General features: G+C 41.4%; 1 protein-coding gene across 1 annotated transcript; it reads right to left on the reverse strand.

Annotated features, from left to right (window-relative positions):
* Nucleotides 1-12,551: 12,551 nt before the first annotated feature.
* On the reverse strand, nt 12,552-118,603 carry IPCEF1 (interaction protein for cytohesin exchange factors 1). Its single transcript, XM_042846410.2, has 13 exons — nt 118,524-118,603; nt 116,630-116,708; nt 111,332-111,441; nt 66,785-66,836; nt 61,622-61,658; nt 60,808-60,977; nt 49,736-49,809; nt 46,205-46,276; nt 43,712-43,773; nt 39,862-39,953; nt 32,200-32,572; nt 17,036-17,226; nt 12,552-13,478 (listed from the first exon to the last, which is right to left on the reverse strand). The coding sequence occupies exons 1-13, from the start codon at nt 118,601-118,603 to the stop codon at nt 13,314-13,316; spliced, it is 1,557 nt and encodes a 518-aa protein (XP_042702344.2). The 3' UTR covers nt 12,552-13,313.
* Between the last annotated feature and the right edge of the window lie 4,485 nt (nt 118,604-123,088).

Here is a 123,088-nt window from a genome sequence, read left to right on the forward strand (position 1 = left end):
TTGCATAAGGCGGGAATCCTTTGTCTCTCTCTGGGTTCCCACCCCCGTCCTTCTAAATGGAAAGACACCAGGTTAAAGATGGATTCCAGTTCAGGTGACATGATCACATGTCACTGTAAGAGTTCAAGCCTTCATTCTTCCCAGCCTGACTCACAGGAAGGCCTGCCTTCAAACAGAGCCATCCACTGTCAATTGTCCTGGTTGATGGGAGCCATCAAGATTCCAAACCACCATTAATGGCCCACACTTTGCATAATTACAATAGGCCCTCCGAGTTATATTTCATATTTCTAGTTTCAGATACAAGAGTGATACATTTATACAAATAGGATGACCACACTCAGTAGATTTATAAGCTTTGTAATGATACCTTACAAGAGACCTTTTACATGAAGCATATTCCAGTAACATTATATTCACTAATTAGCATATATTTATAAAATCCTATAGACTGCACAACGTCACACCGTGCACAAGACTCCTACATCCCAGGCGAACTTTAAAAATTAGAGGTTTTGCATGAAATCCTGGCCCCACTGAAATCAATGGCAAAACTCCTATTGACTTCAGTGGGGGTGGGGGCACTCAGGATTTAACCCCTTATCTCTATATTCTGATCACTGTTAACCTTCCCGGCCAGCTTGTTACCAGATTTGCCCCTTACTTTGGGGTACACTCATTTATTAGTGTTACTCTTCTGGGGGGGGGGTCTGTAATTCTATCAATGTACTGCTTGTGTCACTTATGTTCTCATATGGTCTTTCGTGAGTCAGACAAGCTGGGTACTGCACCCGGGTTCCCTAAGAACACAGAGCTGATAGGTAACAAGTCCCCTCATTGATGGGGTGCTTGCGCTGAGCGAATATCCCCATCACATCCTTACTGTGTGGTACTGGGTCTGATCTTCAATCCACTGCAGTCGCCGCATCAGTCATTGGATCCAGCAAACCAGTAGAACCAGACAAATTGCTAGTATAATTTGGAAACCAATGACCATCACAATGGGGTGAAGCATGATAGTCGAAAGACCTGTTTCACTTGGGCTCCACCCAAGCAAAGAATGATTAAAGGTCTTGAGAACATGACCTATGAAGGAAGGCTGAAAGAATTGGGTTTGTTTAGTTTGGAAAAGAGAAGACTGAGAGGGGACATGATAGCAGTTTTCAGGTATCAAAAAGGGTGTCATAAGGAGGAGGGAGAAAACTTGTTCACCTTAGCCTCTAAGCAATGGGCTTAAACTGCAGCAAGGGAGGTCTAGGTTGGACATTAGGAAAAAGTTCCTAACTGTCAGGGTGGTTAAACACTGGAATAAATTGCCTAGGGAGGTTGTGGAATCTCCATCTCTGGAGATATTTAAGAGTAGGTTAGATAAATGTCTATCAGGGATGGCCTAGACAGTATTTGGTCCTGCCATGAGGGCAGGGGACTGGACTCGATGACCTCTTGAGGTCCCTTCCAGTCCTAGAATCTATGAAAGTCTCCCACCAGAAGTGATGCCCCATGTTTTTAACTGTAGCAGCTAGCCTAGAGATCTGATGGTTGTGATGTTGAATCTCGAGTTTGCCATTCTCCCCCAAAGTTCAGAGCTTCTGCAGCTCAGCTTGTAAGGAGGGATGAGTTAATAGTCCCTTAATGGCAGTGAGACCAATTCCTAGTGAAATGGGGGAAACCTCCTTGTAGAGGTCAGGATAGGCTTTCAAATGTTGTAGAGTCCATATGGGCACAGTAAACTTAATATCACAACTAACAATAGTGGTTACATTACAGAAACAGCGATTAAGGTAAGGCCCCATGGATTGAATCCAATGTCCATTAATCAATACAATATTACATTTTGTTCTTATACACACACATGCTTTATCAACATAGACAATAACAGACCCCTCTTCCTGGATAACATCGAAGGAACAGTGAGACTTATTCCCAGGTTGTGGGAAGAAGCATTCATCATGTTTCTCCAATGCTTGGTTTTCACAGATATAGCCCAAACCTTCTTTTCTCCTACACCCTTTTACATTTCCACACATTACCTTTCTGCCAGGCCCAAGTGTTAGGATCTCTGGAGTACATTACTGAGTTAGCATTAATCTGTAATCCCAGTGGGACTACTGGGTGGATTACTCTAATTTCTTTTCCTGCCACAGTTATCAGGAATAACTGCAAGCTTTGCTGGTGTTGACTGTATGAAGCGTTAACTAGTCTCCACCAGGGCTGGAGGACTAATTCTTCCTCTGTTACGTTTGGCCAAATCAAATTGATTGCCTCCATGGGAATTTATCCTGCTATGGCTTACCAAATCATTCCCATGATTACGTTCTGGGTGAGAGCCTGAGCTTGCTCACACACTGAGGTCAATGAAACATTATTCTGGAGGGACTGTACACTAGACATCATTAACTCTTCATCGTTTTATGAGTCTTTCCCACCCCGGAAATACCTTACTTATTAACTGCTGTTCCTCACTTAACTGTTCCAAAGATGCTGTTAATGGGGTCCCCATCTTTCCTATATTTTTGGTGGCATATGATAGTTTATTAGCCAGAACTTTTATGTTTGTGGCATCAACTAAAGAGATTCCTGATTCCTGCTCCAATCACTTAATTCCCTTTTTACTCTATTTACATAGTTGGCCCCTTGCCATATTCTTACAGATTCATCCCAACCCTTATGGCTAGTTCCAATCAAGGGAGCACATACAAGTGCAATGTGAGAGATATTCATGCCTTCTAAGTGGATTTAAACCTCCTTCAGAGAAGTCTTAGGTTGAAGAACCAAATGTTCTTGTTGATCCAATTTTAATACACGGGGTCCTGAAAGTGGGGCTCTTAAACGTCGGAGAGGAGCGAGGTTTGTGATCAGAGGGTCAAAATTTAAAACTGTTTTTTGTTGTTGGCCCAATTCCATTGTATACAATCCAGACTCATGGAATCCCTCCAAAATGGCAATGTGCCCATAGAATTTAAACCAAATTGTTGGCATGAGCTTGTCACAATGTGTGCCCTTTAATGGAACTACCCAGTCTGGGGGACCTTGCTGAATCAGGTCATGTCCAGTTAATGTCCAGTTCAGCGGTTCCCAGTTTATGAGGATCCATGTGATATTCTTGCCTGCTGGCATGATCAGAGACAGCTGCAGTTCATCTCCAGGTAACAGAGGTGTCTGGGTTCCGACGACAATGATGACACGTAGGGGCATGGTTGCTCCCCAAATAGTGGAGGAAACCAGGACTATCCTGCACCTTCCGCCACCCAGGAGGCTGTCACTGGTTGCATTTGATGGTGTATGTCCCTTTCGAGACCACAATAGCTTACAGAAAAATGGGACGGAGTCTGGTGTGGTCTTAGTTTCATAACAAATTTGAGTGATTCCCCGGTGGCATTCTGCATGCAATTGGCAACACTTTCCCAGGGGCAACCCAAGGAGTTGCTGACAGTGTAGAATTGGTAGCAACGCTGCAGGGCCAGGGAGTTGTGCCCTTTCCCATAGAATCCATGCATGTGGCACAGCAATTTTTCTTCCTGGCCTCCAACTGGCAAGCACCTCCAGAAGTTCAGAGGGATCACAGGTTCAGCGTAGAGCAAAATAGGTAAGGGAGAGAAAATAATTATGTATAAGAATGTAAGTGAGGGACCATATATTTCCATACCAGTTAATATCCTAACTAGACTTGAAGTCTGTTAGACAATACAATGGTGTGTTCTGTGGAGCTTCTGATGTCATTTCTACAGTTAGCTAGGGTTGCGTAATATTTAAAAATAGTATTTTTTTTCTAGTCATTTAAAAATTATTAGTAGATTCTAAAAGACAGAATTGCTTAGATATTTATTAGTGTCCTTTCATTTAAATTTGCTTGTACCAACTTAATATATAAGGAAGCAACAACAACAGCAAAACCACAGGAGAGTCAAATAACCTTCATAGGGCATCTAACAAAATCAGGCTTCTGTCATGGAGATAGAAACTGTTATACCATTTAATTATTAGGCACCAACTTCTTGTTTCAGCCACTGCAGGTAATGGATGTGCCTAAATCAGGATTGTAGAATGACAAGGGCCTGATCCCGAAAAGAGCTCCACCTAGAGTGCTCCAATACAGACGTCTTCGGGGGTTCCATATGGGCAAAGAATCTGCCTGCCTGGACTCCTCGCAGGATCAGGGCCTAACTTAGCCGTTTATGTGGCACGTAGCAGAAGCATAACTGACATACAGCCTGCATAACATGTTTTTGGGTTTTTTGCCAGGGAAAGTGAGTTGGCCAACTGATGTACACGGTTACTATAATTAGGTGTCAGTGCTCAAGTTCAAGTACCTATAGATGTGACAGTGGTTTTTGTGTATAATGCCAAGACTTTGAGTGATGCAATAAAAATACAGATGGGAAAATATGAAGATATAAAAAGGAAAAAAAATCATTAAGTCCTATGAATGAGCTCATTGGATTATTAGGTTTCAGAGTAGCAGCTGCGTTAGTCTGTATCCGCAAAACGAACAGGAGTACTTGTGGCACCTTAGAGACTAACACATTTATTTGAGCATAAGCATTATTAGTTCACTTGCAATATCACTAAAAGCCAGCAGGCTGTGCATGTGTACTAGTTTTCTTAATTAAAACCCCCACTATTTGATAAAGCTATCATAAAGCTGCCTTTTCCCAAAGGCAATAAAAAGGTAGTTTTACCCCAAAACACGGTCACCTGCTTTTCCTGTTTTATTCAGATGTAAGAAAGGAACATCATCTGAGGATCTTGCCCAATAACCATAAATTATTGTGATATATACAGAATGATACACACGTTTTATGTATAGGCGACACACAGTTTTCCACATATTTAAATCTTTTACTTACAGATAAGGTACATGCACAGATCAAAGAGTTCCCTTCATTTACAATCTTACAAAAATAAGCTGATGAGCAGTTACACTTTATGCCACCAAAGGACAGTGTAACCTAAAAAATTGTCGAGAAAGGAGGAAATGGAAAAGACTTAAGTTTGCTTCATAACAGTGTATGATAACAGGGATCTGGAGGAAGCATATTTCCTATGCTGCTGCATGTGTTGCCTTTCTAAAATGAAGTGAAATTTCCCTTATGCAACTCCCATCCCCTTTATTATTTAATTCTAGTAAAAAGAGCTGCCTGGCTGTGCTACATATATGAACATTTAAACACATCACATTTCTTTCAAGGCGTTCATTTGGCATGAGATGTCCTTCTTTGGGAACAGGTTTAGCAGCCAGTTAAAGGGGCTGTTTCAGCCAGGCCATCCAAAAGATATGTTCTCTACCAGAGTGCAAGGCATTTTTCAAAATAGCCATTCACAGAAGCTTCCTGATGCTAAAAAAACAGGCTTTGACATAATAATCCCCAAGTAAATTTGCCTGTCTTAAGAACAGGCTGTTTTTTATGTTACTACAAAGCAGCCAAGTTAAGTTTGTTTGTTTGTTTTTTCAAAACCAATTTGGAAAAAAAAAAAGTCAGAGTTAAGAATTCTGTCTTGCGTGTTTAACGCAGAAGTGTCAATGTAGGAGGCTAGTTACCCTGGGCTACATGTATGTCATGTCCCCTAAAGTTAGGAGTTACATGCATGCATGCACCAAGATGCAAAAAAATTAGTTCCGAGCACACTTATAGCACTTTAAATTTTAAAATATTGAACAAATATTAACCTAACTAGCTAGTAAGCACTGGACTGGGGCTCAGAAGATCTGGGCTCTGTTCCTGATTCTGCCACTGGTCTATTGGGCAAGTCACTTCATTACTCTGTGCCTTAGTTTCCCTATCTGTAAAAAGAGGATAATGATATTGCCCTTCTTGGTAAAGTGCTTTCAGATCTATTATTATTATGCATGTGTGTAACTTTATTCATCTGAGTCATTCCATTGACTTCTCATGGGTAAAGTTACTCACCTGTGTAAGTGTCTGCAAGACTGGGTATTAATCAATCTTCATATCACCATATGAGGTAGATAAATGTTTATATCTTCATTTTACAGAAGGGAGAAAGTGAGCCAGGAAGGATAACTTGTGAGAGCAGCTACAGTAACCTGTTCAAGGCCGCACAATATCTGGGACAGAGTGAGCATTAGTACTCAGATGGTTTCTAAGTTCTTGACCAATCTACTAATGCAAAACTCCTGTCTTGGAGAAAATTTACCCCTGTGCAGATGGTCCACAAAAAGGCTCATGTTCACTTAACTCCTCAAAATAGGTTCTAAGTGGGATATTAGTGGCACGTCAACTTGGTAGTGTCCCTCTGCAGAGGGAGAATGTCACTCTAATAGTAGATCCTTCTGTTTAAAGGCTGGGCCAATGTAAAAAAGAAAGCAAGAAGAGTAAACTGTGGAACTTGCTGAAAGTTCAAGGAAATCACGACTGACATTTTAAAGTGTATGTTCTTTCTACATGTCCCACATAAAACAGGAAATACCACTTTGGCCCTACCACTAGAAGAAAACCACTCCATTTCCTGTTATTAGAGTTTAGCTTTTCTCATAAATGATACATACTGCCATTGCAATCGATCACAGTTGAGCCACACAAAAAATCTTCCCATACAATGCAAGGAGGAGTCTCCCTTGGAAGTGTCTTACATTTAGAGACGGATTTTATCAAAAAAATAAGTTGGTATACCAAATATACCGTATTATATACACACCCATCCCCATATATGTAGACATGATAGCCATGCGATAAACTGCATTTATCTTCCACATTGATTTACCTGCACTCTGCCCATTAACTTCTCCAATCAGCATTAATTCCAAAACTCTGAGTAGATTTAAATTAGCTCCATTACCACACACACACACTTCAACATACTGCCACATGTTTCCTTTCTCCCCTTCCCCCCCCCAAATGGTAGGATTTTCCCCCCACCCCCAAAAAATGACATTTGTCTGAGGCACATGGCTGTCACCATTCAGTCCTGGACAAATGACAGCTCTTCAGTCCACTCTCTGATGAAATCATTACAGCTAGAAATGGAGCTCTGGGATTCTTTCCCATCTCAGGTGATTACAGCATTCACGTCTAGTCCTAATAGCTCATGAGCTCTGGAACACTGAAATAGAGACACATCCTTGATTTACAGAAAAGCTATTAAAAATGGATTTTAGAACTGACTAAAATGGTTAAGTTCTACTTTTCCAATCACTCCAAGGTCTGGACAGCTGGACTTCCTGTACTAATGTAGAGATCGGCCTTACAGACAAAGGAATAATAATGAAGCTTTTTATTTTCTCTTTCTCTCTCGCACACACACTTAATTCTAAAACATTTCTAACTAAGTTCTCCTGAATAATATGTGAAACAACACACCTGGGTGCGATAATATAATGGCACCCATTTAGGACCTGAGGCATAATTCCCTGTATACTTTGCATTTTAGAGTAATGCTGCCATTCCAAATTCATGCCCCAAACCTCTTATACAAACACAATTGACTGCAAACACCACTGAGCAGAGAACATGGTGTTCAGTGCTCTCTTGTATTGATGTGCTTAACAGTTACATACACCACTCGTGTACGTCTGTTTACATAGGATTCATCACCTGCTGAATCTCCTCTCATTCTGACTGAGAGATTTGAGATTTTTGAGCTGTTTTTGCTGCAATTATTTCAGCATCAGACAATAGAGTTATTTATCAGCTAAGAAGATTGGAATGTTTTCCCTTAATGAAAAATATGTCCTTTTATTCTGATTCTGTCTCCACTTCACATTCTCCATGCTGTCCATTTCCTTCATGTCTGGGAGGCCTCAAAACCATCTGAAGAGGCAGGAGATGAGTTCTGATTGCTGCACTTATAGGTACAGTAAATTTACTTTCTCAGACACAGGAGTTTTTTGCCTGTGATATTAGCTACATTAAAGTTACCCTGTGCTGAGAATTCTCTGTTCTATTTTAAATAAGAGTGATGTGACCCACCCTCTGCTAGTTTCGGAAAAGTCAATAGTTCAAAAATCTATTAGCCAGTTAACAGGGCAGTATTCCAAAACTATTTCAGGCTGCGTGACCCTGTTACAACCAATTGTACTGCATTTGTCAATCCAAGGGCATTGTTGCATTGCTATATATTATACAGACATACACACGTGAGTATGCACGCATTCACTCAGAGTAAGAGAATATGAATCACTGGGCCAAACTGAGCTTTCATTTGCACAGTGTAAATCTATTTCAACCAATGGAGTTACTCCAGATTTGCAAGGGTCTGAGGGCTCATCACTGCTGCTGCTGATCACTCTGGCCCTGATTCAGAAAAGCACTTGAGCATGTGGGCAATGGAGGTGTTTAAAGTTAAGCACATGGAAAATCAGCAGTTTGCAAGACCAAGCCCTAAATGACTGAAATTTGGCCTTCATTTATTGATTGATTGTTTAGCACCAACAATAGGTTTAAATTTGAGATGGACCCCGGAGATTAATCCCCAAGTTGGTACCTCTGAACATGAGGATACCACACATGGGATAAGTAATTATTTGATCTAATGCCAAATACATGGGCAGAGATCCCTCTTCATTTTCACATCTTTTCATTTTCACATCTAATCATGTAGTTCTCATTTGGGGAATTACATCCAGGCATCAGACAACTGGATTTTCCCACCTTCTAGAGGTTTTGCTGGAAATGATGCAAGATAACAAAAACCACTCCATTTGCTGTTATTAGAGTTTAGTTTTTCTCATAAATGACAATCAGTTGTCATTGCAATCGGTCACTCTTGAGCCACACAAAGAATCTTCCCATACAGTGCAGGGAGACTCCTCCTGTGGTGATGCCTTACATTTCAAGAGATGGATTTTATCAAAAAATAAGTTGGTATATCAAATATACAGTATTATATACACACCCATGCCCATATATGTAGACATGATACCCATGCAATAAACTATATTTATCTTCCACATTTGAATGATTTACCTGCACTCTGCCCATTAACTTCTCCAATCAGGATTAATTCCAAAACTCTGAGTAGATTTAAATCACCTCCATTACCACACACACACACACATTTTCCTTTTCCCCCAAATGGTCGGATTCCCTCCCCCCACAAAATGACATTTGTCTGCAGCAAAAGGCTGTCGTCATTCAGTCCTGGAGCAATGACAACTTTTCAGTCCACTCTCTGGTGAAATCATTACAGCTAGTTTTAAAAAAAAAACATGTTACCGGTGAAAAAATATATACATAGATAAGTCAGCCATGAGATGCTAATTAGTAGATAAATGTCTCTTTCTTCATTGGAGTCTATACTGCTATAAAGTCAACAATTTAATTCTCACTCTCAGATGTATGCTAATCATTTACATTTACATTGTTTGTTTTACTCATGAAAACACGTACACATGGGTTCTCTATAGGTAAAATCCACTCCTATGCAGAGGGCCAATACAAGGCCTAGCCACAACTTATTAGAGGGCTTGCATGGGACTGATGTGGTGGATGAGCCTTGTATCTAACCCTATGTTGGTATTATCCAGCTGATTTAATTTCAAGTTCATCTCATGCACTTTGGGAGGTAATTTTGGCTGTCAAGCTAAACAAAATGTACTGACAATAAAATGTTATGCCATCAGTAGAGTTTAAGGCTAGGAGGGATCAGTATGAATAACTAATTATATGACCAAAGCGTGTATCAGAGGGTTGGGGTGGAATGAATTTATTCCACTACTGAGCGAACACTGTGACAAAACAGAATTGAAAAAGTTAGGCAAATACTCTCTCTCTCTCTCTCTCTCTCTCTCTCTCTCTATATATATATATATATATATATATATATAGAAAATGTGCAACAAATTTCTGTATTGTCTTTATATTTTTCCAAGGCTTTGGCCAAGTTCCTAGAGTGAGGTCCAGCAGTTTGGTGTCACTTTCCCAGTGGAAAGCAGCCGTAAACTCAGCAGATCAAGCCCCTAAAGAGACTCTCCTGGATAGATATATCCTTGAGTAGTGCAGAGATCCTGTATGGCTCCCACACCACTTACTGTCACTGTCAGCATAGAGGGTGTGGCTAGGGGCAAGGTGTATTATTTGGAGCTTCCATAAACCTGGCTGCCGTATGGACCCTTGGGGCCACTGGCAGCTGATGAAGGTGAAAGGATCTTGAGACTGTGGCCTGGTACAGAGCAGCCCCAGAACCAGGAAGTCCAAAGGGCACTGCACCAAGCACTCTATGCCTACAGGTGAAGATCTGTCCCTTCAAACTTTAGTGATATGGTTTATTTTAAGGCTTTTTTTAAAAAATGTACTTAGTGTCTAAAATCTTGACAATTGATTTTTTTTAAGAAACAAGAGGAGATATTCCAAGTGTGAGTGAAAATATTGGTTTAGCCTAATTTTTTGTTTACAAAATAACATATGATTAGCTTTAAGGAAAGAAGTTTTACCAGGATAATAAATATCACTTAAAAAATCTGAATTTTGTTGTTCACTAGGAACAACTGAAAAAAATATGCTTGAAGTCTAAAAACATAATGAGGAATTCCTTCATTTCATAAATCAATATTTTATTGATTTATCCTAAACAGAATTTTCTTTAAGTTCCTGAAGTATTTTACAGCTTTGGCTGCATAATGTCAGTGTGCAACTGGCAAAAATAAAATAAAATAAAATAAACCTTCAGTATTGTTGCTTAAAACAAGAGAATCTATACACACACACTCAGACATAAAACAAACCTTCATCATGTTACAGTTAAGGTTGCTAATGCAATTCAAGAGAATGGTCTGAATGGGAAAGGCTGGTGTCAGATCTATTTATGTCACTTAGCTTGTGGTTTCCATAGTTTAGGAGGTTTAGTCAAAAGATTTTGTGGTTTTGTTTTTAACAGATGTGCCCAGTGATTGTTTCAGTTTCTTTCTCTGATTCCTATACTAGTTCTTACCACCCAGTTCCAGTCCCCAGCCAGTCCTTGTTCTCTAGCTACAGCTCTCCATAGTCCAATACTAACACTGATTCAACAACCAGTCCCACTCCCTAGTTCCAGTCCAGAGGCAGTGCTGGTATCCCAAATCCAACCCTGCATCTGAGCCACAGCACCCAAGCACCTCCTGCTTTTGCCTCCTGTGTCTCCCCATCCCTCAGTCCACTCTTCTCCTCCCGCTAATATCTGCAAAAGGGAAAACCTGCTTCACGGGAACCTATACAGTCCACCTAGGCAGGGCTCCCTTCAATCAAATTTTAGTAGACTTACCAGCTGCCAAAAGTGCCCGTACATCAAAGCTCAGAGCCTCATTTCTTCCTGCAGTCAATTCCCACATCCAACCCATCTCTAATGATCCAACATCTCCGGGATGTTCTGGGATATAGCTAAGTGTTTAGATTTTAAAACATTAATTGCTTAGTAATGAAATAATTCCAAGCAATTAAAACTAATTGCTAAGCAAGTGGAGGAGAGCCAATCTGTTCCAGTGAAGATGGTTAATATTCGCTTTCATAATCAACATTCTAGTAACCCACACTATGCATACAGGTAGGTCAATATCTGCATATCTCTGATTTTTGGTATTTATAGTGTATTCTGTTTAAAGCTAGATGAGTCCAAAAACTCTTAAGAACATTTTTACACACTGGCTAACTGGATTGCATCTCCTTCACACCAGAGTATTTGGGTGTATATCTTTAAATGCTAGTTCCTGTGATGGGGATCCATTTAATAAGGAGGATTATTTCTTAAAACTCAGTGACTTTACAAAGTCATATATGCTGAAATGTGCAAATCAAACTATACTGCACATGTCCCAATTGGGAGTTCAAACACATATCCTGTGCTGAGAAACCTAAGGCTGAAAATTATGCCACTTTGCAGCAAAACAATGTAAGTGTTAATTTTTGATTAACTAGTATGTTAATCAAAACTATGCCACCTGTGATTATGAAATTTTATAATAAAATATTTTCCTATCCTAGACTATACAGTGAAATTTTTAAACAAATCTCACCCCGAGATCAAAAAGTAGAAGCAAGGTAGTTAAAATAAAGCTTACAAATGCAACTCCCAATGCGTCCGTAACTTTGGAATCATATGAATATATAAATTTATATTAATTATATTTGGGTATGAAGACTGAGCAGGCATTTCTCTTGAAATCAACAGATAAACAATCTCATCTATAACATGTGGTCTTTTTTACAGTAGGAAATGTACAGTACATAAATATATAAATAAAAATATATACAGTACATGGTCACACATTCACGTAAGCCATAAAGTGACACATATTAAAAAAATATATAAGCAACTATGTTTTATATGTTTGGATCTGCCTCTGATCTCCATCATTGCCTGCTGAGTGTCAACGGGCAAATCACTGCCGTCCTGTGCCTAGTTTCCCCATCTGTAAAATGGGGATAATATACTGACCTCCTTTGTAAAGCATTTTGTGTTCTACTGATTAAAAGCGCTATATAAGGTCTATTATTATGAATATGAATTCAAGATAAACTTGTACTTTACGTATTCACTACTGTCAAAAATATGTAAGCAGAAAATTGTCCTTTACTGAGTCCTATATTCCATAAGAAAAGTTGAAACTTGATGAGACAGAGTTTCCGCATTGCAGAACAAATTTATTTGTCACCAACACACATTAAGGGACCCTCTCCAGATGATGTAGGAAAACAGCATCTTGATCTTGTCCGTACACAATTAGGAAATGTTTATGGTATCCACTGACTGGGTGCCTTGAAAATTATTTAAAATTCAGATGTATGCATAATAATTATCCTAGTTGCCACTGTTTAAATGTTAATGCAGTCAAAACAAGTGTAAGTAGAGATAGAAGTTCTTATTTGTAGTTATCTTGAAGAGACAAGTGGTAGGAGAGAGGATTGTATCCTGTTAGCATTATCATAGTTTTAAAAAAGTTCCTTCCATCAATAGGTTACATGAATAAAATGACCCCGAAGGTCTAGTATCTACAATATGTACATTCCTCTGTGACTTTCAGGTCTTTGTGTGCTTGGTTTACCTCTGACGAAAGATCAGCCATTCTTGAATGTCAATCCATTTCCTCTCTGCTTCAGATAATGTTTGCCTCAGACATGTGCCCAAAGGGGGCATATTTTTTTAATTTTGGGGTTCCATTTTATTGGCATGAAATGAGTTTGGAGAGAGGAAATAATGCTTTGGCGAATGGGTTGTTTTCCTTTTAAAAGGGAAGAGATAAGCCCTTGGAAAAAACAAAACCTGAAACTGTAGTAGCTTAAAGCATCCATAGGTAAAGAGGGACAGGGAGGAATCCTGTCATGTACTGCAGGTTCCACTGTCCTCAGATAGCGTTTTCAATTAAAGAAAGGTGGTGGATTCATCTATGGCTCCTTGCTATTCCCTCCCGGCACAGCCAGGGCATCCTGCTGCTGATAGATCTCTTGGATCAACATTGTGTTTGTATTCTTCCATTCTCTATACTTCCTTGCTGTCAGCTCAGGATCCTCCAGCAATTGGTTAATCATGGCCAGGTCATGCTCTTTACACTAGTAGGAAATCAAGAGGGTTAATAAATATATATATATTTTCATACAAACTGTACACTGTATTTCCCTTAATAAAAACTGTATGAACATAAAGCTGGCAAATTGCTCATTTTGGCCATGTGATTCCCTTTTTGAGTATGGGAATTTTAAAACACAGCCCATGGCAAAAGTTTTTTCCAATTGAAGTTACGGTTCTGTTTATACCTGGGTATTTAAAATATACCAGATTTTTCACACAAGCTCAAGAGAAGAGTTACGTGAAGAACTGATCACTTTTCACATCATTTTACAAAAATGCTAAATTTAAAAAAAACTGGTAACAGCAGCAGCAATTACTGCAATTCAGACATAGTTTTTGACTTTCCTGAAAAACACTCCCTTCCCACATTGTAAATACTCTACTTTAAGTCCTAGACAGATTCAATTTAGATGTAATCCATACTCACATAGGGTAGTTATCTGTCCCACTCTAGTGGCTAGACCACATAGAGAGGTTTACAAGGCTGCTACTACTTTTAAGTTAATGCACCCAGTTCCTTTAGCTCAGTATGAAGAGGCTCACATTTTTAGGCCCAGAGATCTCAGCTTCAGCCCTCACAGAGGATGTGAGCAGAGACATCAGTACATGGAGAATAAACACCTCAAGGTGGACAGGGATGGTGTCCCTAGCCTCTGTTTGCCAGAAGCTGGGAATGAGCGACAGGGGATGGATCACTTGATGATTACTTGCTCTGTTCATTCCCTCTGGGGCACCTGCATTGGCCACTGTCAGAAGACAGGATACTGGGCTAGATGGACCTTTGGTCTGACCCACTATGGACGCTCTTATGTTCTTATGTTTTCTATTGCGGAGCTCCATTTTCCTTTTCCAGGTCTACAGTATCTTACTATCCTTTTAGTGTGTCCCAGGCATACAGGGCTCCTCCAAGTGCTGATACTGGATTTCAACTATGGACACGTAGACGTCAACAAAATGTTCTTAGTAATTGTAGGGTGAGGACAAAGGGATCTGAACTGAAATGGTTCTCCACCAATCATCATTTAACTATGCCAGCTCCGGGCAGAAGCCTCTGTTGAGACAAATTAACTGCAAAAGTGGTCAATTCCCTCTGGCATATGCTCGGAGCAGGCCTCTGCTGTTAAACAGCCCCATGAGATGAAATTCTAGTGTTATAATAAGAAGGGATAAGCAAATACCCATTCTGGGTAGAAAAAAATAATAAAAACTATGTATGTGAGGCAGCAGACCCCTCCACTGGCCTCTGTCAAGCACCTCTAGTCAGCCTCAGGCAAGGATCATTACAGAAGAAAGGCAAAAGTAAGACAGAGAAGGTTTCCAGGTCAGAGCTAGGAGGATGAGACAGAGAGTAAGTGGGGAAGTAAAGGCAGGTAAGTGGGCCTAGAGCTTTCTTGACCCCAAGAATTATGCACAAAAGTGGTCCTGACCCATAGCCTCAACAACTTTCCCGGAAGGCCTGACCTCTGTGATCTGTGCTTCTTGAACCAACTGGAACTGGACAGCTTATTAAAAAGGCAGATTACTCAGGTTCAACCCTATGTCTAGCTGGCAACCTTTATAAGAGGACAGCACAAGGCACAGGACAGAGAAACAAAGACGTGCTGGTAACATAGAAGAGGGGATTTTTTTTTCCCAATAGGGAAATTTTCTTATTTTGTGGATCTTTCTTCCATATCTCTGGAGAAAAGACTAATTTCCCCCATTCATTTAACATGTGAAACACTCTGCACACAGCTTCCCTCTCTTCCTAATCATCTGAAGTATGTTTTGCTAATGATATACTGTGGCAGCAGCAATGATTCATTGCTAGAGATGTGGAGTAGCAAGTCCAAACTAAGAATCCCAGTCAGCTTCGGTATGTTCATAAATCACTCCGCTTTAAGCTCATAAAGGTTTAGTCAAAGCACAGCAAATATGGATCAGATGTAAGACTTTCCTGAGTTCTGCATTTCCAATAGATCATGCAGGGTTAATTATGTTCTGCTTCATATAATATTAAAAAGAAATTACTTTAAAAGCATACTTTTCTACTGATGCACAGTTTGGCATTTTCCTTACTATGAGAATGTGCCTTTCACACTAGCTAATGTAAACACCATTGCTTAAAGAATTCTATTTGTGTCCGTGTGAAATTCTCTAATGCCATATTTATTTTGTTAACACTCCAATCTCCTGGTTTGAATATAGCAGAACCCATATTTTCTGCATTAAGAAACGTATCCAAGAAAATTATCTTTCCATACTCAACTAGTGTTAGATCAAAACAAAAAAGTCTGAAGTTATAAAGAGTGCTATCCACTGTCAGGTCCATGATTTACTCATTTATTTTCCCAGAGGGATGTGAATCCCCTTAGGAAATAAACAAAAACTCTAATAGCACTAAAGCGTTTATCCCCAACTCACCATTATCCCAGTCTGAAGATTTAACACTAACATGTGAACTACCAATCCACTTGGCATTAAGTGGTTCTGTTCTTTCCTTTACTGGTGATACACATTACACTGGAAAAAACAGGTAACGTTTTTCTGTCTCCCAGTTTCCTCACCTGTAAAATGTGGATACTATTTATCTATCTTACAAATGTGTGGTGGGGCTTACTTCATTAATGATGAGATCCTCAGACAGCAGATGCTATAGAAGAATAGATTATTATGAGTCTCAGAACAGCTGATTTGGCATTAATACCAGTGAGAAATCTTTTTATAAATTTCTCCAGAGTAGACATGACTTAAAGCTAAGTAAAAACATTTGAGGTAAGATACTCGGTTCTTACTTCTAGTAACAAAAAAGCAAGAGGATGGGGAAGGCAATTTTTTTTAATGTTCATTCAAATCTCTCTATTTACAATTTAATTTTATATTAATATGTTTTCTCTCTCTCTCTCTCTCTTCCAGTAGCACCCAGAAACAGGACTAGAAATTCCATGAGACACAAATGAGGCTCCAAGTGATTCCTATCCATCAGAGCATCACAAAGTCTATCTATCTCTCAGACCCCCCAGGGAATGTTCTGAGAAACCCTCTCATCCTCTGACCATGGTAAGATTCCAACATGAAAGCAGGATGCCTGTGTTATTAAAACTATTTTAGTTCCAGGAGGCCCTTAAAATAGCTTTAGCACATCCTGTGCATTCTGCAGTAATCCCTTAAGGAAAACGTTCTTGGCTAAGGATCATTTGTTTGTCCATTACCACCAGTGTACTTTTTCTGCTCTCCCTCCTTTGAGGCTGCCCCATTCAGTGCACTCACCAAACACCCACTGAAAGTGTGAATTTTACAACTGACTACAATATGATCTCTTATAAATTCCTGACACCTTCTCCAATCAGGCTGGAACTACAGCAAGACCTGAACTATTGCTTCCACTTTCAAATATAGCCACAAAACACAGAGGCAGGAGAAAGTGAAACATTATTTCAAAGACTTAACTGAACAACATTCACTTTGAGATCTGGGTGAAGTTTAGGATTGTTTCTTTTTCAATTCAAACTGTTTCCCCTCTTTTTAGGCTGGAACTTTACCCCTCGTAACACCTCACCTTTAATGTGCTATTCAGCATTCGGATTTGGTGGAGTTTCTCATTCATGGAGGGGTTTTTGCTCCGTTTGGCGAAGGACTTTCTGAGCTCTTTTTTGGTTGAAGGTCGACGGTCCCCGATGGGAGACAAACTTGCTTGTTCTAATGACTTGTAAAGTCGCTCCATTTCATCTTCAGAGCATTTTGCCTGTTCTATAAAGAAAAGAATAATAATAAATAAGAATGTGACTATGATAGCAAGTTACAGTGATGCTGGATTCAATTAACAGGATTTTAACAAAGTTAAAGTGACTATATTTTCAAAATAAAAACAGATGGCAATTTTTCAGTAACATACATATGACAAAAAAAAAAGTAAGTGCTGGTATTGATACTTCCAGCTTCTGTCTCAACAGTGACAAGTCTATTTCTTGAAGTGAAAGGCTATTTTGTGGTCTGAATGTCTTTATTATGTAACTCTGAACAAGTGTTAACAACATTCACTTTGAGCAAAAAGAAGCTTTGATAGAATCTACTCTCATTCAGCTTTTCCCTTCACTCCAAACACTGTTCATCACCTTGAACACTTGTTCCACTGGTCTCTCTCCGTTCCTAGAAAACACAGAGCAAATTCTGTTTGATACAGCAGCATATCTTGAACTAACATTTTGTAGTTTTTAAACACACAACCAAAAATATTTGATTGAGGGAATAAAAAAACAGGGCATTTCAGGAGTCACGAAAGAAGTTTCCGAGATGCTGGGACTATGTATGAACAACTAGGACATATGGTCACATTACATATAGTTGCCAAATTTCATACACTGACTGTGGCACAGAATTCCTCATGGAACTTTCACAATGAATCCTTGTTTAAGAGTGTTTCAATTATTCCTTTCAGTATGACAGCTTTCTAGGTGCAGCACCATCTCGTCTAGATGGGGACATTTGGGAGAAGGAGAGAACAGCTGGGAATTAAGCAGAAAGATAGGACAAAAGCAGCCCTGGATAAAAGGTAATTTTTTAAAGACACTATTTAATATGAAGGTGCAATAATTAATATGTGCCAGGTTTAGATGACTGAAGGTTAGTAAAAAGTAGTGCTGTCACTTAATCACAGTTAACTCACGCGATTAACTCAAAAAATTAATCGCAGTTAAAAAAATTAATCACGATTAATCCACGTTTTAATCACACTGTTAAACAATAGAATACCAATTGAAATTTATTAAATATTTTGGATGTTTTTCTACATTTTCAAATGTATTCATTTCAGCTGCAACACAGAATACAAAGTGTACAGTGTTCACTTCATTATTTTTATTACAAATATTTGCACTGTAAAAATGATAAACAGTATTTTTCAATTCACCTCATACAAGTATTGTAATGCAATCTCTATCGTGAAAGCGCAATTTACAAATTTTGTTACATATCTGCACTCAAAAACAAAGCAATGTAAAACTTTAACGCCTACAAGTCCACTCAGTCCTACTGCTTGTGCAGCCAATCGCTAAGAGAAACAAGTTTGTTTACATTTACAGGAGATAATGCTGCCTGATTCTTATTTACAATGTCACCTGAAAGTGAGAACATAGCTGGCATTGCAAGGTATTTACGTGCCAGATATGCTAAACATTCGTATGCCCCTTCATGCTTTGGCTACCATTCCAGAGGACATGCTTCCATACTGATGATGTTCATTAAAAAAATAATACATTAATTAAATCTGTGACTGAACTCCTTGGGGGAGAATTGTATGTCCCCTGCTCTGTGTTTTATCCGCATTCTGCAATATATTTCATGTTATAGCAGTCTTGGATGATGACCCAGCATGTTGTTCATTTTAAGAACATTTTCACTGCAGCTTTGATAAAACGCAAAGAAGGTACCAATGTAAGATTTCTAAAGATAGCTACAGCACTTGACCCAAGATTTAAGAATCTGAAGTGCCTTCCAAAATCTGAGAGGGACGGAGCGTGGAGCATGTTTTCAGAAGTCTTAAATGAGCAACACTCCAATGCAGAAACTACAGATGATGAAACCCGAACCTGACTCAGATGATGAAAATGAACATATGTTGATCTGCACTGCTTTGGATAGTTATAGAGAAGAACCCATCATCAACATGGACTGATGTCCTCTGGAATGATGGTTGAAGCATGAAGGGACGTATGAATCTTTAGTGCATTTGGCACGTAAATATCTTGCAACGCCGGCTACATCAGTGCCATGCAAATGCCTGTTCTCACTTTCAGGTGCCATTGTAAACAAGACGCAGGCAGCATTATCTCCTGCAAATATAAACAAACTTGTTTGTCTGAGCGATTGGCTGAACGAGAACTAGGACTAAATGGACTTGTAGGCTCTAAAGTTTTACATTGTTTTATTTTTGAATCCAGTTATTTTTTTGTACATAACTCTACATTTGTAAGTTCAACTTTCATTATAAAGAGATTACACTACAGTACTTGTATTAAGTGAATTGGAATATACTATTTATTTTATTTTTACAGTGCAAATATTTATAATAAAAATAAATATAAAGTGAGTACTGTATACTTTGTATTCTGTGTTATAATTTAAATCAATACATTTGAAATGTGGAAAACATCCAAAAATATTTATATAAATGGTATTCTATTATTATTTAACAGTGTGATTAATCTGAAATAATTTTTTTAATCATGCGATTAATCGTGATTAATTTTTTTAATCGCGGGATTAATCACGATTAATTTTTTTAAGCACTTGACAGCCCTTGTAAAAAGGCATTTTCAATATGGGAATCTTGACTGTAGGACTCATTTTGCTGCTGGTTTGACAAGGCCACAGATTTTTGGTCATCAGCTCATACTACAAGCTACACAGTTTAGGCTCATCTAGCCCACATAATCTCTCAGGAAAAAGGCCTGGGTTTATTGTTTCTTTCAGTGATATTGGGTCCTTTAGCTGGCAATGGTATAACATTCAATTTTATTTCACTGCTTTTTTTTTTTTTTAAATGGCCACCTATGTGCCAACTGAATTTTGTTGATCAGAATATTTTATAAACTGAAGTAAATTAAAAAGTGAAATTAATCCTTTCCTTTCATCCTACCAAACTGTCTTTTCTTGTCTGAAGGAACAGGTCCCACGCATCTTCCCCCCACACGCCACCCAACACACACACTCTCTCTCCTTTATATAAAAGAGCCTTCACATTATGACTGCCCTAACCTCTCCAAGGAAAGGATTAATTAATACTGCCCATAGTGATCCATCTTCTTGGATCTCCCCAGTAAATATTTTAAGGAAAAGGTAAATGAAAGCGACCACTGTGTCACATGCTTCTTTTATAAGCCTATGTCGTACAGGTTCTTAAGTGACACTTGCCATTAGAGAGCAGCACTAAGGGAGATCAAAGAATCATAGAGTATGCTAAGAGCCAAGATTTGATCCTAAGAATATCTTTGTAAGGTTTTCCTATAGCACCCATGACCATAATGTCTAAAGGCCTCATCCTGTATCCACTGAAGTGAATGGGAATCTTTCCATTGACTTCAATGGACAGTGGCTCAGGCACAAAATGTTGAAGTAGTATAAAAGATGTTTCCCACGTTCTAGAAAATGTTGCTTTCTTTCCCCCTCCCCACAATGCTTTTTAAAACCCTTTGGCTATAGTGAGAAAACTTTAGCTTTATGATACTTTACATATATTTGTGTTTCCAGTGCTTAAGGCATGTGTGGGTTATCAGGCATTTTTACATTACTTTGCAAATATAAACAGATTGACTGTACCTTGACTGGAACTAATTATAGCTTATGGCTTTGATACAATATTTGAGGGGAGGGGGAAGCAACTGCTGTATATTTAACAAGCTACAGGAAACAGAAAAAAAATGCACGTGCTAGGCATAATACACGGCAGTAATATTTCCTGAAAATTGCTGGCTCACACTGTTTACTTTGGAAGAAGCAGCTGCATTTGGTTCAAAAGTGGATTTCTGCTCATGGCAGGGTTGGCTTTGCTGGTAACATGACATATTGGGATCGTAAATGTGACATTCAATTTCAGAGTGAAGGTAACAATTATCAGGTGTATAAGAAACTCAAGAGACAAAAAATAAATGGAATTTTATTTTATTAGCTTCATGCCACAGCCCAAAACACACTAATTAGGGAGTAGGGTTCAAAAAAGAACTAGATAAGTTCATGGAGGATAGGTCCATCAATGGCTATTAGCCAGGATTGGCTGGGATGCAACACCATGCTCTGAGTGTCCCTAAACCTCTGACTGGGAATGGGCAACAAGGGATGGATCACTTGATGATTACTTGTTCTGTTCGTTCCCTCTGAAGCATCTGGCACTGGCCACTGTCAGAAGACAGGATACTGGGCTAGATGGACCATTGGTCTGACCCAGTATGGCCACTCTTATGTTCTTACACAAGGCTTTCTTTTGGAGCTACTCAATGATGACCACCAATGCACTACAGGGACCACTGAGGAGCATGAGACATGCCATCCATGAACACACCTCTTCTGATTTCTGCATGCTGACATCTCATAGAGCAAAATTACTATTCTTAATAATAATAATAATAAATAATTAATAATCATCAGGGTATTTTATGTGGCAACACAGAGCACTAATTCCTAGGCCAACCAGACAATTTTCAAACTCTTTTTGATCAATTCCCCTTTCCATTGCCTCCACAAAACAATCCAATTGGAAAGATTCTCAACTTGCTACTAAAACACTCACATGGTCGAAGGCCAAAACCAGCTATTTATCTCAGAGCCTATATGACAATGAGTTGATGAAAATTCACATTTAATTAAATCACTTCATCAATTCGGAGCGGTTAAGGCCAGAAAGGACCATTAGATCATCTAGTCTAACCTCTTAAATCTCACAGGCTATTAAATGTCACTCATTTACCATTCCACTGAGCCCAGTAACTTGTGTTCTCATCCTACCTGCCTATTTTCTCAATTTAAACCTTATGATACAAGAAGGGAGGATTTCCTTATGGCCAAAAACTCAACACAGCAGCTCCCAAGTAACTCCATACAGTAGCTCCCAAGTGACTAGCACTTCAAAGGAGAGACAGAATAGGGTGACCAGATGTCTTGATCTTATAGGGACAGTCCTGATATTCAGGGCTTTGTCTTATATAGGTGTCTATTACCCCCCCTCCTCCCCATCTCAATTTTTCATACTTGCTATCTGGTCACCCTAGACCAGAATTTTGAATTCCACTTCCAAAGCCTTTCAAAACTGCAGAATTAAAGATTTTTTTCCCCAAAAAGGTGGGTCAGAGTCAGTAGATTTTACATAAAATGTTAAAATATGAAGCTGTTTCGCTCAGGTGAATAAAAGTAGTAACAGTGTAGAATCTAAATGGAATTTTAGAAAATGGTTTAAAACAGGATTCTGTTGACCATGGTATGTGGAGCACTGGTGGACTGGTCACATGATGTTCTTTGTTTCCAGTTGCTCATCAACCAGGAGCTATAACTAAGGAGAAGAGTTGCCACCGGAACAGTTAAAAATAACTAAGTAAATACTTGCCTAATATTTCTCTTTTGTAAACAAATCCTGTAGTTATCAATAGATAACATGCCTGTCTATAGATCAGAAGATTTCAGATTTGACTCCTGCCTGGCTTGTAGTTCTGATCTCAGCAGCCTGCCTTTTGAGCTCCCCTTCCCCAGAAGCAAAGCCCAATGCTTTGTGGTCTTGAAGGTTTTACTCAATGCTTCATATTCAATGCTATGCGATTGCAAATGTGAGAAGTGATCCAGATGACTATAAATGGCAAAGGAGTTGTCCACAAGACACTCACTTTTCAGATGTGGTCCATGCTTTTGAAATACCTCATTTTAATATGTCAATTAGGTGTTTCAACAAGTCCAATAAACAATTTGTGATAATAAAAAATACTTAGCACTTGGACAGTGCTTATCAACTTTGAAGTGTTTCACAAGCGGTTTGTCATGTCAGTAAACAAGACGACACGAATTGTAGTTTTGTTTCCATAAAAATATTAGGGAAAAAATTAAGGTTGGATGGTTGTGATAAAGTAAGCACTGACCCAAACCTTGACCTGCAACTGAACTTTTTCTGTTCAAATCATAGGCACTGACTCCATGGGTGCTCCGGGGCTGGAGTACTCACAGAAAAAAAATAGTAGGTGCTCAGCACCTACAAGCGGGCCCTGCTGATCAGCTATTCAGCAGCGGGCAGGAGGTGCTGGGGCGGGAGGTGGAGGAGCAGGGGCAGGAAGAGGCGGAGTGAGGGTGGGGCATTGGGGGAAGGGGTGGAGTGAGAGTCGAGCATCTCTGGAGAAATCTGAAAGTTGGTGACTCTGGTTCAAATAATGTAATGTAGTCACAAGTTATTTTCTATCTTTCAGCTTAGTGCTTCTGGTTCCATCCATGACTGGAAACAGAGTATTGATACAGTCTATCACAAGAGCAACTCAGTATTTTATTCCAAACAGAAGCAGGAAGCATAAGAAATCTCACAAGGAAGCCAATTCTCATGAGCTTTGTGAACAGATGTTTTAGGGCTCAGTGAATTCAATAGTTCATATAAAACTTGAGCAATCTTGGGTGTATTATTGTATCATTGCAATATGTTTACTATGGATCAGATAGTGAAAGGATATGCAGAGAGTACACATCACTCAGTCTCCCATGTTGAGTCATCTATATTGTGACACCCAAATGGGGTTTGTTCTGATGATGTACAGTAGAACCTCAGAATTATGAACACCTCGGGAATGGAGGTTGTTTGTAACGCTGAAATATTCATAGCTCTGAACAAATTGTTATGGTTGTTCTTTCAAAAGTTTACAACTGAACATTGACTTAGTACAGCTTTGAAACTTTACTATACAGGAGAAAAATGCTGCTTTTAACCATCTTAATTTAAAAGAAACAAGCACAGAAACAGTTTCCTTACCTTGGCTTGCCTTATCTTGGCAAATTTTTTTTTTAAACTTTCCCTTTATTTTTTAAGTAGTTTACATTTAACATTGACTTTTTTTTTCTTTGTCTTTGCTTCTGCCTGATTGTGTACTTCCGGTTCCAAATGAGTTGTGTGGTTGACCCGTCAGTTTGTAACTCTGGTGTTCATAACCCTGAGGTTCTACTGTAGCAGCAAAGTGCTGAAGAGTTTGAGTAGGTGAGCTTTCTCTAGAACCTCTCTGATCTTCATCCTTCCAACTGGCTCATCTAGCCAAATTCAGGTCAAGTTGTTATTCATCTCTAGCAACTTATTTCATAACTCATCACCAATTAGTATTTTCTCTACCCCTGCCCTTCAGAATATGTGGATTCTCTCTAAACCATGCAAGTTAAGCCATATAAATGCAACTGCAGCACTTCTTTATCTCATCCAAATTTTTCAGTTCAGAAGTGGATGATACAAACATGCTCATTTTTCTCCCAGCAGCGGCAGAGGGACTGGGAATAAAGTGAAATAGTGAAGATTAATAGAGAAGAAATACAGCTGTTATGTACTTTTCCATTTGTCTGGCATCATTAGCTACAGGCTTCTAAATTGTAGGATGTTACTGATGAACATACCACACTGATCAGTTTTACAGCATCTTTCAAGCAAGGATCCCCCAGCAGTTTACAAACATTGGTATGTTAAGCCTCACAACACTTCTGAAGGCATTATGTCTGCTATATAAGGGGGGGAGGGATAGCTCAGTGGTTTGAGCATTGGCCTGCTAAACCCAGGGTTGTGAGATCAATCCTTGAGGGGGCCCCTTAGGGATCTGGGGCAAAATCAGTACTTGTTCCTGCTAATGAAGGCAGGGGGCTGGACTCAATGACCTTTCAAGGTCCCTTCCAGTTCTAGGAGATGGGATATCTCCATTAATTAATTTATTTTATTTTATTTACATATGTTAGTAAATTGAGGCTGAAAGAGATTGCGACTTGCCCATTGCTACAGAGGGAGGAAGTGGCAGAAAAGGGAACAGAATTGAGACACTCAACTACTTGTTCTCCATTCCCCTAAATACCAGATCACACATCTTGCCAATAATGTCAGATAGACAAACCAAGTAACTTATCTGCTGCATCCTCATTCTCCTCTGCTGCACACAGTTATTGCTTGTGGCCAGGGCCGGATTAATGCAAGGGCTTTAGGGGCTGCAGCCCAGGGCCTCAGGCTAAGGCAACAGGCACGCCGACAGGGGAGGGGGACAATTGCCCGGAGGCCCGGGTGATTTAAAAGAGCCCGGGGGCCCCAGCCACCACCAGTGGTGCAGCGGGGCTAAGGCAGGTTTCCTGCCTGCCCTCGCTCCACGCCGCTCCTGGAAGTGGCCAGCACATTCCTGCGGCCCTGGGAGGGAGGGGGAGGGTGTCTCTGCACGCTGTCCCTGCCCCAAGCACCAACTCCGCAGCTCCCATTGCCCGGGAACTGCGGCCAATGGGAGCTGTGGGGGCGGTGCCTGAGGGCAACGACATGCCGCAGAGATCCCCTGTGCACCCCCTCCTAGGAGCCGCTGCCAGAGGGATGTGCCGGTCGCTTTCGGGAGCCACCTAAAGTAAGGGGTGACCCCTGAACCCCCACCCCCTACCCCAGCCTAGAGCCCACATCCCCTCTCTCACCTAAACTCCCTCCCAGAGCCCACACCCCCTCCCGCACCCAAACTCCCTCCCAGAGCCTGCATCCCCTTGGACAGGGCCCCACAAAATCTAATAGCCTCAGGCCCACAGGAGAGTTAATCCAGCCCTGCTTGTGGCTATCACAATGTCCCGACTGTACCAAATATTTTGGTGTCAAGGTTCACAGAAGAGAAAAGAGATCGGAGGGAGAAATGAAAAAAAAAAAAAAAGAAAGAAAAGAGAACTCTGCATCTCCATCTTGTGGCTCTCTTTCTCTCTCTCTCATCTCGTCTCCTTTCCCAGTTATGTCTGTGGGATTCCACTGTCTGCTTTTATGGTAATAGAAGACATGGAACCTGTGGTTAAGAGGAAACCAGGGAGACTCAAAATCTTATTTTTCATTTTTTTTAAAAAGTCCTGTTTCAAGATTTTGATGATGTTCCTGGGAAGTTAATTACAGCTCCCTCAAAGCCACAGACAAAAGAAACTGGGAAATAATTTACTTAAGAGCATAGATTAAACATACTAGTCCCAGTGAATGCAGAGCTGCAAAACTCAACTCTGTAAAAGGGAGAGACAGAAGAAACAGGAAAGACATGTCATTACAAACATTAAATACCAGGCCATTTACCCACTTGTACTTTGGGTTCAGAACTGAATCAATTTTTAAAGAACTGAGACCTGACAAGGAGTTGCACAGTTAAAAGCTCATTTGCAAGGTTCTGAAAAATGTATAGGTAAATTTTCACTTTAAAACATTGATCCTTTTCTACATCTATCAGAATTATCATCAAAATAAAGCTAAGGTTAGCCACGTCCACCTACAGGGCTACCTTCCACATGCAGCACCAGATTCTCTCCTGAAGCAGAACTCCACCAAGAGAACTCTGTTGGTTAGCTACAGCCAGAATCTTACCCCTTTATACATTCAGAGCAGGAAAAGGGTGTCAAGGCATAGTAGAGAATCTGGCCCATGGCATTATTAGCAGAGATGGGTTAAACCAAGAGAAGAGAATGTCAACTCTGAAAACCAGGAACTGTTCAGATCCAGATCTCATTAACAAATTCCTTCCCACAGAGCCACCCCTGCCAAAGTTCAAGGAGTTTGAAGAACAGGCGCCAGTTTTGCACCATCTCTAATTATGAGCATGTGACAGATCATCAAATGTTACTGGCTAAAATGAAACAACAGAAGAACCAGCATGAGAATCATTTGCCGGAAGAATTTCTTTCCTTAAGCTTTAGGCCATTAACCTCAGCTGGCCATAAATCCTCAGGAAGAAGGATGTTATTGCTATTGTAGAAGAAACCTATATAAATATAAATATATTTCTCTTGTAGCAATGTTTAGAATAAACCCATTCTCTTGTAGCAATGTTTCAATATCTTCTGCTTCCTTTCTTTTTTTTGTTGTTGTTATTATTTGTGGTGATGGTCATAATCAGGCAATTTGTTCCAACAGTTGCCAAAAGAAATAAAAATTACAGGGATTGGTTATTGAGTGTATCTTGCTGCCAGGGAGAAGGTAAGAGAAACCCCTGGATACAGAGCACGTAGTCAGATACTTGTTTGTATTCTTAACTGACTGGTGTTTACTTCTCTGTTTCTTTATGCCAGGTGGAGTTTTGATTCCTTTGTCTTATGTGCAGCAGGCAACAATCCTGAAATATTAATTTCTATAAAAAGCAGATGATGGAATCAACTTCCTATTTCAGAGTGAGAAACCTGTTACATCTCTCTACAGAAAATAGTCCCCTCCGTCTTCTCTCTTATCTAGGGTTTTGTACCACACTCATCTCTACAATATCTGAACCTTCCTCAAAATACAGAGCAGTGGATTTAATACTACTACTACTACTATTTAAAAGTGCTGTGCAAGTCTCAAAACGTTCCTCATTTCAGTTTGAATAATAACTCGAGTCTGAACATTTAACTGAATCCTTTGCTTCTCTTAAGGACATAGCCATTTTAAAAAGTGAGAATGGGTTTGTTTCATTTCCGTTTTCCTGTGTCCATGTAACGTTACTTCTTAATCATAATATTTACTATGACCCAGTGTATGTTTTGGAGTCTACTGAATTCTATCTCCAAAGGTGTATCACATAGTAGGTGTAGCTGGGATTGTATTTCATAAATTTACTGTTGCTTGTTCCTATTCTTATTGGCTCATTATTATACAGTTGGTTTTCTTTGCAGCAAAACATTTTTTAAACTGGTGTTGCTGTGTTTCTTTTTCTCTTGCCAGGATATCAGTAAAGCAAAATTCCTTGTTTAGTTTTGAACATTCTCCTAGGTGTCAAATAACTATTTAAATCTGTTTTTATCCCAGTTTTTTTTGTTCACATATATAGTCATCCATGGCGCACACAAGCCTAATAACAAATGGCAAAACATCAGGCTAAACTCAGCTGAAGACAAACAAGCAATATATATGCACAACTAACCTGATGTTGGGATTTGCAATTGGAAGGTCTCATTTTGGGTTATGGAACCCTTTACCCACCAGGCTCCCTTCTCTCCTGCATAGCCCTTCCTACAAAGTCAGAGATACTCCTCCCTCCCCGTAGGTCAGGATTTTCCCCATGTAGATCCTTTTTCCTGGCTGTTGATAACCAAAGAATTCATCAGTTCTGGCAACCTTTCACCTAGGTCCTACATGCCACCATGTTAGAAATTCCATTCTGGTCCTTCCCTTTGCCAAAGGGCCTCAAAGTAGATTGTGTGACAGGTTATTTCTCTCCCCTCAAGAGTGAAGAGGGAGGTGTGTGCATGGAGCTGAATGTTTCAAAGCCAGAATATTCATCAACTCTATAATTGTTCTGGTTACAATGGTTCAGGCCATTAGGCAATAGGAGTATTGGGCCTTCAAGGAGCAGCAATATAAGCTGGGACCTTGCCCCTTACATCCTATCTCAGAGGCAAAGGGGTATGTAAGAGCAGGCGTGCAGTACATGTACAGGGAAGAACCCATACTTGTTGCATTAACAAATCTTCAAGCCATGGTATATTTGTTTCATTGATTAAAACAATCCTTTCATTCTGTTGTTGCTTGCTCTGAATGGAGTATTTTTACATCTGGCTTGCCTGTGCTTTGCTAATGTACTCACAGGGTTCATACACATCCCTATTAGCTATCTGGAGTGAGAAGGTCCTGCTTGATGAGCCTTAGAACCAGCATTATATTCTTTCCAATATGCTCATCTCAAGCTGAATCCCTGATTTTCTCAAATCTCGTAGCTGAAATACCATGAAATTTATCTGCCACTGAGACTTCATACCCCTCCCCCAAATCTGCTACAATAAAAAGCTTTTACTCTCCACCCCCACCCTCCCCTCCACTGCACCCCACCCCCACTCCCAACCAAATGAAGGAAAGAAAGACGTGTACAGTATGTAATTGGATTACTTGGTAGTGGGTTATGATGCGCACAAGCAAACACGGAGGTTATTCAGTTTCCATAGTGACTACTCTGTTGAAGTTATCTATTTCTGGAGTTCCATCACAGAACATCAATAGCTAGGGATCAGTTTACAAGCACTCTGCCTTTTTTGACAGCTGCCAGCTAGACAATGCGGGAGAAGGAAACGTTACTTTTCTCCAAAATATGTTCAGCCATTTTAAACAGTGTACCAATGGGACCTTCACAAGACAATTATACCAAAAGGTTCACAGATTTTCTTCATTGTTTTTAGTGGTTGGTATTGTGTTATCTTAGTAAGATTTACTTCTGAAAAATTGTATTCCTAGTTTATTATTGTGCCTATTCATTATCATGCTAAATTTTAGAGACAAGGTGGGTGACGTAATTTCTTTTATTGGACCAACTTCTGAAACAAGAGACAAGCTGGTCCAATAAAAGATATTACCTCACCCACTTTGTCTCTCTAATATCCTGAGACCAACATGGCTACAACTATATTGTACAGGGCTTTGGAGCGGAGCCCGGAGCTGTAGCGCGGAGCAGCTCCGGAGCAGTGGAGCTGCAGGTTTTTGCCTGGAGCTGGAGCGGAGCCGGAGCACAGCTCCAAAGCCCTGATACTGTATACACTAAATCTTAGTAATACAAGTAATTGTCAAAACAACTGATTATATCACAGTAGTGTATACTTAGCAAAAAAGGTACAGCTACAAAAATTTGAATAGCAACCTCTGAGCAATTGGGACAGTCCTCTCCCAGAGGCATGGAACCAAGCAATTACTGCACCCCATCACCTACTATTTAAGGAAGCTTACTCTGCCTAAACGAAACTGTGAGATCTTGGACAAAGAGCTCTTGGCAATTAACACTGCCTTTGAACAGTGGTGTCACTACTTGGAAGGGGTCATCCAGTCCATGTATTTACTGAGCTCGAGAACCTTGAGTACAGTGCAGGGCCAAGCCCATAAACCAACGACAACTCTAGTGGGCCCTATTCTTCTCCCAGTTCAGCTTTACCTTGACCTACCTCCCTGGAACTAGAAACAGCAAGGCTGACACTTTGTCCCAAAAGGTATGGCTCTAACCCACAAGGCCCTAGTCTAGAACCAGCCCACATTCTCAAGTCTGATAATTTCCTTCATGTGACCCACTGCCAGGACCTGTTGATGCTCATCTGCTCCGCCTCTGTCTCTGGAGTTCTACCAGACGAGATGGCCATTACTGATCAAGAAACACATGACACCCAGAAGGGGATCATGTTAGTCAGGGACCACATCTATGTTCCCCCTCGACCTGCAAGAGTGGTTGTTCTTCAACTGTGCCAAGACTCCATCCAGGAAGGACACTTGGGGTGACATAAAATACAACAATTAACATCCGGTCCTTCTGGTGGCCCCATATGCACTCTGCAATAGGGATCTTTGTTGCTTACTGCCAGGCATGTGCCTGCACCATGATCCCATGCCAGAAAGCCTATGGTCTCCTCCGACCTCTGGACACCCCATCTCTGCCCTGGGAGGCCATTTCCTTGGACTTTGTGGTAAAACTATCAGAATTCTGACAATGGTGGATTGCTTTTCCAAAATGGCCCACTTTATTTCTTGCTTTGGTTTACCCTTTGCAGGGGAAACCACCCCCTCTGGCTAAACAATGCAGTCTATCTTAATGGACTCCCAGATCATGTCACCTCTGACCAGGGGCTTCAGTTCACTGCCTGCTTCTGGCACTAGGCCCTACATCTATTAGGGGTCAATGTGCACCTGTCCTCTGTCTACCATCCTCAGTCAAATGGCCAAATGGAAAGAATCAATCAGATCCCAGAACAATACCTATGATGCTACACCAACCATCACCAGGATGACTGGTCTACACTATCACCATATGCTGAGTTCTTGTATAATAATGCAGACCATGCAACCATAGGCCACAACCCCTTCTTTGTCAACTATGGATACCACCCCTGAGTTCACCCACAACTATCAACATCCTCACCCCCCTTCATTAGCGTTGGACCTAGTACAACACATCCATCACATCCAAGAAAAGATGAAGGAGGACTACAAAAGCCACATGGACCAGCATAAGCAATAAGCCTCTACCTACTCCGTAGGACAAAAGCTATGAATTTCTATAGACAGATAAAAAGACTGTATCGGAAACTAGACCACTGGTTCCTTGGCCCATACCAGATTTGGTGACAAATCAATCTGGTCATCTTTGAGCTCCAACTCCCTCAATCCCATGAGTCTACCTTGTATTCCATGTCTCACTCATAAAACCTTACACTGAGAACACATTTCCCCATAGACTCCAATCACCACTCCTACCAGTACAAGTACAAGATTAGGAGGAATATATTGTCCACAAAGTCCTCGATTCCAAAGTCAAGCAGTGTAAGTTGTGGTACGTGATTGACTAGGAAGGTTATGGCCCAGAGGAATGCACTTGAGAGCGAGCTGAGAACATTCATGCTCCTGCCCTGGTTCAGGTCTTCCATAGGAGCCACCCTGAGAAACCTAGACCCATGTCTCCCAGAGGGCACCCCTAGGAGAGGGGATGATATCATAACCCACAGACCTTGAACCTTGGCCCACAGGGTTCACAGGAGCAACCATGCTCCAGCCCTCCCCTTGGCAGCCTGCTGACAACTGCTTACCCAGGACTCATGAAGCCCAGCCCGTTTGAGGCTCCACCCCTGAGGTCCTATTGACAGAGTCCCACTGGCCTGACCTAAGCCAGCAGCAGGAACAGGAAGGTGTCTGAACAACTGAGATCCACCCTGCTCTGGGCTGTGTGCTTCCCATTCCCACTCCCCCAGCTTGACTTCCTGGCATCCCAACTCAGCTTGACTCCTGGCATCTGACTTGTGGTTCTGATCTCAGGTCTGTCTCCTGCATCTGATCTCCCGGTATCCTGACCTGGCCTGACTCTTGACTCCTGTCTCGTGACTGTGGACGCTAGCTCTGACCATTAGATCTGGCTGCCCACAACCCAGCCATGACAGCAGTTTATGTACTCAATGCACTGTACAGACATTCTCTTATCAATCACACTCCACTGGCAAGTTATTCAGAGAAAAATTAAAAAGAAGAGAGGAAAATGCAGATTTCATGTTCTATAGTCCTGCAGAGAGGTGCCTCTCCGATATGCTCACCTTTGGATAGTGTCTTCGTTCCTATCAAATCTTCTGGCACAGTCAGGCGATCCCTGCTGCTGTCTGATGAAGTTGTGTCTTCACTTATTAAAGAGTTCTGAGATCCATTATTAGATTTAAGAAGCCGGCTTTCTGCCATTTCACTACTGTCCGCCATTGGATGATCATCAGCATGAATCTGGACACAGAAGGATAAAGGCTGATCAACCTCTTCCGTGTTAACTATGTGAAGCCAAGACTGTCTCTCTGAATGAGCCATTTTGGCTAGCAAGGAAGATGAGGAATCTTGTGACTTCATGGTGCTTTCCAGGGAGGAGAGAGAACAGGATGCTTCACTTGATAGCGGCGAGATCAATAAGGACTGCTGCTGAGCCTGTTTTCCAGAACAAATTGAGAGAGAAAAATAATTATCCAACCGCTCCTTCTTTTCTTATTATAATGACCCATGAAACAGTTTCATACATTTTCAAAGTATGCAAAGAAGTGCATGGTCACAAATCAACAACTGCTCCCCATACACACTTTCACACACCCCAGAGTGCACATACTCTTTTGAAAATGGGCATTTGGCTTTCAAATATCAGCTAAGGCCTTGTCTATACCAGAGACCTGTTCTGCTTAAGGCCATTGGTTGCCAGTCATTAGGAGTGCAGCAATGGTGCAAACTCCAGAATAGACATGCACATCCACTATTTGCACTAGTGAGACTTACCCCAGTTTCAAACTGGGGAAAACTCCACCAGTGGAATGCTTATGTTTTGGATTTGGTCTTCTTGGTACCTCAAACTTCAATAGATTTTAGTTCTCCCAGCTTTAATGATCTGTGTTCTGGTGACTACAGGTGTCTGTCCTACATGTGTCTCAGGCCTTGTCTACACTAGGCAGTTTCACTAGTGCAACTATACTCATAGCTGGCCACCAATGGCAAAAATCAGGTCAAAACCCCATTGTATACTAGGTCTGAGGTACAACAGGCAAGGTCCTTCACAAGAAGCTATTTAAGAAAGTAAGAAGTCATGGGTGAAAGGCAAAATATTGTTATGACTCAAAAACTGCCTAAGACTGAAAACAAAGAGTAAGAATAAATGGTTAATTTCCATCATGGCAAAAGGTCAACAGTGGGGTGCCTTCAGGTTCTGTATTAGGTATGGTGGTGTTTAATATATTTATTAACCAAGTAAAAAAGGCAAGGGGGGGGAACAGCGAGGTAGCAAATGCAAAGTAAATTAATGGAAGCATATTATCCCACATCTGCCAACTGTGGGGTTCTTACACCTTTCTCTGAAGCATTTGGTACTGACCACTGTCAGAGACTCAATGGGACACAGCACTGAGTCAGTATGGCAATTCCTATGTGGGATGGGGTGTTCACCCCACACCAGAAAGGATGGGGTTAAAAGCAGCCTAGGGAGGCTGCACACGGAGCAGCCAATCAGGGCCCAGTGGGCTTACATAAAGAGAGATGCAGGGCATGAGACATTCAGTTGCCGCAGGGAGCCCAAGGAGAGAGGACTGTATTCTTAGTGGGCTGCAGGAAGGTAGCACTTTGAGCAGAACAGTTGCTGTCAGGGACCGGGGGAGCAAGTGGGAGCTCCTGGCTGGCTGCCGGGACATGCTAGCTGTAGGCCCTGAGAAGAGGGTGAAGAAGGTGCCGGGACTGTGGGGAAGTGGCTCAGGGAATTGAAGCAGTATTGCCGGAGCAGTTAAGCAGGAGGCTTCTATCTATAGGGTCCCTGGGCCAGGACCCAGAATAGTGGGTGGGCCTGGATCCTCCCCACTCACCACGGGGGAAGTGACTGAACTATAGAACTGGGAGTTGCTTCCCCTCCCGGAAGAGGAAAAACAAGGCTAAGTCATAAAAAGGATGCTGCAGTTCCTGGACTGGGGTGGGTCTACAAGTGGAGACCAGGAGAGGGTGCGCCAGATGAGGGAGCTAATGTATGTGATGGCGAGCAGGAGGGGCCACTCTGGGGAGCAAACTATGTCACACTGTGTTCCTAAAATAGGAGAGATATCTGTAATGATCAGAAGAGAGAACATCTAAACTGAGAGCACTGAAAAATGTTGAAGCTGGGTTGCTAGGGAAACCTCCTGGCTAGGTATGACAAACATAACACACAATCATATCCTTAGGGCCAGTCTAATAAACCTATTAACAATACACTAATGATCCATAGATTAACAGCATATCTAAAAACCAAATACAACATTTTATATTAGGCTGTGCAAGCTTTTGCAATTCAATGCTGCTGTAACATGCACTATTTCCTTTTAAAGTTGGGGTGGGGAGGGGAATGAAGCACAGTTTCTTCCAGGAGTGTAATTATTAATCTTTTGCAGAAGACAAAGAGTGTTGATAAAAAAAAATCCTGAGTAGAGCTATGATTTTTCAGTCACTGGCTGGTCTGAAAAAATTGGAAAAAAAATATCAGTTTGGGTTGAACAGAAACTGAAATTTTTCAGAATTCTCAGTGAATCAAAAAAGGTGAAAAAATGTATTTCATGTCAAACAAAATGTTTTGTTTGGGTATTTTTAATAAAAGGAAATGAAGGGCTAGATTCACAAAACTGGAGGTGGGGGGGCAGAGGCAATGCATCGGGGGTTACATGCCCCCTCACTTGCGCCTTGGCTTGTACTGAGCATGCTCAGTAACACTGCTGAAACTGGCTGCCCTTCCTCTGTCCCCCCACTATTGGCAGGCACAGGTCGTCTCTGGGGGTGCTCTTATACCCAGAAGCCTGGTAGCTAGGGCACTTCCCAGGCCTGGGAGAGATCCAGGTTGAAATCCCCTCTCTGGAGCAGATGTTTGAAACTCAGACCTTCCCTTTCCCAGGTGAGTGACTTAACCACTAGGCTATTCTGGAGTGGGTCTCTCTCCATCTCTACTGTTCCACTTTGTATAAAATATTCATTGGGCCAGAGAAAGAGAATAGGAATGACTCTATAACCCAGTGGTTCAGGTGCTCACATGGGAAGACTGATGTCTAGGCTCCAGTGCCGGCTGTAGAGTAGGGGTTTGAACCTCGTTCTCCCATATCTCACATGAGGGCATAACTACAGGGCATGAAGAGGGTACTGACACCACCACTAGCTCCAATTTTGTGAATGGTGAATAAATCCCTTTCTGAATCTAGCCCCAACACTGAAATGTTCCATTCTGATAATGACAAAAGGGTTTATTTTGACATTTCCAAAATATTTGCTTTTTTTGTTTTGACTGAAACAATTCACTGACTTTAACAAGAATTTGTGAAATGTTTTGGCCAACCCACATCTGCATATTTTAATAAAAAAAGGTCAATCCAAAAAAATTTCATCCAGCTCTAATCCTGAGACCCTGTTTATAGCACTGACTGGCTGCATTCTGGTAACTATATTAAAAACGTTTTTTCAGAGCTCTTGAGCCTAACCCAGCTGCTTACAGAATTTAAATTATTTACACTGTCATAAATTTCATCTGCTAGAGTCAGAAGTTCCTCATGGTATCCCAAGAAATAAAGCTGACAATAAGCACATCAGGAGGGTTACTCTTCCCTATAATTTAAGTCAAGGAGAGACACTGGCCAAGTATCTATTCCCCAAAGCAGTACAACTAAAACATAAAAATGAATGCCAATGTGATGTTAATGTTTTGATTTTAAATGCTCAAAAATCAGGACAGGAAAATGTTGGAATTTACATATGTAAAAGAAAGCCTTAACGATACGTGAACTTTGCATCTTTGTGAAGGACTCTTCTTCTTTTCATTTTGTATTAAAGAGAAAAAGGATGACGGGGGTGGTAGAGGAAAAAACTCTTCTAGTTCTCTCTTTTTAATTAATTTATTTTTTTAAGCTATCCAGTATTTACCTAAGTTACCATAGTGGTTGCTTTGGAGCTATTGCAATCTTCCATATACTAGTAAATCTCCATTTTAGGGACATTTTTAAAAGCAGATGTTTGACCAAGGCAATCCTAAGGATCCCACTGGAGATAAATGAGTCTTTAGGGCCTCTTTTAGAGAGAAATTACTGACATGAAACACCTTAACTGTCCTCTTGGGACCTCTGCAGTCTATTATCTCAAGATAGCTGCTGTTTGGGAGCAATAAATCCACTCACATGTGGACCTGCCTGCCTGAGAAGCCATGGTTTTCAGGAGAGCCTAAGTGACTCTAAAGCTTGAAGTATATAGTCCAGCTTGAGGAGATATACCTGCACTAGCTCTGACCAAGTATGTACCTATGGTCTTGGATGGGCTCATACTCAGGGTGGCTAGCTCCTCCTGCTGTTAGCACCGCCAGGGCTACACTAATTCCTAGCATGCTGGGTCAATCAACATTACACCTTCCAGTTCTTGTGTAGACATACCCTCAGAAGCATAATTCCCATTTTCAAAAGTGACATAGACACTTAGGGGCCTAAATGTCATTGAAAGTCAGAAAGATTAAGGCCTGGTCTACACTGGGGGAGGGGGTGATCTAAGTTACTCAACTTCAGCTACGTGAATAACGTAGCTGAAGTCGACATACTTAGACCTACTTACCTTCACTGCAGTAAGTTGGTGGCTGACGCTGTCCCGTCGACTCTGCCTGCGTATCTCGCCCTGGTGGAGTACCGGAGTCAACGGGAGAGCGCTCGGTGGTTGATTTATCGCGTCTAGACTAGACACGATAAATCAACCCCCGCTGGACCAATCACTGCCCGTCAATCCAGTGGGTAATGTAGACAAGCCATTAGGCTCACAAGTGTATCACTTTTGACATGGGTTTGTGTTCCTAAGATAAATGTTACTTCTAATAAAAATTAGAAAGTATGTAACTAGAGTATGGATTCCAACCTTGGGTGTGTCCCAAAGAGCAGATTTTCATACAATAGCATCCAAAGTCTGGCAAACTTTGGGGATTTATAGCACAAAAATCCTATATTGAAGGCACACGTCAAAAGCATTACTTCACATCCTTCTCAAAACCAGCTGCTCCATTCCAAGCATTACCCCAGTATGAGGCATGCTGTTCATTTGTCCAGTGGCTCTGCTGCTCCAACAGCTGCCTCTGGCAATTTATGAAATTTTGGCCAAAGAGGACTTTGATATGACATTAAATCAGGTCTGCTGGTGTCTGAGTGTGCTCTGCTAGCCGTGACTAGTAGTAGCCAGAAAGCTGTTGGTAGGACCAACCAGTTAGGGTGACCAGACAGCAAGTGTGAAAAATTGGGATGGGGGCGGAGGGTAATAGGAGCCTATAGAAGAAAAAGACCCAAAAATCAGGACTGTCCCTATAAAATCAGGACATCTGGTCACCCTACGACCAATGCCAATCAGTGCACTGCCTATTGACTAACTAAAAAAAGACTGGGTTGCTTAGTGGATAATAGGCTTGTTTCTATCAGGAAGGTGATGTGGGGGTAGGGAGATGAAAGCTAAAGGGGGAAGAGGGTGGAAGAAAGAAAAGAGGAGCTTGATGAGGGGAGAGATCAAGGAAATGTGAGTCCCCACAACATCCATCTTGCTTGCACCCCTCCCACTCCCCCACCCTGCTAAAATCCTAAAGCCAGGCTGACTCTTGAGGCAGTGGATTTCACATACAACATACAACAGAAGAACATATGGGAAGGAGACACCCAGTGATGGCCTTTGCAGAAAGAGAATATTTAAAATAGTATGATTAAACCCACCTATGGAGAAATGCAGAGATATTCAATTAAAATCTCAAGATCAACATGAGGGAAGGGCAGCTACAAAGTATTGTAACAACCCATTTGCTTTTATGCTGGCACTATTAAGTCAATGATTCACTGCAGTATAAAATTCCAGATACTTTATTCATTACTAGCCTTTGACCCAGAATAAATCTTTGAGCAGAGTCTATAAGGTTCTCATTCTCTGCTCTATTTATAGCCACTAGACCACATTTAACTTTCAGTTAGTGCAGTGAATAAAGAATCTTGAATTTTACATGCCAGTGAACAATACATGTTCCAGGAGTGCCAGGTGGGTTGTTTTACAGTGTTTAACATTTGACAACTGTTTTAGGAGAGGAAGTGCAGATTCATTTATCTGACTGAAACAAAAGGGGAAATAAGTGAGCAGGTGACACATAATCCTAACTTTATAAAAGCAAATTTAGCTCTGGTGCAGGGTGCCAAACAGACATCCCTGCAGGCAGATTCTCTTTTTATCCACAGAACAGTACTCACAACTACAGTGTAAGCTTCACTGACTAACCTATGTGCCTCAATATATTCAGGAAGAACCACCTCTATAGGTGAGGAGGTATTTAGGGTTTGACTTTTTGCTTAGGGGAAGGGAACATAAAAACAAAAATCAGTCAAATCAACACCTGCCATTAGCTGCAGTGTCAACATTTGGGCTCATGCTCCAGACTGAGCCCAAACGTTGACACTGCAATTAAACAGCTCCTTAGCCTGAGCCTTGCAAGCCCAAGTCAGCTGGCCTGGGCCAGATGCAAGTTTTTAATTGCAGTGTAGAGAACCCTTAAAGAGTCTAAAAAGATAAATTTCAGAGTAGCAGCCGTGTTAGTCTGTATCCGCAAAAAGAAGAACAGGAGGACTTGTGGCACCTTAGAGACTAACAAATTTATTAGAGCATAAGCTTTCGTGGACTACAGCCCACTTCTTCGGATGCATATAGCTATAGGTGCCACAAGTCCTCCTGTTCTTCTTTTTAAAAAGATAAAGAGAAATGAGGGAGTGGGGCAATGTGCTGCAACATGCAAGGAAGGTGATAAGTAACTAATGGCGGGTGTTGATTTGACTGATTTTTGTTTTTATGTTCCCTTCCCCTCACCCAGGAGCTGTTTACTTTAATCTATAACAGAAGCCAGGCAGGAGGGAACTGGGGAATATTCTAAACAGAAGCTCTACGGGAAACAGAAAGAAAGAGACAGCCAGCCTACTGAGCCTAGCTTTAGTAATAGTACTTTTTTCCTTTTTCTAATCGTTTGCCTGTTCAATGTTAGAAGAAAGTGATTTTTTATCATTGTCACATAACATCATCCTCCCTCCATTCAGCTCTCTCTCTCTCACACACACACACACACACACACACACACACACACACACACACACACACACTTACTTCAGTTCCAACAGTTTTAGGACCTTCTCTCAACACCATACCCCCTCCTTCCATGCTAATGAGAAGCTTACTCATGAGATAAGTAGATAAAAATTGATATGTTGGGTGACTATCAGTTAGATTCTTTTCAGTATCACAGAAGAAGAGACTCTTTGGGAGGGATTTAAATGAAGGCAGGGTAGTGTCTTTATGGACCAGCCCTGGAAGGATGTTTGATACACGGTGTGAAATCCACCACTTCCCTCAAAGATACATTCCGCCCTCCAACTTTCGTTCTAAAATGATCACTTTTGGTTTAGCTCGTCACGCAGATTAATCATTTCATCCATGTGCTCAATTCTCAGTGCACTGTCATGGAGAAGGCTGACATACTAGTGTGCTCTGTCACTGGGAAGGGGGGAAGGAAAGGAGGGAGGGGAAGGGTGCAGCAAAATAAGTGCATTCATATTTCGCAGGCAGATTAAATAAATGCTTACAGATTTATTGTAAATTATTAGTCAGACATGCACCTACTGAAGAGGGTGTGATGACATTTGTGCCAGCGGTTTAGCAACTGGAAACAAGCTAATTACTGTAATACATACCAAATGAGGAGGAGGTGGCTGTTCTGTGTACGGAGGGGGTGGAATCTCTCCTGCTATTTCTGGATCTTCATGTTCACTCTCACTATAGCATTCTAGGAAAAAAGAGTAATATGAAAAAAAAATAAACACCCATTTATTCCTTCTAGCTGCTCAGCAGTTGAAGATCATTATATGATTATATTCAATTATATGATGGAGTTGCCTCCGATTGAAGGGAACTGCACTCAATGACCCAGGAGGTCCTTTCCAGTCCTATGTATTTTGATCTGAAGGCCAAAACCCATTGTCTTAATGTCTCCTACAGCAGTGTCTCCTCATTGCTATTTTATGGCAACTTGTTCTGAAATGTATTTTTATTCCAATTTTATCGTTATGGCAGGAGTCATCAGATGGCGCTGCCATAGACAGTTTTACCAGTTCCTTTTCTTTGCATGTGAGCAGTTTTCAGTCTGAAGAAATGCTGTGTTGTTAGTTTTGCAAGTTTGGGGAAGTTGTGGCAAGCAGTAGGGAAGTTTGTTCCCTTCTTTAGTCTCTCTATCTAGTGTCAATTCCTGGGGCAAAGTTGCTCCCAGGGAAGGAGGCACTGGTGTTTTGACCAAGATTCCTGGAAGAGGGTAATTGCCTAAATACTGTTTGTAACCATCTTCATTCTAGGATTGATGTACATAGGGTCAAATAAACAAGTTGCACTAAGAATACACTCAGATTCCACCTCACTGTTTTTAACTCCAGCAAGAAAGACCTGAAAGGCCCCAACATCTGCTACTGCTCAGCAGAGGGACAACAATATGAATCAAAAGGAAAATAGCAGGGGAGTTAGTGGAAGTATTCACTGCTGCCACTTGGGAGGGGTTTTTTTTTTCAACTAGATTAAACAAACAAAGCATTCACAAACATGGTATAGGTTCTAATCCAGTTATACTCCGTTACAGACCGAGAAATTGAGACACAGAGCTTAAAATGACAAAGAAGGTGACAAAGGAAATCAGCATGCTGTTGGTCCTAACTCCCAGGGCCCTGCTGTAGCCACTGGAAAACACTGCTTCCACTGGATTAAATCCCTCAGCAGCAGCCACCAGCACTGCAGATTCAAACTCAGAGCAAGTGTTTATATGAGAGACTTCATTCTGTTTAAATGCTTTCCTGTACCACATACCATGTGCGACAGAGTACGCACATACCCTGTACCTGTACATCTGATCTGAACTGAGCCATCGTGTGGTTAGCAAGAATCAGTTAAGCAAAGTGTAATGACGACAGCATCAGTGGGTGTTGGGAGACTGAGGTACTCACTGCCCCTGTGGTTTCAATTGGAACCAGTATTCTTCACTTCCTCTTATAAGCTGTTGCACAATATTACTATGTGCTGTAAACAGCAGTAGCAATATCACCTTACTATCTTTGACATAACTTACAGGGAGTTTGTGAGGTTTATGTTTTTATGTTCATGAAGCATTTTGTGGTTCTTGGATTTCATGGCACCATACAAGTGTGAAATATTATTTATTAGCATCACCATTTGGTAACAATCAATTATCATATCTTTCAGATAAATTGGTTGTACTTTTTTGTCTCCCTTCTTTTATATATGGAAAACTGTGTGTGTCACTTTTTTGGTTCTAATAATTTACCTGTCTGCAAAAAAAAGCATTGACGTGAAGATTTTAAGCAAAAGAAAGATGTCACAAAGATGTCGACGAAATGACATTCAGGGGATTTGCCAGGTTTTGTGTAGTTTTGCACATGTTCTCATTTTATTATTGGCAGAACTAGAGGATTATTTTAGTTATTTTTTAACATAGCTACGGTTTTGTTTATTGCAAACTTTGCCCAGCTACATATTTTAAAATCATGTTTAGAATAACAGATTGAAATTTTATGCAAGTAGAAACATTTAAGAAATCAAAGGAACTACTGATTAATAAATGAAATATTCTTTCTGTGACTTTTCTTTTATTCACACATATGACACCGGAAAAGTAAAATCTATATCTGATATTGGAAACGGATTGAAGGAGGGACTAAATGCACAGAAACCATTCCCCTCACTCTCCCCTCAAAAAAGCAAGAATCCAAGAGTGGGAATCTAAGAGCTCCTTGAATAGTTATGACGTGTGACACTCAGGAAAGAGTTACGGTGCTGGAAACTGTAGCATGTCCTTAGGCTATGTCAGCATTTTCCCAAAATGGGAGGAAGATGGATAGGCCTTTAACAACACACACATCAGGAGTACAGGGCAGGAGATGGGGACGGGTACATTTTCCTGAAAATAGCAGTGCGGGGTGTCAGCTTTAAAAAGTTTGGACAATACTTGACAATGTTATGTTTGTTCTGATGATGAAGTGCTGGTAACTTGGTCACCTGCTGCAGAGGTTAGCTGGGTAGAGTTTCTCAGGAAAGGAGCTCTCTCATCTGCTTACATAGTTCCCATGAAACTCAGTAGACTTTCCTAATTTTAATTGCTTCTTATTTTTCTAACTCTTCTCTTGCTTCAGCTGTTTCTCCAAACACAACCAGCATACTGTACTTCCTGGAACTTTCATTTTTAAGTTCCTATTTGTATCCATAATATTGATAGGTTGCCAGTTAAATTATTGTCATCATCTTTCAATCAGCCATTCTGCTGCTTGTCTAAACAGCTCAAGAAAAGCTGGACCCCTTCCCTCCTCTGGTAAAATTATCAGACTGGGTTCCCTGCTACGAGACCTAAGATTCAGTGTAGCAATGTGCCCTCCACCTGCCCCAAACACCTGGGTGAGGGGATGAAGAGGCACTAGGGAACGTATCCACAAATGGCAAGTTTCTGGAGAAAGTTAGTGGACCAGTGAATAGAGGTTTCTGTTAAAGAGAAGGAAGGGGAAATACACTGTATCCCAGTCAAAACAAAGGAGACAGTGAAGTATCCTCATTCTCCAGGCACCTCAAGTTATCATCACCAGTGATTTCTATCAGCACAAACAGCTTGTAATACCACTCCATATGGCACTGAGCAAGCTCAGCAAAGTTAACACTAGCACTGTATGAACGAGTCCTATGCATGAGCTACGTCCCCATTCACAGAGGTAGCAGAGGGCCTACAGCAGGGGTGGTTAACCTTTTTTCTATCATGGGCCCATAGGCGCCAACTCTGTGGGTGCTCCGGGCCTGGAGTACCCACGAGAAAAAAATGGTGGGTGCAGAGAATCCACCGGCAGCCTCCCTATCAGAACCTCCCCCTCCCCCAGCGCCTCCTGCCTGCTGATGGGCCCGGCCGATCAGCACCACAGGGAGGCGTGGAGCCTCAGGGCTTCCTGCCCGCAGTGGGGCAAGCCAGCGCTCACAGCTCCAGCCCCACGGGGGGGCGCCGACGTTCAGGGCTTCAGGCCTGCAGCACCGAGACTTGGCGTGACCCGGATGAAATTAAGCAACAGGCCAGATCCAGCCCACAGGCCGTAGGTTCCCCACCCCTGGCCTAAAGAGATGATTGTTTCAGAGTTCTTTGATGCTCATAAACACAAATAGAGTGAACCATTTAGGCTGTAAACTTCTTGGGTGCAGGGACCTGCCATTTTATGTCTCTAAAGCACCATCTACACATATAGTACTGTATTAATGAATAAATAATGGAAACTCTTTTAAATCATAAATTCCACAGTTGTCAGACAGTTAATTGTTGTGCCTTGGTTGATATAGAAATCAGATATTTCAGGGCACAACTGGGTTTTTGGTGCTAGTGAAACATGCAACAGCTGATGAGCCACAAACTGAAAGTTTAAAAAGAACAGCGTTGATATGAAATTCATTGTAGCAAAAATCTCACTGTGTAAAAAAATGAAATCTTTCCATGCAAAAACTGTGATGTGAACATACCTTCTTCATTCTTTCCATTGGATGCCTGAGGAATTACAGCTAGCCCCAGTTTATTTAGCCACCTATGTTATAAACAGAAAGCAAGCACATGTTTAGGGATATGTGTATTCTACTCTGCAACACCTCTGACAGTCTTCAGATACAGTGATCTTCCCATCTTTTATTATCACCACCAGTTCTTTTCTTTCATCCTCAGTTTAAACTTCCTGTGGGAATCAGAGCAGGTCTACACTACCAAGTTAGGTTGGCTAATCTACATGACTCAGGGCTGTGAAAAATTGTATGCCCTCTACAATGTAGTTAAGATGACATAAGATCCAGTATAGACACCACTATGTTGATGGAAGAATTCTATCATCCTACCCACTGCCTTTTGGAGAGGTGGATTTACTACAGCAATGAAATAACCCCTTCAGTCGCTGTAGCAAGTGTCTATACACCACAGCGCTACAGCAGCGCAGCTCAAGGTGAGCCCCCCTGTAGTGCAGACTCTCCTTAAAAGGTGCTGAATACCCCTACTCCCATTGATTACAAAGGGAGTTGAGGAGCATTCAAGCACCCCCCAAGGAGATATGTACTCCTCACCTCACAGGCTAAGGAACAGTTTATAAGGCTATTTAGAAATCCCTCTATTTTTAAACTGCTTCCATACATGGGTATCTGAACCAGTGACTTAATTATTTAAGATACTGTAACAAATTATTTATTCCTCACAGTTACACAATCTTGCGCTCTGATCAGATCATGGCATACTTTGTAAGAGTAGGTCTTTTAACTCAGGCTTCCTGACCAAATTTAGAATTGTGTAAGTTATGTTCTGCCTTCCTAAATGTACCCTTCAGTTTTATATAGCATTCTTCACTTCCTGTTCTAAACTGTTAGGTAGCGTTGCTGCATGCTATTAACAGCCGCTCCGTTTCCCTCCTTCCCTAGAGGGCTGTGTTTTCTTAGTGCATGAAGTGACAGCTGGTTATAGTTTGTGTACCTTTTCAATTGATAAATCGTTTGGATCCTTTGAGCTGTAAGGTGCTATAGTGTGCAAGATACTATGTGCTCATTCACCCCCTCTTCAGTCTAATCTGTAGGTCTAGTCGACCTCTTATTCAGCAATTAGATGACATAGTGTCTCATCTTGTTCACCATTGAGGCCACTGGGAAATTTGCCAATAACTTCAGTAGGAGTAGGATTGGGTCCTTAGTCCCACCTCCTCCTGATCACTGTATGAAGTATAGATGTGCATAACAACTAAAGCTTACGGGTTGTCATTCCTGTAAAAGTGAAGAATGAATTTTGGCTCCAGTTTATTAAGGACCTTGACCTTACTCAATGAAGATTAATAGAAATGAAAGTAAAAAAGAAATCTTAGTATTTCAAACAGAACGGATAGATTCAAAAAAATCCAGATTTAAAGGTTGCCATCATGTAGGAGTGTACGGTGCACATTGGTAAATGCAGGCAGCTATCTGCTATCCAACATTCGTTTGCTTTTTATGTTTGCATGACTGCTGTAAAGAGTTCATCTTCTAGCACATGTACTAAATAAATGACGCAAACTACTCCCTGAATAAACCCATTAGTGGTTTAATGGATGGATGCCTATAAGAGTTAAAAAGAGAGGTCCTACTCCTATAAACATTTATGTACATGAGTAACTTTACACACATGAATAGTCCCAACGAGTTCAGTGGGACAAGTGTAAACAGTTTCAGGACTAGGACCAAGAAGGCAGATACCGCTCACTCTAGTTTTATGCATGTGTGACTTTTGTTTATAATACATTTCCATGAAAAACATTAGTATTAATACAATACTGAGAAATTAAGTTCTCATAAATCAGCAAATCCACAAAGATTAACTCTGACCCTATGCAGGGGTATCTCACGCAATCCTCAAGAAAGATTTTCTGCAAACTGCAGTTAAGTAAATTTCATAATGGCTTAAAAAATCAAGGCCAATATTAAATTACTGTATGCCCTATCGTACCGTACCTTACTCTGTAAGGTTGGATAAGAAATTTCAGTTTGTATTATATAATGTACATTAAAATTTGTCAGACAATTCACAATACATGCCATATTTTAAAGGCCTAAATTCAAGGGTCAGAGTTAATCTTTGTGGATTTGCTGATTTATGAGAACTTTAGGAATATTGATTTATTTTTATGAAACATTGGCGGACTTATTGAAAATTGGCCTTATAATAGGATCCTAACTTAACCTTAACTATGGAGCAAATATTTCCACTCCATAATATCTTAATTAAATTGGCATGTTTTAAAACAGCCACCACTAGAGCAGGGTGTTTTATCTTACATTTACCTGGAAGATAACCACTGCATCAGCAAGAAAAACAAAAACAGCACTCTTGAATCACAACAATCACATACTCTTGAATCACAACTACTACTTGATAAGTAAAGAACCAACATGCAAACAAAGCAATGGTTCTAAGATGGTGGGCAAGGATAGAGATATTCAGTTGCTGTTACTTACCTATTCATTTCCTCCACATTCTCTGCTGCAAAATAAAATGTCTTGATCTGTGGGTGGCTGACCTTAATAGCACTTCAAGAAAAAAACAACAACAATGCACACACACACACACATACACACATAGAGGAAAAGTTAATTTAGGTAGGAAAAAACAATGAAATTGTGTGAGCAAATTATCCAAAGCATAACACCTTTGTACACCCCATTCTATTAATGCAGACCAAGTTATCCATCAAGAAATGTATTTCTTTCCTCCAAATTCTGTGCCATTTTTGGAATTTTATAGGTCTGTCATTTTAGCAAAGATACAAAGAACATTGGTTTGAGATAGATAAGAGGAGTTCCAGGACTGAAAGGACATTTTCAGAAGAAAAAAACTACTAACATATTTCTAGTCTATTAGCGTCATTTTATGGCCTCCTGATTTGTACACCCTTTTGGTGAAGAGAAGGGAGTAAAAAAGATACACCTCTACCTCGTTATAACGCTGTCCTCGGGAGCCAAAAAATCTTACCGTGTTATAGGTGAAACCACGTTATATTGAACTTGCTTTGATCCACCGAAGTGCGCAGCCCCGCCCACCCGGAGCACTGCTTTACCGCGTTATATCCAAATTCGTGTTATATCGGGTCGCGTTATATCGAGGTAGAGGTGTACTTGTGAAAATAAATGTTATAATGATATTAGCTGCCCTCTAACAAACCAACAATGGTACATGCTTGGAATAAGCACTAAAGTATCACAAGAAAGATGTGCCGGCTAAAGAAAAAAGTTTCCAATTCTGGATGCTCACATACCAAGAATTCATCTCAATTCACCTCTGTTCTGTTGCCCCCAAAAAAGAAAATCAGCCTGTTTCAGAAAAGCAATAAAGTTGCCTTCTAGTGAAGGACTGGAGGGCCAACGGGACTGGAATCTGCCCACAGGACTGCATTGAAAGCTGATTCCATTCGATGGTTGTTTGGTGGCTTATATAAAATGAATTGAACTCAGTCCAAATACTGCAGGCAAGTATCCACATAAACACCCATCATCAACTGTGTCAATAAGTGGCAGCTACAATGAAGAACTATACAGCAATGGAGACTGAACTAGCTAGTTGAAACACACTGGTAAGTTAAAACAGAAGAAATGTACATTTCTACAGCCAATTTTATCTCTGTTCTGTGGAGAACTAGAGGATTTCAGGAAGCCTAAGCAGATCATGGGGCACCTTTTCTCAAAATACCTATGATTTTTTCATTTAAGACATCTCACCATTTTTAAAAGGGCACAACTTTATATGCCCTTCTTCCTACATGTTATTAGGTAGCTTTCTAATTATATGCACCAAACTCTAGAAAGGAGTTCTATTGTTCTCACATAATTTAAATAATAAAGCAAATTATGCTAATTTCTGCATTTTGAAAATAAGATCATAGCAGGTCCCCCATATGTGATAATTAGAACTGGGAGAATACTTCAAAAGTTTCTGGTAACATTCATTCCAATTTTTAGATGAATTCATTGACTGTTTGCAGCCTTTTTGTGTTTTATTGCAAATATTCTACCAAACCAATTTCTGTCCGAAATGATCACTGAAACAACCCATTGGAAATTAATTGGAGAATATCCACAGAAAGCAAACATTGAATTTGCAAATAAGAGTATTCGCAGAGGAATCCTCATTCTAAGAGTTTCACTCAGCCAGTCAGGGAATGTAACCACACCCTGTGACTTACGATTGAACATTTCATACTTGAGCCCCTAACCTTAGGCACCTAGAGCCCCTCATTTGCAAACACTATCTATCATGCTTACCATTGCAAATGGTCCATTGAAGCCAAAGGCAACAGTCAACACTTGCTGTGTGTTATGTAGCTCAGCAAACAAGGGCTCTGAGAAACCAACAGGGAACTCTGGAGCCATAGACTCTCGTACTCATTTTACCTCTGTTCCTCAAGAATTCAAGTAACAGGCCTGCCAGCAAGCGTGCCTCAAGAAAAATGTGGGGATAGAGCATAGGGAGGAAGGCATTCTCTTAAAAGCCAGGATAAAACCATGTAATGTTTTATAGATTAAAAACCAAATCCTTGAACTGCATTTAGAAGCATCTGGAAGCCAGTGCAGCGTATGGAGCACGGTGGTCAGGGCCGGCTCTAGATAAAATGGTGCCCCAGGCAAGGAGCATCTTCGGCACCCCTACCCCCCTCCATTTGTTAAAATTTTGAATACCTTATTTTTTATTGCATTTGTAGCCCTTTTCAAGACTTTGCATGCATGACTTGTCCCTGTCATATAAGATGATAAATTTGCACGCTAGAATCTGTAAATCTGTATTTATTCATGCCATATGTAAGCAAATAAGAAAAAAATTGTTTCCTTGAATCTTATAGAAACCTTTTAATTTTAAGAATAACTGAAATGTACTAATATCAAGAAACTGAACTGTGCACTGGGTGGACCAGTATTAAATAGTGTTACAGTAGGTGACAGTCTTAGAATATTAACCCTAGTTCTGGGCTTTCATTTCACTTCACTTTGTTCTTATATCTCACTGACTGACTGTTGATGCCCCTCCCCTTATATAGTATGGCTGACAACATTCTAGAAGGTTCAAAGAAAATGTAGTTCTCAGAAAGTCTGGAAGGTTCCATGAGATTCTGCAAAGAACATTCCAGCAGGTTAGTTTAAAGTGAATCTATATACGGAATACCTGAAACATTTTACTTCTATTTTCCCTTTTGTCACTAACAACAAAAACAGCATCTTGAGCCTGGTACCCCCCAAGCCTAGCATTCCAGGCATTCACCTGGGTCACCTGCCCCTAACTCCAGCCCTGACTGTAGTAATATATCAGTCAGTTTATGCTGCTAAGTAAGTAAGCTGTCATGTCCTGAACAAGCAGAGATGTCTATGTGATCCTCAAGCATATCCCAAAGAATTCATTGCAGTAATCTAATCTAAAGAATAATCCCTGTTAATACACAGCAATATTATTTATATCATTATTAACCCTCCCAGTTAAGAAAAGGTAGTTAATCAAGAGTGTTCTCATTTGGATACCAGTAGAAAGAAAGCCCTTGGCATAAAGACATATTTGTTGTTTAATAGAGTATTATGACTCTGCATACCATAGATTTTATCTTTACAAGGGTGCACCAAATTCACTTTCCACAACTCCTAAAAATGCATAAATCCCATGCCAGGGTTCTCCGGGGAAGGCTAGCTGCTCAGTCCAGATAGGGCGGCAATACACAGGAGGCGTAGTGAGCAAAAGGCATATCAGGAAAATAAAACAAAACAAAATAAAGTAAAAATAATAATAAGAATAATTTTCCAGGCAATGTCAAACACACAAAACTAGCTATTCTTTGCGCAAAAGTTAAGCCCAGTCATGGTGAAAGTAAGAAACTCAGAAGTTCTTCAGATAGTCTATTCATGACATTTCTGATCTCCATCCCTTTTCATTGACCTCCACCAAATTCAAATGTAGCTTTTGGCGTGTAAAAGCTTTATTCAGCCAAGCATGGGGCTGAGTGACAAACTTACTACTTTTTCTTGCATTCACTCGCTCGGTCCACAGTGAAGTCTGGCAGGTTGATGAATCCTTCAGCTTTCTCAGCCTGCAACAAAATACGTCACTGGCATTAACCCAGGCTCCAGTGGGGGACACTGCTGACCAAGGTTACATTAATTCCCAACAAACTTTTATTCCATGCATATACATTTCTACTGCAAGGAGCCAGATAGGACTGACTTTTATGTGACTGCATGTCGGGGAATCAGAAACCCTGCATGGGATTCCTATCTCATTGTGATGGCGGTGACACTACTCTGCCTCCTGTGCACATGAGCAGGGTGTGGGCATAGCTTTTGCTCCACACCCCCAAGAACCAAGCAGCACAGGTGAACTGGCACAGCAGGGGATGGAATCTGCACTTAGTATAGGGTTAGGGAAGATTACTCCCCCCTCTGGAGCAACCATGCATTGACTCATATTCAGGATTTGTCACACAAAGTCACACCCTGGTCCGTAGGGTCAGCTATGGATACAAGCTCCAAAAGCAAAATTTAGCCTCAGGTCTGAACAGGACTAAACTAGAGGAGGCACTAGGGGAATGCAGCTCCCTTTGTAATGATCAGTGATCACACGCAGACACTGTTGTACATGAACAAAGTCATCAGCCAAACCTCATATATACAGCATGGGAAACTGAACTCTTAACCTTCAGCTCCAAAAAACAGAAGCCTCTTCTCATTTGAGGTGAAGATTAATGTCAATATAGGTCAGTAGGAGTGAGGACCATATCCTCTTTTCAGATATGGCCATTAGAGACTCAGAGGCGGTAAGCACTTGAGCTGGTTTGACATTCAGTGCAACACTGCTTAGTACACCTTGCTAAAATAAAGAGCCAGCTTTCCCAGGCTTCCTTTATTCACCCACAACATTGCCAGTGCAATTTAGACATCTAAATATCTGATTTGCAGGTATAATTAATTAATTAATTAATTAAGCAAGCATTTACAGGTGGAATTTTTAGAAGTGCTCATCCTGGACCCGGTTAAATGCCTGGTATGTGAAACACAGGGGTGCTGAGGAAGGACGGACAAAGCGCCCCTCCCCAGATTTGAGTTAATAAAGTTGCAGCCTGCTGCTGAAATCCATCCCCACGTCTGTCTTCATTCACCTGTGCATCCTGCTCAATCACTATAGACCTGAACCCTTCCCCTCCTATGCATGGCAGTGATGCAGACAAATAAGAACCTGCATCTGTATGCGTGGGGGAAATATGGATGTGTTCTTTCACAAAAGATTAGAAATATTAATTCCTGAACTACTCATTTTTTGTCTCTCCCCCTCAACCCTACCACATTATAATTCTGAAAACGTACACTGTGAAAAGCAGCTGAGCGATCTAAAGATATTTCAAAGAGCAGGGATAATTCAGACGGAGCAGAGATGCAGAAGACTGACAGCATCTCAAACGACATTGTTTGTGTGTGAATTTGAAGAAACTATAAAAAGGAGGAGATTAGCCAAGAATAGTCTCACATTTTTATACGTCAAAGATTTAAACTAGAGCGACTGAAGACATTGATTGAGAAATTAAGTGCAGAGGAAGCAATGAGGTTAATCATAGGAGGTGAGGAAATTGCAGTTTTGTGGACTGGCTTCTTCTGCAGTGAGAAATGTTGTTGGTTTGCTACTGTTGTTTTTTGTCTTCTCTGGATTATAATTTTAATTATCTGTCAAGGGTGCCGAGAGACTGGGTTAGGCTTTCTTTTACGTTTCACATGTTGAAATGTAATTAAGTTAAATTAATAGCAAGCTGGAGATCAGAAGTTTTTAAAAAAAGGAAAAATAAAGCGTAGGAGAGAATTTTACTAAAATTGCATCATATTTAAAATAGGATAAACAACACCCTGAACTAATGCTTTCAATCTAGCAGCAGCTACAGTAAATGAATGGAAAAGGAAAGGAAAGCCAATAAGAGAAAGAGGAATTCCAGGAAAGTGCCTTCCACGGTTTGGCTACTGATGGTACTAAGGGAAGAGAACAAGTTATGCAGGGTTAGAGTACTGAAAGCTTGGTTACCTCCTGAGCTAAGTACAGTAAACAGACTACATCTACATTTCTCTTCCCAGTAAAAGCTTACAAAAACAAATGCCAACACAGACAAGTGCTCCACGTGGTGCCTAGCATATCATTGAAACAGCTGTTATTAAATGCACCATTGGACTGGAAAGGTACACCCACAATGCTGGTTTCTCCACTCCATCCACCCCCAATCTAGCTATACAATTTTAGAAATTGAGATTAAGATGATCTTTTTAAAAAGGAACATCCCTTATACCCCCCACTGCCAGTCCTACCCACACACCAACGAACTGAAATTTAAAGAACCAATGAACTTTACAACACCAGGTGGCTCTTTGGCAGCACATAATATATATCTCCATTTATAGAAGAAGAAGAAGAAGAAGAAGAAGAAGAAGAAAAATGCACGTTACCATAGTATATGTTTTTATATCTTCCTTGAGGGATCAACAAGATACTACTTGGTGGTAAAGTTTGCCATTACTGAAAATGAATGCAAATCCAAGGCATTCAGAGTCATCCTAATACACGTTTTACCATTTTTAAAGGATGTTGAAAAATTGGAGAGGGTTCAGAGAAGAGCCAAAAATGAATGGAGGGCTGGACAAAATGCCTGACAGCGAGAGATTTAAAGCTCAATCTGTTTATTTTATCAAAAAGAAGATTTAGAGATTATTTGATTACAGTGTATAAGTACCTTCACAGGCATGATATACCAGGTATTAGACTCTTTAATCTAGCAGAGAAAGGTATAACAAAAACCAGTGACTGGAAGTTGAAGCCAGCTAAATACAAATTAGAAATAAGGCACTGTTGTTTTTTTTAATGGTGAGGATGATTAGCCATTGTAATCAGCTACCAAGGGAAGTGGCACATTCTCTATCGCTTGATATCTTCAAATCCAGATGGATAGCCAAACACTATGCTTCAGTCAAACAAGTTACTGGGCTCAACATGGGGAGAACTGGGTGAAATTCTATGGCCTGTAGTATACAGAAGCTCAGACAAGATGATCTAATGGAAACACCCTCCCCCCCCACCACCTTAAAAATGTATGAATTTATGAATCCAGGTCCTAGCCCTTTTCATTCATCTACAGAGGGCGCATCTCTATAAACAAGTGTAGTATATAGCTGTAAGTCTAATTTTGGGATTTTTCAGGTTACACTTTTCATTCCACTGTGGGCCACTCAGTTTTAAAGGGAATCTTTCCCCTCAGTCATTTAGGAAGATGGATACTTACAGCCTCAATACAACAGTGCACTTAAACACAGGTGCTTCAACTAAGCATGTGATTCAGTCCAACTGAAGACACATGACTATTCATGTTCTTAACGTTAAGTAGGTGCTTAAATGCTTTGCTGGAGTGGAACAACAGTGCTCAGCACTTTTCAGGATCAAAGTGTAAGTGCATGTTAGGGTTCCATGTTCATTGTGATTTCATAATTTCCACATCATATTTGATTCATTTGCAAGTTGGACATGCTATTGTTGGGTTGGCGGGAGGGGAGGGATTGTTTGTTTGTTTTGTATTTTTTGTTTCTGTTTTTGCTTTGTTTTGTTTTGTTTCTGTCTTAAATTGACAGCTATAGAAACTAGACCTGGTATCTTCACTGCAATCTCAAGACATGCAGCAGGTATAACTGAGAACAGAGTTGTGATCGCTGTGTTGGCTCCACAATATTAGCATGCGTAAAAACCAGTAAAATCTTACTGTTGTCACAGAAATCAACAAATAGGATTCTAAATAAGCACAGGGAGCAGATATGTGAAGTAAAGGTGCCATTTTTATAGTAATTTTTTGGAATGGAATGGCATTTTAAAAGCTGAAAATTCTGTGAAAGTCATAAGCCCTTATCATTTGTCTCAAGAATTATTTTCTAACATGATTTTAAATGTACCATTATTAATTTCATAAGGATAGGGTCAAGCTTCTCTATGATCTTGTAATATCTCAAGATGGCCATGAAGGATTCAAATTAAAAGAACTCTGATCTACCTTTACAGCAGGATTTTCAAAAAGTGAGAACTGTTACATTGTGGTTTTAAGATGGGTTGCCCTAGGTAGAAAGGAAAACTGCCCAATAGTTTGAAAGTTCACAAATCAAGATGTGTCATCATGAATAAACTGGGACGTGCATTTTTTTTTTTAATTATCATTGGTGTGTTACCCTAGTATTGGAAGCAGCCATCTTGCTGAAAAATCAGTGACTATAGTTGGTTTGTGAAAAATTTCAAAAATTTTAAGCTATCAAATGATTTAAAAAAATAATTGCAATTAATTGCGAGATTACAAAAATGATTGCAATTAATTGCACTGTTAAACAGTAATATAATACTCATTTAAATGTATAATATTCATTTCAATGGGTTTGAAATAAACCCATTTGTTTTTTAGCTTTAATGTTTTGTGATTTTAAAGCAATTTATTATTAATCATTTCAGTTTTAGGCAAACAAAAAATATCTATAAAAATCTTGAAAAGTATTTTGATTAAAAATGTCTCTAGATTTATCGCAAAACACAAAAACTGGCTCACTGATGCCAACTTTTTTGAAAACTTTTTTAAAAAACGGACCAATTTTAACCAAAAAACCCCCTTTTCATTCAAAAGATTTCAACCAACTATATTTGTGATAGACACAAAACACAGGATCCCAGTGAAAGATACTAAGCCACTTTACCATTTACTTTAATAGGTTGTATACCCTCATCTACAGTTTTGGATTCTTATCTTTATTTTTTACATGTTATTTATGTGATACTGTATGGAATCTGGGGGATACTTGAGGATATTATGAATATCAATATTGTAAAATTGCAATGAGTTGTGCCAGATATGCCCTGTAAGATATCTGAAAAAAAATGTTATAATTTGCCAAATATGATAATCTTGTTTATGTTTGTATCATCTTTGTATTATGGGTTACAGATATGTATGTATGTCTGTATTTCAAAACTTGTGCTATGCTTCTGGGTGACACCCCCAGACAGTTTCAGCAGTGCCTAGCCTGCTTGATGGCCCATTAAGGACCATCAGACAGCTGACCCATTAAGAGACGGCAGATACACCTTGTGATCAGCAAGGCATGCAGGGACAAGCCTATGGACAGAACTGTAAAGTTTCCAAGCCATGTGCTGGGCAGCTTGTGTTTGGGACAAAGGAAGCACAGGCCTCATGGCAAAAGACTATAAAAAGCAGCTGCATCTTCTCCATTTTGTCTTCAGTCCTGCTTCTTGTCTTCAATCTTGCTTCTTACCTCTGGGGGACTTTGCTACAAACTGAAGCTCTGAACAAAGGACTGAATGACCCATCCAAGCTCTGGATGTGTTCCAGAGGGACTTTCAAGCCAGCAAACACACCAATCAGTATTGGAACTTGATATATGGACTTTGAAGTCTTTCTACGTATGTGACTGTTTTACCATTTAACATCTCTCTTCTTGTTTTTTCTTTATAATAAACCTTTAGTTTTAGACACTAAAGGATTGGCTGGCAGCGTGGTATTTTGGGTAAGATCCAAACCTATATTGACCTGGTAATGTGACTGACCCTTAGGAGTCAGAAGAACATTTTTTAAAATAACTTCTCACTGTACTGGACCTAGGTGCTGGCTGGGAGCCAGAGAACTGGAATGCAATAAAGAAGGTTGTGTGATTTCTTTTTTGCTTCTTGATAACCAGTGTGAGGAATCAGAAACACAGTTTGTGACTGGTTGGGGAGTTTAACTTCAGTGTTATCGACCAGTCTTGGGAATATCTGCTCTCTCTTTTGTAGCCTGCCCTGACCTTGGCATTTCCAGTGAGATCTACCCCAGGTCACAATTTAGTTTTAACTTTTAAGAGAACATAAGGAATCGGGGGAAAGGTGTGAAATTGATAGCACTGGAGATTGAAGTTGTCACTTCATCCACAGAACAGCAGAACACTGACAGCACAAACTGGTTTCTGTGGCCTCATCAGCGTGCTTCAGTTGTGGCTGGGGGGGGACCATTTGTAGGCATGAGTGAGAAGTTCAACCTCCATGTCTACTCAATGCTCTGCTTCTTTGATAAATCCTAAGATTGCCAGTTGTGGATAATTTTTGTAATGTTTATCCAGGCCTGCAAGGAACCTCATAGTTCAACAGTCAGCAGAATTCAATGACTTTTTGACAGTGCCAAGGGGTCTGATGAGCACAGTTTAAACACAATTAGTTAGAGCAAGACTTAAGGATAAATATTGAGTCCATCATCCCCTGAACCCCCTTTTATTGTATTCATCAGAAGATTTTTCTAAGCTGATTCCTCATGAAGCAGTGTTAGAGATCAAGACTTTGAACAATGTGCATTGCTATAGAAGGGAACTTGCAATTTTTGTCCATCCACTGGAAATCACACAAGTAATCCTAGAGATACACAACAAACAGTTGATTGGTCTCCCACTTTCCAATGAATCACAAGTGCACATGTGAGACAGACATGAGATGAAACAGGAGTTTAGCACCAGAATTATTTGTGTTCATTTTTTTCCTTCCATGCAGAAGTAACGCCCCACTCACAAGGTTTCAGTATGAATGCTCCAGACTAGAACTAAAACTGCTTGGGGAAGGCAGAAACTGATGATGTACTTTCTAAATGTTCAGTTTAGAAGCATCCATCTGTACAGAATAGCAACAAAAAGAGGGAACTAGAGACTAGCAAACAGTGACTCTCAAAGATGTCTGGAGTTCAGTCTGGATACGCATTCAGACATTTTGGAGCTTATCAGACTAACTTATTAAGATTGCCCCACTTACTCCCAAATCAATTCTCATTCACACCTTTCAACCCCATCAGATCCTTCTCAGTTTCCTTCTCCCAAGGTGCTTCCTTTTTTATTAAGGTCACAACTCTGAAACTGTTCCTGTTGAGATTGCCCAGCTGCTGTCTTCTGGTACACTGTTGGTGAGACGTGAATGCATTCGTTCCCCATTCCCTCTTCTATGGAAGACTCAAGGTTTGAGCACAATAGCCAGACCTAAAAAGTTCCAGAGCTTCTGAGGCCCTAGGATAGATTTAATCAAGAGCATGCAATCCACTGGGGATGGTGGAGAATACCCACCCTAAAACTTGAGAAAATATAAACGTGGATTCTGATATTTCTCCAGCCTTACTAGAAAAAGGCCATCAACACCATACTGCTGTTGCTGTGCTACCGTTGTCAGTATCTGGTTGACTGTAGCATCTACAGAAAGCTAAAAAAACCCTTGCTTCTTAAAATAAAGAAAGTGGTCATACAGAACCACAGATAGCCAAGGTCACGGACTTAATTCTTTCATCTGACCTCAGCTTGATTCCGCCCCCACCACTCTTCACTAGTGTGTCCCCAATCTTCACTAGTGTCTCAATGTCTAAGAGGATCTATGTTTATAGGCCCTTTTTTATAGTAATCTGAGTTGAGTGTTTAGATGCTAAAGTGGAAAGTGACTTCCACTTCTGCTGCATCCTCCCAGCCTGACATACAGCAGCTGATCTCCCCACATTGTTGAAACTACAGAATATTCTAATGATCTTTAAAACATACAGGGCCCAATTCTTATGTCAGTTGCACTGAGGTAAATCAGGATTAACTCCATTGACGGTAATATAATTGCATCAGTATAAAAATTGGTGTCATGCAGGTGAATTGGGTCCATAATATCTTTCAGCAAGTCAATAAGAAACCAGCAGAATCTTATTATATGCTGGTCCACAACACTGCATCTTTATTCTGCTTCAGGCACTAGCATTTAGAAGCAGGAGTGATTAAGTGACCAAGGCATTAACAAGCATTTCTAAACATCAATGAAGAGGTGGAAATATTCACTAAGCTATAAAATACGATGGGCCAAATACAGCCCTAGGGTAACTGCGCTGAAATTAATCAAACTGCACCTGGGATGGCTTTGACCTAATAAAGGTAAGCAATAAAGCCTTCCTCTTCCTTTGACACCTTTTCGTTGGTGTGATGCTGCTGAGCACTGTCTAGAACTACGTTGGGCAGAGGCCTGTACTTTAAGTAGGCCACGGTAACAATAGTCCAACTCAGCCTGTTACTTAAAATTGTTTATAAAATCAAGAAAAGGTGGAGACAGATGGGCCAGTACAAACTGGATTGCTTACATTAAAACAACGGTGATGAGGGGTCTTCCAGGCTCCTGGCTCCTGCAGATTGTTATGACAATGAGCTGAAAGAGTCTCAAAATGGGAGGAAATGTTTATAGTTGAAATCACTGAATTGTGTTTTGAATGGTTAACTAAATAAGGTAGCCACCCCTTTTCGGACATGGTCTATCTGGGGGGGTCACTCAGTGACAATCAGGGGTGTGGGGCATGGACTGGAAGGAGACAACTTTATCACCATGGCTTCCATCTGCATCATCTCCTCGGACCCCAGAATCTACCATTATACCATTGGGCCTTCATCGTCCTGATCCTAAGAGAGAGACCTGAACAGAGCAAGCCAGGGAAAGGAAACTGATGATATCGCCACCTCCACCTGCTATGGGAGATTTGCATTTCGCTCCTTCATGTCAATTTCCTTCCCAGTCTTATTTTTCCTCTTTCCTATCTCTCTTAGGGTGACCAGAGAGCAAGTGTGAAAAATCAGGACAGGGGGTGGGGGGTGACAGGCACCCATAGAAGACAAAGCCTCAAATATCGGGACTGTCCCTATAAAATCGGGACATCTGGTCACCCTAATCTCTCTCTTTCCTTTTACTTTCTGTCCAAAAAGATTCTGTTTAGCAGGCCAAGTCTGACATGTCTCAGAGTGGCTGATAAAGCTCTGCTATGCCCATGTCTCTCCAGTAACAAGGCTGAAAGTATCAGAGGGGTAGCCGTGTTAGTCTGAATCTGTAAAAAGCAACAGAGGGTCCTGTGGCACCTTTGAGACTAACAGAAGTATTGGGAGCATAAGCTTTCGTGGGTAAGAACCTCACTTCTTCAGATGCAAGTGCACCTTTAAGACTTCTGTTAGTCTTAAAGGTGCCACAGGACCCTCTGTTGCTCAAGGCTGAAAGTCAGATTCAACAGCAGAGTCAGGAGCTGCATTTTCTATCTTTGTTATTCTTCTCTCCTGGTGTGTCCGCAGGGCTGGCTCCAGGCACCAGCTTAACAAGCAGGTGCTTGGGGCGGCCAAGGGAGAGGGGCGGCATGTGCGGCAGTTCGGGGGCGGCAGGCCCCTCACTCCCTCTAGGATCTAAGGACCTGCCGCCAAATTGCCGCCACCGATCGTGGCTTTTTTTTTTTTCCCCAATTGCCGCCGCCGGTCGCGATTGCGATCGTGGCTTTTTTTTTTTTTTCCTTCTTTTTTTTTGCTTGGGGCGGCAGAAATGCTGGAGCCGGCCCTGTGTGCCCGTCTTCTTTTTATCTTAAAGAAAGAAGGTTTGGACTTCTACGACAACTGCAGCAACAAGAACTGCTGCAAACCACCTCAATGGTCTTCTCTTTTCCTCTAAAAGAACAGTTAATAGCATCTAAAAAGAGCCCCGGAAAGGAGTTTCTCTCTATAAAAGAACTCTCTACAGCTAAAGGGATGTTAAAATGAAAACCTTTCTTAATACTTTACATTTTAAATGTTTTAGCAGCTTTCTTTGATAAAAGGTTTTTAAAAATTTTAACGGTAATTGTTACAATGTAACTAAGCCAGTGATTACTTGACAAGAAATCCCAGACCACATTTAACTGTTTACTGTTGTAATTGTAAACAAAGGTTTCAGTAACATCTTACCCCTTGTTGGGCCCTTTTTCAGTAGAACAGCTATTTGCATTTAGAAAAGTTAATCATTCACTATTCAGCAATTAAACTTCATGGTTCCAATTCACTGTGCTGTCCTAGTCACCTAATCCCTTGACCCCTCCAAATTCTGGGCTCCCTCAGTGCACGTGTCCATAAAAAAATACAGTAAGAGCTTTTGTGCCAGATCCATGGGACACATGAGTGAAAAAGGTGTAAGTGGGAGGGGGAAACGCTCCAACTTGCATCCTTCAGGTCAGCAAATGCAAGATGCTAGCCCTGCCTAATCAAGTAGGGTCACAACAAAGGCTAAAACAGGTGTATTCATTCTTCAGTACACACAGTGCCTTTGCACGCAAGCCATAATCTTTCATTAAACATCCAGGTAAAGCATCTTAGCTAAACAGGACTGGCTCTGGGCGATTGGTTGCAGTATAGATCGCCTGACCATGCCAATAGAAAGGCAATTATGCAGTATTTAATCTCTGCTACCGTGACACATTTTTTTATTTCTAATTATTTTTTATTTCACTTGATCACCAAAATCCAGGGACTGCTCATTGTCTCCATCATAGGCTGCTTCCCATTCACATTGTAATAGAAGAGGGAACGTCTGGGGAAAGCAGAGTATTGTCATAAATAGAAAGGCTCTTTTAGGGAAAGTTCATCCTCTGAACTGAAAGCTGACTCTTGAGTTGAAGTGCCGTGTACAGAGCAGCAGGTTACAAATTAACAAAACACACGACAGTTTAGTTACAGACACTGGATGTGACAACAGAAAGACAAGAGATAACACCATAATGAGCTGGCCAAGCTGTAATTCTGACACCAGCTTTCCTATCAGACAACAATATCAAAAGGAGAGTAAAAGACAGGTCAAGCAAGGTTCAAACTGGAGGTGGGGGAAATAAGCAAGTCCCCTTATTAAAATTAAGCAATTAGTTCAGTTGAGAACATGAGAAGTGTGCTGCCCCTTGTGTGCCTGTCAGCTTCTTAAATTGGCATATTCCTTCCAGCATTTAAATGACAGTGACGCCTGTAAAGAACACACAGGTTTAAAGGGACAGACTGTGTTTCACAAGTGCTTGCAGAACCAAAAAATGTGGCAGCAAGTTTCTAGCATTTGCTCATTTTGCAAGAAATCTTAAGGCTGAACAAAAACTAAATTAGCCTGATCATTTATACATCTCCAGATTACACTTCAGATCTGCCCCAACCCTTTCCTTCCCAGTGCCAGTAGTCCCTGCTTAGTCACTCACACATAGTTAGGAGTTTATTGTACTCACCAATTGGCTGCTGTACCAGTATAATGATGACCCCTTCAGCACGAACCAGAACTTTTTCCATTTGTTGCCAATGAAAGGTCCTTTTTCCTTTTTCTTGTAGAGCCATGCCTGGTAATCAACTAGTCCCAGATCCTTGCACGATATCCTCCGTCGACTCATAATAAAAATCCCTGTGCCATTAAAATAAATGGTTCTGCTTGTTTAAACGTACAGTAATAAATAAAGTAAATATATCAGTCCATCTACATTTGCTATATTAACAGTCATCCAAGTGTCTCTTAAAATGCACATAGAAGTCAGATGGTCAGTCAGTTTTATGATGTCTGTTAGACACATTCATTTAAAAGGCATTCTAAATGTACAAAGATAAAATGAGAAGATGTTCTCAGAAAATAAATTACCCATTACTCTAAAGATAATTGCACACAAATAAGACATGAATTATTGTAAAATAAAACATACTAGATAAAAATGTGTCTCGTCCTTCTTACAACTGCATTAGAAAAGAATAGATCTATTTCAGTCACAGCTAGAGAGGACTAGCTTTCAACTAAATGAAAAGCTGCATGTCTCTCTCTCTCTCTCCTTCTCTCACTCTAGAATCTCCAGCTCTGTGTCTATTGACATACCACAAGGGCTTAGTCCAAATGAACAGCACGCTGTCATTTTTTCAGAATCGATGCAAAAATAAGCAGAGTTTAAACAACAGTCCTTCACCAGCTAACCAGCGGTATGAAAACCTCGACCTTTCCCGAACAAGACACATTTAAAAAAAAAAAAAGAGGAACAAAAGAGGAGGGAAAAGATCTGTTACCTTGACTTTTCTGTTTGGTCTTCTGACGCAAGGGAACCTGCGAGAAATGCAGGAAGGAAAGAAAGGAAATTTCAGATTGTATTACAACATTTGTAAAGAAAGACTGGGGGCAACGGGAGGAGGTGGTGTTTATACGGAGGATGGAATCTAAAAACCCACTTGCAGCTAAAGGGAAGCTACTAGCTGAAGCATAAAATGTGTTAATTAAAACTGATGTATGTGCAGTTAAACAAGAACAAATGTAGCACTATTATATATATGAATCTATCCACTAGTGCTTCCTGTTTCACACCCACAGGCAGCCTCTCTCTGACTGCTTTTTAGCTGAATCGTATAATGTTCTCTGAAGTAGAAAAAGAAAAGTTAAGCCTGCAACATTTTAAGCCTCATTACCTTTATTAGGGATAATTACTGACATGTAAGGGTGAAAAATACGTCAGGTATTTTGTTGTTATCACTGAGCTCTTAGCACATTGTGGGCATTATTGTAAACAAATAATAAAATCAAAAATATCACTGCTTTTTTCCCCTTTTTTTCTTTCTAGTACACATATCTTCCCCTCCGTGAGTAAGATGTTGACAGAATACGTGACAGATAGGAGGATAGTGTCTCAATATTAAAAAAATATTGTCCACATTTGGCTGATTTTCCTAATTATAATGTATAAATATGCTTAGTTGATTATGTTATCCCATATATATTTATGTATTTTAATTATATGCATTCATTTGCATATTTACATATAGTATATTTTATCCAACATTATTATATGGAAAATACATTTGCCTTACTGAACAATAGAGAAATGAAACTAAGGGTTATCAGCTTGAGTTAAAACTTATAGGGGGGCCTGAGGTTGACCTTGAGCTGCCAACTCAAATTAAAAGCTGAGTTGTGTGTTTTCACTGCTATTTTAGCCTGAGTTAGTTCACATGAGTTAGCTAACCCAAGTTAAGAACATGCCATTTTGTGCAGTGTAGACATCACTTCATATAGTTTAAGTTGAGTCCAGAGAATAGGGAATTAGGAATCAGAAGTCCTGGGTTCTGTTCTTAGCTCTCCCCTGACCTGTTGTGTTACCTCAGACAAGGCAACTCACTGCTCTTTGTCTCAGTTTTCCCATCTATAAAATGGGGACAATAATAGTTATTCTTTTTAAAACATTCAGACCTCTCAGTGAAAAATGATGCCTATAAGCTTAGTATTTTGATATTTATTTATGCACACAACCCAGCTATGCAGAGGTGATATTCATCTGATGAATTGCAGAACTATGTAACAAAGGACTATACTGTATCTTTGACCACTTAACTTGCCAAGATATTCATCTTTTAAGTTATATTATCTTTAGGGACAGAAAAGCTATTTTATGCCCTTTGGGGAGGTTTTCATGGCTCCATGTACAGTTGAACTCATGGTAACTAAGACACTTGGCTTTAGAGTGGCAGGGGCACACAAAAAATATAAAAATCATGTTTTTTAAAACCTTAAACATTTTCTCAATATTTTTCTCTGTAACATAGTTAACACATACATAACTGTGTACCAGAAAGTTTTTATTGGTGCTTATTTGGGATGACCTACCTAACTCACTTGAGGATGGCTTTGCCAAGAGTGAATGAAACCAGACTCATGTTAATCATCACATATTCCATATTATTTTTTATTTATACTGTGGTCCATTGGGTGTTTTTCTCAGGACAATGCTCCATGGCAATAGATCAAGGAAAACAATGAGCAAATAGACCAGTTACATGGAAGCCACTAATGTTCCCCCACTCCCATATGGGCTGACCCTGAAGTCTTCTTTTCAAAGGAAGTTGTACCTGACTCAGGCAGGAGCCCATAGGAAGATAGTAAGAGCTGCCAGGACTACCTCCTTGGACCCAATACCTCCTACCTAGCAATTACGATGGGATGAAGAAAGAGAAAGACGAAATAACACCTCTTACGCAGAAGCCAGGTAGTAGGAATGATGCTATGATGCTGTAAAGATGACGCATCGTCTAAATCCAGATTAATGAAATGTCATGATGGTAAGATTGCAACACAGTGACAGGATGTGGCTCTCTGTAACTATTTAATGAAGAAGTAGCTCTCCAGCTAATGCACGACCTTTATCACTGAGCTAAAGCAAAATAGCTTAGACCATAGACAGGTCTGAAGGGAAGAGACAGAATCCCCATTGCATGAATCATTTATAATTGAACGGAACAAATCACTAGTATATATAATGGTGGCATCCCTGGATCTGGGCATGGATTGCAGTCGCCATGAATTAATATACACTTCTGGTACCAGTTTCCATGGTTCTAGTAGCAGAAAGCCATGAACTTTTCTGTTAGATGAAAAACATAAAACCTGTGATTAGTGTGCTCTGTTTTCACAAGCCCAACAGCCTTTATTACTTGTTAATAAAATCATATAAAATAAAATCATATAAAAATAAGAACAGGAGCACTTTCTCCTGTAAGAACTATTCCATTTATTCCTAACAGGTCATGGGCACAGTCAAGGGTCCAGGACTCTGCAGCAGTGGAACTTGTCATGGAATCTCCCCACTCTCACAGAATTGTGCTCCAGAATTTCAGCTCCGATACCCATCCTGGTCCCAAAGCTAATCAATTTAATATGGGGAAAAAACATCTGTACTCACTAAACTCATGTTCCTATTTAATATTATTGAAACCTCCATTTTCTACCACTAAACTTGCAGTCTGCGGTGTGACAAAGAATCTAGAGACTTGCAATATTTAGGTCCGGCTTGTCACACAACACACAGGATGCTGAGTTGTACTAGCAAATGGTTCTCCAAAAATCAGATTGAAGTTTCCCATCTTCAAGATATCCAGATATGGCCATTATGTGTAGGGAATCTTTCAATTCAGGATACTCAGGTGGGTAGCATAAGGAATCATCAATAAAGAGCCATTTGGGATTTTCTGGTTTGCAAGTTTAACTTCAGACCAAGAGACAAATCCCTTTAACAAGGAGGAGTTTTTCAAGACAATGAGAAGCAGCTAAAAATCAGTATAAAAACGGACCCAACCATAATCAATCAAACTAATGGTCCAAACCAGTGGTATAGCAGCCATGTCAAAAAAGACTATATGGATTACAAAAAGTGCACTCACTGGAACAATACAAGACTACAGTGTGCCAGATTGTTGTGTTTTCATCATGAGTGTCATGATAATTGGTATGCTTCTTAAAGCCCCAGCTCCTGGAGTCACCCAATTTATGTGAGAATCTCAGTTTTCATTATCCTTCAAAGAGGAAAGATGAAAACATGAATCCCCTAATGGCCCCAAAATAGAAAAGCAAATAAACTGAATCTAATTTTTTAAAATCTCCTTATTTTTAAGCCACTCATGATTTTGTTCAGCCTGACTTCTGATTTTTGCTTGCAGTTGACAACAGTGGATTTTTTTTCATTGTAGTTTTACACATCAGGAATGTGGTGGACAGTAATGGGACTAAAAGAACAGGAGTACTTGTGGCACCTTAGAGACTAACAAATTTATTTGAGCATAAGCTTTCATGGGCTACAACCTACTTCTTCGGATGCATAGAATGGAACATATATTGAGGCGATATATATACACATACAGAGAGCATGAAAAGGTGGGACTGTGGCCTACTGGAACCTCTGCACCTAAATGTAGACTGCAAACCTACCGATTACTATCCAGAGCTCCTCCCGCAGAGTGCAAATACATGTATGCACTAGATGTAGCTTGATGAAACTGCAATGCTCAAACTAGGTCACATTCACTTTTCTCACTGGCTGACCCAATCAATAGGCAGGAACTTATAGAAATGTGACGTTTTGGGAGATATGTCTGTGTCAACTGACAAATTCCATTTTGGTTTTGTGAACATCGCGTTGTATTTTCAAACTCCGTCTAGAAGGTAGCCTTTGGTGTGGCTTCAAGCATTCATTTGGTAGCATTAACTTGACATCTGGTGGACAGATTATGAGTATGCTCCATAGTGTAGCATAGCTCCATAGTGTAGATTCAGCCTAGCACCAATGGAAGGGGTTTTTCTGTTGCTGTAGGAACACCACTTCCCTGAACAACGTTAGCTACGTCAACAGAAGCACTCTTCCATCAATATAGATGAGTCTACACTGGGGGTTCTCTTGGAATAGCTGCAACACTAACAGATGTGGATTTTTCATACCCCTGAGAACTGACCTAAATTTTAAGTATAGACCAGGCCTTAAGGCATCCTATAAATCTCTTGTGTTTTAATGATAGAGTGTTAGAGATTAAGGCCAGAAGGCACCACCAGATCATCTAGTCTGACCTCCTGTATAGCACAGGCCATCAACACCACGCAGCAACTGCACACTAGCCCAACAACTGAAATGAGGCCAAAATATTACAGCCCACAGGAGACTAGACTATTGCACTGCAAGTAGAGAATAGGAGAGCCCAAGGTGCACCAGTGCCTGAGGGACCCACAATGGTAGAGAAATGATTAAGTGAGAAATACCCAGATCATCCTGGCAAGTGACCCACATGCAGATGCTGCAGAGGAAAGCAAATAATCCCCAAGATCACTGCCTATCTGATCTGGGGAAAATTCCTTCCCAAGCCCACATATAGCAATGAGTGAGAGTATGAGAGTGAATATATAACATATTCCTTTGCTAAGCCTGTGTTCCGTGCTTTACTGCCATGTTATACCTGAAAGGTGTAAGTAGAAAACCAGAGCTCCCACACCAGGTGATCTCTGGAGAGAATGTGTCTAAACAACTGGAGGTTTGGGAGGGCTGATGCACTGGTTCTGGGGTCTAGACTACCAGATGGTGGGATACCACTGCCCAAGAAGGGTCAGACATGGGATCTGCACCTGAGAGAGTGCTAGAGAGACCCAGAATCAGGAACAGTGACCAGAGTCACTACCAAGACCCAATGGGCTTAAAAGCACATGGGACTCAGCTGTTGGAGCCAATCAAAACAGACTGGAGCTCCTCCAGAAAGCAGGACTGGACCAGGTTGTAACAATCTCATTGGCTGGCCCAATCAAGAACTTATTTAAAGAGTGAGCGTGACCTCAGCCTTTTGGAGAGCAAAAGTACACACACAAGTAGGGCACTTCCCTCAACCCATCCTGCAACTAATGGCTCTAGCCAAAATTGGAGATATACTTACAAGAGCATTCCCATCAGCAGCCATGTAGGATTCCAAAACCCAAGGGGAAAAGCTGCAACAAAGAAAAAAGATGTTTATTTAAAATCTAAGCCACACTTTTACAGCATAAATCTCAGTAAAAGAGGGAAATAGTTTTCAAAAATGTTCTAAATTGCCTAAGTTTACAAAAGTTATGTTCTTCAAACATAAGGGTGTTGTATATGATGTAACTTTACTAGCAGAGAAGTAAAATAATGATCTGGACCTGAGGTCTAGCTTCATCAAGTCTCTTTTCAAGATGTGCAATATAAAAGCTCAAGGTTAAAATTTGTTTTAGGCAATGGATAGAGCTGGTCTAAAACTAATTTTTCCTGTAGAAAATTTTGATTAAAATGAAGAACTGATAAAAAAAACTCTAAACTTTTCATCAGAAATGTAGAGTTTTCAGACTAAAGGCTTTGGCCAAAAATGGGGTAGTGTGTCAAAGGAATTTAGTTTGTTCTTCATGTACCCATTCTCCTCTATGGGCTAGGAGCCCCAGCTGGACTACATCTCCTATAAGCCATCCTGGTGTCCACTTTTGGTGGGGAGAAGCAGTGCAATATTACGTCCTTGGCCAGGGTGTGTTATAGGAGATGTAGTCCAGCAGGGAATCTCTTCCAAAGAGAGAATCTCTCTCCAGGTTTTAGGCCACCAGGCTAGATAATACCAACTGCAGATTCAGTATGATTTTGGAGAGCAATATTTTTTTGGATCCTGAAATATGTATTTGTGTCAGGGAAAATATCAAAGCACCTTACCGGACAGAAGAAAACCACAATAACTTTACTAGGACCAGCTAGCTAACTAGAAAACCAATCCCTCAAAAATAATGGACATCAAAGAGTCTTTCAGTAAACTGGAGAGTTTAGAGCATATAGTATTTTGTTTAAATGAGCAGCAGCCGGAATGTAAGGAAATATAGTCACTCTTCAGGGAACTCTATAATTAGTACTTTTTTTCTGTGCTGTCTAAAACTGTGAATTTAAGAGATATGCCATTCTTAATATGTAAAATTTGTTTTATTTTGAAAATAAAAACAGTAAACAGAAAAATACATATATACAGAGTCTGGCCCCCAACAGTTTCAAACCAAAAATGAAAAGATGAAAGTAGCTAAATCTGAAGAAATATATTAATAAGGAGAGATGCTATAGAAAAGAATGTCAAGGTTTAGAAGTCATATCCAAGTATAAACAGGAAGAGAGGAAACATCTTAGTTATACAAGCAAATTAAAGCAGAAGCATCAAACGCTGAACCAGAAAACGAGGGAATAACTTAACAACAATTGACAATGGTAATTACTGTGATGTGACAGGTCTTCCCATAATTTTTCATTATTTTTTTTTGTAATTATGAGAATTTACACAGATTTAGATCACTCTCAGCCTGTGAGTGAAAGATAAGAGATTTAGGTAACTGTCAAGGAAAAAGTTTCTGTATGGCTAATAGGGGCCATTTATGCTAAGGTGGCTGAATTGGTTTCAGAAAAATCTTTGTTATGACTTTGACTGAAGGTAAAAATTTTAAAAGCATTGAAGTAACTTGAGAGCCAAAATCTCATTTCCAAAAATGACTTTGACATATAGGCATCTAAGTCCCATAGACTTTTTCCTCATGTTAGTTAACTTGAGTCAAGTCCTGCAATTGAATAATCTACTGTTACAGCCTCACATTCAGCAGGTCAATGGTCTTATGATAGAGGCCCAGGACAGGCAAATGATCAGTTTCTAAGGTAAAATGTCTTCCCATTAAGTAGACTTTGAATCATACAATAGCAAAAAAGATTGCCAAGAACTCTCTGTCAGTCAGAGAATACTTTGCTTCCAGTGGGGTGAGAGTACGAGATGCAAATATAACCAGATGTTCCTCCTGGAGCAGAACTGCACCCGACTCCTGATTGCATTCATCAGTTTGAATCACTACAGGCTTCCTTGAATCAAAAAAAGCACAGGATTGGATCTGACAGAGGACTTGATGCAAGGTTTCAGAAAGCCTGATTTGCCTCTTTAGTCCAGACCAACTGGCCCTGGCCCTGAGTTAAATCTCACAGCAGCTTTGCAAGGATACTAAAATGGGGCGAAGCACGGCCAATACATTTCTATGTATTGAGTTAGGCCAAGAAACAAATGTAAACCCTTATGATCAGTGGGTACCACTAGTAAAGCAACAGCTTGTACCCATTCACCTGTCAGTTTCAAACCATTGGCTAAAACAGAATGCCCTAGAAAGTCTACAGCATCTTTTGCAAAACTTAACTTAGCTGCATTCAACTTTATGACAGCTTGTCGGAATTGGGTTAGCACCTGGTCCAGAATACCATTATGCTCAGGAAGGGTCTTAGCAATGACAAGAATGTCATTGAAATAGCAACCCTGGATAGTATCAAGGAGCTAAGAGACCACTCTCCAAAATACCTCAGGAGCAGAGACTAAACCCAAAAAGCAGACGTTGATAGCAATACCTCCCAAATGACATGTTGAAAGTCAATAACAGCTGTGAACTTCCAGCCATAGGTATTTGCCAATAATCTATCAGTAATCCAACACAGAGAAAACCCAGGATCCACTTATCCGACATGTCACCTCTTTGAAGTTTGGCCGTTAAAGCTGCTCATGCTCCACCTATTTATTAAGTGCACTAAAATCTGTGCACAGTCAAATGTCACCATTCTTCTTGTATACAATCACTGTGGGTGAGCTCCTTTCCACATTCCGAATAATACCATTATCTTTCATGCACTGCAGTTCTGCTTGTATTTTGTGCACAAGTGCAGGGGGTACAAGACATGCAGTCGGTGCAAAGGGCTTGGCATTCCAATCCAACTGCAGAGAATACACACATCCCATGGACAGAACACCATCACTGTTAAATAAATCATGGTGAGGTATCTGAACAATACATTGGGTATGCCCTTCTAATCTAGCCGACATAAATACACCTGAGGTGTCCTGTGCAAGTTCACAGATCATATGACAATAATGGGACTATCTGCACAACAGTGCCTTTAACAACGTAAAACTTTGAAGTCAAAGCTATGCGTTTGCAGAGCACAGAGCGTACAGCTTCACCCAGTGTCTGCAAAGCATACCAATTCCAAGCTTTTATATCCACTGTAGTCAGAGAAATGTCCAGATTATGGACTAACCCAGAGGGGAGTATGTTAAACTTCAGTACGGTATGCACCATGCACTTCATCGGTGTACCATTAATTTCTACAATACAGGATACCGACTGCCGTGCCTTGCCACATGAGAAGATCAGATTAAAAGGTGACATCAGGGTCCCTGGTAAAGGTAGTCTCATGCAGCTTCATATTCACAGTATGCACTTCAGGCCTACCCTTGTTATAGTGTACCACGGCACACTAACTTAAAGTGTACTTCCTTCCCACAAGCCCAACCCTTAGCAGTTCTAGCTGAGCTCACAGTGAAATTGGCTACGTGACCGTACTGCCACAACAGTAACAGTGAGGAGCGGGCCCCTTTTGCTGATGTGATCGTGTTGCTGGTTTAGGTGGCATTGTATGACTCCAGGCAACTGAAGTAGAAGGAGGAGCTGATGGTTTAAGAGTAGACACAAAGGTAGTAGCAGCCTGACACACAGAACCTCTTTTAGCCTGGACCATGTCAACTGCCTCATTCTTAGCAACTACAGCATCAAGAGTCAGCATTCTAGAATCTTCCACCAGTAACCATTCGCCCAGGCAGTCATTAGCTACACCGGTCACAAAAATGTCCCTAACCACAACTATCATAACATCCCTAAATTCACAGTCCTGGGCCAACCACTGCAAACAATATGCAAACTTATGTATGGTTTTATTGGACTGCTGACAAGCTTCAAAATATTTCTTCCTCAAACAGAACAGACTCTCCAGTGCAAAAATGCTCATTGAGGCACTACCCAACCACACTAAAGGAGGACTTGGGCTCTGGAAGTCCATCCTAAATATCAATGTTATCATGGCCTAAGCAGTCCTGCAGCAAGGGTAACCTAGCAGCAAAAGAGAGTTGCATGATCTGCACATATATCCCGCCATCAACACTCTACTGATCTTTCCCAGTACTAATCTCTCAGCCTCCAATCTTCAAATAAAGTAGCACCAGTCAACACCAGAAATGATGTTCAGGCAGCATGGGTTGCACAATAGGAGTGCTTGTTACCATGTCATCACACTCAAATGTACCCCAGAACACCCAGAAAAAAAGAAGCAGCAGCAAACACGCTGGTAAGTTGTCAATCAAAACATGTAATAACCATGAACCAGTCAAGTCAGCAACAGTCTGAACAAAACAGGACAGTCTAAAATAGGATTGCCAACCCTCCAGGATTGTGCTGGAGTCTCCAGGAATTAAAGATTAATCTTAATTAAAAGTAATGTCGTGATGAAACCTCCAGGAATTCATCCAGCCAAAGTTGGCAACCCTAGTCTAAAATGCCGATATGCAGGAGCAGACCAAGAGTAGCTGCACAGAACCAATTGGTCACAGTGGGATTTCTTCAGAGATGAATGTTTTCATTTTCAGAAATCATTGATATTGAAAAACTATTGAAATTTCTGCACATTGGGGAGTCAGGGGGAAGCAAGCAGAGTTTAGACCAGCACAAATTATTAGTACTCTTTACTCCTGTTCTTACAAGATCTACATTAACCAAGTGGCATGTGAATAACAGATTATGCAATTAGCATGGGAACACAGCAAGTGACTTGTAAGAAATATTTTGCAATCATTTCCACCTGGCTACTGCCTCCATTCTGAAAAATAGAGATATCTCTGTCGAAGATCAAAAAACTACAGAGAGGAAATAAACAGGTACCCACAATCCTCATGTCAAATGGGAGCCCTAATCTGCTAATCACATTTTTCTTGCAGAATTTAAAAGGTACAGTGTCTGAGTTTGTAACTCCCAGGTTGTAAAATACAGTGCATGTGCTGATTTCTAGAGCTTTTTCTACAATCTCACTTGTACCTCAAGGAGATGGAGGATCATCTGTAGATTTTCTCTGACGTACCTGTATCCAGGAAGGTCAGAAACTAGACTCATCAGTTGTTCCACCATGCCATCTTCAGACCCAAATGATGAACACTTTTTGAATTCCCCATGTACTGTACCCCATGCTGCATTCTGGCCTATGTTGGCTGCAATTAAATAACATTTCAAAATGTAAATGCACTAAAGCAGCTGCAAAACTACAGATTCCCCATTTGTTTTTTAAAGGACAAGAACTCTACACTAAAGCATCATCAACAATTAATGTTTTTCCAAAAAGTACCTGCACCCTGGACTAGAATTATATATTTAGGGGTTGATGTCACCGCCTCTGGATAAATGGCCCTTTGAAAGGTTATGATAGGTATAAAATCAAGGCCAGTCCTGGAAGCAAGAAATGCATTTAACAGATTTATACACAGCTCGGTTAGAGGATTTCATACCTCCAGCATCCTTGTTTTCAAATAGGTTGAAGGGGATTCAATCCCCTCACATGGATCTCCCCCAAAAAGAAGATTTCTGACTCCTCTTAAGAAAGGCCCAAGAAAAACTGGGGCAAGGTTCACTGATATAGATATCAGGTTCCGTAGATATAATCCTGACTGGATTGCAGCCAGTTACTGAGCTGTCAATCCAGCAGGGAGATGTGCAGACAGGCTGCATGTGCATGCACTTCTGAGGAAGTCCGAAGGAAGCAGTTCCAAGAGTAGCTGGCTCCCAGAAGAGAAGGGGAGGAGGAAAAAGTAGATTCAAGGGAATAAGGATGCTGGTGCTAAGGCCACTCCTGAAGCACTCAGGACAAAAACAAATTGTTAGGGTGGCTGACTGTACTGGGGGTATATTTCTACCCTTTATCTACACTTGCCAGTGTAACCAACTGGTGAGTGTGTGGTGTAGGATCCCTTTTGTACTGATCCATAGAAGGTATGAGCTGTTACGGCCCCTAACTATAGCACTTTGGCTCCAGCTCTAGCAGCTCATGCTATTAGGTCTGGAGATCTCTGGTTCAATCCCCAGCATATCAGCCATGTGAGCAACCCTCACACTTGCAGGCTCATAAGATGCTGCAAGTCCAGGTGGGTGAGCTGATTGGCAGCCTGGCTCTGAAATTTACTCTGCTGCTATCGTCAAGGGAATCCCAAATGGGTTGCCAGAAAAGCAGAGGCCTGCTGGGAGTTAGGACTGTGATCTTTATGGTGCTAAAGCCCTCTTACTGAACCTCTTGTAGTGTCCTCAAACAGTCATACAGCAAAGCTAAGCTACTGGTTGCTAAAATGGGTGAGAACAGCTGCTGAACACGCATTGCTGGTGGGTGTAGGTGCTGGGGGAAGTGTTAGTGCTAAGGGAATCCTTCCCAAAAGCTGCTCTCCATTCCAAAATGCAAAATTCCCTTGGTAGTCCAGAAGATGAAAGAAAGGATGAGGCAGCAAAAAGGCCTTGCCTGGAATTCTTCCTGAGATGCTGAGGCCCAGGGAAGACTGACAACAAAGGCAATGTAGGGGTCCTATGATGTAGTGTTTTTCCTTCCCTCTGTGGAAAAGTAAAAGTAAACTTTTCCCCCCAGAAACAAATCCCCTGCAAACAACATGCACACGGAACAGACAAGAAACATCTACTGCAGAGAGCCCTGTCCATTCAGCAAGCATGTCAGCAGGGGAGATTTCAAGTATCACCTTCCAAAAAGAGAAAAAGAGGACCTGTGCCTCCATTCACCAGAAATGGACAAGCATACCCAGAGCAGTCGCTCCAATACAAGGTAAACAAACATCTCTCGTACTCAAACTGATAATCACTGAGTTCTTGGGACACGGAGTGGAAAGGGGTCTCGTAGGGAATCCGACCAATATAGAGCTCCAAATTTATTCTGAGTAGGCATATTCATCTGTCTAAATATAGCGAGTGCGCTTAAAAAATTTCTCCCAGTTGTAGAAATAGAAGGTATAGTTCTGGAACATTGACAACAGGAAGTGCAGCTAGAACTAGTACACGTTTTTAAGGGCACCCACTAAAATAAAATATTTGTTGCCAAAACATTTCCTGAGGTTTTAGCTGCACAACTCACATTAGTCAAGTGAAGGAATCCTGGGAATAAACCACTGACAAACATTTAGAAAATGTACGGGGTACGGTTCATTGTAGAGCTGGTTAGAAAAATTCAGACAAAACATTTTTTCAGTCAGAATTTGGTTAGAATTTGTCAAAAATCAAAATCTTTTGTAAAGACCGGTTGGTTTTGATATAGTTCAAATGTAACCCTGCCTTTCAGGTGGGTTTCCAGAACAAACCTGGGTTGGTTGTCAGCTCGCCTGCCCAGCTCCTCAGTAGCCCGCCTGAAGAGGAGCCAAAACCTGGAAATCCCAGCTCCCAGACTCACAGCACCCTGGTGTCCCTTGCTGTGGGGCAGCGCACCTACCAGGCTGAAAAGGAGCTGAGAGCCTGGAAGCCCTGGTTCCCAAGCTCCCAGGCTCCCAGCTCAGCTAGAGTTCCAGGCTCCCGGCTCCTCGTCAACCTACCAGGCAGAATTTCATTTTGAAATTATCAACGTGTTATGATTTTTCTAATGTAAACATATTTTTTTTTATTTCCGTTTTATGTAGAATTTCAATTGGGTTTTTTTGTTCCAAAATGGAAGGGAAAATGCATTTTAAAATCCTCTGAAATGGAATGTACAGATTCTCCTCCCAGCTCTAGTTCATTGCTCTGTTATCCCCATCAAGGTCTTAATAAGGAATTTACCCTGTAACTGTCTATATGCACAGAGCCATCTAGTGGCCAGAAATAATTTAATTTAAGACAGCGAACTCATTAATACTTCAGAAACTAACTAACCCACCCACCCGTGCCTAGAATGCCCTCTAATTTCATTAGAACACTTCATGTTCCAAACTGAGCATAGAACAATCTAATATCTGAATCTAATATAACTGACTGGCAGGCAATTGTGGCAAGAGCAATCAGTCCTTTTCAGAAGTGATACTAAACATGTCACGACTGTCAGTGTAACAAGGTAATAGTAAAGCTGCTGTAGGATTGTTCAGTCGCTAATACTCAGCCTTTCCCTTTGGCGCACACATTTAAAAGTAAAAGAAACAGAATGTCACTACAATTTGTGCTCTCTCTGGTTTGTGAGTGGATCTTCTCCCTGATCTGGGCCCCTTGTAAATCCACTGTATATGTATAAAGATCTGGCACTGGGAATCAAAGAGAAATGTCAGAGAAAGAGCACAGATTATAAAACAAAGCAAAACAAAATCCATGATGCTGGTCAGAAGAGGGAAAGCTGTGGAGAAATAGCTTGGGCATTACTGTCCTCTTCCATTAAAAGCCTCCATCCTATATTAATGAAAGTGAATTTCTTAGAGGGCTAAAAGGATGCGAGGCTGTCATGACAGGATGTAGTGGTGATGGACAATGCCACCATTCTAGAATGAAATCCATTCAACTAAGGACCATTTTGTGCACGTCCTGTGTATAGAATGGTAAAAGGCACTTCCACAGCAACAGGGTCTAGGGGAACCAGAGTGCCAGCATCGGAGTTTTTGTTGTAACAGTTTAATTGGCAATGACTCCAGAACTTAATATCCAATCCTAAACACCAATACGGTGCAGAGCCAGATTCACCAAATCATGCTGCTTCTGATATTTATGAATCAGAGCAGGATGTGCTCCACTGAAGGGAAAAATTATATTTTAAGATAATAAACTCAAAGAGCAACTGTACTGTACACACAGTTTGCACTGAAAAATATTTTTGCTACTTATTGGACAATCTCCCCACTTACTGTATTATTGATTTTAGCAACACATTTCATTTCCTTTTAATCCCCTATTTGATTGACCTTCACTTTTTTTACCATCATTTTAGAAATGAAAGTTTGACTAGAAAGGAAGAGGTTTGTAATTGTACTTAGCACTTATGTAGCACTCTATAGCTCCAGACTGCTACATGAACATTAAGGGTGCAAAGTTGCACCTGTAGGAGGAGGGTTCAGAGAGAGAGGGCGGTAAGCAGAGGAGTATGAACATACAAGAACAATCAGTATTAATTTCATTCAGTCCCCACAGAATGGGAAACTTTCTCCTTCCTCTGTCTTTTGGGGCTTCCTTTTCTCACTGACTCCTGCCCAAGGAAAACCGGCAATATGATTAGCCTCTAGCACCATGTGATGGGCGAGGATATTAGACTGAACTGGTCTGGGTAAAAGGACTCTGGGAATGAGACATGATAATTGTTAAGAAGAGAGAAGAAAAAACTGACCCTGAGCACCCTTACAGTGTCATCTAGGGAGGGGTGCAATGGAAGTTTTCCCACAAGTGTGAGTTCTGCACTTTTAGTATTTATATAGTATTTTGAGTCAAGCTGGTACTTTACAGATTCTGGCACAGATTTTCAGAAGCGACTAGTGGTTGAGACATTTTCAGGAAAAGATGAGCACCTACCCAATGAAAATAAGGCATTTTCAAGGTGTCTCAAATGGCGCGCCCACAACCACTAGTCGCTTTTGAAGAAAATTTAACCATAACTTTATTACTGCCGAAGCTAATAGGATGTAGAAGAAAGGGGATTTTCCCCGCTACATTCAGTGTTGCCAACTCACAATTTTATCATGAGTGTTGCAATGGGTGTGGATTTTTTGAAAGCCTCGGCTCTTGGGGTCACATAAGTATGTAAGAATCTCAGCTTCCATTTAGAAAAGTCTTCACAGTGGGAGAGAAAAGCTTTAAAAATGTGAACCCCAAGGTTCTGGAAGCCAATTAAAAAACCATCCAAAGTTGATTACTTTTTACAATCATGATTTTATTGGGGCCTGACTAATTTTAAAAGCTGGAGGTTGGCAATAGAATCCACAAACAGTGACACAGGGACAGGCAAAAGATGGAAGTTGTAATACGCTGCATGGCGTAGTTCAAGCATTTCCTTTATACACACCCATAAAATGTAGCAATCAGTCATAGTCTGACACCGTTTGTGCAGAAGGAAAGAGAGAAAATGGTGTTCAATGAAAGGCTAATTGGTACTAGTGTATTTATATTGTTAAATCGTTGAGAATTCAGACCCCCAAGTAAAGGAGGCAGGAAGGAGAGAAACATGATGTGTGAGAAGTGACGCTCCAAGCATTGGGAGCTGCATGTAGAGCAGAGTAGGCAACCTATGGCACGTGTGCCAAAGGCGGCAACGCGAGCTGAGTTTCAGTGGCTCTCACACTGCCTGGGTCCTGGCCACCAGTCCAGGGGGCTCTGCATTTTAATTTAATTTTAAATGAAGCTTCTTAAACATTTTAAAAACCTTATTTACTTTACATACAACAATAGTTTAGTTATTTATTATAGACTTATAGAAAGAGACCTTCTAAAAACGTTAAAATGTATTACTGGCACGCGAAACCTTGAATCAGAGTGAATAAATGAAGACTCGGCACACCACTTCTGAAAGGTTGCCGACCCCTGATGTAGAGAATGTCTCCTGTAACTGAACCACAGATAGTATTCTAGTTAAGCAGCTGTTTCTCAATACAAATCTGTTATCTTCACCTAGCACTCAAATACTATACACCACCAACCAGGGAGAAGTGGCAGAGGTTAACTGTTCTCTTTACCACCTTCAAAGCTTCTAGAAAAGTGTGACAATTTCAGTTTGGAAGTAGGAATTGTCTGCATGGAAACTGCCTCCTTTGGGTCATTAAAGAGACAAGCAGTGAGATAATATCTTCTATTGGATCAACTTCTGTTGATGAAACGACAAGCTTTTGAGCTACACAGAGCTCTTCCTCAGGTTCTGGGAAAGGTAACAAGAGTGTCTCAGCTAAATACAAGGTGGAAGAGATTGTTAAGCACAAGAAGTCAACCCACACGTTGCAAGAGACCATTCAAGTTGAAGTGGGCAGTTAGCACCTCTGCAGTCATAGGACAGAGTTCGTGAGTTATGGATTGTTGTAATGAGCCATAAATCCAGTGTCTTTACCAAGTCCATGATTTTTATTGTCTAGCAAAATTATGAATTTAAGCTCCCAGGGTCATCTTTTCAAGGTATAGTGCAGGTTTCCATTGAGAACAAGGACTGAGAGGTCAGTTGTGGAGTGATTATTCTGTGAAAAGTATTCACCCCACAGGTGATATGGTATATTTATCTTATTTTTCTGTTAGAGTTCATTCGGGAGTGTAGGGATTGTCTCATTTCACCTACATGGTTGTTACTGGAGTGCTTAGTACACTGGATGAGGTATACAATATGATGTGATGGGCATGGGTAGGACCCATGGATCTTGAAAGAGATGTTGGCGGGGAGGGGTTATTGATCATCGTAGCAGTGAAGATATGTATGCAGGTTTTGCATCTGTTGTTCTGACGGGGCTGATACCGCTTTGAGTTGGTGTGTCTTGATCTGTGGGGAGGTTGCCTCTGATGATGAGTTTGGTGAGGTTTAGGGGTTGTTTGAAGGCCAGAAGAGTGGGGTTTGGGAAAGACTTCTTTCAGGATGTGGTCTGCATCAAGTATGGGTTGTAATTGGTTAAATGATGTTCTAAAAGGGGTCCAGTGTGGGGTGGTAGGTGAAAACTAGGGGTGTGCAGTCAGCGGTTTTGTCCCCCCTCCCCCGCACCTCCGGATTGAAGTAGGTTCTCTTGGGATATTTGGGTGGCCCATTCCATAAAATAATCTATTTCTCTGGTGGAGTGTCCTTGTTTGGTGAAAGCAGTTTTAAGTGTGTCAAGGTGTCATGATGACCACAAAGAAACTCAGAAGCAAGACAGTCACTCGGAAGAGGCACCTCTTTGTAGGGATGGAAATATCTCCAAAGGAATCTTACTGCTGCTCTGCTAAACTTGAGCTAACCAAGCCGTTCTTCTGTCTCTGAGTTAAAGTCCAAGAATTTATGAAAGACAGCAAATAGCCAGATTCAGATTTTAAATATACAAGAGTAAATCCAGAATAAATTATTTTAAATTCAGGGCTTTATTTGAGTTATATCAGTGGGTATAAGGCAGCAGATTCAGGCCCAAAATTACCAGATGTTTGTGCACTTGTAGCCTTCACAGATCTCAGACATGCCCCGGGCCGTTTTTGATTAGGATAGTGATGATGGAGAGGAGACAGAAGAGAGGAAAACCTGCTGTGTCTATAGATCACACAAAGAGCCTATGTAGAAATATTTGGAAAAATTCCTATACCTATTGACAGGCTGGAAAAGGGATCACATATGTACCAGATGTTTAAAAAAACACCACCACCAGAGAGGCCTAGGAGCAAGCATAAAACATTAGCTAAGCTCGCTGCTAATGGCAAGGGTAGTTGGAGATATTTTACTGTTGTAATCAGCCAGACTGAACATACTGGATCTATTGTAGCTATAGTTTCATGTTTAAGCCTAAAATGCACAGAAATGGATCCCCAATGGAAGATTGTTAATTACCACTCATAACGGGGTAGCCCTGTCTCAGACAATTGCTTTTGGAACTTTGTACTGTTGAATAGCTGATGAACACACTCAACACATAGATTAAGAATTGCCACCATTGCACCTGAAATTAGGTGATTGCAGCCAAGTTGGTCCAAAATAGCGATCAAAACTCATCTCTTACCAAAAATGGCCCTTTTTGTAAATTAATTTTTTTTTTTTACAAAATGAAAATAGTAGTGGAAAAATTTTCATCATTTCCCCCCATTAAAAAATAGAAAATTTCTGTGAAAAGCCTGGAAATTTTTCTTTTTTTTTAATTAAAAATACTTACTATTTTGTGACCAGGTCTGTATTATATTTTTTGCTCTCATGGGTTTTAGAGTGTGGAACTCATTCCCCTCTAAAATCTATCCTATTACAGCTCTGTCCACATGAAACACAAGTTGAGGGCTCCTTTTTTAAAAGAGGGGAAAATGTATTTTTGAATGACTAAAGGTGACCCTCTATCACCTTCCCTCTCTCCCATGCCCCTTCTTTCTCTAAATTGGACCCAATTTGTTTGTATGTATTTGTATTTTAAGGAGATATTTTATTTGAATTTACACTGTTGTACAGCACCTCAAATACTTTAAAAATAATAATTTCTTCAAAATTATTGGTGCAGTTCTGGTGGGAAAAGAAAGCACACTTTCAAAATTTTAGAGTGATAAATGCATGGACTACTTTGTTGAGTAAAAAAGTACAAAATAAAAACATTGTAACAAACTGTTTAGGGGTTTTGTGTAGTTTAAGTCTAACTCTATAGCTTGCATATGCTGTATTTCAATGACACATGGGGGGATATGGATCAGCGATCACGTCGCACTCCCTGTCAGTACCCAGTCCAAGCTGGGGAAGCTTATGATCCAACCAACGGACCAAATTCGTTGATCAATCCTAGTCACGTGCCACCCGAGGCGTGCTGTGCATATGCTAAGAAGAATGACACCTGGTGAATAGAATTAGGAATGAAGACTGAAGAGCAGGGCCGGTTCTAGCGTTTTTGCAGCCCCAAGCAGGAAAAAAAAAAAAAAAAGCCGTGATCGCAAGCGGCGGCAGCTCTAACGCTGCTTCATTCTACGGCGGCAATTCGGCGGCAGGTCCTTCACTCCGAGAGGGAGTGACGGCCCCGCCGCCGAATGTGCCGCTTCCTCTTCATTGGCCGCCCCAGTCACCTGCTTGCTAGGCTGGTGCCGGAGCCGGCCCTGCTGAAGAGATTCATTTGGACACATCACTTCTTGAACATGGCATATCTATGTTATCAAAAAGCAGTAAGTGCCTGGAGGATAGCTAACCCACATTCAATACATCCAACAGTCATGTACATTGATTTCAACTGCAGTAATTTAAATCAGCTAGGGATTTTTTAAAAAGCTTAATATCAGTACTTTAAATACCAGTGATTTAAGTTGACTTGACTTAAACCAATCCACCTGGCAGGATAGTGCTTTTGGACTGAACTCTTGCCTAACGTATGGAATGGCACCTTTGTCCCTCCCATCTAATATTAATGGCCTGTCCAAGTACATGCTGCTGTACATCCTGTTTTTGTTGGCTGCTACGTGACTTTTCTCACCTTCTGACCAGATATTCTAATCTAGTGCATATGTTTCAAAAGTGTTGTCATGCATCAGATAATAGCTCAGCGGTTTGAGCATTAGCCTGCTAAACCCAGGGTTGTGAGATCAATCCTTGAGGGGGCCATTTAGGGAACTGCAGTAAAAATTTGTTTGGGGATTGGTCCTGCTTTGAGCAGAGAGTTGGACTAGATGACCTCCTGAGGTCTCTTCCAACCCTGATATTCTAATGTCTTACAGAAGTACTGTAATGGTAAGTTACTTGGGCAAGGCACACAGGCTATGTCTACACTGCAATGAAAAAAACTACGGCTGGCTCGTGCCAGCACACTTGGCCTGTGGGGCTGTTTCATTGCAATGTAAATTTCCAGGCTCAGGCTGGAGCCCGGGCTCTAGGACCGTGCGAGCTGGGAGGGTACCAGCCTGAGCCCAGAAGTCTACACTGCAGTGAAACAACCCTGCAGCCCGAGCCCGAGTCAGCTGGCCCATACCAGCCACGGGTGTCTAGTTGCTATGTAGACTTAGGGGACTGCAGCACAGAGAAACTATCTGCAAAATGGGCTTAACAGCACTTTCCTACCTCACAGAAATGTTGTGAAGATAAATACATTACAAGTTGTGCAGTGCTTTGCGACCTACTAGGTATTATTATTACTATTATTTAATGTTTTGGATGTAGCTCATCTAAGACCAGTCTTTGGTTGGCACTAGTACCCTACCATAACTGAATCAGTGCCTTGTGACCAGTGATGATGCCTGGGTCTGACTGAAGACAGTTAAAAGATCACAGAAAGCTGTAAGTGCACTTGCAGAAAACCAGGTTCCTATTCAATAAGGGCAAAAAGCCAGACTTCCTGAGGTAGGGCTGCTATAACGCATGGCCTCAAACCTGCTTTTAAATAGTGAAGACATATTTAGGAAAATTAAAAGGCACATGACAAACACCACAACTGAGGGACAAATTTTGTCCTTACGTATGCACATCTCACAAATCTAAATCATATCTGTTGAAGCAAGAGCTGGCCAAACCAAAAAAATCAATTATTCACGCAGCTCTAGTTAGAGCAGAATGTGTGTAGAGGAATGTACTACATAAGGTCTTGTTTACACAGGGAAAAGTCCCAGAATAGCTCATGCAGAATTGTTCTTGCCAAATAGCTATCCACATTAGCTCACTGGCTCCCTATGTGGATACTCTTATTCTACACTAAGGGCTTACCTACACAGGGACAGGCAGGGAAGTTAAGGTGACTCAGCTGAAGGTGTGATGTGAATGTGCCTGAGGGTATGTCTACACTACAAAATTAGGTTGAATTTATAGAAGCCGGTTTTATAGATATCGGTTTTATACAGCCGATTGTGTGTGTCCCCACATAAAATGCTCTACGTGCATGAAGCCGGCGGACCGCGTCCACAGTACCGAGGCTAGCGTCAACTTCCGGAGCATTGCACTGTGGGTAGCTATCCCACAGTTCCCACAGTCTCTGCCGCCCATTGGAATTCTGGGTTGAGATCCCAATGCCTGAATGATGCAAAACAGTGTCGCGAGGGGTTCTGGGTACATGTCGTCAGGCGCCTCCCCCTCCGTCAGAGCAACGGCAGACAATCGATTCGCGCCTTTTTACCTGGGTTACCTGTGCAGACAACATACCATGGCAAGCATGGAGCCCGCTCAGCTCAGCGTCACCATATGTCATCTGGGTGCTGGCAGACGTGGTACTGCATTGCTACACAGCAGCAGCTAATTGCCATTTGGCAGTAGACGGTGCAGTATGACTGGTAGCCTTCATCGGCGATCTGGGTGCTGGCAGACGTGGTGCTGGCAGACATGGGGCTGCATTGCTACACAACAGCAGCCCCTTGCCTTTTGGCAGTAGATGGTGTACTAAGATTGATATCTGTCATCGTCGTATTCCAGTTCAATCAGAGGCACCTGGGCAGACATGCTTTGTCTCCTGGACACTCAGTCCTGCTGGCAGTCCTATTGAATCGTCTTGATGATGATGGCTAGCAGTCGTAGTACAGTATCTTCTCCCAAGCACCCAGAAGATGCCGAGGGCTATCAGTGATGCTGCACCGTCTGCTGCCAGCTTAAGATGTAAAAAATAGATTTGTTCTGTATTCATGTGACTTGCTTTCCCCTGCCCTGAAGCGCCAGAATACAGAATGAGAGCAGCCCTCACAGTTGAGAAGCGAGTGGCGATAGCCCTGTGGAAGCTTGCAACGCCAGACAGCTGTCGGTCAGTCGGGAATCAATTTGGAGTGAGCAAATCTACTGTGAGGGCTGCTGTCATCCAAGCTGACAGGGCAATGAAAGACCTGGTGATATCAAGGGTAGTGACTCTGGGAAACGTGCAGGCCATAGTGGATGGCTTTGCTGCAATGGGATTCCCAAACTGTGGGGGGCGATAGACAGAACCCATATCCCTATCTTGTCACCGGAGCACCAAGCTCTGCAGCTGGAGCGCTCCTGGTAATCCACCTCTACGAGAAGCATAATGCTTGCTGCGCCTCGGCTGAGCCCCAGCGTCAGTGTGAACAAGGTGTTGCATTACTGAGCTTTGATCAGCCTTCGGAAACATCCCATAATCCCCTTAAGTCAAGTGGCCACTCTTGTCATTGTTTTGGAATCTCCACAGGCATGCCGATATGCTCTTTGAAAGCTCCGTTTCTGACATCCGGCTGCTTATCTGCTCTGAGACAAAGCAACCATTACTGTGGAATGCTGTGTGAGAGAGGCGGCAGGGGAGTAAGGGGGGGTCTGCTGCTGTCTGAACTTACAAGACAGCATGTTGACATGCTCTCAGCCCCCCAAAAACCCACTCTCTCCCCCACACAAACACACAACACACTCCCTGTCACACTCCACCCCACCTCACCCCCCCATTTGAAAAGCACGTTGCAGCCACTTTCATGCTGGGATAGCTACTGCAATGCACTGCTCTCTGTGGCCATTGCAAGAGCTGCTAATGTGGCCATGCCAGTGCGGTTGAATCTGACAGTGTGGACACATTGCAGCGCTTTCCCTACTGTGGTCTCCGAAGGTTGGTTTAACTCACAGCGTTCTACATCTGCAAGCGTAGCCATCCCCTAAACAACACAAAGGCACTCTTGGGGCACATCTACATGGTGACACTCAGGCCGTGGCTACACTCGAAACACTTCAGCGCTTTGAAGTGCGAGTGTGGTTGGTTGCCAGCACTGGGAGAGAGCTTTCCCAGCGCTGCAGGTACTCCACCTCCACGAGGGGATTAACTTGCCGCGCTCCCAGCGCTGGGGCACTGTTTACACTGGCGCTTTACAGCGCTGTAACTTGCTGCACTCAGGGGGGTGTTTTTTCACACCCCGAGCGAGAAAGTTGCAGCACTGTAAAGCGCCAGTCTAGCCATAGCCTCAGAAAAGTTAAAGTGAATCAAGTAAAGGTGTGAAATCAAGTGTGAGTTGAAGCACATTTAACACCCTCTGGCTCCACAAACACCTGTATGGATGCTCTCACTCAGGAGTAAAGTGTGGTCTTTGATTTGGGCTACACTTAAAAGTTATATCAGCATAGCTATAGCAATCAAGGGTTGAAAAAAACCCAAACAGATGCCAACCAACATAACTATGCTGACAACAATCCTAATGTAGATGCAGCTGTGTTGACAGAAAAGCACTTCCATGGATGTAGCTACTGTCATTCAGGGAGGTGGTGTTCCAACATTGACAGAAAAACTGTCAGCATAGGCGGCACCTACACAGGGGGTCTATGATGGCACATGCTCTGTAGTGCAGACGTAGCTTTAGTGAGGAATAAGAGTGCTCACATGAGGAGTTAGTGCAGAATAGCTTTGCACTTTAAATTCACACCTTAGCTATTTCTCATTAACTTTCCTGCGACTTGCCTCTGTAGACAAGCCCCAAATTGTAACTGATCTATTGAAACCTTATTCCAACCTTATTCCAGGTGTAACAGCAACAAAGTGGGGAAGTGTATATAAGGAACACCAACAGGTTTACTGCCTGATAGATATTTTTAAGAAGTTATTCAAAAGTATTCCTGATACTGTTTGCAAATATCTGTGTTTGTACTACATGTTTGTCAGTAAGAACTTGAATGGTACTCTCTCTTTGAGGCTGTGTGACAGCTATTAACAACACTTACATTTAGAGTTTTGCATTTCATGGCTCTGAGGTTTAACTCTGTTTAACACTTCTCTGAAAAAGTTGTAAAGACAGAACTCTGGCCTGTGCTGCCTCAGAGAGGTAAGCCGAGGTGCAAAAAATGGGGACTGTAAAAAGAGTGAGTGTATTTCCTGCTAGCAAGTCAAACCCTGGCAGGTACTACAACCCCATAGTACACGGGTGGCCAACCTGTGGCTCCAAAGCCATATGCAGCCCTTCAGAAGTTAATATGTGGCTCCTTGTATAGGCACCGACTCCGGGGCTGGAGCTACAGGTGCCAACTTTCCAATGTGCCAGGAATGCTCACTGCTCAAACCCTGCCTCTGCCACGGGCCCTGCCCCCAGTCCACCCCTTCCCTGAGACTGCCATTCCCTCACTCCTCCCCTTCCCCCCGCCAGAGCCTCCGGCACGCCACGAAACAGCTGATCAGGAGGTGCTGGGAGGGAGGGGGAGGCACTGATTTGCAGGGCTGCTGGTGGGTGGGAGACGCTGAAAGCGGGTGGGGGGAGCTGCTGGGAGGCTGCTGATGTATTACTGTGACTCTTTGGCAATGTACATAGGTAAATTCTGGCTCCTCCTCAGGCTCAGGTTGGCCACCCCTGCCGTACTACTTTACATGGCAACTGGATCGGACCAGGCCACAAATCCAAAGTGCCACTCCAACCTCCTCGTGGTGCAACCCAAGTACTTAGTTACGTAAGCCAAAAAACTAACAAAATGAGCAAGATGGAATCTGCTTATAACCTCGGTCCTACCTCAACTTTGGCATTGGAAAAAAGAGATGATGCTGATGATAAAAGTTATACGTAATATTATCTCATCATGGAACGACATTCAGACTGGTTTCATTAGCAATAAGTGATGCAGCAGCCAGGCCTCTTTCTCCAGTTTTGCTAATCATAGTACATGCACTATCAGAAGTCTGAGTAGCCTTCAAGGCCAGCCCCGTGCACAGCTTCGTAAAATAACTAAACCTGACAGTGACAAAGGCCTCGACAACTGCATCAATTTGCATATCAGAAAAAAAGGGGTGCACCCACTCAGCCAAATCTCAAAGGTGCAGTGTTCTTAGCTTCTCCTGCTACGCTGGAATCCAGTAGCAGCTGAAGATCCATCAGGACCTCCCATTCTGCAAACTTGCTAACAAAAGGCTCCATATTCCCCATCCTTTAACCATGGGAGCAAACCACATCTCCCTCCCTGGATAGTTCCCTCCAGCCACTATTACCACCTCTTTCATCCTGATTGAACCCCAGCCAATTCATTCCCATCCACGGCCCTGTTATTTTAGCTGGGCACTGAAACCATAAAAACAGAGACTTTACCAGAAGCCCGTATTGTCTCACTGTCTCCCCTAGCGGCCTCAGAGGTACCTTCAACGGGATGGGGAACAGTATAAAACTCAGCAGTGCAACACACAAGCAAGCACACCATGCTGAACTGCAACATCAAAACACTGCACCCACCCTGAGAGTCATTTAACAACACCTTAAAGTCATTTGCAGCGTAGTTGCAGCCATGTTGGTCTCAGAATATTAGAGAGACAAGGTGAGTAAGGTAATCTTCTACTGGACCAACTTCTGTTGGTGAAAGAAACAATCTTCATGCCCTGTAAGCCCTGCTTGCCGGATGCAAGAGAGCTCCATAAAAATCAGAAGTGTGCCACAGTTATCAGGACAATTGGAAAGCAGCTTGTGCATGAAGAACTAACAATTACTCCACTAATATGTGTAATTTCACCTCTCTCTCTCTCCAATGAAAAAGGCAGTACCACATTCATAAAGAACACAGAAGCTGCAAACAGAATGTGCACACCCCACTCTTTCTCTTAGGACTAAGAGATTGCCATCCCATTTCCAAAAAGAAAAGAGAGAGAGTGAACAACCTGGACAAAGTCATAAAGAAAACACAGTTAAAAGAGGAATGTCCACACATCACTGAATTCAGACATATGGAAATAGATTTTCTTGTACTGTAGGACTTCTACCTGATCAAGGTACATGCAGGAATGTGGCTAGAAGGCCTATGTAATGAATGGCATAGAAGGAATATTTACTACTCCCAGAGTGCACTAAATTTCTCTAGGAAGCTACAGAACTTGAAAGACTGGGAAAAGAACAGAAGTGATAGCACTCAATGGAAGTTACCAAAACATTTCTCACTATATTAAGAGATACCTAAAAGAAGCTTGCTCTAAATGCTGAATTGTAAAACACTGGCATCACTGAAAGACTGCCAAACCAAATCCTTAGAGAGACAAGGTGGGTGAGATACTATCTTTCATTGGATCAACTTCATAAACAAACTAGGGAAATACAAACTAGATGGGGCTACTATAAGGTGGGTGCATAACTGTTTGGAAAATTGTTCCTAGAGAGTAGTTATCAGTGGTTCAGAGTCATGCTGGAAGGGCATAACAAGTGGGGTCTCGCAGGGATGGGTTCTGGGTCCAGTTCTGCTCAATATCTTCATCAATGATATAGATAATGGAATAGAGAGTACACTTATAACGTTTGCAGACGATACCAAGCTGGGAGGGGTTTCAAGTGCTTTGGAGGATAGGATTAAAATTCAAAATCATCTGGACAAATAGAAAAAATGGTCTGAAGAAAATAGGATGAAATTCAACAAGAACAAATGAAAAGTAATCCACTGAGGAAGGAACAATCAGTTGCACACATACAAAATGGGAAATGACTGCCTAGGAAGGAGTACTGTGGAAAGGGATCTGGGAGTCATAGTGGATCACAAACTAAATAAGAGTCAACAGTGTAATGCTGTTGCAAAAAAAGTGAACATCATTCTGGGATGTATTAGCAGGAGTGTGGTAAGCAAGACACAAGAAGTAATTCTTCCACTCTACTCCGCGCTGATTAGGCCTCAACTAGAGTATTGTGTCCAGTGCCGGGTGCCACATTTCAGGAAAGATCTGGACAAATTGAAGAAAGTCCAGAGAAGAGTAATAGAAATGATTAAAGGTCTAGAAAACATGACCTATGAAGGAAGGTTGAAAAAATTGGATTTCTTGAGTCTGGAGAAGAGAAGACTGAGAGGGGACATGATAACAGTTTTCAAGTACATAAAAGGTTGTTACAAGGAAGAGAGAGAAAAATTATTCTTCTTAACCTCTGAGGATAGGTCAAGAAGCAATGGGCTTAAATTGCAGCAAGGAAGGTTTAGGTTGGACATTAGGAGAAACTTCCTGACTGTCAGAGTGGTTAAGCACTGGAATAAATTGCCTAGGGAGGTTGTGGAATCTCCATCATTGGGGATTTTTAAGAGCAGGTTAGACAAACACCTGTCAGGGATGGTCTAGATAATACTCAGTCCTGCCTTGAGTGCAGGGGACTGGACTAGATGGGGTCCCTTCCAGTTCTATGATTCTATCAAAGAGACAAGTTTTGAGCTACACAGAACTCTTCTTCAGGTCTGGGAAAGGTCAATAACTGATATTACCTCACTCACCTTGTCTCTCTAATATCCTGGGACCAACACAGCTCCAACACTGAAAATAACAAATACTCGATAACTATATTCAGATTTGTTAGCTGAAATAAAATAATATATTAGCAACGGGTACATTAGGATTTAAATTCAACCAAGCACAGAGAGAGAGACTATCATACCGCCCAAAGGGCACCTGTTGGGAGTCAGAGATGCTTGGAAAGGCTACTTGTCTGAACCTTAAATAGGTCTGAGTTCAGTTTAGGGGGATTGGTATTAGGTTTAGACCCAATGTTTTGTAATCTGGAATAACCTATTCACAGAGAAACCCAGGATTTGAACAATACGAGAGTGACTGTTAAAGCCTTAGCTGAGTGAGAAAGCTCACATAATACATGCCTGTCATTTTGCATACCACCACCACCCCCCACCGCCACACACATTTTTATGAGCAAAAAGATGAAAGATTCACATATTCCTTCCTTCTTAAAAAAAATAGAAAACCACTTTACTTAGTTCTATTGCTACAGCAGATTAAATCCCATTGTTTATATAGCACCATAAATCCACATAACATGTTATGAGACTCACACATTTTTCTCTGAGAAACTAAAATTGATTTAGCCGTTTCTGTTTACTTAACTATCAAATACTCATCTTCACATACATCATATTTCAGCGAAGTAACCAAAATGAGGCTCTCACACTGACCTCTGATGCAGCTTAGAGATAATCAGTGGGATCTTTTACAAAGTAGAAATACATTCATTTAAAAGAAATATTTCAGAATAATCCATTTCCTTTGTTTAACCAAAGGAAAAAAGGAAGTAACACATCTGTTTTAAGCAGACCTTTATAGAACAAAGCAGTTATGTGCCTATGTGAACAGCTTCCTTTATTTTATAAGTGTAATTACATTTGAAAGGAAGTGAAAATTCAATACCATGATAGTTATTCAGCAAAGACAAGAAAGCATCCAATTTAGGAGGAAAGGATTAAAAGTTACATACCCACCAGCTAGGAATTCCTGTGACCAGCCACACACTTGCCCTGCCAACTCCTATACATCTCAAAATGGAGAGGAAATTCTTACTCAAATTAGTTGCAATGCTGAAGTTGCCCAAGAGGAAACTGGTGTGTCTTTGAAAAGTCATAGCTATGCAAACTAAAAGTGATAAATCAGTTGACATAGCAACTGCTGAATGCCATGCCAACCAGGACCATGCTAGCTGGGCCTGCAAAATTGGGATGGATATTTCATGAACAAGTTCTCTCAAGGTATTCCTGCACATCTAGTCCTGTAATCCAAAAGTGTAGAATGACAAGGGGGGAGAGGGGGAGCAGAAATTAAATGAAACTTTCCAACCGTCTTGGTTTAAATTTTGGGATTTGGGGCTTTCAGTGCTAGTGGTTCCATATTACTGTGGTTAGCTTCTTCTTGGGTTTGTTTTACTGCACTGCACATTTATTGTTTTGACTACTGGCATCTATTGATGTCATTTGTAGACCATTCAAAAGACAAATTAAATTTGGGTTTGCTTTGACCTGGCCAGAAAGACCGTATTACAGATTATCACGCTTTTTGGCAATTAAGCAGAGGCCCAGGATTTAATGACCACAGAAAATGAACGACTCATTTCACACTGTAGTGACAGTCATTCTAAAGCCTCAACCACACTGGGGAAATTGTACCACTTTAAATATATTGGCATTGTTAAAGCATGTCCATGTGGACACTGTTATATTGGCATAAAGGTGCTATATACTAGGATAATTAATCATGTATGGGAAGGGGAATAACTAGAGCAGTGTAAGGTACCTTTACACCATTACAATTCATCTGAACTAGGGTTTGTACTGGTATAACTGTATTGGTAAAAAGTCACACTCCTAACCAACATGGATATATGGTATAAATTCCAAGTGCAAACTAGGCCTATGCCAGACATATGCTCAGACTAGGCCTATGCCAAGGTTGAGACGGGTTAATAAGGCAAAAGTTTGCATTGCTGCTGCCCATGTCAGATTTTCTTTAAATAGAGGACTTCTGCTATTAGCAAATATCTCCAACAGCCAGAGATGGGCAGTAGACAGGGCGGGCTCTGAGTTACTACAGAGAATTCTTTCCCAGGTGTCTGGCTGGTGGATCTTGCCCACATGCTCAGGGTCTAACTGATCACCACATTTGGGGTCAGGAAGGAATTTTCCCTGGGTCAGATTGGCAGAGACATTAGGGTTTTTTCGCCTTCCTCTGCAGTGTGGGCATCTTCACTTGCTGGTTTGACCTAGAGCAAATGGTATAACTTGAAGACTTGAAATCAAGATCTGTGGATGTCAATAACTCAGCCAGAGATTATGGGTCTATTATAGGAGTGAGTGAGGAGGTTCTGTGGCCTGCGATGCGCAGGAGGTCAGACTAAGTGATCATGATTGTCCCTTCTGGCCTTAAAGTCTACACGTCTGTATGTAAATTCAGCACCAAGGTTACTTTTTTAAACAGAGTAAAAATATGCTTTATTATTAAATATTTAGTTGTTCTTGTGCCACATCTACATGATGGATGAAGTCATCTGTGTTTGAAAGTTTGTACTGTTTGTGAAGCATCACTGGAATTTTCTGATTGGGAATGTTCTAGTTAAGCGTTATTAGGTACTAATATTTTTTAATCAGAAGCAGTTGTATTTATTAGTTTATTTGTTATATTTTTATCCTATATTGACAAAGGTTCCAATCCCTCTATGACTAGTCAGTTTGAGTCCCCTACCTGACTCCAGGGAGAAATAAAACTTGAAACAGAGGTGGACATTAAAATCAGAAGCTTTTCATTTTCTGAAGTCCCTAGCTATCTAAGGTACTAGTGACTTTCCAGACAACAAAGTCTATTTACATCTTCTTTCCACTGTATAATTTGAGGGTACATATGAAGACTAGGGTAAGTGTGTGCATATTTGGCTCTACATTACCATTTTAAATATTTGAAGGGTATTCAACAGAGTAATCTGTACCAACTGAGCCATGAAAGTATCCACTCAAAAGAGGAACCTGGGTGTCATATTAGACAGCTCAGTGAAGGTCCTCTGCACAATGTGCAGCTGCAATTACAAGTCCAAATAAAATGTTAGGATGCCCAAGAAATGGCCTGGGGAATAATACAAGTAATATTACAATGCCCTTATAGAAACTGAAGGTGTGACCTCCTGTGGAATACTGTGAGCAGTACCGGTCACCCTGTTTCTAAAAGGATACTGCAGAACTAGAGAGAGTTCAAGAGAAGAGTCACAAGAATGATCCAGGGCCTGGAAAAAACTGTCATATGAAAAGAGATTGAAAAGATTGGGATTTTTAATCTTATAAAGGCGATGAATAAGAGGGGACACGATAAAACAGCAACTGGTCTAGGGAAGGTAGAATAGGAAATTCTGTTTTCCCTGCCTTGTAACACAAGAACGCAGACTGTTCAATTAAATTAAAAGGTGGCAAATTCAAAATTGAAAAAGGAAATACTTTTTCACACATTGTGTAGCCTGTGGAACTCACTGCCACAGAAGTCATTGAGGCCAAACACATAACATGTTTTAAAGAGACTGGATGTCTAGAGGGATATGAAGAATACCCAGGCTTATAGTTAATGACATAAAGTGGAAGAAATATTAAACCTTATGCTTCAGGGTTTAACTCAAACTAACTATAAGAGACCAGGGTGAGACCTGACCTAGGAAGCAGATTATCCTATATTGGCCTTCTGCAAGGTTCTGACACCTTCCTCCAGGGGTGCTAGAACAATGTTTATAGTGTGGGTGCTGATGATGGAAACCATGTATTTGGGTTGTTATTACTACTTCAAGCCGGGGGTGTGGCAGCACCCCCAGTACCCTTAGTTCTAGCACCACTGTCTTCCTATGAAGCATCTCGTGCTGGCCACAGTCAGAGATAGCATACTGGACTAAGTGGACCTCGGGTCTGCTCTAGTCTGGCAATTCCTATGTTCCTAAAGGAGGGATATAATATTATTATGAGGGACATAATAAAGAAAGTGGACTCCTAAGTTCTGGCAATCAGGCAACAGTCCGAGTGTTTTTATAGATAGTTCCTTAGAGATTTGCATTGCAGTTTGTGTAAGTAAAGATGACGTGAAGGGGATTCCTTGCAAACACAGAAGCTGGAATAGAAGATTGAACCCATGGGGTTTACTAGGTGCATGAAGGCAACAGCCACTGTGTGCTACACCTAGAGCTCTAGAGGCTGGCATGGAAGCAGAATTATTATACCTGTGAAGCATAACAAATGGTGGATCACTGTGTATGGGACATCCAGGAAGAAAGTAGTTCCCAGTAGAAATATTACATCCCACATGTCTAACAGGCAATAACTCAAATATAGGAAGTTAGCTTTAGGCATAGTTTTCCAGACTCAAATGGTCTTGCAAAATAAAAGGCCATTTCTGGGCCAGAGGATAGATTCTGTGCACTGAATATGTGTGGTTTTGATTCTGCCTAATGATGCAAACCCCAAAAGAATCAAAACCATTTTCCCTCAGCAAAAAATAAATCCTACTAACATTACAACGTATTACACATATCTCAAGGGGAAAAAAACTGACTCCGACCCCCTGCACACACACACACACACAGTTTATTTAAATGCTTTGTCAGGAAAGCTCAATAAATAAGTTTTTAGCACAAAAATCTGGTAATCACTGTATCTCCCATCAGAAAGGAAAATCAAGCTGTCCATCCATTCTTCCCATCCAGTCCTGATTGTCTATCCAATTTAATAACTGGTGGCTATGCATAAAGAAACAAGAAAGCCACTAAAGGAAAGTTGCTCAGCATGCTTCCCAAATTCTGCACTCGGTTTGATATCTGCCGACCACTACATACCACAAATGAGAAGATGCAACTGTTTTCAAACCAATATGATTCAGATTTGCCACACCCACTTGCTACAGGGAAACAGTCACATCACATATCTAAGATTTATATTTAAAAACCATACACCACCCTCACTTCTTCCTTTCCCCCCCATCCCACCCCACAAACACACACAATGTTCAGATAACTCTAAAGGGTTTTACTTTTACTCATCAAAGCCAGGAAATTCTGAGTCATGTACAAAGTCGTTGTTTGTTTGTGTTGTTTCTACTTAGATGCGTGAAGTGGTTTTGCAGCTCATAAAAATCAACAAGTGTTTGAAAACTCTAGCAACACTTCAATACAAAGAGGATGGTGGGACTTAAAAACACATTTGTAGCCTGAGTTTTACTTTTCCTTACTTTCTGGGTTCAAGTCAAGCCCCCAGGATTATTATTTCAAAGCAATTGGGAGGGATTTGGCTGTGCAACTCCCATTAATGCCAGTTCTTATCTTTGAAAATATAATCTCAACAGATTTTGAGGGATTCATTTTCTTTTGGTTAGAATAGGGAATCAGAATTCTTTTGGTTAGAATAGGAGGATAGCTCAGTGGTTTGAGCATTGGCCTGCTAAACCCAGGGTTGTGAGTTCCATCCTTGAGGGGGCCAGTTAGGGATCTGGGGCAAAATCAGTACTTGATCCTACTAGTGAAGGCAGGGGGCTGGACTCAATGACCTTTCAGGGTCCCTTCCAGCTCTATGAGATAGGTATATCTCCACATAACTCCTAGGTTCTAGTCTCAACTCTGCCACTGACTTACCATGTGATTTAGGGCAAACAACTGACCGTCTCTGCACCTTAGTTTCTCCATTTGTAAAATGGGTGTAAATAATAATTACCTACTTCGGAAGAACGTTGGATGGTTTCATTAATACATACTTGTGATGAAGTGTTGGACGCTGCTTAGATTAAATGTTTCATGTGAGGGCAATATATTGCAGTGGTTAAAAAGACAACAACAGAACGAGAGGGAGGAGAAAGAGACTCTCACCAGAGTGAACAGAGGGTTGATTAAATGACTTGAAAACAAGTAGTAGTAGGTGAATCTAGCTGAGAATAAAATACTGGGTCAACAGCAGCACTAGGCAGGGCAAGGCATTGTTTAAAATTTTGTGAACAGAATCCTAAATCTCAATGCATCTTTTCAAATTATTCATTGCATAAACGTACATCGCTGCTTTTTCCCCTCCCACCACCTTTGACTTAGTAGACTCCAGCAGCGCCAGTCACGTTAACACAAATACTGTCTATTGTATGTACACAACTGTAATGTGTTTGTGTAATTAGTAGCATGCAGTAATTTATCTTCATATGAGTAATTATGTAGACAATTTTCCTTGACATCTGTTAGGAATTCGTCTGACGCCAGGTGCAGTCACCTACCAAACCAATGAGCTCAGCTGGACCCAATAAACCCTCGGTAAGTGAGTGTGTTCCCTGATTAGACAGAAGGGCCCATAGATCACCATTTAAGTCTTGTAGCAACAGCAGGACAGTGGCTGCTCAATGCATTCCACGGCCTGCAGCGGTGCCAGACCTGCTTCCTGTACTGGCCCTGGCTCCAACCCATGCCTGCTCCCACTCCAGCCCTAGTCCCTACCTTCCTTAGAACTCCTGGCTCCGACTCCTGGCTTTCCCCTGGTCATGCCTCTGGCTCTGCACTTTGATTCTGCTCCAACTACTCAGCCAGACTCCTGTTCTGACCACGAGATCACACCGCTTACACCCGAGTGTGACACCACCTTTGTATAAAGCCCCATAACCCATGATTGATACTGAATATTCCAGATACAGTAGGTACCTGCTGTGCTTGCTGGTGTTACCAGTTACATCCGAATGTTCCACTAAAACAAGGTCTATACTAGATACTTCTGCTGGTACAGTAATGTTGATTAAGGGTGTGATTATTTTTAAGGACATTTCTATACTGACAATAGCCCTAGTACAGATGAAGTTAAACCATCCAAAAAAAGCATTCTTTTGCTGCTATAAGCTGTGTCTGCACTCACGAGGATAGTTATACTGGCAAATGGGGCTCAAAGTGCTGTGAAAAAAGTGGGAGCCTATCATAATCTGGGTGCTCGGCTTTGGGAAGGCAGTGCTTAAAGTGACCCCTTCCCTGACGTGGCTTGATTAAAAATATATATATATTTGCCAGGTTGGCAACCCATTGTGACCCATCCCCCCACTGTACCCCCACTTTAAGCACTGCCAGCATTTTTTTCTAATGTACAGTAGGCTTAATAGAATGATAGTAGCACATCAGGTTCAGCTGAAGGCCTGCTCTAAAGGAGTTAAAGAAACTGTAAAGGTATGGATGGCTATGTATGTGGGGGAGGTGGGCAGGAGTGCAAACTTATAGAATCATAAGACTGGAAGGGACTTCAAGAGGCCGTCCAGTCCCCTGCACTCATGGCAGGACTAAGTATTATCTAGACCATCCCTGATAGGTGTTTGTCCAACCTGCTCTTAAAAATCCCCAATGATGGAGAATCCACAACTGCCCCAGGCAATTTATTCATCATACCAGTAGAGCCTGATCCAGCGAGCCTTTTGCACATAGAAAAACAATGAAAATTACTCTGCCACAAACTGCTTGCTGGATTAGCCCCACCGATTACAATACAGCTATAGCAACTGCTTATGCTTCTTTTTGACATGACAGGTTGTAACAGCCCTTTTTTGGACTAGCCAAAGTAACACAGTATGGACATAACGGCTGGACAGATGGTGAACTGAGACTGTTTATTATGAAAAATGGGCGCATTGTAGCATATACCTATCCCTCCCAAAGTACAAGAAAAAAATGTAAGTGTTCCATTTTCAAAAACTGGAAATGGAAAAAAAATGCATTTCCTAGTGAAACATTTGCATTTAGAAACTTTCCTGCCAAATAAATTGGAAACAAAACTTCCAACAAAAAATTTCAAATGAAAACTTTTTGGTGAGAATTTTTTAAAAAACAAATAATTACATATAATTTTTTCAACCAGCTCTTCTTGTCATAAAATGAGACAGGAACTTTCTGGGGTAGGGAGCAGTTTTTATTTATTTGTAGAGCACCTAGCACAATGGGATACCAGCCCAACGGTAACACAAAGAACAAGAACCACTACATTGATATGGATATGCAGTTAAACCATCAACAATTATTACTCTATATAGGCCTGACCTGGAGTCTATTGACTTCAGTGGTCTTTGGTTCAGGCCCCATGTACAGCAGTCACCTCTCAATGTTAATATAATGTGAATGTTTTAACATGCAAGGCCTCATCTCCATTATGGTCAATTTTAAATTTACAAAAAGTCCATTTTTATATTAGTAACAAAATAGGGATGTAACATGGTGTAAGTTTTATGTTTGCATCCCAAGCTCTAAAATAGTGGCTTTAAATATATATAATGCAAGAAGTATGGGGAAGAAGCAGGAAGAATTTGAAATGCTAGTAAATAAGCACAAATATGACACAGTTGGCATCACAGAGACTTGGTGGAATAATACACATGACTGGAACATTGGTATAGAAAGGTACAGCTTGCTCAGGAAGGACAGGCAGGGGAAAAAGGAAGGAGGTGTTGCCTTTTATATTAAAAAAGGTATAAACTTGGACTGAGGTTGAGATGGAAATAGGAGACAGACTTGTTTAAAGTCTCTGGGTAAGGATAAAAGGGGTAAAAAACAAGGGTGATGACATGTTAGGGGGTCTACTACAGACCATCTACCAGGAAGAAGAGATGGATGCGGCTTTTTTAAACAACTAACAAAATCATTCAAAGCACAGGACTTGGTGGTGATGAGGGACTTCAACTACTCAGGCATCTGTTGGAAAAATAACACAGCAGGGCACAGATTATTCAACAAGTTCTTGGAATGTATTGAAGACGATTTTTTATTTCAGAAAGTGGAGAAAGCTAGTAGAAGAGAGGCTGTTCTAGATTTGATTTTGACTAATAGGGAGGATCTGGTTGAGAAATTGAAAATGGAAGGCAGCTTGGGTAAAAGTGATCATGAAATGCTAAAGTTCATTATTCTAAGAAATGGTAGGAGGGAGAACAGAAAAATAAAGACAACAGATTTCAAGAAGGCAGACTTTAGAAAACTCAGGGAATTAGTAGGTAAGATCCCATGGGAAGCAAGTCTAAGGGGAAAAACAATTGAAGACCGTTGGCAGTTTTTCAAAGAGACATTATTAAGGGCACAAGAGCAAAACTATCCCACTGCGTAGGAAAGATAGGAAGTATGGCAAGAGACCATCCTGGCTTAGCCAGGAGATGTTCAATGATCTAAAAATCAAAAAAGAGTCCTGCAAAAAGTGGAAATTAGGTCAAATTACACTGGTTGAATATAAACAAATAGCACAAGTATGTAGGGACAACATTAGATAGGCCCAGGCACAAAATGAGATCAAACTAGCTAGAGACATAAAGGGTAACAAGAAAACATTCTACAATTACATTAGAAGCAAGAGGAAGACCAAGGACAGAGTGGGCCCATTACTCAGTTGGGGGTGGGGGGAGGGAAACAATAACAGAAAATATGGAAATGGCAGAGGTGCTTAATGACTTCTTCATTTTGATTTTCACCAAGAAGGTTGGTGGTGATTGGACGTCTAACATAGTGAATGCCAGTGAAAATGAGGTAGGAGCAGAGGCTAAAATAGGGAAAGAACAAGTTAAAAATTACTTAAACAAGTTAGATGTCTTCAAGTCACCAGGGCCTGATGAAATGCATCCTAGAATACTCAAGGAGCTGACTGAGGAGATATTTGAGCCATTAGCGATTATCTTTGAAAAAGCATTGAAGACGGGAGAGATTCCAGAAGACTGGAAAAGGCAAATATAGTACCCATCTATAAAAAGGGAAATAAAGACAACCTGGGGAATTACAGACCAGTCACTTAACTTCTGTACCCAGAAAGAGCAAATCATTAAGCAGTCAATTTGCAAACATCTAGAAAATAATAAGGTGAGAAGTAAAAGCATGGTTTTGTCAAGAACAAATTGTGTCAAACCAACCTGATAGCTTTTTGTGACAGGGTAACAAGCCTTGTGTATAGGGGGGAAGCAGTAGGCGCGGTATATCTTGACTTTATTAAAGCTTTTGATACTGTCTCACATGACCTTCTCATAAACAAACTAGGGAAATGCAACCTATATTGAGCTACTATCAGATGGGTGCAAAACTGGTTGGAAAACCATTCCTAGAGAGTAGTTATCAGTGGTTCACAGTCATGCTGGAAGGGCATAATGAGTGGGGTCCCGCAGGGATCAGTTCTGGGTCCAGTTATGTTCAATATCTTCATCAATGATTTAGATCAGGGGTTCTCAAACTTTATTGCATACCGACCCCCTTCTGACAACAAAAATTACTATACAACCCCAGGAGGGGGGGACCAAAGTCTGAACCCGCCCAAGCCCTGCTGCCCTGGGTGGGAGAGCCAAAGCCAAAGGGCTTCAGCTCCTCACTAGGGGCTTGTAACCTGAGACCTTCCACCCCAGGCTGAAGCCCTTGGGCTTCGGCCTCGGGCAGTAGGGTTCGGGCTTCAGCTTCAGCCCCAGCAAGTCTAAGCCAGCCCTAGCGAACCCATTAAAATGGGATGGCGACCCACTTTGTGGTCCCAAACCACACTTTGAGAACAACTGATTTAGATAATGGCATAGAGACCACACTTACAAAGTGTGCGGACGATGCCACGCTAGGAGGGGTTGCAGGTGCTTTGGAGGATGGGATTAAAATTCAGAATGATCTGGACAAACTGGAGAAATGGTCTGAAGAAAATAGGATGAAATTCAATAAGGACAAATGAAAAGTAATCCTCTGAGGAGGCAACAATCAGTTGCATACATACAAAATGGGAAATGACTGCCTAGGAAGGAGTACTGCGGAAAGGGATATGGGGGTCATAGTGGATCACAAGCTAAATATGAGTCAACAGTGTAACGCTGTTGCAAAAAAAGCAAACATCATCTGACACATATTAGCAGGAATGTTGTAAGCAAGACACGAGAAGTAATTCTTCCACTCTACTCCACACTGATTAGGCCTCAGCTGGAGTAGTGTGTCCAGTTCTGGGTGCCATATTTCAGGAAAGATCTGGACAAATTGGAGAAAGTCCAGAGAAGAGCAACAGAAATGATTAAAGGTCTAGAAAACATGACTTATGAGGGAAGGTTGAAAAAATTGCGTTTCTTTAGTCTGGAAAAGAGAAGACTGAGGGGAGACATGATAACAGTTTTCAAGTCCATAAAAGGTTGTTACAAGGAGGAGGGAGAAGAATTGTTCTTTTTGACCGCTGAGGATAGGACAAGAAGCAATGGGCTTAAATTGCAGCAAGGGAGGTTTAGGGTGGACATTAGGAAAAACTTCCTAACTGTCAGGGTGGTTAAGCACTGGAATAAATTGCCTAAGAAGATTGTGGAATCTCCATCATTGGGGATTTTTAAGAGCAAGTTAGACACCTGTCAGGGACGGTCTAGATAATGCTTAGTCCTGCCATGAGTGCAGGGGACTGGACTAGATGACTTCCCAAGGTCCCTTCCAGTCCTATGATATACAGAGTGAGAGAGAGAGAGAGAGAGACTGCCAAAGCCAAATTAACACCCAAGTTGCAACCCTTTGTGAAAATGTACAGATCAAAATGAATGAATGCCCAAAACGAAAGCTTTATAATGGAAATGCTGATAAATTCTTGGTTAGAGCAGGATTAGCAGGTGGCATCCTCCAAAACTGTTCACTTGTCATTTCTCGTCAGCACTTTCTGCTGAAACTGCAAATAGCAATGTTTTTCAGTTCCTCTTTTTATACTTTACTCCTCCACTTTATTGCTTTCTTGAGCATTGCAAATACTGTTCTAGCATGCAAAGAATGACACAAGTTCCTTCTCTGTTTTTTGTTTTTCTTTTTTCTGTGCTTCCTCCACTCCCAGTTTATTTGCATTCTCCATTATTAAAGATCAGTTCACTAGGCAGAGTGATCAAGAAATACTCTGCTAATGTTAGACTCGTGGTCTAGTGGTTAGAATTGATCTTTATTTATTTTTAATGTGCCCCTTACTATAGTATCTAAGCACCAAGAATCAAGACATCTGGGTTCTCTCTATTTTGCCATTGATTCACTTGTTTACAGTAGCACTTTTCTCACCATTGATTTACCATTGGTGCAAACTCCACTAGTGGTAGCAACAGCAGGAGTGACAGAGCTGAGAAGGAGCAAACTTTTTCACTAGTGTGCTGCCTACCACTTGTGTGTTAAAACTGGAGATCTCAAAGCAACATTAAAATATGGTTCCGTACTGTATTATTCCCACTTTGCATATGAGAAAATTAAGGTACTAGTGTTAGATGACATCCTGCATAAAAATAAAAACCTCTGCCATTTCTACACTGGCACCTTCACCATTGCTACCGGTAATGAAGATGCACTCATGCTAGACTAATGGCAGAAGCACTGGAAATTCCCAGTATAGTTGTTCTCACTCCATGAACTTGGCAAGTCACATGACATCTTGGTGCTCCATTTCCCCATATGTAAAATGTGAATAATCCTTAACCACCTTTTATTTAAAAAAATAATTTCATATTCCCATGACTATTATACTGCCATAGTGGCATGCAGAATGGACTTTTGTCTTGAATGGCCCCTTGCAAGTCTTCGTCCTTTGGCAAGAGTCCATACAGGAGGGGTTAGGCTTCTTAAATCCTTCAAAATTGCATCTTCCAAGTTCACTTATGCACTACTTCCTTCAACTTCAGTTCTATGAACCTTCTGTAAAAGCATACCTTCTTCTGCATGTTGGACATGACCCCACCATGGCAGTTATCTTGTTCTCAGCTGATGCAAGACTCCAACTTGCTGGGATCATCCAAATATCTCCTCATTTGTGACAAAAAAATATCAAACCAGCGGATGTTAGGAACACACCATAACTTTTCACATTGAATATTGCTTTTAGTTTCCTCTCTGCTTTTAATGACCATGTCTCTGCTCCATATAAGACAGTTATCATCTCTGCTGTGTTGAACACTCATATCTTAGCTGTCACACAGACATCCCATCAACCAAACAGACACCTTGGAGGACACTGAAATACCACTGACGCAAGACCAATCCAACATGCAACTTCTTTGGCTGTAAAGCCTTCTGCTGTCAACCAAATACTCTAGGGGGATAAAAACTATACACCTATTCAATGTCATTGCCATCTACGTTCAGCATTGGCAGGCCATTCATTTCTGTTTTGATAGGAGATGTGCATAGCTTTAGTTTAACCACCGTTGACCTTAAGTCCCATAGATTCTGCAGTTTTCCCACAGCTCCTCCAGCATTAGCTGTAGTCTCTTCAAATAAGGCAATATCATTTGCATACTCAATATCATCTCATCAATATGACATAAGAGCAAAGTGAGCTATTGTGTTTTTAACTCATGAACACCTTAGATTCAAAAGAAGAAATCTGCTTTCCTTTTAGATCCTGGTTTAATTTCAAATAACATGTATATGTCATTCTTACTGATGTGAAGGAATATAAATTAAACCCATGAACAGCAATGTAGGAAAGTTGCACTCATTTTTCTCAGCCCACCAGTCTAAAAATACCTGCGAATTGTATTATTTTTATAAAAAGGTCTTTGAAGTTGGCACTGCTGACCCAATTGGTGGAGGTGGCCATCTTGATGAAAGTGAGGTAATTTGAGAGGCTGACAGCACATGAGAAGAACCGACATGAAAACAAGTTTCCAATAATCAGAATACATTTCACAAAGACTCAATCTACAGTTTATAAATGGTGACCATTGCTGCTTATATTGTGAACTTTCCTACTGCTGGGCTGAGTAAAAGGGATGCACATTTTCTTTTCACTGCTTAAGCCTTCTGCAGTGTAAGAATAATGAGAGAACCCCTAAAAGTATAAACCCTTTAGAAACTCTGCTTTCAGTATACCTACAAAACATTGAAACTTGGTGACTCACAGAGGACTGTTTATCTTGTAAGATCCTCTGTTAAGAGTTGCAATGATTCCAACTGCCCAAAGCAAGCGGATTCAAAGTCCTTCCTCATCCACGCACCTTACAAGGTGCTCCCTCCAGGTGACTCGCCCACCCTCAAATCAAGCAGGGGTCAAACCCATGCACCCAGTCAACACTCCTAAGAAGTTGTTTCTTCAATGCAATCAAGTGCTGAGCCCCCGCCCACTCGTGACACAGTGCTTTGGGTGTGTTTTCAGCAGCTTTTGACCACTGTTTTCCATGATTAAAACAGTCCCTTGTTTAACTACCCAAAATGGTGAAGCAATTAAGAGAATGAAATAGAGTGTAAAAGGAAATAGACTTTGAGGGTTTTGGGGGAAAGGCAAGAGACAATTAAGGCTCTAACTGGGCTGGTTTTGTATTGCTCATTCCTGCTTTACTGCATTTGCTTCCGTGATGTCCTGCTTCTCAGCTGCACACCGCATGTGTTCCACCCCCCCGGCTCAACATCTCCATCCTTCCCTGAAGGGTCTGTAAATCCTGGACATTTAGCCAGAGAGGAGCTCAGCACAGCACTGGATAGTTTCTAGCTCCAGTCACTCCCCTCCCTGCTTTCCAAACCCAACCCTCTTAGGAGGGCTCAATTTTTTTTTTAAATTTCACCATTTCATGGGCACTTCCTGTCCTGATGCTGCCTGCTAAAGCCTTTTCTAGCCCCAGTTCCTATCCATTTGGGATTAAACACTGTGGATTCAGCTCCAGAATTTCACAGTTAAAAACTAATAAGGCGGTATGATGGAAATTCTCTCTTGCCCCAGTAGATAGACCCCAGGAGACCCCCTCTCCTTACCAGATGTTTCACACTAAACCATGCCCACCTCAGTCCCTAGCCTTCAATTAGAATTGCCTCCCAACTCAGACTGTCCCTACAATCTTGCTCCTGACGCAGTAATCATCTGAGCCGACATGACCCAGGGTGTGGAGGAACAGCACAAGGCCCTTTGAATCCTTTGGCCCCACAGCAGGACCGGGCAACAAGACCGTGAGCAGAGCAGTCATGCAGAAATGCCCACATACCTCCTGGGTGTTTGAACCAGCCTTAAATAAACTAGAGCAGAAAGCTGACATGCGGGTCCATATTTGTGCAGATCCAGTGGCTTCCAGCTCCATGCAACTGGAATGGATCACACCTATAACGCTATACTCTACATGCAGAAGGCAGTTTGGATTTGTCTGATGATGCATTTGTAAGATGATGCAGACCTAAAGCTCATACTTTTTAGAGGACAGAGTTGTGGTAGATTGCTTCCATGTTTTTCTGAGTTGGTTCACACACTCCTAATGGAAAGGAAACAAGTGTTGAATAAGTAGATCTATATCTGTTGAAGTCTAGTGAAGGTGAGATATGTGGGACTGACAGTAGCATGTACCCTTTCCCCCCACCCTCCCAAAATCTGTTTCTCAGGGCTACCTCATGTCCAGAACAATAGTTTTGCCTATAACATTTTCCCCACTCAATAAAATTCTGAGCCAAGATGTGTCTCTTTATAAGGCTTCCCAAGCCTGAAGGCTTTGTCAGTCCTCAGAAAGAGCATCTCAGGGTGAGTAAGAGTCCACATCACCTTGAAAAGAAATTCTATGACACTGCATGTCACTCATAAAGATCTTGAACTGCACTAAGATTCACAACAAAAGCTGACGTTTCACAAACAGTCCTGGCCTCTCCTTGAGAGCAGCTGGAGTTGTCTGTCATGGTTTTGCCCCGGAATTTCCACAAGGTGGCAGCACCTCAGAACACTACTCCAGGTTAATTTTTACATTGCGGCATTCATTGGAGTTTTAAAGGTCACTAGCAATGTTGTGCTGGGAAGCGGCTGCACACACCAAACAAACAGACAAATGGAAACAGTTACATGCCAGTGCTGCTATGCAAGACGGCTTGATTAACTGATATTATACAGTCTGTATGTATTGCATGCACACTCCAAGCAGCTATTGCATAGTATTATATTTAAATCATCAGGCCTCCTACTCCAAATCTTTGGGCTGTCTCCCATAAGCATTGAAATGGAGTAACTCCCAAGATTTTTCTAGATCCTGACCCCATATAACAAATGTAAAGCATTCTGCAACCCTATCACCTCCAGCCATAATGTCTAACTATTAACTACTTGCTGGACTGTGAAGGATTGCTAACAGGCACAGAATAAGTTCTGTTTTACTCAGTGTGTTAGGGCTGGAGAAAGCAGTGTTTTAAAAAGAAGGTCTTTTTGTGATGTGACAGGCTCCAGTGACCCACTTGAACAACCAGAAAGACCATGGGGACCCACTCTTCTCCAACAGGGCTCAAGCTGCAAAGAATTTAAATTTCAACCATGTGCTCCTTTATCCAAATCTCAGTTCAAAATGCCAGTGTCAGGGCAACAAGTGAGGCTAATAGTCCCTACAGGAGGCTACAAAATGATTTTTAAACATGATGATCCCACCCACTGTAGCTGGCCAAACCGTGGTGAAAGCTGGTTAAGTTAGAACAGTGTTGAGCTGTGTTATATTTTAGAGGTTATGATCAGCACTACACAAATTTTTCCAGAGAGCGCTAGTTACCTCCGGCTCTAAATTCCCTGAACAATACTCAGCTTAAGCACTTAAGGGCCTTACATAGCCCTACAACACATATGGGAGCACAACTTTCTGTGAACCCAGCCAAACAACCCTGGAAGAAGAAATGGACGTCAAAGAGAGACTTTGAAAGAAAGGGCACAAGAAGGTTATTAAGATCCTGGCAAAACTATATACAGTTCTTACTTCAATGCCATTTGAACAATTATAACCCAATACAAAGCTCCAATTTCTATAGACACCTACACTCCACCACTATAGAAGGACAATCTAGGAACTTAAATAGAATTCACCCTCTATGTGTAACACACATAGCAAATTACAAATCTCAAGCATCTCTTGCACATAACTTTCCAGTAACTTGTGAATATCATCTCTCACACACACATACATACAGAATTTGGTGGTTTTTGTGTGTCCATCTCCAAAATGGGAAAAAAATAGAGGCACTGTATATTATTAAGAAAAATAAAGCTGAAAACTAACAAAAAACAAATGACAACAGGGTACAAGGCTGTTTGAGATGCGTATAAAACTATGATTTGTTAAGGACAAACACTTACACTGACTTGGCTCCAGTAGAACTTCAAAAGATTTAGACACATTGATCATTGTTGTCACTGCCAAAAAAAAAAAAAAAAAAGTGGGGTGGGGAGAAGAATACAAACACAAGCTATGGAATTGCCCTGACAGAGCAGAACAGTGGCTGGAAAATCAAAATAATTCTGGATAGAGCGAAATCCGACCCTACATCTTTCTCATTGATATCGTATACATTCTTAGCCTCACATGTTCTCAATAAACTAGGCTTCTGACCGTGCACTGAATCCTCTGCAGGCATAGGGGTCTGTCCAGCCAGAGGTCATTGCAGGATCACAGAATCATAGAAGATTAGAGTTGGAAGAGACCTCAGAAGGTCATCTAGTCCAATCCCCTGCTCAAAGCAGGACCAATCTCAAATAAATCATCCCAGCCAGGGCTTTGTCAAGCCAGCCCTTAAAAACCTCTAAGGATGGATATTCCACCACCTCCCTAGGTAACCCATTCCAGTGTTTCACCACCCTCTTAGTGAAATAGTTTGTCCTAATATCCAACCTAGACCCCCCCCCCACTGCAACTTGAGACCATTGCTCCTTATTCTGTCATCTGCCACCATTGAGAACAGCCGAGCTCCATCCTCTTTGGAACCCCCATTCAGGTAGTTGAAGGCTGCTACCAAATCCCGTCTCGCTCTTCTTTTCTGAGGACTAAATAAGCCCAGATCCCTCAGCCTCTCCTCATAAGTCATATGCCCCAGCCCCATAACCATTTTCGTTGTCCTCCGCTGGACTCTCTCCAATTTGTCCACATCTTTTCTGTAGTGGGGGGGGGGGCAAAATTGGATGCAATACTCCAAATGTTGCCTCTGCAGTGCTGAATAGCGGGGAATAATCACTTTCCTCAATCTCCTGACAATGCTCCTACTAATGCAGCCCAATATGCCGTTAGCCTTCTTGGCAACAAGGGCACACTGTTGACTTATATCCAGCTTCTCGTCCACTGTAATCCCCAGGTCCTTTTCTGCAGAACTGCCGCTTAGCCAGTCAGTCACCAGCCTGTAGCAGTGCATGGAATTCTTCCGTCCTAAGAACAGGACTCTGCACTTGTCCTTGTTGAACCTCATCAGATTTCTTTTGGCCCAATCCTCCAATTTGTCTAGGTCACTCTGGACCTGTCCCTACCCTCCAGCATATCTACCTCTCACCCAGCTTAGTGTCATCCACGAACGTGCTGAGGGTGCAATCCATCCCATCATCCAGATCATTAATGAAGATGTTGAACAAAACTGGCCCCAGGACCGACCCCTGGGGCACTCTGCTTGATATCAGCTGCCAACTAAATATTGAGCCATTGATCACTACCCGTTGAGCCCGATGATCTAGCCAGCTTTCTATCCACCTTATAGACCATTCATCCAGCCCATACTTTTTTAACTTGCTGGCAAGAATACTGTGGGAGATGATATCAAAAGCTTTGCTAAAGTCAAGGAATAACACGTCCACTGCTTTCCCCATATTCACAGAGCCAGTTATCTCATCATAGAAGGCAATCAGGTTGGTCAGGCATGACTTGCCCTTGGTGAATCCCTGTTGACTAGTCCTGATCACCTTTCTCTCCTCCAACTGCTTCAAATTGGATTCCTTGAGGAACTGCTCCATGATTTTTCTGGAGACTGAGGTGAGGCTGGCTGGTCTTTAGTTCCCCGGATTTTCCTTCTTCCCTATTTTAAAGATGGGCACTATATTTGCCTTTTTCCAATCATCTGGGACCTCCCCCAATCGCCACAGGTTTTCAAAGATAATGTCCACATCAGCCAACTCCCTCAGCACCCTTAGATGCATCACATCTGGCCCCATGGACTTGTGCATGTCCAGCTTTTCTAAATAGTCCTTAACCTGTTCTTTCACCACTGAGGGCTGCTCACCGCCTCACCATACTGTGCTGCCCAGTGCAGCAGTCTGGGAGCTGACCTTGTCTGTGAAGACCGAGGCAAAAAAAGCATTGAGTACTTCAGCTTTTTCCACATCATCTGTCACTAGGTAGCCAGAGGTCATTGCAGGATCAGGGACTAAGTGACTGATGGGTGCCTACCATCAGAGTTTAATGAATAATCTGCAGACACTAAATTGAGGGACCTTTGAGAGGAAGGAAGGATGGCACAGTTGTTTGAGCACTAATGTAAGACTTAGGAGACCCAGGTTTAATTCTCTGCTCTTCTATGGGATTCTTGTGTGACCTTGAGCAAATAACATGAAGCCTCGTGCTATTCCCATTAAAGTCAATGGCAAAACTCCCATTGACTTCAGTGGTGTAAGAGCAGTAGTGAGAATAAATACATTAAAGATTGTGAGGCGCTCAGACACTATGGTTACAGGGACCATATAAGTATCTTAAATACTAGATAGCCATTCTTCATGAAGACCCAGTCAGTGACAGTCATCTCATCAATAGCAGTGTCCACCATAGAAATTAGACAAATTCAAAGAAATACAAGAGCATATTAAACTGCTCAGCCAAAGTGTGATTAATAAAGGCTAGGCACTGTAAACTATAACTGCAGTTGTACAGAAAGACTTCCAACTAGGTCTGATTACAACAGAATGCAACAGCACTGATCCCGCTGCCAGTCCTTGTCCTCAGCACCAGGGACGTAGACCCTAACCCTGCAATGGGATCCATGCAGGTTGATTCTGATATCCGCACAGAGCCCTGTTGAACACAGGCTGCAAGCATCCACCTGTGTGAATCCAATTGCAGAAGTAGGGCCTAAATACCGAGCAAGTTTCCCTTTGTCTGAAATTAATGAAATAAAACAATTTCCCTGGCCCAGTTGAAGACACGATGTTTCCCTCTTCCCAGATACCAAAGGTAACAAGGGAGAGATGCCAACTCTTCCTATTTTTCACCAGTATTCAATCTAGTATTTTGTCACTTTCCCTCTAGAAGCATCTCCCAGGACCGTTAATCTCAGTACAGTAAAAACATGGGGGTTTGTTTTAATTCCCTACTTAAAACATTTTCAAATGTTGCCAGATATGATAGGAGTATTCACCTCTCCATACAATAGATTTCCCTCTCCATTTTGCTCTTTAAGATTGTCAGGTGGGGCGGGGAAGGGTTTCCTGGAACATAAGTTAGAAAAGGAGGATTTCTTGCTACCAGCTTGTTTGTTTGAAATACAAAACTTAGAGTGCAGAACTCCTGAGAAAGTGGGTAGCAGCCTCTTTTCTTCCACTTTTAAAACACAGCGATGTTCCCCTTTGATTTAATCTTCTCTGCTCAAAGAACCTTTTCTCCAGGGGAGGGAGAAAGAAATACAAAAAACATGAATGATACCAATCCTTCTTTCAAAATGATATAGTATCTGTCTCCTGAAGCCTGCCATGGAGAAAACACTCCTTTTTCCTTCCTTCCCCTGGCCCTTTAAGGAATTTATTTCACCTGCTGTCCTCTCTCCAGCCTGATCCAGATTCTAGATCTCTGAAGCATCCAGATGTTCCTGGCAGTTACTGCTGTTAGACCTGCACTAACCCAGCTGAAGCTAATGTAAAGACTCAGGTGTGACAATAACAGGAATGGAGGCAATAAGAGCCCCACTGTTGAATAGGCTACAAGCAGATGGGCAGACTAAGACAGCTAAGCAAAAAACCACTGTGATAAGCCATTGGTTGGAATACTTTGAGCTATCATTGTTTGTATACACACTTTTGATAACCAATAGCTGTCTCAGAGACTTTCCAGGTATGGATTGTAACCACTAGTGGTTGGTTGAACTGGTGCCAGCTAAAATAAGGAACAAGAAGTCAGGCCTCCTAATACTGTTTCCTAATTCAGCATCAAACATTGATATTACATTATTATCCAAAACCTGCAGATAGGATCAGGGCCCCGTTGTGCTAGTTGCTGGACAAACACATAGGAAGACGTCATCCTGCCCCGAAGATCTTACAAAGATGAGCTTGCAAGGACAAGTGAGATAACCATCAACTGATGTCTTTGCAATGGTTAGAAGCAAAGCCTGCCCCCAGGGAGCCACCTAACTAGCCCACTTTTGGCCTCTGCCAAAATAATAATGAAATGAACAGGAATATTTAGAAATCTGAGTGTGTTTGCATATCTATCAGGAATCAAACTCGGAACTGAGGACGCTGTTTATGTTCTTGCATATGCCTTCTGATCAGAGCCAAGAAAATAGTTTAAAAAAAAAAAAAGTTTCCACGTTCTGAAATGCCACTATTTGTGAACTTTTTTCAGTTGTTCCAGTTGGTTTTATTTATGTAGAGACACAAGCGTGGTAAATTTCAGAGCTATAATTTGTGGCTTCCTGACTCCAGGATCATTCTGAAGGAGTTCTCATGTGGCCATTCTGCTAGCTAAATATTTACACACATACACTGTGCATAACATTTACTTATGTGTATGGGCAAGAGCTCAGCATATTTCACATAATTTTTCAGGGTCTACATATGTTTCAGATCATGACAATATGTAGAAAATATGTGCCTACAAAACACATCTTAAATGTATTTATACAAAACATTACGTGCTTGTCCTTGAGGTGTTTTCTATATATAGAAAAACTGAAGATTAGATTTCCTGTTCTCCCTCACAATCTTTTCTTATTATTAATCACTTCCTGGCCTTCATTAGGGATCAATCATGTGTTATTTTTATCAGTATTTTATAAATTCAAAACTTAAGTAAGATAATACACACAACATCCAAAAAACACCCAACCTGGAAAAAAAAATCCTGAAGAAACAAGTGAAATTTGATAATTTTACAGCAATTATGGTGGGAAAGTACAGTACTTGCTTTATAGTCAGTAAGATCATATCTGTTAAGAAGCCACTTCTGACAGGTCCTGAATGCACAGCCAAAACAACTGGGATTAAGAATGGTTGTTAAACTTGTCTGTGGCTGAACTTAAATCATATTTTTTTTAAACCTGTTTATAAAACAGTTTGGCTTTGTCCACACATAGTGAAACAAATGGAGTCTAAACCTGATCCAGTCACAGTTCAGCTCCACAACGTTTTAAAATGTGATTGCTTAGGCTGTGGTTTTTAGTGTATGGACAGGGCCATAAACGCACTGAGGTCGCCTCCTCACTATAAGATCCAAGGGTCTTTGTTCTCAATAATCCTTAGGCCCTGCTCCTGCAATAAGTTACACACATGCTGAGTAGTCCCATTGATTTCAAATGGGAATACTCATCCAGCTAAGATCTATCTATGGCCCCATTAGTGTAGTCTCTGAGCACCTTAGAATCCTTAATGGTATTTATCCTCACAACACCCCTATGAGGTAGGGCAGTATTGAAATCCCCATTTTACAGATGGGGAACTAGGATACAGAGAGCCAGATCCATAAAAGGACTTCAGTGTACAGCAGAGCCAATGCTAGCCCACTGGGGGCCCTAAACAGGAATATTCCCCCCCCCCCACACACACACACACACAACTAAAATGGGCAAGTTCTAATTATAAAAAGCAAACAGGGGGCTCCCTTGAGATACTCGAGGTCCTACGCAATTGCTCAGTCTGCTTATAACTAGCGCCGGCTCTGGTGAATAAACCCCAGATTTAAGCTCCTAAGTCCCAATGTTAGGCATATCTGTGATCCACACAACCCTCGTTTGGCTGCTGCCTAACCCTGTAGGTGCCGACACTCACTGGGCACCTACATTTCTGCTATAAAGGTTCCCTAGGCACTTAACTTTCTGCCTGTTTGCATGCACATGTCTGCCTCACTCCTGCCTAAACTCTGGTCCAGTCTCCTCAGGCAGAGAGGGAAGGGAACTGGGGTTCTCCCAGATAGTTTTTCACCAGGAAAAAGTCTCTGTAACATTACAATAAAGCCGGAATGCCTTACCTTATCCAAGTGCACGGAGAGGGGGGTTGAGCCAGAGGATAAATGTATCTATACAACCAAAGGAGGCAAAATAAAGCATATTTTAAGAAGTGCAAGTGGCGCCTTGTAGTCTACAATCTGTCAGGTTAAGCCAACAAAAAGAAAAGAAAAAAACCCACCTTGTAAATAAAGTGATTACAAATCTAGTTTCTAAATTCTGGCATGAGGCCAGGATCTAAGTGTGAAGGACTGAAAGGAAAACCTGTTGTAAATTCCTTCACGTGAAAGTCTGTGTTTAAAAGGCACAGGATACCAGTTTCAGAAAGGTCATGAAGTCACAACAGTATTTCCAAAGCAGAACTCAAAACAAAGTGTAAATCTGCAGACTCTAGCAAGGTCAGCATTCAACTGGACTCATTTTGAAAGTCAGACAGCTGCCATAGAGAAGCAAATCCTTTGCGTAGGAATGCCAAATAGTGATTGATGAGAAAATCTTGCACTGAACCTTGTATAGACTATTAGGCTGCCGTGACCAAAAATTAAAACAAACACTTTCAGAACATTGCATAATCATCAGCATCTAAACTATTATATTTGTTGTATATTCCAAAACAAAAGAGATGCACCCTCCCTCACACATTTTAAAATAGTAATTGAAGTATGTCACAAGGTGAGCTGTGGCTGGTTTAACCTGCTTCCCCAGTAATGGGATTGAGTCAAAGGGTCAGCTGACAGTCATGTGACTTAGCTACAGTATATAAGGAGAAGCAGAAGCCTGCAAGGAGGGGATGTAATAAAGGTGAAAAAGTGGAAGTGGAGTATTTAATTCTCTTCTGAAGGAAACGAGAAACATCTAGGAAGTGTTTTCTCTGGTCTGTTTGACCAGGCTAGAGGCAATGTTTGAACCTGGGCTATAAAGTATGGTAAAATCCTAATAAGAGCTAGTGAGCCTGGGGATGAGGGCTGGGAGATCTGCTTTATGGTAAGCTGATAGTTTATATTAATAAACTAGACCCCAATATGGTGAACTAATTCAAAAGCCCCAGTTATAGGCCCTTTGACTGGAAGAGGTAAACTGTGGCATTGGATGGGCCTGACATCAGATCAAGTAAGATACTGCTGCTACAGGTCTCTAAGTGGACATCTGGCTGCACTCAAGCAAGCTTTAGTGTTATCAAGAGCTGGCACCTGACATCAAATAGCAAAGAAGCTTTTTGGTGCATACATTCTTGGACAGTGCTGGGGGTATGGTAGTCTGTTCAAATGTGTATTCAGTCACACTTCTACTGTAACTACTCAGGTAATTGTGCCTCTAGCCTTGCTGAGCTTGCATGTATCAGTTATAATTACAAACAATTCATCTGTAAAGTTCTGTTATCTGTTCTCTAGATGGAAGTACCTGATCCTGCTTCCCTAATGAAGTCACTGGCAGCATAGCCATAGACTTCATTGGTCACAGGATGGGGCTGTGCTCAAGAAAGGGAGAAACTGGGGTACTAACTCTCTACTCTTTGCCCCAGTTGTACACTGGTGTAATGAGGTGTCTTCTATGCTTATGTAAAGTGGATGGAAAATGCTACCATTATGCTTTGACAGCATTTTGCACAAGGTGTATGGGGCCAGATTCTCTTCTTTGGTCTGGCGCCTCTGTGCGGCTTTGGGTCAGAAAGTTTGCAGATTGTCCCAGCTAAGGATTCTACTGGCACAGAACTGACACAGCATCAGCTTCCCTATAGCCCCCAGTGCAGAGTACCTGAAGAGGGGTAAGGGAGTGTAGTCATAGCACTATGGTGCTCCAATAATCTCTACCTGGCAAGAGCTGAGAGCCACAGTTGCTATTGTACTGTAGAACACCCCTGGATTGTATTAAACTATGCTGGAGCTTGCATAGATCAGGGAACCCCACCCAGCTGCCTTGCAGCTCCCTGCCTCCATCTGAACCTAGCGGATACTGAGAATTTGGGCCTTGATTTTTAAATCCCTTTAAAAACGTTGTTTGCATTGCATCTTGGTTTTGTGTGTACTTACAAAGTTTAAAATACAAGCCCCCAATCACAAGCCGCTGTGACAAAGAACAAATTAAATACGTTTAATATGACCTCCTTCCTCCTGTACACGTCAGTTTTAAATTGCTGTAATGAATCTTCCACTTCTTTGCTTGCGTAACCAGTACTTGGCATGAACATAGCTTTTTCATCATCAAAGCACTTTCCAAGCTAATTGCACTTAAAATGCCCTATTTGAAAAGCTAACCAAAAACCTATCTTCATTTTAAAAGAAATTGTTCTCATAGGTGAATGTGCATTAACGCACAGAGCCACCTAACTATTGCCTCTCAAACGAAGTAGCCCCTTTATCAGTGCATTGCCCTAGGCTTACAATCTGCCTAGTGAGTGATGGTGACAGGCCTGAAGAGGCGTACATGTTACTTTGTGGAAAGAGCGTAGGAGCGGAGGACACTGCTCAGTAATTTCACTGATTCTCAAAGGGAGGCTGGCCTAGTCTACTAATTAGTAGAGTGCAAATATGATAGAGCCTAGGTTCCAGGCGTGTCTCAACCCACTCCTGCTGCAAAGAACCTTGAAACACACCTGTTTTGCTAAAGTGAAAAAAAGTTCCAGGCCTCTGATGCCTGTGGGGTGTTTTTGCCACCTGATAAAAAGGTTCTTCCGCTTGCTGCTCTTGTATTACTTTTGAGTGAAGGCCTGCTTTGCCAGTGTACTTGGGTTTCTCTGTGCTGCTCCATCTGAATAAAGCTGCCCTAAGTTTAGTGACTCTGGTTACTGAGGAACGGATTCATCCTTCATAGAGCCCCCATAGCAGCACCGCTACAACCCACTTCCCTTTGGGCCACCTAGGACGAGGAAGCCCAAAGATGATTTTTAAAGCCACCTTTGCATGCACACTCCTGAGCTGAACTGAGGGTTCCTCAACAGCTTGTCAGGATCTTGGGCCATATGTTTTCTCCTCTTGGGACACCAAATGGGATAGTTCTCTTCCCCTCAATAATCAAAAGGGATAGAATCTTAATTCATTTTAAATGACAGCTGTAAAAACTGACAAGGCATCTAGAGAAATGTGACGCTAACATTCTAGCTGCCTTCAAGCTCTCAGTTATTTTCCGCCTTTTACAAGAATGAGAATCAAAATGGGGGTGGGCAAAAGAAATGTTCTCTTACCTGATCACTTCTGTATGAAGGATGATCCTTCCTGGTATCTATAGTGTATGAAGAGAAGATTTAAAAGGCCAGTGTAATAAAAATATGGGGGAGGGGGAATTAGGTGTTTTTTAAGCAAAGCAACACAACGTTTTGGCACTGTCAATCTTTCCTCACTAGAGGAGCCATCTAATCCCAAACCCTCCCGTTTCTGTGCAAACAGCTTAAATAGCTCTTAAGAAAAAACACCATTCACTTTCCTCAGCTACAGTCATTTCTGGAGCAATATTTCTGCCTATAGGAAATGAGGGTTTTAGTCTAACAAGCTGTCAAATTACAAAAATGGGTAGTTTGCAGATGACTGTTGTTTTTCAAAGTAAACTAGTGCTCTGACAATGCATCTCGCAAGTTTGCTTTATCTCAAGGCTTCCTCCTTTATTGCAAATCTAATAAGCTATAGTGAACTGAAGATTTTTATCGCATCCTTCATCCATGTGGAGCCCAAAGTGCTTTATTAACTTCACTAAAAGATTGTGCAGATGATGGGCCTACTCATCCCCATCATGTGTGAATAACTCAGTGAGGAGCAGAAACTCCTCACTTATCAGTTCACCCAGAATGTTATTTGTTCACCCTCCCCACATCCCCTTCTGTGGGTTTTGGTCCTGCAAACCTGTGTGTGGAAATATAGTAAATCTGCCGGAAATGCAGGCTGCTGCTCCTGGGGGCTCCCATTCTGCTGTCCTGTTTCAATCAGTTCAAAGTTGGAATATTAGTCATCCACACTGTTTGACCTCTTGTACCATTTGAGTGGCACAACGTGCAACCATATCTGATTATGTGGGGATTCCTTCAGCATGGTGTACTTCCTACTTGATACAGAGCCAGCACAGACAGTTTTTATGTCATCCCCTTCCCCTGCACCTCTTAACATAAGGGGCATGTTGGAGGTGGGGCATGCCGCACTCCCACACTTCCTGGCTAGTGGATGACACCCCCACACCCTCTTAGGGGCCGTTATCTTCTGGCTGACTTTAGAGCAATGATTCTCAAATTTTTTGTATGGGTGATCCCTTTCACACAGCAAGCCTCTGAGTGCGACACCCCCGCCCCCATCTTTATACATTAAAAATGGGGATTTCAATTTGATTTTAAATTAAAATTAAATTAAATTTTAATTTAATTTAACTGGGGCTGTCAGCCCCATACCTGGCAGAGCTGACAGCTCGTGACCCCCCCAGCCAATAACCTCGTGACCCCCAGTTTGAGAACCCCTGCTTTAGAGCAACCTCTGTGCTACTCTAAAGTGGCCCAAGCTCAGCGCAGAACATGCCCTATGCTCAAAGAGGCACAACTTGAGTGAAGCTGAGACTCTAGGTCAAGGAAGGCTGCTAGAAGTATACCCACATTTAACAAAAACAAGGCTGAGAAATACTTCTTAACTATAAATGAACGCTTCCTTGGGGCAGCTCAGAACCGTACCACACACATCTCCACTCCACTGCATATTTTTTACTTTACCAGAACCAGAGAGAACCCCCACTGATTCTAGCTAGTCTGTATTTGAAGCAGTAGCGTGGCACTTTTTCCTTTGACTCTCTGCCCTCTTTTGATTCTCTCCTGGGTAACTAAAGGAGGGGAAGCATCTCCAGCTGCATGCAGAAGAAAATAGCAGTCCAATAGAGCGTGCCTTATTCAGACTACTCTGCTTATGCAGTTTTTCCACACGAACTTTGCAGAAAATGCACAAATGGTACATTGTGCTTTTCTGAATCAAGTTCATAGTTAATAGTCCAAGTAGTACACATCAACACAATCTCTATTTGAGAAACAGAGGAAGGGCATGTTTAACTATCCGGAGAGTAGCACATTCAGATCAGTGGCTGACAACAGCTACAGTTCTTGCTGTTCAATGTTTTTAATAACCTTTTCCCTGAGTTATTCCCTCATTGTAGTGTATACATAGGGTAGTGGACTTATTTAATAGAAATCTATTTTAAAGCATGCATAATAAAATAAAAATGTATAAAAGAAGATCTAGTTGAGGGCTCACCAATTTTAAAGCTACCTGACCGTGACATGTGTTGATTTTAGGAAAAAAAACAAAAGCAAACACACCAGGCTGTTTCTCTGTCAGAAGACAGCGAAGACTTGTACTTACCAGGCAGTAAGCTGAGAAGCAGCGCTGTTTTGAACGCTCTCTCTCCCTCTCCGTAGCAGCATTTTGAAAGCTTGTGATGCTTGAAGTCAGAAAGTGTTAATATTATAGCCTATTAGAACAGCATTAAGTCTGAAGATTTCTGGGCAGTGGGGAACTGCTAACTAATACAAACTCGCACACAGTAAGCTCTCAGTAAACACGAGGAAGTGCCTGTTTTACTTCTCTAGTTGCAGTGCCTTTTTGTTGAAACCTTCAATTTAATTCACTGCACTCTATTCTCCTCTCATTCGTGCCAGTGTAAATCAGGAGCAACTCCATTAAACCCAATGGAGTTGGTGTAAAAGCAGTGTGAAAGAAGAATCAGGCCTAGTGCATTCTGGGAAAGCACTCAGTGCCAGACTAACTGCTCACTCCCAGTATTGTTTCTCAGGACAAAGATACAAAATATAAACTCTGCCGGAGGGCTGAATGCTCTGTTTACAGAAATCTAAGTCCTTCTTATAGAAATCGTGTCAGTTGGTCAGTGAATAAAGATAAACCGTTGCTAAAGCTGTCTAGAGCAGTGATTCTCAAACTCTGGTCTGCAAGCTCCATTCAGGTGGTCTGCGGATAGTTCTCTCTAAGGGCAGTCACACACAAGAGAATGAAAGGCCACCCACCTAATTAGTGGAGCCGCGCATTAGGTGCCTGGACCCTGAAGAAGACACACATGTAAGGTGAGGTGGTGGCCTTGGGGGAGATATGGGATAGGTGGGAAGAGGCAGTGGGGTGAGAAGAGGGTGGGGGGAATTTGGGATGTGCAGGGATGCAACGGCCAGAGAAAGAGGTGACTTTCCCCAGCTCCAGGGCTGTGGTTGCAGGGGAGCCAGGGCCCTCCTTCCCAGCCTCAGCTCTGTGGCTGCTGTGGTGGGAGAGACCCCCCTCCTTCCCAGCTCCAGCTCGGGGGCTGCCACGGTGAGGGGGAGAGGGCACATCCATCACATTAGAAAGGTAAGACTACTGATATTAAAATATGAGTTGTGTGCTTTTATTTGTAGAACAAAAAAATGTTAATTATTATTAAGGGTTTTTTTATATTGCGCTTTTCTCCAAAGCACTTTATAATAGTTAGCTAACGGTACAAACAACATCTGGAAATATCATTAATTGGCCCGCCAAGACCCTCATCAATTTTCAAGTGGTCTGCGGAAAACAAAGTTTGAGAACCAATTCTAGAGGAACACATTGCAGCCCAAGTGCCTGGTGGGAATCTGCACCAGTACTGGCAATCTCCTTAGAGCTGGGGTAGGGGAAAGTGACACTTTGAATGTATTGTTCATCATTGCAAATAGTTTAACATCTCTGAGAAAGATTAAAATCATGGTACGTGCTGGTGCTTTAATTGATAGTGCTGCCACTGGATTGTGGGAAATGTTCATTTGCATTGGTTGAGTAGGTGGGATTTTTGGCCACGGGGTAGTACAGGTCCTATCCTCATTGGGTGTAAGGGGCCATTACGATGCCACCTGAGGAGCGTGTTGCAGTGGTGCCTCTGTTCCTCAAACAGCCAGTGGCTTTGTTTTCTTTCATAATGGTCTTCATTGTCCCACTTCATAGACTTAAACATCTTAAAGCCAGAAGGGATTACTATGATCAGCTATTCTGGTCCACATAACGCAGGCCATACAATTTCACCCAGCAATTCCTGCATCAAGCCCATAGCTTGACACCCTTCCTGTGCAGCAGCAGGTGTCTCAGACCAACACCCAACCATCCAAGCAATCCTATGTCTGTATAGCAGCTGGGAGTGTGCCTCCCGACACAGGTAGACAGACATACACTAGCTCTACTGGAGCTACCACATAAACATAGCAATGTGGCCACAGCTGCATAGTTGGCAGCTCTAGCTACCCACCTGAGTATATAGGCGGTGGGGGAACGTTTGGGTATCCTTGTACTTGGGCGGCTAGACCGAGCCATTGCCATTACCACCATGGCCCCATTATTTTTAATGCGCTAGCTCCAGCACACATGCATCTACTTGTGCTGAGAGTCTATGTGTACTAGAACAGTGGTTTTCAACCAGGGATCTGGGGCCCCCTGGGGGGCCGTGAGCAGGTTTCGGTAGCTCTATCAAGCAGGGCCAGCATCAGTCTTACTGGGGCCCATAGCAGAAAGCCGAAGCACCTCTGCCTGGGGCTGAAGCCTGAGCCCCACCACCTGAGGCTGACACTAAAGCCTGAGCAGCTTAGCTTCATAGGGCTCCCTGTGGCATGGGGCCCTGGGCAATTGCCCTGTTTGCTACTCCCTAACACTGGCCCTGGCTTTTATATGCAGAAAATCAGTTATTGTGGCATAGGTGGGCCATGGAGGTTTCATAGCATGTTGGCGGGGGGTAAGGGGAGGAGGAAATAAATGGGGGCTCAGAAAGAAAAAGGTTGAGAACCCCTGTACTAGAATACACTCCCTTTCAGAACCTGGAATGGAGTGCAGTGTGAACATAGCCTTAGAGAACTACATAAAATTAATAAAGTGTCCAAAATCCTCTACATTTTTACTTTACATCAAAATTAAGAAAGAGAAAATTTTAACAAAAGATGATTGTTTTTCAATTGGCTCTAGCTGGTTGAAGTTTTTAACTTTAGAAAGTTAAATTTCAATGTGACTGAAATTTCAATGTGGGGAAGGGGGGAGAAACTTTTCACACAAAAAATCCTATTTTTTTGGACCAGATCCCCAAATTAACTTTTTCAGTAAAATAACAATTACACATTTATTTCCCTTCACCAGAAGGTGTGTGTGTGTGCACGCACATGCACACTCTTTAAATTATATTTTTAAAATGGTGTCCTACGATGGCTTCCTAGGTGTGTTTATCAGTACTTGAAGAAACAAATATTCAGAGAATAATGTGCAACAAATATTTTATATAGCTTACAAATTTTCCATGCACAGTAGTTACAATATTGCCAGATTATCTGTGATTCAAATATATTCACAAATTTCTTCAGGAAATTATTCTTGGTCTGTAGTTAATCAAAACTGTGAATATTACAATCAAATACATAAGGGATTCTCAAGATGGGATTTTGCAAGTCCTGGACAGTTAGAAGGGGGGTCACAAAAAAGTGATGGGCGATGTGACAGCCCAGTCTTTTCCATATTGCTAATGGGGAGTAGGTACTACATATCTCCCAATTAATGAGAGAAGTATTGGTGGGGATCCCAGTATGGAAGAATCTGAGAACCACCTCAAATGGAGTAACTTTTATGACTAACAAAGGGATCCATTTTAGGCAGATCGCTGACTAGGACCCCAAAGCCCTTTCCCATTCCACAATGGCCTGGCTGAAGTAGTTGATGGTCTACAGTTTTGGGTGTTAATTCCAAGTCCGGTTTCAGAAGCAGTCCAGCAAGGCTTTCCAAGCTGGGAGCTAATTAGGTCCACCTGAGCCTATGTTTTGTACATTCTGTTTTATGAGTTTATTTCTTAAAACCACCTGCAAAAGGCTTTTATCTCCTCTGCAGCGAGAGGCTCCAAGTTGGTGGCCTCATGGCCATAGCAGAGGCTGTGCAATACGACCCAACCCAGTGAGCATGATTTTATGTTCAAACCTGAACTTCTGGTTAATTTTCCTCTTTTGTTGCACCCCTTGTTCTGGCATGTTGCACCTATTGTTCTGAAGTAGATCTTCACGTAAATTTAACGCAAACTGATTCTGGGAGTTTTTCTGTTTACACAATAGCTTTTGTCAATGTACCATAAGCAATTTGTGTTCCCTCTAGGACTTCTTGGTAGTGCTGGCTGCCATTTTAGTTAGCCTGTGAAACAAACACGAATAGGCTTGGTGGAGGATGGAAATTTGCAAGGCCAGACCCTTCTGTGTCTCTCTTCTTTCATGTATGGAAATCTGGAGGTCAGGAGAAGGTATCTCTGAACACCACAGGTCAGCAGCGCCTGAAAAGAGCAGACAGAGCCTCTTGCCCCACCTGTGGGATATCACTTTTTAAGTTGTGGGGTAAGGGAAAGGTACCGGGCTTAGTGTTCTCAATATATTAGTTTCCCCCATCGCTCTGTTCATCACAGGCTGGAGATAATATTGGTTTAAGAGCTTGTGCCCACTCTAGAAGGGTATGCTAGGAAACCAGATTAAAAATTTCTTCAGGGAGCCTGATTATACTCCCCACCCCCCATCCTCATTTGGACTGGACACTACTTGATTAAAATGATTTTTGAGAATTGTTCAGGTCTAGTCATTAAAGCTGCCTTAACCAGCTTCTGCCCTCACTGCGTGGGGTCAGGGGAGCACTAGCTGAAACAGATCTTAATGTTTTCTGCCGCTTTTGAGACTCCCAACCTCCCTGCCAGGAGGTGGAGCAGCACTAGCAGTTGATGGGGAAGAGTTGTCCCATGTGGGAGATGCCTATTTCATCCCCTCTTCCTCATAAAAAACTGTGTGCATCTTCTCTTCCCTGCTACGAGCTGTTCCGCCATAGGAAATAGTCAGCTTAGCAGATAGAGGGAAGGACAGAAAGGAAGAGATCAGGATTATAGTTCCACCTCCTTTCACTAACAGGGGCTGCAATCAGGATTTAGAGTTCAGCAACCAGGAAAAAGGCAGATTTTCCTTTGGCTCAAGTCATAGAGATCTGTGTGTTTGAAGATGAAGGGCCAAGCTTCCAGACACAACAGCTGCTCAGGGAGGTCCAAGCAATTCTTAAGCAGAGTCAAAACTGACTGCTTACTAAGTATCAGAGGAATTTTTAGAAAAATCAAAGGCTTGGAAATGAGGGTCGCTCCTGGAAACACTGTCTTCCAGGCAATGCTATTATTACTGAAAAGAACAGTAAGGCTCTGGCTGATGTTATCTTAGGCAGTAAAGCAAATGGCTGGATAAACACTATAAATTAAAACAGCATTTATAGTTAACTGTTTGTGTAATAAATTATAGGAAAGAGACCACTTGGAATTAATGTAATATAATTCTAGTTTGCAGGAAGTTCTGATCAACATCAGATTCTCTTGTACTCAGGTTCCACTTAAAAAAAAAAAGGATGCTTATGTGAAGCAGTTAATCAAGAATTTTGATGTCAAACTATTATAAAACATCAATCTATTGAGGGGAATGTACTTCTGTAGAAGATTTTGGATTGTGAAAAGTTCAGCTAAAACAAACCCATAGCTAGTTTAAAAAGCAACAACACTCCTTTTGTACATCTATAAATGGAACTTCTTATTCTTACAATGTACCATGAGAGGGAGGAATAGTGTAGAGTTTTAAGTACGGACCTCGAAGCCAGAAGACCTCATTTCTAATACCTGCCATGGCATGCTTTCCTCTGATCATGGGCGAGTCAATTACATGTACACCACATGAGACACTGTGATCGAGGAGGCCGGAGGACTTTTGCAGAACTAGGCCAGTAGACAGATCTAAGAGCCACTAGATGTTGGCAAATTGGGGGAAATGGAGGCAGAAGAGGATAAATGACTCCCCCATCTGTAAGAGGATAAGATTTCTTACTAACCACTCAACAACACTCTCAGAGCTACATAATGTGGCTGGTTGATGTGTCTCCATCCCCCATCTCATTACAGTCTAGTGACAGATGAGCTTGTGCTGTATTCAGAGCCATTGCAAACATATTTGACATTATTTTAAACTATGTGGAGGGAACCTGTATACTATAGTTATAAGTGCTGTAAATACTGTAATAAACTCAGTTTTATTTCCCATGATCATCCAATAATTGAACCCAAATAAATGTTTTGAGATACAGCTTTAGAATTCACTTTGCCAGGTGCATATATCCTTGGACAATAGTGTATCTATGGCACCTCAAAAAACTTTTTCCAGTTTCTGGACTCCTTTAAAACCTCAGTTTATGCGTACCTGTTGGCATGAACCTTTTCATTACTGATCATTGGACCAGCAATATCCAGAAAAGTGAAAGGTCATAGTGTAGGAACAGACAGTTCTATTCAGCACCATAGAACATATCTCAGTCCAATATAAATATCCCTCTACAATAAAAACTTCTTGAAGGTGCAGAGGAATGGTATGAAGCCTATTAGCCATTTAAAAAACAAAAAACCCTTCCTGACCAATCCCAAAGCCACAGCAGCTCTGCCTTCAGTTGGAATAGTCCATTAGGTTCACTAGACTCTCCAAGTGTGTTCTAGTTAGCGAGCTTTTCTTAACTACATTTCCTCTTACAGATCAGCCTTGAAGGATGACCTTACTCACATGTGAAATGTTATTGCTCATTTACGTTAAAAGAGGGATTGGTAACCAGCTTTACCAGTTCAGACCCAGCCTAAACTGTTAGTGAATTTAAGTGATTGCCATGTGATGGCTGGTTGACTTCAATCCAGTTCCGAAGGGGCAATTTCCTCATTCCAAACCACCCCTATTTGGCAAACTTGTGGCCTCATCAGAGGACAAGAATTGAACTACAGTCTGACACTAGAGGGGGTCC

This window comes from Chrysemys picta, chromosome 3 (genome assembly GCF_011386835.1).
Source record: "Chrysemys picta bellii isolate R12L10 chromosome 3, ASM1138683v2, whole genome shotgun sequence".
Lineage (NCBI taxonomy): Eukaryota > Metazoa > Chordata > Testudines > Emydidae > Chrysemys > Chrysemys picta.

What these genes read in the sequence shown, in the direction of transcription:
- IPCEF1 (XM_042846410.2), bottom strand. Translation starts at nt 118,603, where the DNA reads ATGGTGGTAATGGCAATGGCTCGGTCTAGCCGCCCAAGTACAAGGATA. An exon ending in AATGTGGAGGAAATGAATAG is followed by an intron (nt 43,774 to 46,204) that starts GTAAGTAACAGC and finishes TTTATAACATAG; the next exon opens with GTGGCTAAATAAACTGGGGC. An exon ending in CAATGGAAAGAATGAAGAAG is followed by an intron (nt 39,954 to 43,711) that starts GTATGTTCACAT and finishes CTTTTTTCCTAG; the next exon opens with AATGCTATAGTGAGAGTGAA.